Source organism: Xenopus tropicalis, chromosome 9, assembly GCF_000004195.4.
Source record: "Xenopus tropicalis strain Nigerian chromosome 9, UCB_Xtro_10.0, whole genome shotgun sequence".
In the NCBI taxonomy this organism is placed as follows: Eukaryota; Metazoa; Chordata; class Amphibia; order Anura; family Pipidae; genus Xenopus; species Xenopus tropicalis.
Window position 1 is genome coordinate 48,127,393 of NC_030685.2, and position 144,179 is coordinate 48,271,571.

The following is a 144,179-nucleotide window of genomic DNA, read 5'->3' on the forward strand; positions in this document are numbered from 1 at the left end:
TCTTTCTGAAAATGCCCAAATACACTGAGATGGCTGCCTACACACCAATATTAAAAGTAAAATAAAACACATTTGTTGGTTCAAGAATCAAATTTTAAATGGTAGAGTGAATTATTTGCTATGTAAACAGTGTGATTTACAAATAAAAAACCATGACAGTATCCCTTGTTCCAACTGTCCACAAAACCTAATCCTTTTTAGCATATGAAGGAATCCTCAAATCATGTGAAATTAATATAATATCCCGCCATAATTGTAACTCTTTAATTAAAGTGTTCACTCAAAATCCCCCCAAAACTAACACATTCGGATAACTCAGTATGAACATTAATTAAATTGGCTTTAGAGATCACCATCACAAATAAGTCAGGCTAGGTATAAGAGGGGGTGATTTAGCAGGACTTTTTGCAAAAGTGTTTTGGATCTTTTACTTACGCACATGCTTGCCACTGGGCCTTAATTATGAATTTGATGTCACTTCTTTTACTTAAAATGATAGGTGCTTTTGGACGAATTTTAGTAGAAAATACTATATATACCAAATGTTACATTATGTATATTTCATATTCGAAGGTCTAAGGAAACAATGCTTGATTTAACAGTACTAATGCATAATTCATAATTTGATAGCTGTGATAGCTGTCAATGAGCATGAATGTGTTTTCTATGAATATGTATTGGTTGTATATTGGTTACACATATCCCTGAGGGTTTGGATCCCTGAATATGTATAGACATAATGTAATTACCTAATTCAGATGCAGAACTTTGGTTTTATGTAATTATGGGTGGGATTAAGGTTAGATTTAAAATGTGTCTGAGAACTCTGACAATATTACTGCCTATGATTAGGGATGTAGCGAACCTCACAAAAAAAGTTCGCGAACCCGTTTGCGAACTTCTGCCAAAAAGTGCGAACTTTTGCGAACTTTGCGAACCCCATAGACTTCAATGAGAAGGCGAACTTTGAAACCTAGAAAAGCCATTTATGGCCAGAAAACTGATTTTAAAGTTGTTTAAAGGGTGCCACGACCTGGACAGTGACATGCAGGAGGGGGATCAAGGGCAAAAATTTCTCTGAAAAATACGTTGTTGTAATCAGTAATCAGAAAATAAAAGCAGTCCTTACAAGGACTATTGGTTACAGCAGATGAGATCAGAAGGACAGCTGCCCACAGCAGCTACATACAGAGCAGTAGAAAGTAGATTACTAGTCAGCAAAGCTACCTAAACTGTCCCTCAAACCCCTGCACAGCTCTCTCCCTATGCTAACTCATCAAGCACACACAGGCAGAATGTAAAATGGCTGTTGGGCTTCGGTTTATATATGGAAGGGAGTGGTCCGGGGGTGGTCCAGGAGGGAGAGCTGCCTGATTGGCTGCCATGTATCTGCTGGCTCTGGGGTGAGAGGTCAAAATTTGGCTCCAGCTAAGGCGAACCCAAAATTGCGAACATCGCTAAAAGTTCGCGAACTTGCGAACTTGCGAACACCCGATTTTCGTGCGAATTAGTTCTCCGGAGAACAGTTCGCTACATCTCTACCTATGATTAAGTCCCATGGGAGTATGAAACACATAAGGCGGATACATCTTGGGGTATGAGTATCACTTTTTATATGAGAACTTGAATAAACTTATATCATTTTTTTATGTGTTGATTATGTTAATGGATTTTTTCTTTATTAGTTCAGTCTACTAGAAAAGACCCTGTTTTGAACCTCGAAATAACTAATAATACTGAATTCATCTCCAGCATTTGTTTACATAAACACTTGGGCAATAGTGATTATAACAAGTTACATATTACTTATACAATATACATTCCAGTGTTCTGTGGACTGTTTTCTGCTGCCTGGGCCACCTAAAAGCTAAACTGAAATTGTTTAATCAAAGGACTGCAAATTAAGCTTTATTAACCTTATTAACTATTTTATTATGACATAACATGAATAAAATATTTAATTCTTTATAAATATTCATATGTATATAAAAAACATTATACAGTTGCCATTTCCTCATGTGTCAGTCTACCCTAAAGATCAACAACCATAAAATATTCCACTTTTATGGATTATTATGCTCAACTGTATCCTTTTTTAATATTTCACAGTGACATTGTGAGGCCAAAGCAGTATTTTAGAAAAAGAACCACCAACAATGATCTTGAACAGGAGACAAGTTTTGTGAAACATTTTATTTCATGTTCATACAAATATTTCTTCATCTTGCTGTTTTAGAATGGAAACATATTAGCAATTAGCACCATGATGGATAATCTTTGAAACTGTTTACTTTCTTTTTAACTGGTCTTTGCCAGCAATGCCAGGAAAATATAAAAAGCACCAAGCTGCTAGACCACCTTGAAATATGATATCCATAATCATGTAATAATTTGTGACTCACATATTTGCTTACAACTGGATCACTTTTTGTTTTGATTCATTGCAGTGATTTAAAATGCAATCCGTTTTCTACCTCATCAAACTCCCCCCAAATTCTGTCCATGATGAGGTAGTTTAAGCAGGGAAGTTCTTTTTACTTATTGTATATGTCATCTTGGTTAGAAAAATGGGTTGAGTTTGATGCCTGGAATGATCAGTGCTGTGCATCTTGGTCAAAAAAAAAATCACACAGTGTTTTCTTTAACTAAAAAAAATGGCAGCTGAATGAATCAGAATTGTATAGCACCATTTAGATGTCTTCAGAATAGGAAATTTGTACAAAAATAGAGAAAGAAGCATTTAGTTTGTATTACCGCAAACATTTTAGCCCTTCTGTCTAATGATATCTTTCTTTCCTTAATATTTTGGAAATAAATAACTAATGGACAGTTTTTCCTGTGGGTGACCAAATTAGAAAATAAAAGCACATTGAGTGCAAGTCATTTGCTTGTTTAGAATGAAGGATATTCTTAATTTACAGGAAGCATACAGGTCCCACATCGACGCCAAATTCCTGATCAGGTCCACCTATATCCATGGGTGCAATATCTACAATGGGTAGTCTCATTGCCTTGCGTGTTCTATATTCAAAAACGGTCTTGCCCCATTCTCCTGTATGTTTCTGTAAAAAATAAAAACAAAACAAATAACACACATTTTTCTACAGAGACCCAAACAGTGTTTTAAACTATTGTACCATGTTCGTTCCAAATAAAATGTAATGTTCTAAAATTAAAGTAGCATTTTCTGAATAGTAAATTATTATGCTGTTTGTAAAGTCTGTATAAACTGTACATAAACACACTATGCCCATATTTTTGTGTACAGGAATTACGGAAAGGCCATCTCCCATAGACTCCATTACAAACAAATCATTCTAATTTTTAAAAAAGATTTCCCTTTTCTCTGTAATTATAAAACAGTGCCTTGTACTTGATCCCAACTAAGATATAATTAATATTCAATATTTAAATAATTTTTAGCAGCCAAATGTTATGAAGATGCAAATTACGCAAAGATCCCATATCCGGAAAACCCCGGGTCCCAAGCATTCTGGATAACAGGTCCCATACCTGTATTAAATTCCATGCCATTTAATTTTTTTCTTTTGTTTGTAAAAAAAATAGATTGAACCGGACAATTGATATGATCAATTTCATAGGCCAATTCTTAACAGTTTCATTAAGATTCTATTTATTATTGCCTATGTCTTTAGTGACAGTGATAAATAGCTGCCCAAAATGATAACAGGGCTAAGTTACCCCATAAAATGGTATATTAATTAAATATTAAATGTGAATTAAATGTTGTTTTTTTGTTTTTTTATTAACACTTTTACCTGTTGGTTGAATCAGTATTAGTATTTAAATCTCTTCTAGCTGATTCAGATGTATTTTGCAAGATAAATTAGAAAATTGTTATGAATCCATTGGAACTGATCAGTGTCCTCTTTGTCTGTTATTGCTAATATACAGGTATAGGACCCGTTATCCAGAATTCTCGGGACCAAGGGTATTCCGGATAAGGGGTCTTTCCGTATTTTGGATCTTCATACCTTAAGTCTACTAAAAGAACAATAAAACAGTAATTAAACCCAGTAGGATTGTTTTGCATCCAATTAGGATTAATTATATCGTAGTTGGGATCAAGTAAAGGGTACTGTTTAATTTTAACAGAGAAAAAGAAAATCAATTTTAAAAATCTGAATTATTTGATTAAAATGGTGTTTATGGGAGACAGGCTTTCCTTAATTCTGAGCTTTCTGGATAGCAGGTTTCCGGATAACGGATCCCATACCTGTATTGTAAAAAATTAACAGCAATGGATATGCAAGCATCACTATATAAAGACATAGCTGCCTACATACAATTTAAAACAAAAATTATTATTATTTGTTGTTTTTTTATTTGGCATTCTCTTTGCTTAAAAATATTATATTTAAAATTAGAAGCAAAGTATATTAGTGTAAACTTACAGTGCAACCATCCTCCAAAACAGTGTATGTGAATTTGCTATTGCCTTCAGCCTTTAACTCGCTTTCGGTAGAACTCATGAATTTCAGAGACTTCTTTACATTCCCATTTTCCCCATCCATGTATGCAATGCTGTTCTTGCAATGATAAGTAATGTTCTGGGAAGCTCTGCTAGAAAGAATTCGTAGGAATGCCATCTGAACTTCTGAAACATCCTCAGGAAGCTCTGCATCTCCATAGCCAAACTAAAAATAAATACAACAAGCATATTTAGGTTTACACATAAAACAATATCTTTCAGCCCAGAAAGATTATTTTAAAAGTTTTTCCTATACATACATTTCAGAGTGCATCTATAGATATTAAATAATTTCAGTGATTTTATTGCTCGTCTCATAGTAATTTGAAACATAAAAAGAGTTAACTAAAAGTAAATGGAGGTTTCCAAAGAGAAAGTTTTTTCTAAACTTGTGGTTTTATACCTGAAATCCACCATTCATAGACTCTCCAAACCAAATGTGTTTCTTAACATTTCCAGAAGCGGTGTACCAATTCTTGCGTGGGACACCGATGGGATTGGCATTCACACAAGTTTCACCAGTTTCCATGTTGCAGAATACTTTAATGGCATCCATTTTACAACCTTGGTTTGGGTCGATCCAGTATTCCCCTATGTGCAAATAAATAAATAGTGCAAAGTTTAAACTGAATGTCTTAGGACTTATCAAGGGTAAACAAAAATATGCATCATACCAATATGTATGGGAAACTTTTTCATCACAAAAGCTAAACTCTGCATTCTGATCATGTTGTAACTAGGCCTCATGTTCAAAGAATTACCATTGTAAATAAATTATATTTTTATTCATATAATTGTGTATTCATTCTTAATATTACTATTGATGCTTACCACTCTTAAGTTCTGGGTGACAGAATTTGAGGTCACGACAATTACGTGCTGGATTCTTCCTGGATCCATCTGGGCTAATGATGTTTTCAATTTGGTTGTTGATTGTTTTTAGTGAAGACATTATTTCGGAAGCACTTATTGATCCATCAAGGGCTTGATCACCATAGTATGGAGACCCAGCAGGTCCCTTCTCACCACCATATCCTCCTAACTGAGCTCCACCACCATCACAACATGGACCAGGAGGGCCAGGGGGTCCAGGTTGACCTGGGGGACCTGGTTGACCAGATGATCCCTTTAAAAATTAATATAAAAAAAGGTTGGCAGATGTTTCTTGTCAATAATAGAAAAGACTGTATTTTTAAAAATGCTATATACCTGTTGGGGTAATGCCATTATATCAATTAAATTACTTAATTTAATTTAACAGATTTATTAAAGCAAAAACGGATTCAGGTTTGGGAAGACCCATTCAGTATGCTGTTAAAATCTTATTTTTAAGGCGATATCATAGAAAATAAATACAAAAAGCTTTTATAGTTAAAACTTCATGAACACTCATAGATGAGAAAAACTGGTTGCTCTTCAGTGACTAAAGTACAAGTTTCATTTAAGAAAAAAAAATTCAGAAAAAATGTTACCTCTGGACCATTTTCTCCTCTACTACCCCGAGGTCCAGGGGGCCCAATGGGACCAGGGTATCCACTGGTACCATCCTTTCCAGGAGCTCCATTAGATCCAGGTGGTCCCTAAATAAAAAATCATTTTATTTCATGATTTTCAAACATGTTTTGAAATTCTTTTATAATCTTAATGCTAAAGTAAGTATAGGTTGTGTGTGCTGGGTTTACTTGGATGGGTTGAACTTGATGGACTATGGTCTTTTTTCAACCCTATGTAACTATGTAAAGTTATCATGAGAAAACTATTTTCTGTAGCTATATGTTTTCTTGAATATCTTGCCTTATGTCTTTTATACATTTTGCAGAACAAATCTTTTCATATGATAAATGTATAGTAGAATGTAATACTTACTCTTGGACCCTGTTGGCCTTGGCTTCCAACAGTACCTTGTTCTCCTGGGGTTCCCTGTTATGAAAGATACAAGTAATATTTAAATATAAATATTGTTCTATCAAATATTGTTATAGCTAAGCAAAGCTACTAAGTGTAAATAGACAAAGACCATCATAATGTACCTACAACTGAGTAACTCAGTGATACAGAAGTCTTGTTAAAGATTTTGTGTAAAAAATGCATTATAAACATAAAGGAGCATTTACTAAACAGTAGTTTTTTCTGGTTGGGCTTTTTGTCGCATAAACCCCAAATTTGTCACTAGATTTATTATGCATCAAAACTACAAAAATTCTGAATAAGAAAATACGCAAGCTAAAGCCTGTTGAGATGATGTAGAAGTCAATGTCCCTTTTACAATAGAAAGAGCTTTCTGATGCTGACATTTTGTGTGACAAAAAGTTTTCGTTATTGTGTGACAAATTGAAAAAGTCACCTTTTTTGCAACTTTTTCACAACAGTTTTTGTTCATACTTTTTTAGTTCAGATCTTTTGATAAATGACTGCCATTCATGAAAATTAGTTTTTTGTGGTTTCAAACAAATATAAATCAGAAAAAAAAGAATGAGTTTTAGTAAATGCCCCCCCCCCTTAGTGTTGCAAAGCAGAATTGGAATGTACAGGCTATATGGACTAAATAAACCTCTATGTTAAACAACAAAGTATTTGATAATAATTTAAAAAATATACTTACAGGAGGACCAGGTAAACCAGGATTACCAGGGTGGCCACGATGACCTTTGATTCCATTTGTACCACGCTCGCCAGCTTCTCCTTTGTCACCACGTGATCCTTGGGGTCCCTGGGCAAGGCAAATCATTTAGATGTGGTTTACCAAAAGCATTTAATGCTCATCTTTTCCATTTGTCTGTCATTGCCTATAATATAATTATTTATACCATCTTTGTGTTTTTATATCTATCTGTAGCATCTTATATAGTTCTTCAAAGTATTTATTCTTGGTAAATAAGTGCTGCTAACTTACTTGCTATTAATGTATCAATGAGGGCAAAATATGTGTATAAATCTGTAGTGCTTAGTAAACAGTTGTTGTAAAGAATATTTTATAAGAAAAAAATACTTTTTGCGGTAATGTGATACCACAAAAAGTATTTTTTTATTTTTCAGTATTCTTTGCAACAACTGTTTGCAAGCACTACAGATTTATAGACATATTGAAAAAGTAAAAAATACTTTTTGTGGTAATGTGATACCATTTATTGGCTAGATGCTATATGTAGGAATGCAAGCTCTTGAGAAAAAAATTATATATCTTGATCAGTAGAGATGTAGCGAACTGTTCGCCGGCGAACTAATTCGCGCTAACATCGGGTGTTCGCAAGTTCGCAAGTTCGCGAACTTTTCGCGCATGTTCGCAATTTGGGTTCTCGTGGCGTTTTTACGCTGCGTTTTTTCTAGGCCTAAAATGCCGCACAAGCCACACATGGCGTTTTTCAGCAAATCCCGTTTCCATGGTGCTAATAGTGCGAAATAGCAAAAAATGCCGCATATTTCCGCTAGGTCTGCCAGCTGCCTTTGCGTATACATAGGAATAGCTTGCGTTTTTCGCAACGCTGTGTCAACAACGTATTTTTCAGATAAATTTTTGCCCTTGATCCCCCAGGTCGTGGCACCCTTTAAACAACTTTAAAATCAGTTTTCTGGCCAGAAATGGCTTTTCTAGGTTTTAAAGTTCGCCTTCCCATTGAAGTCTATGGCGTAAGTTCGCAAACTCGCTTGCGAACTTTTTTTTTGAGGTTCGCTACATCCCTATTGATCAGGCATTTTCATGATGCTACCAAAATGCCCAATGAAGAGATATAATTTTTTTTTTTACATACACATAGCAGTTAGCGTTTCGCATTACCCCTAAAAGTTTTTTTTTTCTTGTTCTGAACTATGGCTAGCACGGTACAACACTTTACTACTATAAAGGATATTGAACCACATTACAGCATTTTATTTAGTTATTATTCACTGAATATAGATAGTAAATGCTTACAGGAGCACCACGAGCACCAGCAGAGCCAGCAGGGCCTGCAGGACCAGCCGGACCCTAAAAAAGGAATAAGCAAAAAGAACAGGCAATTCAAAAAGTGTTAAACTTCTGGAAGGGCACATCTAAATGGACATAGGTCATATTTATCAAAGGGACAAAAGACAGAGTCCAGTACTTCAAAAACCATGTCAGTGGTAATGACTTTGTAGCCATTGTGTAATAAATACTTTCATGCAGATAGATACAGGCATCTTGGCCTGTAGGCTTATAGCATTAAGTAGCATTCCTTGTTACAAAGATAAGACTTTGAAACTCCTTGCCATTAGGAATATCATAGGGAAGTACAAGTAGACATAAAGGGGTCATTTTCAGAAAGATGTAATATGATTGTATATATATATATATATATATATATATATATATATACAGTTTATATAGATAGATATAGATATTATTTACCAAATTGCTATATCTATTTAGTAGATATTTTAAGTGACTATACCTATATAACAATTACAACTTACATTTTCTCCTCTATCTCCTGACTTTCCAGCAGGGCCAACAGGACCTGGAGAACCAGGATGGCCTGGAGCTCCAGGGGCACCTGGAGATCCGTTTTCACCCCGATCTCCCTGTTTAGAAAATAATTAAAGTGGTTATAGACTAAAATAATATAATAGCTCTTTAGATATTTTGTTATATGTGACATAAAATTAAGTTTTACTTTAGGACCATGGGAACCATCACGTCCAGGCAAACCATCAGCACCAGCATTGCCCTAAGTTGGATGAAAAAAATCTGCATTAGAAATAGAGAAAAAGTTTTGCAACACATGGGGAGGTATATATGTTATATCTGTAAGCAGTAATTGGAAATGTACAATATAGATTTTATAATATTTTAAGTCTGATTTTATATAAAGCTGGCCATGAATGCACAGATAACATCATGCACAACAAAGTCTTTATGAAAATCTGTTTGTCATTTCTGGTCATCTAATCACCAATATCCATGTACAATGGATTGGGCAGGTTAGAAAATTTCATCTGCTGATGCACTATTTCAGCCAGTGCATGGCGCATAGGCAGATGAAGTGAAAAGTAGCCACAGCACACAAACAATTGGTAAATAGGCAGCTATACTGTGCTTGACACAGTGTGTGCAATAAAAATACATTTTAAAAATAATAATATAATCACTTACGTCTCTTCCACCTTCTCCAGGAGCCCCATTAAGCCCAGCCGGTCCAGGAGCACCAGCAGGACCACGTTCACCAGGAGATCCATTGGTACCAGGTTTTCCATCCTCACCCTTAATGAAAGGACAATCATACATTTAAGCTCTTTAAAATTCTATATAATACATAGTTTTTTTTTGTCAATGCCTTGTATTCTTGTTATAGTCAGACTTTAACTGCTTAAACATGATTACCATAGACAAAACTAGGCTAGCAGGTTTCTTTAAACATTTGCAAACGCTGTATAAATTGCCACCACAGTAACTAAAAGAATCAGAATACAATGCTTTATATTACTAATACAAAATGAAGTGTTTTTGGACTGCCAATAGTAGTACAAACATATTGCAGGCATATCAGTGCACTATAGGCAAATAAGTATGAACAGCAACATCTCCACAGAATTGGCAACAAAGCCTTAAATTCGTGTAGCAGTTTAAGAATCTTTAAGAATGTTGGTATAGAATCAGAATTGGTACAAAATTCCCATTATTACAACATCTGAATAAGATAAGTAGAAAAAGCATGAAACAGTGTTGAATTTACATTGTTAAGTTATTGGATCCAGCAATTAGGACTCTTATAAATGGGTTATATTTATATATAATATTACACTTGGGTGCCCATTTACTATGGTTTTTGAGAAAATTTTGATTTTTTTTTTTAATGTTTTGTTTTTTGGAGATTTACATATGTTTTTTCTATTCTCTCGGTTCGAGATTTATAAAAAATGTTGTGACTTTTTTGACTGACAAAAAGTATGCCACGTTTAAGATGGCAAGGACCACTGAGTCCTATAGAGGCTTAGAATAGCAGAGGAATAGAATAGACAGTGACAGGCTGTCCTTGACACATTTTCAAGGGCAAATTAATCCCATCATTGTTTTCTATTTCTCCTAGTTTCAAGGGCTAATTAATCCCATCACTGTTTTCTATTTCACACATTTTCAAGGGGAAGTTAATCCCATCATTGTTTTCTATTTCACCCAGTTTCAAGTGAAAATTAAACACATTATTGTTTTCCAAGAATGAGCACCAATGCTCTTTAAATGGCTACTGGAGCAATTCCCGTTTGGGAAAAATAAAGAGGATTCATTGAAATGAATAGGCATTTAAATTTAACAAATTTCTTGAATTTTTAAAAAAATTTAACCCCCAAAAATTGTGATTTTCAGACAATAAACTCAATATTTTTCTTTGACCCTGCCAACATTATTGTGACATGTAATAAATGCAAGAATGATCGTGTTTCATTAAAAAAAATACCAAGTCGAGTTTATACGAGTTTCAAGGCCAGAAAAATTCTAGTTTTCATAAATCTGTCCTTTGGTTTATTGAAATGAGTATTTTGATGCAAAATGAAGTATAATCCTTTACAACAGAAGCACATAGTTAACTTTCTGTATTGAAACATAAGTAGAACATGCATGAACATACATACAAACTGATGTACCTTATAACCTGGAATGCCAGGGGCACCTGGTCTGCCTTGCATGCCGGGCAATCCAACAATACCACGAGTACCAGCAGGGCCAGAAATGCCGGAAGGACCTGGGGCACCCTATTTGAAATATAAAAAAATTTTTTCAAAATAAACATGTGTAAAAAATAAAATAATACATTTAAATTTTACCATTAAAAGGCACTTTCTCACAATTTTTCAGGAACGCTCTTAAAAGGTACTTTGATATCACCTTTCCCTTGACCTGGGATATATCTCCCAGATAAGCCCAAGCTATCATTTACTAAACCACTCAATGACTGCTATCCCACATTCTAGATGGTTAGTATTAAATGGAAAACAAAACTCTCCCCCCCCCAATTAAATTATATGGTCAAATCAACAAGGTTAAAAGAACTCTCATGGGTTGAGAAAAGTTCGATCAGTTGTTTTGTTTTTTTTCTAGAAAAAAGCAAGATAATTGTCTCAAATTTTTTTTAGAGATTTTTTTTAAAAAAAACCATGAACCTTCGAGATTCATAAAACTGTATGTGACTTTTTTTGACTGACAAAAAGTACGCCAGGTTTAAACTGGCAAGAACCATTGAGTCCTAAGGAGGCATAGAATAGTCAGTGTTAGCCTGTCCTTGACACATTTTCCAAGGGTAGTTAATCCCATCATTGTTTTCTATTTCTCCCAGTTTCAAGGAAAAGTTATTCCCATCATTGTTTTCTGTTTCACACATTTTCAAGGGGAAGTAAACCCCATCATTGTTTTCTATTCCACCCAATTTCAAGTGAAACTTAAACAGGTTATTGTTTTCAAAGAATGAGTGTCAATGCTCCTAAAATTACTGCTGGAGCAATTCCTGTTTGGGAAAAATAACGTCCGTTTAAAGTTTAATTTTTTGAGTTTTAACAATACTTTCAATTCGAAAAATTCAGGATTTTGGAATGTAAACTCAAAATTTTCAAATGGATGATTCAAGCATTATAGTGGCATTTTATAAATACAACAATAATCGAGTTTAGTTTAAATTTATACCATGTTGAGTTTATAGGGTTTTTTATTATAGTTTCAAAGGTAGAAAAAAATGAGTTTTAATAAATGTGCCCCTTAATAAATCCAAGAATGATCATGTTTTATTGAAAAAAATATCAAGTCAAGTTTATACGAGTTTCAAGGCCAGAAAAAGTCCACTGGGTATAATATAATATTGATTGAAATGCTGACCTATTAGTGTTTGATGGTATCTTCCCAGTCACTTTGTGGACAATTAAATTGAGACATTAAGGGGCCTATTTGCAGAATATGTTGGCGCTTTATAAATAAAAATAAATTTTTTAGCACAAAAAGTCACAGACTTTTCTAAGATTTACTATGTGTCTAAATGGCTAAAAATTTGACAATTTGTCAGGTTAAACTTGAGTTCATGTAGAAATCAAAGGCAAAGGTCCCTTCCCTTTCCTTGAGTTCTTTCTTTTGTCTTGAAATTTAGGAGATTTCGCTGTGTTTTGTCTGAAAACTCGACTTTTTCTAATTATGCTTGCAAATTTTTTAGTAAATATCAGACATTTGGGAAACTGAATTTAGCCGAACTTGAAAATAAAATAAAAATTTTTTAAATTAGGTGGTTTTAGTAAATCTGTCCCTATGAGTACAAATGCTATTATCATCTGCTTCTATACTTCCATTTCAATAGTTTTCTCCTTTTTTTAAATTAGTATTTATTTTCTTTAAAGCATCTGTAAATAGGAAATGGAAATGGGAAAAGTTATACTATTAACTAAGAACCTGATAATATAAACAAAGTATTAAAGCATTATTGATGTAATGTTATCAAAATTTTAATTTGAAACTGACCACTTCTCCACGACCACCAGGTGCACCTCTTTCTCCTTGTTGGCCTGGTTCACCCTTTGGACCTGCTCCACCAGGGTTTCCTGGAGCACCAACACTGCCAGCTGGACCTGGAGGTCCATCTTTTCCTGGGCCTCCAGAAGGGCCAGGAGGACCTGCATTGCCCTAGTATTGAAAGAAAGCAAGTAATCTATAAAAATAATGTAATATGAGAGCTAATAAATGGAGTAAAGGTTATCTAGTCTCATCTGGCAAACAACAGATTTCTTATTATATTATATTGAATTATAAGCCTTGTCTGCCAGATACATGATTTTATATCCTGGCAACAAACTTGTTTTTGAGGAAAAATAGGAAAGGTCTGTCTAAAAACAGCATAAGAAAAATATGCATTGTCAAATAACATATATTCATGTTATACTTACGTTAGATCCAGGAGGACCAGGCAACCCACGAGCACCAGGAAAACCAGCTGCACCCTATAAAATATGCATTTATCATGTGATTTTTGTGTTGCACAAATACAATTTGTGACAGATTTGTGGACCAATAGCTGCTAGTATTTGAAATATGAAATCATTAGAATAACTATGCTGTAATGCAACAACATTATTCTTAAATTTCTGATTTATGCTTAGTCAAACTCATTATAAATATTTCTCCAGGCCAAAACTTGCACTTTTAAAATCTTTAGCATGTTTCAACCCTAAAGATAGATAGAAGATAAACTTCCACTGGCCAACCCCTAGGTATATTTATCTGTTTGTCCAGTGTGTTGAAAGGACAGTTACTTTACAAATGACTATAAACATGGATGCCGCATTTTCTTAATCTGCACAATCTGACCTAAGAGACATGTTTAGCATCACGTAAAAAGACCTTTTTTATTACAATATTTCTGACACCATCTTAAGAGATACTTTAGGGAACTAATACTTAATACTAAATACTTAAATAAGTCTTAGGGGCAAATTTATTAAAATATGAGTTTAGGGCTTAATACCTAAAAACTCACCCATGTTTTATTCATGTCTTTAGGATTTTTAGAAGCGTATTTATCAATAGTCAAAAAAGTCAACAATTGATAAATACAGTAGAACATGAGTTTTTATGTATTAAGCTTATTTTTATGCATTAAGTTTTATGTATTAGTTTTTATGTATTAAGCATTACATTTTGATAAATCTGCCCCTAAAAGTTAGGCACTTTTTGTCATAATGGATTTGGAATAAAAATGCATCCTCACTCATTGTTGAAATACATGTCAAATTAAAAATGAAAACATATTAAATTATTGCTATGACTAAAGTTATCCATGTAAATAATTTCTGTTCATTTATGGCTGTCTATGCACACATGAAAAGTAAGAACAAAGACATTCTTAGGGTGTATTTACCCAAGCTAAATTATTTTTAATTGCATGAGATCATTTTGTATGGTACTCAGAACAGGGTATTGGTATCTTGTAATTATCATTTAATTCTGTGCATCAGCACAAAGTACAAAACACTAAGCAGAAAATGAAGTTCCTTGGGTGGTAATACTTACAGCTGCTCCTGGAGAACCACGGTCTCCTTTACCTCCTTGAGGACCAGGATTACCCTAAAAGGAATTCAATATTATTAGATGATCAATGTATTATTTACAATAAAAAGGATAATTATTTTATTAAATTAAGTTTATTATGTGTGCAGAAATACAAATATATAAACTCACAGCAGGTCCAGATCCACCTTGAGGACCAGCAACTCCTGGACCACCAGGCTCTCCACGCTCCCCAGGACCACCTTTTTCACCTTTGGTTCCAGGCTCTCCATTCTGACCCTAAATAAATAACAAATTTATAATGTTTAGAATTAATGAATTAAAATAATGAATATAAGTAAAAATAGTGATGGGCAAAAAAATTAGCGAGGCATGGCGGATTATTTTGCAAAACAGGTGAAAAAAATTGCAGAATAAAATTCACCGCGTGTAAAAAAGAAATGACAAGCGGCAAAAAAAATTGTTGTGCACATTTTTTTTTTGAGGTGCACTTAATTTTTTTATGCATGACGTTTTTGACGTTTTGCTGATTTTTCGCCATTTTGCGAATCTTTTCAAAGATTAGCTAATTTTACTGCTAAGTGGGATAGATTCACTCATCACTTATATTGTACAGTATATGCAGAGATTTCTATGGTACTAGAGCAACTGTTATTTACGGTGACTTTGTTTTTTTTTTTTTTTGTAAACTACTTGCCATGTTATATTGATAAAACGCGCTGCGGAATATGTTGGCGCTTTATAAATAACTGTTAATAATAATAATAATAAAACAATCCTAAAAATAAAAGTATTATAATGATATCTTGAGTGATTATTTTGATGTTCCTAAAACAAGAATCCCAATTACTTCTAAAAAGTTGAACAAAAGCACTTTTTAAGTATTTTAGGTTTATGCAGTTGATACTAATGTATCCAAAGAAATTTATTAAAGAAATTACCTTACACTATTGAGATACTTATTTTATATGGGGACATGGAGTGTAAATAGCAGGTTGTTTGTTATACTTACAGGGGCTCCAGGGAAGCCAGCAGGACCAGGAGGGCCACTCTCTCCTCGTTCACCCTTCAAGCAAAAATATTTGTTTAGAAAGTGACTTGATTTTTTTTTAACACTCCCTGTTTATCTGTGTACTCACAGTTATTAAAAGGGAAATCCTAATAGCTGAACACCATAAAGATAATTTACATAGATCTTAGAGAGGAGTGTAAGAACACTAAGGGGCACAAAAGCATGCCCTTTTGTAATCATTTTGACTGAGGCAATTTCTCTGTGCAAGGTACAGACTGCTCTCTTTTTTGCACCTTGCTCCCTGCCCTGTACTCAATAAGGGCAGATTTATCAAAATGTGAGTTTAAAGCTTAATAAAGAAAAACTCACCCATGTTCTATTTATTCCTATGGGATTTTTAGAAGCATAGTTATCAGTAAAAGTTCACCATTGGATAAATATGCTTTTAAAAATCCTATAGAAATGAATAGATCATGGGTGGTTTTTTATTTATTAAGCTCACATTTTGATAAATCTGCACCAATATGTCCCTTTATGGTTTCAACTACTACAAGGAGCACATTACCGGGTGACATTTTCATGCATACATGTACCACACTTCATATCTACTCAAACCCCTAATACTAAAAGTAGTACACAATGCTTCACTGCTTTGGACAGGTCAGCTAAAACCAAAGCTACTCAAAAACAACTCTACAGGCTATCGTATGTTTGTGACAAGAAGGTTGAAACTGACTGTGTTATTAATGAGGCAGTAAGATCAAACTAGTGTAAACTGGTGGTGTTACATGTATAAATAGTGTTTATAGCTATATAAATAGAGTTTATATCCACACACAATTGTAATTATTATTGGGGAAGTTAGGCTCGTGTTGAAAAATAATACGTAACTTTATGCAAAAGATTAGGTTATATGGGGCAGATAATTGAGCAGCAGATGAGCAAAAAGACTCCATTGATTAATGCTTGACTGGCTCAGATGATGAGATGTTAATAATTTTTTATGCCCATTTGTCCTATCAATACCAAGTCAAAAAATTATCTTATATGCCAACTAACTAACTTCCGCCCATTGATAAATACTCTTCTAAATATCCCCCAGGAATTTATACTCATTTTGATAAATCTGCCCCTTTTAAAGTTTACAAATAAATGTGTAAAATAAGTTACATGAATCCTTAATACACTTAAATACAATAGATTTGCAGGCAAATCTACAGACTATCATTTTCTAAATATGGGTATACCTTGTGGAACAATATCAACACTATAGTATGGTATAATTGTGTATGCAGATAAAAAAGTACTTACAGGGCCGCCACGAACTCCAACAGGGCCTGGTGGCCCAGCTGTTCCAATTTCACCCTACAAAACAGAAAGCAATACTTGTTAAAAAAAAATTATGTGAGGAATGTATTTACATTGCTGTAAAAGTTTAGATAATTAAAGAAACACACATCCAACATGGCAATACTTTATTCGTGCACAGATAAGGCCAATAAAAAATTTGACCAAATTTGGTCAGGATTCAGACAATAATAATAATAATAATAAAGAGAAACATCTCTATTTATAAGAAAAGCTTTGTACTAAATGTAGAACTAAAGTAAATGAAAGTTATTAATAAATACTAATAATTAGCCTTAAATTGACTTGCTTAGACCACAGGGAAAATAAAGGAAATTACTTAGGGACTTTTGAGTAATATTTTTTGTGTAGTTTATGGGTTTACAACAAAAGCAGATTAACCCCCACAATCGTTCACTCTGTAAAAAGTGTGCACACACACACAAACACACACAAACACACACACACATGCATACAAGCTTAATATTTGCTTAAAGTAAATGCTCAATTTTTTTAATATACAAAGATAGAAAAACAGGAAACTCCTTGTACCTTGTCACCAGCAGGGCCAGCAGGACCGGGTGGACCTATAGGACCAGCAGGACCCTGAAAAAATAAATAAATAAAATAGTAACCATAAGAATAATGAATACCCAGTATAACTAGTATTCTAGTGAATACTTTAGGAAATAAACATAGGCACATGAGAAAAGGTAAAACCAAGGATATACATGGCATCTCTATACATGGAAGGAAAATCACACATCATAATTATATTTAAAAATTACTAAAGAACTTCTTTACAAAGCACAAAAAAACTTACCCTTGACCCATCTTGTCCAGGAGCTCCATCACCACCTTTGCCACCAGATTCACCCTAAGAAAATCCAACATTTTCATATATTTATTTATTCATTTAATCCAAAAATATCAATTATCACACCTTTTGTTTGAGACGTTAGAACAGTGTGAGTAATGCAATATCAAACTATAGCATGTTAACATTTATAAAAGGATTTTTACAAATAACTTTATATGCAAGCGTACATAGCGATGAGCAGTAAATACAGACCTTTTCACCCTTGGGACCAGGACTGCCAAATCCTCCCCTTTCTCCAGGCATACCTTGAAGACCAGGTGGACCCATTGAACCAGGTGAACCAGGTGGGCCAGAAGGGCCCTGTAAAGGAAATAAATATGAAATACTTTACTGTACTTTTCATATACAGGCATGTGCCTACATATTGAGTATCAAGCTTGTACCTATACCATAACAACCTTTTAAGCACATATATAGAAATTAATATTTATATTACAATTTCTAATATGATATGATGAGTCTAGTTTATTAAAATTAAAATATTCATAGAAAGGCAAACAAATACTGTAATGGTAGGTTGAATACCTTGGCACCATCTGGACCAGGGGGACCAGAACCACCCCTGGATCCTGGAGGTCCTGGGGTACCCTGAGGACCTCTCTCTCCAGGGACACCATTTTCACCCTATAATAGGGAAACAATTTTGATATCATGCAGTTTATTTTGTTACATAGATGTGTTGGTGTAAAGAGATGTACTACAGCCACATAGCCTGAATAATATAAAGAAAACTATTGAACAAAAATATTTATTTTTGATGTAAAGCAACTAAATTTAAAAAAAAGTGTTTGGAAAGTAAACAACCCCTTTAACTTTTAGATTAAAATTAAGTACAGGTATTGGATCTGTTATCCAGAATGCTTGGGACCTAGGGTTTTCCGAATAAGGGATCATTTTGTAATATGAATCTCCATAGCTTTAAGTCAACTAAAAAATCATCATTTAAACATTACATAAACCAAATAAGATTGTTTTGCCTCCAATAAGGATTGATTATATCTTAGTTGGTATGAAGTACAAGGTGTTTTATTATTACAAAGAAAAAGGAAATCATTTTTAAAAATAAGAATTATTTGCTTATAATGGAGTCTATGAAAGATAGCCTTCCGGTAATTTGGAACTTTTCCATACCTATATGAGCTTAAAAGAAAAATATTTTGTAGCTAAATGTTAAGGCTAAGTTAATGTAATACTTACTTTACCACCAGAAGCTCCTGGAAGTCCATTTTCACCTTTTGGTCCCTATATCAGAAAACAATATCATATATTCATTCTATATATTCCTTGCACAACTATTTTTTTTTAATGAACTGTTCATTAAAGAAAAAAATATCACAGCTATTAAAGATGAACATTATACTTATCTAAATGAAAAGTCTCTTGATATTTACAATGTCTTAATTTCCAATACAGATGCATTAGTTTAATAATAATTTTTTTGGGTAGATTTATCAAAATGTAGGTTTAGTGTACATAAAACTCACCCACCTTCTTTTTTGGAGGCATATTTATCAAATATTGAACTCTAACTTTCACCCATTGATAAATATACTTTTACAAATCCCATAGGAATGAATAGAATTTAGGGTGAGGTTTTATGGGGCAGATATAGTAAAATGTAAGATTAGAGCTAACCACAGAAACATTCACCCACTTTCTATTTATTCATATAGGATTTTTAGAAGTATATTTATCAAAAAATGAACTCTAACTTTCACCCACTGATAAATAAAAATCTCATAGAAATAAATAGAAAGTGGGTGAATGTTGCTGCTGTGAGCTCTAAACTAACATTCTGATAAATCTTCACCCTTGTGTTGACAATCTGCAGTTGCTTGGCATTTCATCCTGGGGCACTCAAAAGTATAAAATGATATTGTATATGCAAGATACATCAAAGTTGTTTAGATTGGGGCTATGCAGCTAGTTATTTAAACAGTCATATGTGTAATAAATTAACCAGAATATTTAGCTTCACCACAAGACCACAAACAAAATCAGCTTAGTTCTGCAAGTTAACTTGAAGAGCTTGCTGAATAACTTGCTTTAAGGTTTGGGAACCTTAGAATCTCATCTTCTGATAGACACTAGTTTGCTAAAATTATTCTTTTCTTTGGGCACCACAATTAAAGATTTATAAAATCTTGCACAAAAAAAATTATACATATTTTGGACATTAAAAAACATGCAAGTCTTATAACTGTGAGAGGACAACATTTTTAAAATGTTTACTTACGGCTTCTCCTGGTTTCCCATTCTCTCCAGGGGGTCCAGAAGTTCCAGGTAGGCCCTATTTAGAAAATAAAATTATTTCACTTACCACATCTAAGTCTGCCTAAACATTATTAAAATAGGGATAGAATTAACCAATTAACCAAACTTTTAAATTATAAATCTGTATTTATTTTAAAAATGGTGGATGCCCATCTAATAGTTAATTACCCCATAAATCACTTTATCAGTACATAGATCTGAAATGCATTTGTCCATCAGCATGAAAACTATAGGCTTGTTAGTTTGGTTTCAGTGGTAGAAAAGCTTTTTGGCAGAGTAATAAGTTATAAGATACTTGTACTAGCGATGAGCAAATTTTTTCACCAGGAAAACACGTTTTGCTAATTTTTCGCAAATTTTGCCAGTGTTTCGCGAATTTTTCAGGACAGATTAGCTCCTCACTAACTTGCACACCTGAAAATCACAACACTGAGTTTGCACCAGCATGGTTTTATGTGTTAATGGAGAACTGTAGAAGTATGTACTTGCCCTTTTGATTTTTAAATTGTTTAAAGGACAATTAAAGTGAAAATGAAAGTGAAAAATTAAAAAAGGTCAAATTATTGGGCACACTCTATAGCTGAGCTTAGCAGCAGTATGCAGCTGGATAACCCTCCCTGTGTTTGTAAAAAAAAAAAAAATCACTCCAAAAGAATGGCAAACCTTATCACCAATATCTGTCTTGTGTTATAGTAATTAGTTAAATCAACTGAACTTGCTGTATTTTTTTCTCTTGAAGACATTTCGCTAGTCATCCAATTGGCTTTGTCAATTCAGAATGAACCTGTTTAGCATAACCAGCATGGGGTCAGATAACTCATGAAGGTAATATGTTGATTGTATTAGCATTATTTCAGTGAACCTATCCAAAAACAGGTGCCAAAACCCAAAACAGCATTTTTGTGTCAGATAATAGATGTTGCACCCCCTTATCTTTATTCAACTTGGTTTTCTGTTCTCACATACATGGCTTATATAACACCTCTTTTGAACCAGTCCTCCTCCCTGTCCAGAATGTGAACTTGACAGTCTTAAAATGTGTGTCCTTTTCACTTTGAGATGTAGGTGCACACTGAGTCCTGACCAGAGAAGCTGGCTCTTCTGTGCTGCACCACACATTGGTGTAACTGTTGTTTAGTTTCTACCACATACAAGCCAAAGTACTCCTCACTACACTGCACTACATACACAACATTACTCTTGTTATATTTTGGTATTGGGTCTTTTGGCTTAACCAGTTGCTGCCTCAGTGTGTTGCTGGGTTTAAAGCAGACTGGGCCCCTCTGAAATGTTCCAAATCTTTTGCCTTATCCTTTGTGCTAGTGGGGATATTGTCTGCTCCTTGGTTGATGTTGTGGTTCACTGTGTTGATGTGTTAAGCAAGAGTCTGTACCTCTTGTGTGTGTATCTTAACCCAGGTGTCATCCATGTATCTGAACCAATGACTGCTTGTGATTCCTTTGAAGATATCCAAAGCCTTTTTTCTCACTTCCTCCACAGGTTTGCCACAATGGACGAAACTGGTGATCCCATGGTAAATCCATGCTTCTTCCTGTAGTTCTTATGCTTGTACTTGAAATAGGTGGTACTCTCCCTGCATAGTTTAATAACACCTCATAGCTCCAGTCAAGTTAATACTATCAACATCTTACCTCCATGAGGTTTCTGACCCCGTGCTGGTTATGCTTAACTGATTATACTGATTGGAGCAAAATTACTGGGCATTTCACTCCAGAAAGATTTTAGTACAAGTTATTCTGAATTGAGTGACTAGAGAAACATCTTCAAGGGAAAAAATACAGCAAGTCCAGGTTATTTTACTTATTACTATAGATATACCATGACCTGGATGAATGAGAATCTTCACAGACATAGCTATCCTCCTCTTTGTTAAAACAAATCTCTGTATGAGGGCGCACACATGGGTATATTATGTTTTCCAAGCCAGGTATGCAGGATATAGCCACTAACTAAATTGGAAAACTGGGATGCAAATTGGCAAATGAGGTTCAGTTTCGATAAGTGCAAGGTTATGCACCTTAGTAGAAAAAATATTAGTGCAAGTTATACCCTAAATGGTAGTGTGTTGGGGGTATACTTCATTGAGTATTCAGGGATTTTTGTTGATAACAAGCTGTGTAACGCTAGGCAGTGTCATATAGTGGCTACTAAAGCAAATAAAGTGCTGTCATGCATAAAAAATGGCATTAACTCAATGGATAAAAACATAATTATGGTCCAGAAGGATATAAATAAACTGGAGTGGAGAAATGTGCTGACAAGAGGGATGGAAGATTTATACTATGAGAACTATCATGATTGGAGTTGTTGTTTTTTTGGATAAAAGGTGCTTGCAAGGGGACATAATTAATCTTTCTCGATTACAATAGAGGACATCAGAGACAGATAGTGGGGATCTTTTTTTCCTATGTGCATCAGAGACCAACCCATTAGAGAAACAGAACATTTTTTGCATGTTGAATGCCCTGCCTGGTAATATTGTGTGATGCCTTTAATAGTGGCTTTGATAATCTCTTGAACAAGCATCATATCCAAATCTATTATGATTTTAAAATTTACTGTTAGTTAGTTGGCATAGGAATATATATTTGCTCCTTTGAGTATGCCATTGTATAACACATTCTATTGTTTCGATCCATAATATGTGCACTGACAAGTATATTGGTGAAATTTTATAGTCAGATACATGAACAGATGCTTACAGTAGATGCTCACATTAGAAAGTCTAGATTGTAGCAAATATTGCACAATCTACTTTTAAGAAAATGATGTACTAATAAAATTTAAGAAATACCTGAAATCCTGGTGGACCAGTTGCTCCTGGTTCTCCTCTTTCACCTGCTGGACCCTAAAGATAATCAAGAGGAAAACAATGGCATACATAATCCTAGTCAACATAATTATAACTGACAATACTTTCATTTTATGTATAAATACTTACTCCAGGCCCAGGAGGACCTTGTGCACCTGGGTCACCACTCTTTCCAGGAATTCCCTGCCAAGTCAAACATGGCATATTAATGACACAATTATGGGCTAAAATGGACGAAAGAGTGCAACAACTTAACTTGAACATGTTGGATATATATTTCATGTAAGGGTTTTCATTGGATAAAATTTTTTCAACTTAACTCACTCCAAAACTGCTTACATATCTTTAGACATACAACATAAGGATAAAAGTACACTGGCTACATTCCCCCCATTGAAACAAATAAAAAAGACACCTGAGATCCAGGTGATCCAGGACCTCCTTTTTCTCCATTTTTGCCAGGTTGACCCTGTAGAATAAAAATCAGATCATTATTCATTAGTATATTATTAATATATTAATAATAAACACAAGTTAAACACCTTTATTATCTCATATCTGGAAAATTATTTACTAACCTCATTACCCTTTGGACCAGGAAATCCCATAACACCAGGCTGACCTCTTGGACCAGGTGGACCAGGGGAACCAGAACGTCCAGATTCTCCAGAAGGTCCCTGTTATATTTTAAATAAATGGTTTTGTTAAATGTATAATGTAAATGTATACTGTTGTTAACATATTATAGGTATGGGATAACGTATCTGAAAACCCATTACCAAAAAAGCTGCAAATTACAGGAAAACCATCTCCCTAAATGTGTATATTAAGCAAATAATTTCTTTAAAAAGTTTTTCCTTTTTTTCCATAATAATAAAACAGTACATTGTACAGGTATGGGATCCATTATCCAGAAAGATACAAATTCGGGATAACTCCCATAGACTTCATTTTAAGAAGTGATTTCTAAGATATAATTATTCCCAACTGTAGGCAAAATAAGCTTATTGAGGTTCTTAAATGTTGAAATGATTTCTTAGTAGACTTAAAATATGGTCATCCTTATCCAGAAAACCCCAGGTCCTAGACATTCTGGATAACAGGTCCCACAACTTTACTTGATCCTAACTAAGCTGCATAAATCCATATTGGTGGCAAAACTACACTCCTGTATGTATGTAATGGTTAAAAGTTTTTTTGTAGGTGGTCCAAAGTATTGAAAAAATGCATTGGTGATAATAGGTCCCATACCTATACAAGAATTTTAAACTAAATGTAAAATGTAAATAAAATTTTCAATATCGGCTACTTACTTGGGGTCCTGGTTTGCCATCAGATCCAGGACTACCAGGACTTCCTGTTAAACCCTAAATTGTAAAAAGCACAAATACTTCAATATGATATTATAATCATGTGTGACTGACTGACTAACTAATCTACACACATTACATTTAATTCCCTGTGTAAAGTAGTTTTAACAAGCACCTACTAAAAATAAAATACACATCATTATATATATATGTCTTACCCTCATACCGGGTAAACCAGGTCCACCATCTCTTCCAGGTTCACCACCATTCCCTCTAGGACCAGAGGGACCAGGACCCCCTCGCTCTCCAGGAGGCCCCTAACAATATTTAGAATAGGAAGAGTTATAACTAAACTTCACATGAAGCATACAGCAATAAAATACATGGACATGTTCCACTTCAACTTAAAACAATCTAAGCAAGACACACCTTTTCACCAGGAATTCCGTTGCTTCCAGGGGGTCCTCGAAAACCTGGGGTTCCCTTAAAAAGAAAAAGTGAATGCAAAGTTAAAATACTAATGTAGAGTTTTTGATATTTTAAAATTTCATATATACATGTTCTAATTGTATTACTCTGTACATGATACAGTAACTGCACTGCCAAGGATACATTTTTAAACATACAAAATTCAACAAAATCAGAAAAACAAAAGTACCAGATCACTGTCAAAAGGTGTAGTCGCAGACACAAATATGAACACACATCAATAACTCTCAGCATCATATTAATACTGGGTGCTGCCATAGACACCCACTTGGCACATATGCAATATAATCTACTGACTTCTGACTGGACAGGAGAATGGTCCAATTCACAGGATTTTGCAGAAAGTGTCCATCTGGGGGCTGTAAGGGCATTAGCGGGCTGCTCCTGTTTAGCTGCCATGCTAAAAATGTGAGTTACAGCAGATCTGAAGTGTGAAGTCTTAGGGGCTGATTTACTAACCCACGAATCCGACCCGAATTGGAAAAGTTCCGACTTGAAAACGAACATTTTGCGACTTTTTCGTATGTTTTGCGATTTTTTCGGATTCTGTACGAATTTTTCGTTACCAATACGATTTTTGCGTAAAAACGCGAGTTTTTCGTATCCATTACGAAAGTTGCGTAAAAAGTTGCGCATTTTGCGTAGCGTTAAAACTTACGCGAAAAGTTGCGCATTTTTCGTAGCGTTAAAACTTAACGCTACGAAAAATGCGCAACTTTTCACGTAAGTTTTAACGCTACGCAAAATGCGCAACTTTTTACGCAACTTTCGTAAAGGATAGGAAAACTCGCGTTTTTACGCAAAAATCGTATTGGATCCGAAAAATTCGTAAAGAATCCGAAAAAATCGCAAAACATACGAAAAAATCGCAAAGTACCGATCATTACGAAAAAAACGCAATCGGACTCCATTCGACCCGTTCGTGGGTAAGTAAATCAGCCCCTTAGTATGTACACACAGTAAGGATATTTAGTGTATATTCTGACAAGGGAAAGTTCTTCACCAGTAGACATGTATGGTCTGGGTGCACATGCCCCACACCTACAGCTCAGAGAGGATCAAATTATACACGACTGTAGGCACTCACAGATTCCACAAACCACTTTAATTTATGTGAACAGGGAGCATAGCCTTATGCGTTTCGTACACAAGGCACTTAATCATAGGCTGAACAACACAGTTTGGAATGCAGAATATATGCTCCATTAATAGCTTCTTTATGCTTTAACGTATGATGCCTTTTTGGGGCAATTTTATTGCCTTCCATCTTACTGTGTTGTTTAGCCTATGATTAAGTGATTTGTGCACGAAATGCGTGAGCTACTCTCTCTATTTGCATATAATAAAGTCTGCAGTTCCTTTACTAATGCCTATTTTGGGAACTGTGAGTGCCTGCTGTTCGTATATGCTGAGGTCTTAGTATACCTTGATACAAGAAATGGATATATAAATATATCAATTCATTTTCTCTACCATTTCAATCAAATGGTATATGCTTCATATTTCAGTGATATGCAAATTTACTTTCCAGTGAAATTCACTATGGCCAACACACAGCACAGCCTTTGTTACATGAAGCAAACTAAACAAAAATTGGTGGTAAAACTAAAGTGGTTCATCTTGACTTACTCTCTCTCCTGGAGTTCCTGGTACACCATTAGTACCTGGTTCACCATTAGCTCCTTTTTTGCCTTCTTCACCAGCTGGCCCTGATGCACCTGGAGGTCCAGCTTCACCCTATTATTTATTATGTACAATAACAAGTTATTACATATATGGTTAAACAGGCGCAAATAACAGTACATCAAGATATAATAAATGTTAATTATTACTTACTCTTTCTCCTCTTTGTCCAGGTTCTCCTTTTCCTCCATCTTTGCCATTCTCTCCCTAAACAAAATGTTACATGTAATTTTATTGAATGTGTAAATTCAAATACTTTCAGTATATTATACATTATATGTATATTTACAGCCCTGTGTACATATGTAGCGCTTTATAAATAAAGATATATATACATATATATATGATCCATATAATAAGTCTTCAATAATAAGTAAAAACAATTGGGAATAAAGTCCATAGTAAAATACTGTTGACATACTTATTTAATCACATATAAAAGAATGAAGGACTGGCTAGAACAAGAATGACTTTGATAAATGAATGAGTAAACAATCATTGTCAATTTTTTAGATAATTTGTGAAGTTAATTTTTTGTTGTACAACACAAAATATTTTTAAGACATTTGCAAGACTTAGTTCAGAAAATCAGCTTTTTATTTTATAAATTGGCATTGTCATCAAAAAGAAAATGTAAAACAAAAGAAAGTTTTCATTTTTTTCCCAATATCTTGATATCAAACACAAATACATATCTACTGAATGCAACTTTTTGGCAGCTTTGGAAGGTAAAATGCAGATTTGTAGTTTATTATCATCTAAAGGTGTCCCAACCATCAAACCCCAAATAAAATAATGTGAAATATAATTAACATAAAAAAATAGTTACAAATAATTACTATTTGCATACAGTATATGCAAAGAATATAGACTACCAGTATAAAATAATATTGGTAAGTGCTTGGCTTTGATAAATCAAAATGTTGATGTATCTTTATAACTTACCTTGTAACACTGTTCAATAAAATTGCTTTTTGTAAGGTTATATACAACCATACATAATGATGAAAAGATTTTACTTTAAAGAAAAAAAATAATGGTGGCCAGGTTATTTCTATTGTTTGTGATTAGGGTAATTGTTTTCCACTTTGCCTGATGTTATATAATTAATCAAATAAATTTATTGCTATTGCTGCTTTGAAATGTATTTTCTAAACAACATGGAGGATAAGTATAGTACGTTAAAGGCCTCAGGGTTTCATTAGTACTTTTTATCACTTACCGGACCACCTCTTAAACCAGGAGCTCCATTTGTGCCTGGTGGGCCTGGAAGACCCCGAGCACCAGCCAAACCAGGGGCACCAGGAATACCAGCAGGGCCCTGATAGTAAAACATATCAAAATATAATTTAATACATTATAATTCATGTTTATAGCTTACTACTTACTAGTTTAAGTTTTATACTTTACAGTATTAAGTTATTATCATTTCAAGTGGACAAATTGTAAACAAGGCCCCTAAGTAAATTACCAGGTTCTTACAAAGACATTGCATGGTTTAGAAAATTTAAGCAGTCGTAGGGACCCATTCATTAAAGCATGAATTTCGGATTGTTAAAAGCATGATTGGAAAAATGTTGTAGTTACCACGATAATTTCTGATGTGCGTAAATTGCGCAAAATTTTGTGTCATGGTCGTACAAAAATATTGTGGCTGCGATCCGAAAGTTATGAAATTTTCGTATCTGAATGATCATAAACGGAGCGACTTTGAAACTTCAATGCATGATTTTGGAAGCCTCCCATAGGACTCAATGGCACTCTGCAGCTTCAACCTGGCCAAAGGAAAGTCACGATACTAAACCTTGAATGAATTCCGAAATGTTCATAGCCATTGCGAAAAATATGACTTTTTCATGCAAATTTACACAAAACGCGAAAAAGTCGAGTAATTTTAATGATATTATAGTGGTCATTACGAAAAGTTTAAAAAAAATGAATTTTTCGCAATCGTGGTCATCGTGCTTTAATGAATGGACCCTTAACTACTGTGGCCCCACTGCTGTAGACAACATACTTTGTCATTAAGCAAACAATAATATCATATGTTCTAATTTGTAAAATGCTTAGATATATGTTTCATTAAGGGAATAAAAGTAATTAGTTATATTTTTGTCAAGGAAATTCTTACATTTAATATTATCTAGCTTCTTAATGTGCTATGTTTCAGATGGCTATGCAGTAGCAGAAATTGGCTGCCATCTTAGCCACCCTTGACTAGTTTGGCAGAATATTGACCTGTCTGTGTACTGATCAGTAAAGCTGGAAAGCCAAGGAATTGGCCCTCTGCTGAGAAACCTGCATAGCTCCCTTGAGAAATTATCAATGGCCTGGGGGCTCACAGCCATTTTAATGATGATACCAAATATAAGGCATAGTACTAAACTCAGTACTAAAAGTTTTGAGCGGTAAAGACACTTTTGCATTTAGCAGCTCCTTGGCAAAGTAATTGCTATTCTATTGTAATTAATGGCTTTGAGGGTTCTCCATGAGAATAATATGCTACACATGAAAGGGGAATGAGGGTTTACATGTTGCAGATTGTAATATTTATGTATGGACAAAATCATAGGCTTCATTTGCTTCCATTATTTGCATAAATCAAAATATTTTATCTATTCCACTCTGCAGCTTAATTTCAAAAGGCAATGTTTTATAGAATGGAAAAAATCATTTTCTGATCATTAATCACACACAAAAAGTATCCTATACTGTTAAAATAGGATAATTTTTTTCTCCCACAGAACATTTACCACTTCTCCTTTGTTGCCTGGATTGCCATCTCTGCCAGCAGGACCCTACACAAACAGAGACATTTATTAATAAAAGTATTCCCTATTTTTTCCATGACATATAACCAATATAATCAACTGAAAAAATTTTAAATGAAATATCCTTACAGCAGGGCCTGTTGAACCAGCTGAGCCTGGGGGTCCTTGTTCACCTCTAGCACCAGAAGAACCATCTGATCCTCGAGAGCCTGGAGGTCCAGCTTCACCCTAAGATTAAAATGTATTAACATTTTTTTAAGATTTTTTTTCCCAAAATCTTTTGGTTATTATAAATGTTAAAAACAAACTGGACAGTTTGATATAATTGGACAATTGTTTCAAACTGGACAATTGATACATTTTTGGGGTCTATTTTTTAATAAAAATAGAATTCAACATTAAAGGAAACAAAAATATTGTTAATTAACATAACATTTGGCACCCCACAGTGATTTACACTTTCTATATCCTTTAAGAAGTAATAGTTTTTCTTGAACCATTCTAAATAAATAAATACCTTGGGTCCAGTGCTACCAGGGAATCCTGCATTTCCTGGGGGGCCAGGAGGTCCCTAAATAGAAAAACAAAATATGTGAATTTATTTATATACAGTACAATGATATGTATAGTTGCATAGTTTGCTAACCAAGCAAAACTAAACAAAATGCAAAGAAACAAAAGACCCTTACAGGTTGTCCAGAAGAACCTGGAGCTCCATCATTACCACGGGCACCCTTAAAAAATAAAAACAGGAATAATTTTATACTTGCTGACAGAAACATAAACCTAACCAACTTTACTGGAAGTTGTAGCCCCCCCCCTCAGTAATCTGTATTTATTATTATTATTATTATTATTATTATTAGCGGTAGTAGTAAATTAGAGATGGGGGTTGAAAGCTAATTGCCATTTGGCAAAAAATTTAAAATGTTGAATTTGAAGGTGTGTTTATTCAACCTCAGCTACTATATTATGAGGGGTATATGAAAAAATATGAAATATTGTGATCTGCCCCTAAGCATCAAGCTACTCATAAGAAAAAATGTTTAAATGTTTAAGCAGGATACTTACAGCTGGTCCTGCACCTCCGGGTCTACCTCTTTCACCAGCTTGTCCCCTTGGACCCTGAAATACAATTAAACAATATTTTGAAATTAACTGCTATATTAAAAAATATTTTTCTTTTATGCTGATCAAAAGGATATTGTTTTAATTATGACAATGTTTCCATATAGATAAATTTGCCACCTGCTACTTTATTTATAGTTACATAGTTAAGTTTGGCTGAAAAAAAATCCATCAAGTTTAACCCTTTCCAAATGAACCTGGGTACACATATAAACCTATACTGACCTATCTATACACTGACAAACATAAACTATATATACCAACATCAATACCAACTGTAGATTTTAGTATCACAATAGCCTTGGATACTATGCTTGCTCAAGAAATACTCCAAGGTATTAACAGAATCCGCCATTACAACATCACTAGAAAAACCACCTACGCTGCTTCAAATTCAAGTTTTGTTCCTCTTATCTAAAGGGGTGACCTCTGGTGTGCTGATTCTTTTTTATGGGAAAATAGAACTTCACCTAACTGTCTATAATCCCCTCTAATGTATTTGTACAGAGTAATCATGTTCCCTCGCAAGCGCCTTTTTTTCTGGAGAAAACAACCCCAACCTTGACAGTCTCACCTCATAGTTTAAATCTTCCATCCCCTTTACCAGTTTAGTTGCACATCTCTGCACTCTCTCCAGCTCATTAATATCCTTCTTAAAGACTGGAGCCTAAAACTGCACTGCAAACTCAAGGGGAGGCCTTACCAGGGACCTATAAAGGGGCAAAATTATGTCCTCATCCCTTGAGTCAATGCCTTTTTTTATGCAAGACAGCACTTTATATACTTTAGTAGCCACTAAATGACATTAGACAACTTCTTCTCAATTAAGGATACACACTACCATTTAGTGTATAACTTGCATTTATATTATTTCTAAAGTGCATAACTTTGAACTTTCAACATTAAACCTCATTTTCCATTTTGCTCCCCAGTTTTCCAGTTTTGTCAAATCGCTCTGCAAAATGGCAGCATCCTGCATAGTTTTGCACAATTTAGTATTGTCAGCAAAAATAGAAACAGCACTTTCTTTGCCCACAACCAAGTCATTAATAAACAAGTTAAAAAGCAAAGGACCAAGGACTGCCCCCTGCGGTACTCCACTAACAACACTGGCCCAATTAGAAAATGTTCCATTTACCACCACTTTGCTACCCTTCTGCTAGTTCCCTATCTAATTACAAATATTATGTTCTAGGCAAATATTTCTCAATTTTATCATTAACGTTCTGTGCGATTCTGTATTAGATGCTTTAGCAAAGTCCAAGTAGATGACATCCATTGCCATTCCAGAGTCAAGCTTCCTGCTCACCTCCTCATAAAAGGCAATTAAATTAGTCTGACAAGATCTGTTATGCATAAAACCATGCTGGCACAGACTGATAGTATGATTTGAAATGTATCCAAATATTATTTTCCTTATTACCCCTTCCAAAATCATTCCTACCACTCATGTCAGACTAACAGGTCTATAGTTTTCAGGCTTAGAACAGGATCCCTTTTTGAATAACGGCACCACATTAGCAATTTGTCAGTCTCTCTGCACCATGCCAGACCTCAATAAATCCTGAAAAATTAAGTAAAGAGGCTTGGCAATCACAGAGCTAAGCTTGTTTAATACCCGGGGATTAATACCATCCAGTCCTGGACCTTTGTTTACCTTTACATGTTAAAGTCTCTTTTGAATTTCCTCCCGAGTGACCCATGCATCAGTAGTTATATTAATAGAACTGGGTATATTAAAAGGGAAGTCTTGATTAGCTGGCTGTAGACAGGTGAAAAATAAGAATTCAGAATTTCTGCTTTTTCCCTGTTTTCACCAACCAACTGACCGCCTTGTTTCATTTTTTGTTACTATTATATGTTTATTTGCCAACTAAAACTTTTATTTAGAAAAATATATTTCTAACTTATATATAAGAACCAACCGTCATTTGTATTAAAATAACTTGCTATAATTTTACCTATAGATTGTACATTGTAGTTTAAATAAAGCACAATGCAAAACTGTTGCCCAGAAATCTCATAAAGGTCTAAATTATGCCAATGGCAATTACTATAGCATTCAATTTAAATTAAAAAATCCTTCACTTTTGACTAATTTGCCTATTCTTTTTAAATAAAGACGGTATTTTGGGCAGATTTATTATCACACTAGGAAATTCCCAAAAGATTCCCAGCAGTTCATTATTTTCCCCATTTATTAAAACTTTCCTTGACTACCAGAAAAAAAACATATTTTTTAAAGGATAAATAGAATTTTTTTTTTTGACCATTAGAATATAATAATTTTTGCTTTAGTTATTTTGAGGATCTTGACACACTAATATATCAACTTCTTTCAGATTTACAAAAAAAATAAAATAAAATTGATTATTACCGCTGGTCCAGGTGTGCCATTGTCTCCAGGACTGCCAGGTTCACCCTAATCAAGAAAGGAAGTCATTTAATTTAGATATCACATGACATTTATCTTCATGACATTTATAACCAAGAACAGTGAAAATACTGCCTCAATTAGTACATTAGTGAACATAAACTATATATACTGTATATATATATATATATATATATATATATATATATACGTGATAATGTTAATGTTTTGGTTATATATGTTGTATATTTATATTTAGCATACTCACTTATCTTGTTGCTAAATATAATTATTTTAATTGGTAGATGAATGCAGATAAATTAGTAACAAAATAATTTGCTTCAATGCAATAGCCAGAAAGTTCTTTTGAGATTTTGTTCATAAAATGGTCACGTTACATATAAAACACCCATGTGTTTGTAACACACATTTGTGCTATGTAACTTCTGCTGATCATTCAGCAACAATTACAAAAAGGTACCTGAAAAATTTCTGTTTCAATTTCTGTTTTTGTTTGTGATTTATGACAGTTCTATGTGGCATCAGTAACAGTATACATGTGTTTTTACCCTAAGACCAGGAGCACCGGTATCACCCTTTGAGCCATCTTTTCCATCAAAGCCCTGAGGAATCACATTGAAAAGAGGGAGAAATTAAAATCACCTTTAGCCCTATAGAAACATAGTTCATATTCGAAAAAGACAATTTACAAGTATTTGCACTCTTGAACAGGTCTGTTATTCAGATTTGCATTTATTCTGTATATACTGAATGACCATCTTTGCATATCTATTATAATCATTTAATAAAACATAATATCTGATCATATTGCCTATTACCTGACCATCTTATCATCAACAGCAGCAAAAATAGCTATAAGTCTTAATCACAATCACTATCTTTAAAAAACAAAACAAAATTCAGTTTATTGGTAATTATGATAATAATAATTACTATATGTCTGATATTGATAAAAAACCTTCCACTTTACTTCTAACATCTATAACAGTTACCCAGAAAGAGTTATTATACTACCAATTAGGGCGTCTTAAATAAATGATCAAAAGAGGCATTTGACCAAGGCTTAGGGCAGGGTAATAACTTTTGAATGAAACATCCCCTATATATATTTATTTATTTATTTATTTAATTTTAGTTTATTAACTGCTAGAAAGTGTGCAAACAATGCACAGAATTAATAGATGCAATACAAGTTGATATTCTACTTTTTTTACTTATTTAATAAGGGTTGAATAATAATAATAATAACAACAGCAATTAAAAATGGTGCTGATGCCATTAAACAAGGATATGGATTTTCTAGCAGACAAGCCTGATGTGTGTGTAAAGTCAGACTAGGCCTGATATTTGTTGGGGTCAGGATGGGTCAGCCAATGGGACCTTTTCCCTGGGACCACCATTACCATAAAATGACCCTATTACTGTTAAAATAACTCTTTCCTCATTTCACCATTGGCGAATTGTTTTACGAAACTTCCATGAAAATTCGCCACAGAAACATTGGGCGAACTGAAATTTTTTTGTCACACGTCTAATTGGGCACAGGTGTGGTCACATCAAATTGGGCTTGACCAAAAGGGGGGGCACGGTCACGTCAAATTGGGTGTGGATGCGTCAAAAAAGGGTGGGCGACAAAAAATGGACGTGGGCAACAAAAAAGACGCGGGCGACAAAAAATAATGCGTTTCATGAATTTTTCGGCTGCCTTTACCATTCCTCCCTTCCTTAGGCCTATCTATATTGGGGACACAAATTGGGGCTATAGATCAAATAAAGGGGGTGTCCCATCTGCAGACAGACCTGTCTTCAGGTAAACAGTCTCTACAACAATCAACAAATAGACCCAGTGTTAGTTGGGTAAAATGTTTGTCCTACATAAAGTAAGACTGATATTAGCTAACGTAACGTAAAAAAAGTTAAACAAATGAGTTGCACAAGGTTATCACACAGAGAAATATGCCCAATATATATTTTATACTTACTCTGTGTCCCTTAATACCAGGAAATCCAGCCATGCCAGGGGGTCCTCTTGCACCCTAAAAGTATAAAAAAAAGAAAAATATATATTTTTATATTAACACATAGAAACAGATATGTTTCACATCAATAAATACATCAGATAAAACAGTACTGTTCAGTGTAGATTTGAGTAAATGCAATGATATATATATTTGCATTTAAAAGTATACCATTGATTGTGCTATGTAACCTAAATATTGTCAAAGCAATTATCTGTAAAAACATGGGGATAGTAAGCCATTATAAAAGGAATAATGTTTTGTAAAACAGCAGGTTATTAGGTGTCACTGGCTGATTACAACTTTACCTGGAACTACAACTGGTAGACTATTAATAATTGTGCTTTTATAATACTAAAGAATAAATGATCCATGTCACACAGGTAACATCACAAACCAATGATTATAACTGATGACATTACTAAGCACTGTTTATTAGGAAAGTCTTATAGATAATTCATGACTGTTGTTGTTATATCTATATATGTATATAGCTTAATACCAACAATATTTGGTAGATACAAGAAATTTACTCACAGGAGCACCAGCAACACCTCGTTCTCCAGGTCTTCCAGAACGTCCAGACTCTCCCTAAAGAAGATTAAATTAATGAAACTTAAATTATTAACCTAATATAAAATATTTAACACATGTTAATAGTTTTAACAATTTCAGACATTAATTTGTGTAGTTGTTAAAGACACACACAGATGTATACATTTCATTGCTGAAAACAGTTACCCCCATTGGCAACCACAGGTGTTACTTGGAAATTGTACTAAGACATGCACTTTAAAATGTGGTTTGTTTGTAATGAATTTAATTAATCATTAATCATACATATTAATCTTTAATAACCACATTATGTCATGAAAATAAAACTTCTGTCACAGGTGATGACCAATACTGTGCTCAGGCTGAAAGCAGTTGCAGTCAATACATGCCTATATGTTTGTCTTCAGTACCCATGGAGATAGAGGTAAACATGCTGCCTAAAACAGAGCTGACAGGTCAATGCAAAAACCAACCACTGGTCTGCCTTTGACCATTATTTCTGTTTCATCTCTATATTATTTTCTGCCTACCTAGAAAGACTAACAAAACCCCATTGTGCCATTAGTAACATGTGTCATTAGTAACAAATGTTAGCACATTAACCTCATATGTAATAATTGGTACAAAATGCAGTAACCCATAGCAACCAATGAGATGTAAACAGGTGACCATGACCAGTAAATGCTACATGTTGATTGGTTGCTATACATACTAACTGTTGTAAATATCGCTCCATTACATAAATTCCTAAATGTTGTTAATTCTGACATCATTTTTCTGAGCTTGCCGTTCCCTCTGGGCTTGGTTCCCTCAGAGATAAATTCACCCCTCTGCAACATATTCACTTTTCCCAGGTAAAACTGTTGTTATAATACTATCTCTACATGTAACATTATATGTCAAAAGTAGGTTTTTTATAAGCTGAAAAAGAAATTAAAGATAGTAGTGAAATTTTTCAGAAGGCATGGATTTGCGGCGAAATTACACATTTTGCCACTGGCGAATTTTTTTGCAAAACAAGTGTAAAAATAATAAAAATACGTTTTCACCATTTCTCTAATTTTTCACTGTGTCCCAAATCTTTTTAAAGATTTGCAAATTTGCAAGACGGAACAGATTCACTCATCACTAAGATAGATATACTCACATCTTTTCCTGGTGGTCCAGCAGGCCCCATATGTCCTACAGGACCAGGGGATCCCTAAAATAAGCAGTAATTATAACATTAAAAACCACAAACAATGAAACAAAGATATGAAATATAACATGTGCATATCTTTACTTATATTCAGTCAAAATATTCTGGCAAACTTTGGCTATTGCTTTGGGGGTTGTGAACTTGAGTTATGCCACTCTTTGCAAATTGCATTTATTAAACATAACACATGAGTTTAAGGGTATTAGTTTGCCCGTCTTAGGAAATTTACATTCCAGCTGAACAAAAACTGACAAAAACTAATATACACTTATTAAGGCATAAGAATGTTCACAGGCAGCTTGACAAAGATCCAAAGACCTGAAGAAATATTTTAAAGATAATTTTAGATAATGGCAGGGTCAGATGAGTAGGGTTAAGCAAAGAGAACAAAGGTTTGGCTTAAAATTAAAGGGAGTCAAAGCTAGCAATTAATGAGCTCCTGGACCTTGTGCATGGCCCCATAATATAATATGCTAATAATTTGTATGTACACTTTTTTAATACAATATAAATTGCCTTTATACATTATTTTAGATAAGACTGATATTTAGACATTGCCCTTGTGACTGAATGTTGTTGGTCACAAGTCTTCTGTGAGGAAATACATGCTGTTGCTGTTCGAACTTGGAAAATGTCCTTCAGTTGTAAATGTTGGCAATTTCTGTGTTTACTAAAGGGCTAACTTAGCAATGTTTATATTTATACCACTATGGGATTTTTAGAGGCATACAGTGGTGAGCTCTCATCTCTCATTTTAATAAATCTGCCCCCTAGGGCACCACTCTCTTTTCATTTTAGAGTTGTATTTATCAATGGGTGAAAGTTCATAACTCAAAAAACATGTTTCTAAAAATCCCACAGAAATAAATAGTGTGTGGCAGAATTTTACTGTTGTAAGCTCTAATTTTACACTTTGATAAATCTACTCCTAAGTGTTTCTTATGTGTACACCTAATGGTGTATATAATTTCCTGGAGCCATTAAAGAGATACAGCAAATGCAGGATTCAGCTGAATCCCAGGAATTTGTTTCAGAATTTGGAAGAAACTAAATCCTTAGGTTTTGGATTCACTTTGCTCAAACAGGTATTTATTATTTGGCCAAAACCATAATCTATGGATTTTGTGCTTTCCTAATTTCATTTGTCTGAGCACAGTTCATATAGCATAACTTTTGTGTCTCTCTAAACAAGCTAAATTTTATTTGATTAACTTTGCTTAACAAGCAACTTTCATACAAAAATGTCAGGTGATTATAGATAATATGTGATATGTACTATTAAATAATTGTATAAAGATAGCACACCACATTAAAAATCACCTATTATATGTATTTTATGGCTAAAGGACACGTAAAAAGGTTTGAATTTTTCGCAAATTGCATATATATATTTCATAGCTAACAGACTGCTAGTTTGCATACTACTTACTCAGTACATGTGTACTTACTGGAGGGCCAGCCTGTCCAGGTTCACCAGGAGATCCTTGATATCCATGACTTCCCTGTTTTCAAAGAAAGATATTTAAATTGTTTGATAAATAAACAAATTTGTTCAGCCACACAGAGAATCTGTTACGCATTTGAATGATATTGAATCTTGCAATGGCAGCACTAGCCTTCAGACATAAAATTGTTTTTGTTTGTGCCAAGTACTAACAATTTTTCTGCTGATCTCTCCCTTTATCTTATGCAATACTTTAGAGACCTGCTCAGGAAACCCCACAAAAAGCCCCACAGAGAAGAAGAAACTGCAGAAAGTCTCTCAGGACATAAGCCATGTCTACAACATAGGGTTACTACATTATATCAGACCTTTTGAATAATAATAAACAAATTTAAAAGTGCATTGCTGCAATTTTATTTTGTCGATTACATTTTAAAAAATTAAAAACCACCATTTTTAATTTCTATTTTTACTCCTTATTTCTGCTTGAATATTATCCTTTGAAAGGTTTTTCCAGGAAAAAAATAGTTAATTATCAAAAAACATGGGTTAATATGCCATGTAATTGACAGTGAAAACTTAGCTTTTTTGTAACATTTATGTGATAAAGCTGTATATTATGCTGGTTTCAATGGTGTCTTAGTTCTATGATAACATATTACAGTAGCAAAGACAAAAACAATACATGCATAATGCTTATACATGTATGGGACCATTTTATCCATGATGTTTGGGACCTGGATGAGGCATCATTCATTAATTTCAGTCACTAAACCTTAAAAATACTAAACATCATTTATACATTAAATAAATAAGGATTTGTTATATCTTAGTTGACATCAAACAATTTTCAAGTCTATGGGAGATGACCTTTCTGTAATTTGGAGCTCTCTGAATAACAGATCCCATAGCTGTACCTTATTGAACAGTGTGATTAAAAGTTTGCACCAGATCTAATAACCCATGGAAACTATAACCTTTCAAAACCTTGTGAAAACTTAAGCTGGCCATCCATGGATCAAGATGGACAAGATCCGCCCGTTTGGCAAGTGGGCAAGATCAGATCACATTAAAAGGATGCAGGCTGTTGGGATGGGGACTGCATCTATGAGCCAAAGCACTACTCGCCCAATGGGCATTTTAAACCTGCCTGGTTGACATCTGGCCAGGCTCGTCTGAGGGCCACATACACTGGGCGATAAGCTGCGATCATCAGCGGCTTTTATCACTCCGCGCATTGCCACCTTTAGACTTTTATTGTATTGCCTATTTGCATATTATAACAGGTAATAAAAAGCATAATAGCAAAGGGTATTAGCATTTTATTCCCTGACTACGCAATAAAAAAAACAGATACAAATTTAAAGCATTACTTATTTGAATAATAAAATGAATATCCATTTGTTTAACTGTCTTACAATTGTAAGAATTGTAAAAATACAATTGTATCCTCATATACCGATAGTTTTCTGGCTTCAGGGGTCAGTGATCATTTTAAAGCTGGAAAGAGTTGGAAGAAGAAGGCAAATAATTCCAAAAATATAAAAAAATAAAAAATTAAGACCAGTAGAAAAGTTGCTAAGAATTGCTAATTCTATAACATACTAAACATAAATTTGAAAGTGAACTACCCCTTTTAATATCTAAAATGTTCTTAAAAGTATGAATAATTCACTTACTTGTTGACCAGGTTGACCAGGTGTGCCGGGGGGTCCAGGGGGTCCAGGGGCTCCCTACACAGTAAAAGGTATATGTGTTACATTTATGTTTGCAAAGGATCATATTAAGTCACTCACACTTTCCTTTTTTATATAAATGACTGTCTATCATAAGGAATCCTGGTATTCAAAGAATAATAAAAATGGACAACAGGACTTTGTAACACATAAATAGCACTGTATTCATTACGAGGATGCAACTCCAAAACAGGCATTCTGTAGCAATACTTCCATTTGCAAAGTGCAAAAAACATTGTAAATTGCTTCCATTTTTGCACTCTGCCCTGTACATTTTAATAACCAGAATATTCTCCAAGCAGAATTAGCTCTAGATAATATATTTCTCCATCTGTACTTAGGGCTATATTTATTAATAATCATGGAGAAGTAACATTTTTACATTTAAACCCAGGGTGTTAAATACACTTTAGTTTTGTCCAAGTTGGCTACAAAAAGATCAGAATTTATTAAACTACATATTTCCACCCAAGAGAAAATGTGTGATAGGAGATCAATAGATACATTAAATAGATAATTGGCTTCATTTTAGTTCTATAGAATATTAAGAAGAAAACATAATTCAGTGCAAGATGCAGAGTTAAAGTTAAAAAGCAAAATTCTTTATTTATTTCATTAAAAAAAAATATATATATATAACATTTATTAATAAAGCGCCAACATATTCTGCAGAGCTGTACAATAAGTATTTATTAAGCAATTTTGAAAAAAAATTTTTTTTTTTTACTTCTAGATATTTTCGAGATTAACAAATGTTTTTGCCAGTACTTTTTCTGATACTGTTTCTCGAAAAATTTGAGTTTTTCGGAAATTTTCCCTGAAAAATTCAAGTTTTTAAAAAAAAAAAAATAAATTGGCAGGATTGATCTGTCAAGAACCATTGAGTCCTATGGAGGCTTAGAACAGTAGAAGAATAGAATAGTCAGTAATAGCCTGTCCTTGGCACATACTCAAGGAGAAGTATTTTCTGTTTCATCCAGTTTCAAGGGGAAATTAATCCCCTCATTGTTTTCTATTTCACACGGTTTCAAGTGAAACTTAAACACATTATTGTTTTCCAAGAATGAGTGCCAATGCTCCTAAAATGGCTGCTGGGGCAATTCCTGTTTGGCAAAAATAAAGAGGATTCATGGAAATGAACATCCGTTTAAACTACAATTTTTCGAGGTTTTAACAATACTTTCAGCTTAAGAAATTCAGGATATTTGTATGAACAATTCAAGCATTATTGTAACATTTTATAAATACAGCAATAATCTAGTTTAATTCGTATTTATACCATGTCAAACTTATACGACTTTCAAGGCCAGAAAAGAATTTTAGTAAATCAGCCCCTTAATGTAATGTGATGACCCACAGCGCACAGATGTGAATATCTTATGTTCTAATGGGAAAATGCAACTGCAGGTTTGATGATATGGTACAACTGTCCATAAATATCCACTGGCGGTTAACTTTAAAAGGACACATATGGGGCACTTACTAATGTTCACATTTTTTTTAAAAAGTAATCTAAACGCTGTCAAGGTCATGCAGAAATCAATGGGAGTTATCCTAGCCACATTGTAACAGTCTTTGATTAATTTGTGGTTCTAGAGGTTTTTAGGGGTTTTCTTTCTTAAGTCCACAAAGAAATGTAAAAACCACAAAAAAATCTGTGGATTTTTTGTTCTTTTCATTTTCACTACATCTGAACATCATTTGTTGTCCCTATCCAGTCACTCTGCTTTTATTACAAGATCTAGCCTGAAATTCAAACAGTTCAAAAACAGTTTTAAAGCATAACTATTTCATATATACTTTCTAACAGCCGGTTATCTTTTGAAAAATAAATAGCAAAAAATATAGTAAAATGTATTTGTTTATCCCTACTTAATCCCGATTTATCATATTTAAAATCAATTTTTATCTGTGATTCAAAAATTCAACATTCAATCTATTTTAATTTTCAAGTTTTTGAAACAGTCGATTTTGTGAAAAATTGTGACTGATTTTTACTGCCAGTTACACATTTTTCCCAATTGATTTTTTGCAAATATGCTAACTATTGAGAAAAAATGCAATCAAGAAAAAAGTTTACTTGTGATTTTTTTTCCAATAGAGTTTTGAAAAAGCTCAAATTAAAAAAAAAAAATAATTCTGCCTCCCTGTAAAACAGGTTAAGAATCATTCACATGTGTTTTTGAACTGACAATATGGAGAAAGCTGCATAAGGAAAAACTAAAGATGTGAGTTGTTTACTATGAATGAGGTAGGAGACAAAAACAGAATTGAATTTGAATATAATCTTCCACTAATTAAGTTTTCTGTGATGTTGCTCATAACTTTGCTTTGGTTTTCTTATTGTTGAAATCTAATTGCTGATTGGTTGCCCTGTGCAACATCACCGATAATGCTTCACTCCACTTTTTCACAGCATGATAAATATACCCAAATTTACCGTAACCCAATATTATAAATTACTAGAAGAGCCATGAATTAAACTCACTAATATGTGTTAACTCAGGGAGACTTGCTTACATCATATCTCTTTTAAATAGAATATGCAACAGATGCAACCTTCAAACACATCCTATCTAGCACAACTGCTAAGTTTCCTCCCCTTTGACCAAGGGTGGTTGGAAATGCAAACTGCATTTGCCCAACTTCCATTGTCCATCCTGCCTCAGGAATCTATGGCCAACTCCCTAAAGTTAACTTAATGGTCATTGACCAATCAGAACTTGCCACATCAACTTTGACCAATCTCTAGGTTAATAGCATGGGTCAAGTTTTAGTAGTGTGTTCCTGGAGTAAGGACACAGATGCCTGAATCAATGGAAGGATGAGTATAAGGGAGGCAGTGGGATTCTATGTAACATATCCACATTTATAATTATCTTTCTAAATAGCAGTTATATACTGTATTTAGATTTAGTGTTTTGTATTTTGTATGTTTGCTATTTCTGTAGATATGTGTTGATAGCTTTTGTTAATAAATGTATATTTTTGATTGAACTATCTTTTATTAAAGAAACTTTATAACCAGGAATATTCATGTACATGTGTATATAAGAATAAATATACATCTTTACATAAATATATCCTTGGGCAACAATATGTGCTTCAAATATCTGTTTATTATATATTTCTTTCTGTTTTTGTCTGTCTGAAGCTTTTTATTTTTTAACAAATAATTTTCCACTACCAATAAATTAGGTAACCCCTTTATCTATAATAAGTAAATATTAATAGTCATTCACACATTTGCATTGAATCATGTTCTATAAAAATAATGTAATTTTCAAAAAAGAATAGGTAAAACATACAGGCATTCCACCCATCTGACCACCACCTCCAGATTTGCCATCATAATATCCAGATTTGGAGTCATACTGAGGAGAATAGTTCTGAAACAAACACAAGAAATAAATGGGATTAGTAATGGAAAATGTCAAATGATTAGCTACTACAAATATTTCTTACAAAACATCCACGATGCAAATCTTGCACCCTTGTAATTAACCCTTCTGTGAACAGTCTGCAAAATCATAATCTGCTCTTGGAAACATGAATAAAACTGGACAGATTACTTGAAAATTCAGGGACATTTTTAGGAAATTCAGCTAGAAGGGCTGTACTGATTGCAATTTAATTTAGACAGACCTGCAACATGTATTTGTTACAAGTGATTGGGTAAAGGGGATAATACATTAATCAGTACCATTGCTTTTATTTGTGCATGGATTTAGCACACTGGAAATGCAGACCTAAAATTATTTTTTTTATCAAATTATTCATGATAAGGGCAAAGCACAAAACACATGGTAGCTTGTACCTGTTTTTGCAATTTGCACCCGGCCCTCCATTCATAAATTCTCTCAAGTTTTCAGGTTCACTTTTTTTTTTTTTTAAATGTCATTGTGGAAAAAATGAGTAAGATCAGGAACTGGCACATTTTTTTCAGTTGTCGGATGCCATGAACGCAGATAGTTAAGATTAATAGGTCTGCCCTAATAGTGGCTTGAGCAGGGAATATTAACTTTAACAGTTTTGTAAATCAGTGATTATACTGAAAATATTTTTTAAAATGGTTAATTATGGTATACAGGCTCTTGCTCTGCTTTTTAGGGCATAAAAGACTGTACAGTTCTTGTGAATGACAGGTAGCTCCATACTGTTTTTAATGATTGATATAAGTGGATTTAGGGTTCTGAATGGGTTCCAGAGTCTAAGTAACACAAACTTTTAGGATTAACCAATTTCTCTTTTGCCACTGGTTAGAGAAGAAGGTTTGTAACGGTATGCCCCCTTTCATGTCTTGAGAGATAACATGATTCCACAAATACAATGCACTAAAGCAAACACTCCTTTTAATGATAGCTATAGGTAAAAAATAATTATCTAGAGGAGTTTATCCTAGTGGTTTTATATTTAGAGAAATGGTCCCTTGTTAAAAAAAAAAAATGGAATACAGAGGCCTATTATCTAGGAAATGCATTGCTCAGGATTAGGTTGCCCTTCAAGTGACTTGTCTATTGCCAAAGACAGCCAACTAACTGACTTAACCCCTACTCCCACGTGTGATAAATATAATCAGATACAGAAATGATGAATAATATCAATAATAATACAATAGATGCAACCTACCGGACCAGTACCCGTGCTACCACAACCTTCACAAACTCCAGGGGGGCCAGGGAGCCCAGGAGAACCAGGACTTCCAGGTTCACCATTTCTGCCAGGAATACCAGGAGTACCCTATAAGCAATGAAACAATATATTACTTTGGAAACATATTTTCCTCCTGTTTTGTGTGTGTGTGTGTGTATATATATATATATATATATATATATATATATATATATTGTTTTATACAGCCCTTTTAACTTTTTTTATGCTACTGTTCTTTTAATTTACATATACAGTACATTCTCATAAACATAAATGTTTGACACAGATCAAATCATAGAATCTACTGTCAGTAAAATGGTCTTTTTATACAAGCTCCATACATTACAGATATGTGGTGGCACTTAAATGGTTATGATTTCAAAATAAATAGATAGGAATAAATTACATATATTTAGCATCTTTGTAGCAGTGGTATTCACTAATTGAGCCTGGTTGATGGCATGTCAGTAGCTTAAATTGTTCAAAAGCTATTGTTTTAGTAAATGCATAATTTAAATTTTAGTTAAGTCAGGCTAACTTTTTTGGCAAATCATTTTTAATGATATATTGACAGGATTTCATTAACATCTACTAATGAAATTCACTCATAATTCACATATATATATATATATATATATATATATATATTTATTTAATATGTATGTTCTCACTTATAAAGATTAATAGCCAGATCAATTAAGCCCCTTTAATATTAATTCAAACAATCTGCCATGTTTTCCACTCAATGCAGAATTTCCATGAATTGCACCATAAAGCCAACTAACATTTGGTGGAACAGAAATTTGGTTTGTGGCTGTTTTTCATGGTTTTGGATAGGGCTGTGCTTACAGTGAGAACAATCCTAAATGCTACATCTTACTGATAGCTCAGTGAGGTATTACACTTTAGTGGCAGTGCTAAATTATAACACCCTCCTGATTTTTCAAGTCCCTAAGAAAGGTTTTTTAATTATAATTTAAATACAGGTCTTTGGGAATAAGTATACACCTGCCATGTTATGTAAATAGTAAAGCAGGCCTTTCAGAAAAGTGTAGCTGAAATATATAATTACTCTTGCATGTTCATGTACTTACTGGATCACCTTTTGGGCCTCGGTTTACAGTGCCTCCTCCATTGGGGCTAGATGGCGTTGGCTATATAAAAACACAAATCTATGTTAGTGGCTTGTAGTATGGAGTAATAGTAAACATAGTTAGCATGTTTCCACATATTTTATAAGGTATCACTAACTTTATGCCTTTACAGTACAAGTAGTTAGTGACCAAATAATTAAATGTGGACATTGAATACAACAATAATAGTATGAGATGCAGTATGTCACATTAAGGGGTTCTTGGTATTACATTTACTTTTGCTAAAGTGTAGATAGTTAGTCTTTATTATTTATTTTTTGTGCAGTATTGTATTGTTTTCTAAAGCTTTTTGGCTATGTAATAAAAGTTTGCCCAGGTGCATTAACCCATAGCAATCCATCAGCTCATTGCATTTACTTGTCACCTGTTTAAAAGCAAATATCTTTTAGTGGCTATGGGTTATTGCTCAATAACATCAAAAAGTGAAAAATATTTTTGTAATATTTAAAGTTTGTATCTGTTTATCCAGGCCCTACAATTAAAATATTTATTGACAACATGTCCTATTTGATATGAGAGAGGTTTTAGTATGTAGTCCTATAGAGCTATGAATGCTATTAGCTATGAATGATAAACTCTTTTATCTTCCTGTGTATGAACTAAACCCACTGTATTCTTCACAGCTGAACTGTTACCTGCGGAGTAAACTTGTGCCTCTTTTCTTTTTTTTTTCAGCTTGAATGGCTGACCCCATGGTTATGCAGCAGCTTGTTTATGTAAAATATAGCAGTGTTTCTGAAGCAAACATACAATTCTTAAGAGTGTTGGGCAACAGTGCATTATAGTTTCATTACTTAAAACCACTTTCTAATTTTAGTGTTAGTATTAATTTTTCAACATAAACTACAGTTGATCTACAGACTGTCAGAGCCACTTTCCTACTCAACATTTTCTATACTGGCGAAAAAATGCTTGTGCTTTGAACTTCCCTTGTAATTCACTTTAATGTCACAAGGGGTGGATTTTGACATTAAAGTCAAACATTACCAGTATTGGTTCTGATGTATTTTGGATGCTTCTAACAGCTCATTATTATACAGGCATAACCTTTATAGCAGAGTGTATAATTGTTTTACCCCAAAAAAGCAAAGGTAAGTAAAAAATTAAAGCTAAAACAAAAATTACTTACACTTGGCCCCTGTGGGCACACAGGACAACATTCTCCAAATGGGATTTCAGGATTGGCACAGTCCAATTCTTGCTCATCGCAGATAATATCATCACACAGCACGGATCCAGTGTCACAAACACAGATTTGGCAAGGTTCTGGTTTCCAGACATCCCTGTCAGCATAAACTTGCCCAAGATGTGTACATTGTCCTATTTCAACTGTAAAAAAATATATATATACTTTAATTGTTTGCTCCTGATTATCCTCAATAATAATAATTTAGGAGAAATTGCATATCTGGCATTTTGATTCTTTTGACTGTAAAACCATTGTTGGGCACCCATTCAAAAAAAACAGCAATAAGTATAACAAAGCAGCAAACAAAAATAGTGAGAAGGGAAGTAAATTAGTATATTATTACTGATAGTAATGAAATTGATTTAATACAAATAACTACATACAACATATAAAATTACATACAAGGGTACCAAGGGACCGATTTATGATTTATATGATTTATTATTGAGGAGATCTGGTAAAATGAGAGAAAAAGCACTAGTGCATTTGTTATATCACTTATTTTTTAACCCTTTTTTACTAGATACACGTAGTAAAAAATGAATAAAAAAAATGCTGCCTTTATTCACACTGTGCACACTGCACAGGGCATTGTAAATTACTTTATTTTTAAGTACACCCAATGTTTAATCTTCTAAAAATAATTTTTAGATTTTTTTTTTTTAGATACAAAATAGGCTACAAAATAGAACATGTTGTACTGTTCAAATTTAGAACATGTTAAACACATAACAGGGAATCTGTTTCCAAACAAATGTGTCACTTTATACACTGTAAAACAGCAAAATAACTTGGCCAAGCAGCCTAGGAATATTCAATTTCCAAACATTAAACTTTGTAACATCTTTTTGCCACGAGGTGGCAGTATTGGACAGTGATTTTGAACATGCACATCTGGATAAAATAAATGTAATACCTAATATGAACTCAAATGAAATAAGATATCAAAGAAGCTAGGGAGAAAATGCTTTGAAAGGGTTTGTTCATTTTTTGCTGCATTTGGCAAATCTGTGTGAGCTGGAAACATTTTTCTGAAGAAATCTGCGTTTGTTTAATTTGCAACATGATTATTTACAGATGGGAGTTATTATTTCGATTACAGTGATATAATTCAATGTACATTGTTTAGACATTTAAAAATTGGTTTTAAACAGTTTGTAAATGTATCCATGGAAAAGCACTGGGACAATAAAGTGTAATTATTGAGGCAGATGTCATCCAAAAACAGCTGCCTCTGCAGATTAAATGACTAAGGTTTTATCCTTCAAATGTAATGAAAAATGCTATGGATGAATGGTAAATAATGAGTGTCAAGATTAAAACAATATTATGGAGATGCACTTTTTTTTGTTTTTTAAATTCAGCACTGATTTTTCAATGCCTTTCTTAAATTTATTTTTATGAACCTGCAACAAATAACAATAATCTAAGGAAATGTATTACACAAAGCACAACAGAGCATACAAAGCAAAATATAGATATCCAGTTGTAAAAAGTGGAGTAAATTCTTTAAAATGACCAAATTATTGCCCTGACCAATTATTAATAAGATAATTATGAGTTACAGCTAAAACTATTTTGCATAAATGCAACTGTTTTTTTAAATACACTAATATGCAAAAATGCCTGTGTTTAGCAGTAATCGTGTTCCCTGAAAGGGAAGTGATCTAATATTTACTTGTACAGTGGATTTAAAAGTGTGTGCAGTGTCGGACTGGGGTGCCAAGGGCCCACCAGAAAACCTTAGACCTTAGGCCCACTCTCCCCTTCTCTGTATATTCCCTTTCTTTAATCTCTTAATTACTTATTTTTACATACTATTATCTATCCCTTCCCCCATTTCTTCAGTTTCTTCTCATATAGAATTGAGTAATGGCCATGGTATAGGCATACAAGGCAAATGGTAGGGTGAGCAGGGGCCCACTGACACCTGGGCCCACCGGGAGTTTTCCTGGTATCCCTATGGGCCAGTCCGACACTGAGGGGCACATTTACTAAGACACGAATCTGAACCGAATTGGAAAAAATCCGATTTGAAAACGAACATTTTGCGACTTTTTCGTATTTTTTGCGATTTTTTCGGCGTCTTTACGACTTTTTCGTTACCAATACGATTTGCGCGAAAAAACGCGAGTTTTTCGTAGCCATTACGAAAGTTGCGCAAAATCTGCCGATTTTTTCGTAGCGTTAAAACTTGCGCGAAAAGTTGCGCCTTTTTCGTAGCGTTAAAACTTAAAAGGTGCAACATTTCGCGCAAGTTTTAACGCTACGAAAAAAGCGCAACTTTTTGCGCAAGTTTTAACGCTACGAAAAATCGCCAGATTTTGCGCAACTTTCAGAATGGCTACGAAAAACTTGCGTTTTTTCGCACAAATCGTATTAGTAACGAAAAAGTCGCGACATTTTTCCGGAAAAATCGCAAAATACCGATCATTACGAAAAAAACGCAATCGGACGCATTCGGCCCGTTCATGGCTTAGTAAATGTGCCCCTGAGTGTGTGGTGAAAAAGTCTGAACACTTTTCTTCATAAAACAAACTAAAGCCTTGGCCCTGCTAACAACACAGTTATAGCACTATTGTCAGTTGGCGATGACAGGGTAAAATGTGCTGTATTAAGCATCATACAGTGGTACCTGAGGAATCACTCCTCTGGGCAAATGGATGGATACTATACAAGTAGCCATAGACATGTATGGCCATCATCCCATTGTTTCATTTATTCAGAGCAACAGTCCTATTTTAAATATCACCTGCCACCTATATTTCAGGGGTAAATATTTTAGAGTGGTACATATAGTCTAAAAATGTGCCAGGCACACATTTTTCTTGGTTCTAACAAACCTCAGGAAAGGCTTAAAGCACCAAGTAAAATGTGGTCACAACAGAGAAGAGCATTGTGAAAGGAGAGGTGGGGCATTTTTAGTGTTTTTGTTTTTTTTTTTTGCAGACAAGCTCAATTTCCTAGAGATAATAGGAATCAACAGGCAATAGCTGCCATGTTTATTGCACTTTTGAAAGCTGCCCTGTAAGAAAAAGCCTAAAAATGGAGTTTGTATTCCCTCCATAAATACAGCTGAAACTTGTTATCCAGAATGCAAAGGAGCCCTGTACTAGTAATGTTTGTGCCTCTTGGTACTCCAGCACTTGCGTCAGCCTCCTCTTTTTAATTACAATCTAAGTCACTTTGATAGATTCGCACAGTTAATATTATTACAATATTATTGATCATTATGCTTTTGTTTAGATTCATGTTCTAAATTCATGTTTTTAATCATCCTTTCTCTAACATCATGCTACTCAACCTTTCTCTAACATCATGCTACTCAACCTTTCTCTAACATTATGCTACTCAACCTTTCTCTAACATTATGCTACTCAACCTTTCTCTAACATCATGCTACTCAACCTTTCTCTAACATCATGCTACTCAACCTTTCTCTAACATTATGCTACTCAACCTTTCTCTAACATTATGCTACTCAACCTTTCTCTAACATTATGCTACTCAACCTTTCTCTAACATCATGCTACTCAACCTTTCTCTAACATTATGCTACTCAACCTTTCTCTAACATTATGCTACTCAACCTTTCTCTAACATTATGCTACTCAACCTTTCTTCAACATTATGATACTCAACCTTTCTCTAACATTATGATACTCAACCTTTCTCTAACATCATGCTACTCAACCTTTCTCTAACATTATGCTACTCAACCTTTCTCTAACATCATGCTACTCAACCTTTCTCTAACATCATGATACTCAACCTTTCTCTAACATTATGATACTCAACCTTTCTCTAACATCATGCTACTCAACCTTTCTCTAACATCATGCTACTCAACCTTTCTCTAACATTATGCTACTCAACCTTTCTCTAACATTATGCTACTCAACCTTTCTCTAACATCATGCTACTCAACCTTTCTCTAACATCATGCTACTCAACCTTTCTCTAACATCATGCTACTCAACCTTTCTCTAACATCATGCTACTCAACCTTTCTCTAACATCATGCTATTCAATCTTTCTAACTCATCCCACTAGAAACAAGAGGACATCCAGCGAGACTGGAAGAAACAATCTTTTAAAATAAGCATAGAAAGGGTTTATTTGCTGCAAGGGCAGCTAGGTTACAGATTTCCCTACAAAGAATGAATGATTTGTTTGGAGGGATCTAAAATTTGTTTTATAACAGTCCCGTAAGATCATATATTGTTATAATTTCTTTAAGCAATGACAGAAGTGCCATTTTGTGGCTAGAAAGGAATTTCTTATCTGCAAAGTTAAACTGACAACTAGTTACTGGAAGGTTTTTTTTTTACCTTCACCTTGATCAGCTTTAAAAAAGGTTAATCTTTTGTGCTTTGACCAAATTATTTCTAAATAATGAACATAAAAAGGGCAAAATAATGTTGCCACTTTATTTCTGGAATGTGACACTGACATAAGAAAGGCTTGCCTCTGGTATATTATTGAAATTTAATTGACATCTGGGCCATTTGACTTGAGTTTTGGTCTCATAACACAGATGAAAATTTAAGAAAGGTATAGGATGCAATATGTAGTTGTCTATACTCTGTCTATCTTTGCTAGATAAAAAAAATATTTAGCTATCTGACTTTTGCAAAATATTCTCTTGAATGTAAAAAATGTTCAGATTTCCCCTAACTGTAACACATATTCATATATTTTTTTAGTATGGGACAGGGATGCACCAAACCCTGTTTTTCAGATTCAGCCAAACCCAAGCCAAATCCATCATAAGGGATTTGGCTGAATATCGAACCGAATCCTATCATATGCTAATTAGTATTTGGAAGGGTTAAATGGCGGCGCACGCAAAGTGCACAGAGAAAAATTTTCCACTTCCGTGTTCACGCAGCGACACTTAACCAGCAAATGCTAATTAGGGTTCGGATTCGGTATTCTGTTGAATCCCTTACGATGGATTTGGGGGTTCAGTGCAACCCTGTCCCATATTAAAAAAATTACAAATATGTGTTACAAGAGAGTTACAGTTTTGGTTCAGCCAGAACCATGGCCGAATCCGAACCCTGACGAAAAAGGCCAAATCCTGGGCGAATACTGAACCAAATCCTGGATTCGGTGCATCCCTAGTAGGGGACATTGTAAATCAAACTTTATAGTTCTCTGACATTTTAATGTAACAGTATGTTATTGGACCACACAGAAAGTAGAGAAGAAAAAGGCTGTAGGGGAAAGAAAAATATATATAATCCTTTGAACATTTTTGTTTTTTCAAGTCAAGAAAACTTCATATATCCTACTCTAGCTGCTGCATGTCAAATTCAAGTAATAAACTGGCATATTTATTGACGGCATATTACAGAAAAATGTTAGACATTTGTTCATTTTCGTTTAGAGAAAGTAAACCCCAGAAAGACACACATATATATATATATATATATATATATATATATATATATATATATATAGAAGACTTTATAAAATGGTCCTCACTAAATTAAATAATCTTAAAGAATAATGTATGGGGGGTAACATAAAAAGGCAGGTGGGTTTGGAGTCCTTCCCAGTCCTTCCCTGTCTATATAAGGAGCTTTCTGGGTGCCATGTTTGCAAAGAAAATTGAAAATACATGTAAACCTTTTTTCTATGAAGAATAGTTGTAGCATAGCGAACAGGAGCTTCTCTAATATGGTAGGTAGGTATATGCTTTTGCAGAGCTTAAAACACATTAACTGCAATGTAATTTTGCCTTCACATTGACTAAAACTCATTTCAACAAAAAAATCATAGTTTTGAAATCTGTTACACAAAGTAAAAAGCTGCAAGTTCATCACTAGTCAGGTATAGAGCCAACAGGCTGGTTGTAGCAATATGGGATGCCATGATAAAAAATAATAGTTTCCTCTATACTAATGAATCTGCCAATACTACAGCCTCAGGGAGAAAGTTCCACAACCCTTTCTGCATCTTAGGTTGAACCACCTGTCTTCTAATCTGAAAAGATGAGCTTTTTTTTTTTAATGGTTCCCTTGTATATTTATAGAACATATCCCTGCCTCACGTGCCTCTTCTCCAGTGTAAACAAACCCAACTTAACCAGCCTTCCCTTATAACCAAGGTCTTCCATAGCTATATTTCCTTAGTAGCTGTTCTTTAGACTTTCTTTCATTAATATATTTTCAGAAATTGGAGACCAAAACTGCATTGCATATTCTAGATGGGGCCTTACTGGTGCTTTGAAAAGACGGAGTTTGATCCTCTTCTCCTGTAAATATATAGCCCTTTTAATACAAGCCTTAATAATAGGGGAATGAAAAGCAAAGCATTAAATTTCAGTGGAAAAAAAAGCTTTGTGGGAACAAAAACAAAAGGAATTCCAAAAACATTTTTTATAAACAGTAATATCAAGATGCAGGTTAAGAATGTGGCTGCATTAAAACGTGGAAATATTTTGGTTACGGGGGAAAAGGGAAATGTCCTTAATTATTATGTTTCCATGGTGTATACAGTTGAGGAGTTACAATATCCACTATGTGGTGGTACAGATTGGTCCACTGACATAAGTTATCATTGACTAACACAAAAGATATGGCACTTAATTGTTGACATGGGCCCAATGGAATAGACTCTCAACTAATATCAGTTGTAGCCAAAGATTTTTATGACTCCCTTTAGTATCTGTTATGGTACCAGTGGACAGGAGGAACTAACAGATCATCACAGGGTGGTTTGCCAATGGTGTAATATCTACTAGGGTTATAGTTTTTAAGAGTCCTGCAGGGTTCTAAATTGTGCTATTTATTGTGTGTTTGCTAATGACATAAAGCTAGGCAGGACAATTAAATCCATTGAGCATGCAGGAGGATTTGGGTATACCGCAAATATAGGCAGCATAGTGGGAGACGAGATCCAGTGTTGATACTGTAATTGTAGGGTTATGCACTTGGGATTTAACAATATGCAAGAGACTTACACTTCTAAAGGTGCTTAGTAAGATAAATCCTTGATGGAGAAGGACCTAGGGCTACTTGGCTACTTGTGTGTAATAACCTTAGCTGTAAAAGGTTGTGCCTATCAGCAGTGGGAGGGGCCAGCAAGGTATTGTCTTTGTATTAAATGGGATATACAGTAAATTCACTATGGGAGGGGGTCATTATTCTCCTTTACAATGTACTGCTAAACCCTTATGTAGAATATGCACTATTGTCTTGGTTTCCAGTGCTCAAAAGTAATATTTTCTAATAATTACCAATTCATATACATTCATTAACAGAGATAACTTCCAGACAAAAGCAACTAAGCTTATAATGGTATGGAGGATCTCAGTTATAAAGAAAAGGATGAGCAAGCTGGGACTGTTCTCACTGAAGAAGAGCCATACAATCTGTCAGATGCTTTTTGATCAGTACTATAGATCCTTCCAGTGGGCAACCCTTTATATTAGATGAGATCATGTTGAATCCTACATTGCAAAATGTATTTTTTATAATGGGAATTGTGAAGGTGTGGAATTCTCTCATTCTCCTTCTGAAGAGATTGTGCATTATATATTAGATAGAGATGGTTGAATGTCTTCTAGACATTCTAGTCTTCTAGACTAGAGATGTAGCGAACATCGCCGAAAATGTTCGCGAACCCGTTCCCGGACTTTCGCCAAAACTCGCGAATATTCGCGAACTTTGCGAACCCCATAGACTTCAATGGGAAGGCGAACTTTAAAACCTAGAAAAGCCATTTCTGGCCAGAAAACTGATTTTAAAGTTGTTTAAAGGGTGCCACGACCTGGACAGTGGCATGCAGGAGGGGGATCAAGCAAAAATTTCTCTGAAAAATACTTTGTAAAAAAAACGCCAAAAAAAACGCCAAAAAAAAACGCCAAAAAATAACGCCAAAAAAAAAAAACGCAAGCTATTCCTATGTATATGCATAGGCGATAAAACGCGGCGGGAAAACCAAGGCGAAAAAACGCGGGCCAAAAAAAAACGCGGCGAACCCAAAGTGGCGAACATCAGCAAAAGTCCGTGAATTTTCGCGAACACGAACACCCGATGTTCGCGCGAATTAGTTCGCCGGCGAACAGTTCGCTACATCTCTATTCTAGACTAGTCTTCTAGTTTAACCAGGGGCTGATGCAATTTTATTTGGTCCCCATACACGGGCCGATTCTAGCTGCCAATAACGGTCCCTTAGACCGATCCGGCCGCTAATCGGCCCGTGTATGGGCACTACCGACGGGCCTGCCCGACCGATATCTGGCCTGAAATCGGCCAGATATCTATCGGGCAGGTTAAAAAATCTAGTTGGATCAGGGACTGCATCGGCTTGTTGATGCGGTCCCCGGACTGATTTTGCGTATACCCATCATTATAATTTGATAATTTGGCCCTGGGGCCGGGATTCTCCCGATATCCCCCACCTAAGATCCGCTCGCTTGGTGACATTGCTTGGCGACATCACCAAGCGAGCGGATCTGTAGGTGTATGGGCACCTTAAGTAGTACTTTAGAAAAAGTAGTCGGTGTTTGGAACCAATGAGCCGTCTAATTTCTCTTTGGCAATGTGCAACAAAATGTTTTATGCTCACTTTAAAAACTGTGTAGGCAATGTGTTAGAAGGTATTAGAAGGAATTAATACTAAGGGGCCCATTTATCAAAGTACAATTAAGTCAGAAAAAAAAAATTGTATTGTAGTTTTAGTACTGTGCGTATTTTTTTAAGTTTTTTTCGTTAATTTGCGCAACTTTTTCGTAATTTTTTTAGAACAAATTTGTATTTGCCACAACGAGTACAAAAGTTTTGGATTCATTCAAGCTTCAGTATCGTGACTTTCCTTGGGCCAGGTTAGAGCTGCAGAGTGTCATTGAGTCCTATGGGAGGCTTCCAAAATCATGCACTGAAGGTTCAAAGCCAGAAAGGTTTTCCCGCCATTTACAATCGTTTGGATACAAACATTTTGTGACTATTGGATCACCATTTACAAACAATTGTTTCAATACAAAAATTTTGGAACTTTTGGATCGTAAGTACAAAATTTTCGCATTCAAATGAAAAGAATTTTCGTGACATTTGCAATCTTCGGAAATCCCATAGCAATGAATAGAAAGTGTGTGACTTTTTCTGTGGTGAACTCTAAACTCACATTTTGATAAATCTGCCCCATAGGGTTATTTTAAGAAACAACAATAACAACTTTTTGCTTTACATGAATGTTATTTAACAAGCACATTTGTATTTTCAAAAAGAATAGAGGTTTTCAACTTTTTTTTTTTACCAAGGCCTCATATGTTTATTATATTCAACAGCCAGGCCTCAAATATGTGAAGCATAACTAAGGCAAGCACATGTGTCTGGAAATATTAGGTTTGACAGACACAGAGCTACAGGGCAAGCTAACGAAAAGCTAAGCAACAAGTTCTCACAAAACTTCATTTACACCTGAGTCATCTGTTATTTAGCGGAAGGTTATATGCCTAAGGCTTTGTTCAGAAGTAGGTCAAGTGATGACATTAAAGATGAACAGTAATCCTGAAATTGCTTACTAATCTTCACATTTTTTTCTTGACACAGTCTTACTAAGAGAAGGACAGGGGTGCTCGTGCATGGAAAAAGGACATTTTCTTTATGTGCTGTAAATTGTCTCATAAAATCATGTTTGACATAGAATACAGAAAGTTAATTTTTAATTTAACTGTTGGAATTACTTTAGGCCTCAAAGAACCATTGGATTAAAAACATTTCTTTAAATTTACTTGTAAAGCAAGTCATATTTGAAGCATAAATTATGGAAAATTGAAGTGGTTTCTTAGCTAATCTGCAAGGAATTCACTTTCCTCAAACACTGCCAAAACATGCAAGGCAAAAGACAGTGCTCCTAATTGCAGCTAACAAATGTCTAATGCGTGCCTTATCTCATGTTTTCCGTTGTCACATTGACATTTAACAGACAATGTTTCTGCCAGGAAGCCTAGGGCCGAGTCCAATATTTTTGTCTGAGAAAAGATTGTTAAAACAGTTTCACTGATCAAATTATACAGAACAAAACTTTATGCCATGAAAATCAGCCATTTAGATTTTATGTAAGCAAGATATATCCAAGTCTTTCTTTAATGGAGTATACAACAATGGTTCTTTTATTTCATTTTAACTCAGATCAGTCTTTCTTTTTAGGTATGATGCTGCATAATGTTATATGTAAAGTTAAATAACATCAAGTAACATCAATAACATAAAGTTAAAACATCATATGGATATGTGGTACTTGGCTTTAACTTCTTACAAAGTTAATTTTGTGCAACTGGTTTTGCACATTGCCACAGATAACATAGATAAGGCCCAATGGTTGAATGGGCAAAATATTTACATATACATTTTTTGCTTAAGAAAAAGATGAAGGGTTTGTTTTGGAGATTGGTACTATAAATAGTAGTCAGCATGGTTTGATGAAAGATAGATCTTGCCTAGCTAATTCCCTTATAATCTAGTGATTAGGAAACTGGACAGTTGTAATGTTGAAGATATAGATTTTTACAAGGAATTTGAAACAAAGCTGCATTCATTTTTATGTTTGATTGAACTGTCTTGGGAATATTGTATGCACATGAAAAGAATAATTGTTCTCTATATTTATGTCTCCCCTAAAGGGCTGAGTGGTAAATCTTCCAACTAGACTAGACTGGTAACCCAGAAGATTATTTCATTTGTTTATTATCAACTTCAAAGTTGCTGTTTAAAACAATGTATAAGTGTTTGCCAGGGCCTGAACTAGGGGTAGTTGGGACAGGTAGCTGCCTAGGGCTTGCTGATGATACTAAATACAATAACGCAAACAAGTAGAGTGTACATGTGTATTATAGTGGAGCAGGGTTACCATTAACTCCTTGATGGATCTAGTGGATGTTAAATATTACTGTATTAATAATGCCACCATGCAGCAAGGTGGGCCAAAACCTGCGTTATATCTCTAAAGCAGAAAGGAAAATATAACATGTTGCCAGTAGAAGTAAGGGAATGGTAGTGCCACATGACAGATAAGTTTAAAAAAAATTAAAAAGTCCGACAGTGCTCTGTCACATGTGGGAGATTATCTCTTCTGGAGGGACAAAGCATCTGAAAATAGATGTGAATCAAGAACAATGGGGATCACTGCATGTAAACATTTACCACTCAGTGATCTGGCATAATCACTTCTTTTTGTTCTCATATTGTATTAATAACTGAATGTGGATGTTTTCCTGAATGCATTGTTATATTGTGCTTTCTGTATCTTTATACAGTATAAAATTGAGAGTCAGCTTTGAATTTAATTTATGTTAACTACAATTGCTTGATCCAGGGACTGTTTCGGATTGCCATGGGGTCAGGAAGGAATTTTTTCCCTCTTGAGGCATAATTGGCACTTGCTTCAGGTTGGGTTTTTTGCCTTCCTCTGGATCAAAACAATGAACATATGATTATTTTAAGTTTTGTTTGTCACAGCAGCGGTAGGACCTTGACAGAGTACTGCACAAGTAATTTTAGCAGAGGAAGAAAGGAGGTTCTCTCCTGTGTTTGCACAGTCGATTGCTAGATACAGACGCTACTACTGCTTGTGCTAGGTGACAGCCTGCTTGGATTTCCTATTATCGAGACACTGCAGATCCAGGACCGGCAGCAGGGCTGCTGACCTTCTCTCATGGTTGGTGATGCAGCTCCTGCTGGTAGCAGAGTTTGGGGTCATCCTCTCTGTAGTTTGAAGCAGTCTAAAACTAATTCAAGTCTTCAGCGAGCAATGGCAGAGCATTCTGCAGTAGCAACCTCTTAAGGAATGATGGCTTTAGAATATTGCCTTGGGTTAGGCTGGCAAGGTCCTATTTATTTGATAAAATGTGAATAATTTCTGAGGCCATTTTCTCCACCTCTCCTGGTGTAACAAAACAAAGAGGTTCAGTGTGGTGCCTCAAGGCGAAGGGTCAAGTGAGGTGTCCCCTTGTCATGTATTTTTATATTTTTTTGTATTCTACTGAAAAGGTGATTTCATGTGGGCTACAAGGTGCTAAATCTGACATAGCCCATAGCATTTTAGGAACGTGTGGGGGGTGGGGCATTAAAGTAGAAGCCAATGGTTTAGATCAAGACAAAGTAAAGGAAGCCAGAGTAGGCTTGGTGGTTATCAGATATGTACCATGAGACAGAGACAATAATGAGAAGGAGCGTTTATAGAAGGCATGCAAATAGAATTAAATAGAATATGAAAGAACTGAAATGTCTGTTAAGGGACTGTTTGTAGTCAAGAAAAAAATAACATTGTCAGTTAAGAAAATATGATTCCCAATTACCTGTGGGAAGTAAAAATTAACCTTAACATTACCTCCAATAGAGATACTGTAAAGTCCTGTTCTTGGTGCTAAGGATATGGCAATATAAGCCATGTCTCTTGAGAATGGGTAAGGCTATAGGATTGTAAATGCAGTAGCATTATTCTAACTTGCAGATTTAATTGTTTCAAATGTGAAAACACCCTGGGCTGCAAGTAGATGTACAGTTAGTTCCACTCCCAAAATAATTCTGTGTTTTGTCCAATGATAGATTTTTAAGAAAACATCTTGGTAACATGATCTTAGATGGTGATTCTGCAAACACATAACTTAGGCTCAATACACTGGTGCATAATATGGTGGTTGACCCATTCCATTTCTTTTATTTATCTACTGAGTATTGTTAGTGCACATATAGTCCTCCAGTGTTTTCACACATGCTGTAAAATTATATGATTTGCCATTTAAGTGTTGTGATCTGGCTTACAGTATCTGTGCCACACCCTAATAAGACACAATGTCAATGAAACTATGACATGTTAGGTCATTCATAGTATTATTTAAGGTTTTGGGAAATTAAAAATGGTAATGCTAAAATCTCTGCAGCCTTGCACACAGCATTCTTCTTTGGTCTCATTATTTTATTGCAAAGTTGCATGACAAACACCTTCTGTGGGGCTGCACGGTGTCAGAAAGTGCATATATATAGGAGAGGGCATAGATACAATGTAAAAAGCAATATAATGCTGTAAATAGTATATATAAAAAAATCTTCACATTTTGATGATATGTTCGAATAAAGATTTCTATGTGAATAAGTGATTTCTAAAATTGAACCATATGAATAAAGCACAAAATTAGTTAAATTCAACTTGATTTAATTATTGAGCATTGCCATGGATTGACACAGGATACATGGAATTCTGTATGGATAAGGTGTGGCAAGCCTTTCCAAGACTAGACCTATATATTTTCATTGATGGTAACATTCATATTGGCCACATGGTGGCAGCAGTTCCACATCACAAGTCTGCATTGTTAATCCCCATTGGAAATGCATGTGAAAAACTGATTCTCCCCCTCTTTGAGAATGTCAGCAGTTTCTGATTGTTAAAATCTGGACTAAGAATGCCAGTAATAAATCAAATGACCACTGTCCAAGGATTTTCTTGTAACACACAAAGGGTAATAAAATCTGTTCAACAGGACATATGTTTTACATTAGCCTACTCATTTGTTCTTATGTGTGCACATTAGAAACCCTAAAGAGAAACCCCTAATGACTATAGTCTTTCTATAGTAACATACAGTATATCCATAACTATGAGATCATATAGTGTTCATTGCCAGTTTCTGCAGACTACATAGGGAATGTTCTTCATTTGAAAACACAGCTTATTCCAGCTGTTACAACATGAGCTGGAAATTCATAGCCAGCAGCTATGACTATATGGAAATTGTTACTCTAAGACGTGACAAATAATTTGTAGGCAATGTATTCTGTTTCTTTAAAACCCATACAAACCCACACATAAAATGTTTTATTAAGTAATTCACAAAGTGCAGAAATATGACAACTTTAACGCTCAGCCGTTAACAAAGGCCAACTCTCCCACAAGTCTAATCATGCATTTTGGGCAAAAAGCTTATTCTAAACGATTAATCCAAACAACAGTCAGCTCCACCCAGAACTGCCAGTGTTTCATTTCATGGACAGATATACATAATGTAATAGGCAACAAATGCAGAAAAAGATTGGGAAAACATACAATAGTATATTTGTTACAGTGACATACATTTTGTCTTGTACTTGGCTTGTACACTGTTCACAGCAAATTAGAGGGTGCACATTATCTATAACGGAGCATGCAGGGGTGGGGACGTATAACTGCATCTATTGTTTCTGTGAAATAAGTTTTATTGCCAGCTTCATTCTGGATGCTAAAATCCTTCAATTAATTGATTGTCTCCTAACAAAGATGCCATATACATTGCTGGTCAGTTCCTGAACCAGTTAAATTGGTTCCTAACAAAAGAAAGCAGATGGCTAGTCAAAAAAAAACCCTTTTTGCACTAGCAGTTAAAGTACAAGTAAAACACTGCATAACTGTATGTAATTCAAATAACATAGTCATACTGAAATTAAACTAAGTTCATATTTTACAGAATCAGTTTTATAATTGTAAACAAGCACATATTGTGTATAGTCTGAATGCAAACACCCAAAAATTAATGTTAACTTTAACAACTGGAATACATCAAATGTATGTTAATGTGAAATATATTGTAAAAACATATTAATTGTATATTAGGGATTAGTATCAGCTGGCACACAGAGAAAGGAAGTAAAACAGTTTTTTAAAGAAGAAATTTGTATAAACTATAAAAGGCTGTTTATTGCTGCATTAGTGTAAGATTTTATGAGATAATGGGAAGCTGAGCTTCCTCTCAATGGACCAGCATCATGAACAGAAATTAAGAACCTTGATCCTTAAACAATCTTTGAAAAATCACTGTACAGCATAGGGATTGTATATATATATATTTCAAAGATCATTTTTTCACAGAGCAATCCCACTGAGGATGCTGCACCCCTCTGATTCCAGCTGTACATGCTTTAAATTGCTATAGAGCTTTTACATGACATGAAGTAAATAATGAAACTGTGAGAGTGTTACTCACCATTCTGCTGTTGTGCCAAAATCAGAGAAGGGTAAGTCACTGCTAGGGTACAGAGAAGGGACGCAATTTGCACTAAGCTCATCATGTCTAAATGTTAGACATGAGACTCTAAGTGCAGACTCGGGGGGAAAACAAAATAAAACTTGTCAAGTTAGCACCATCAATTGTTTCCCCTGCCCCTTCAGCGATGGGCCCTGTTACAGAACTAAGCCACTCTGATTCCTTTGCACTCCTTTTAAATAGGGAAAACTTTGGCATCCATTAAATTCCACCCCTTTCTGAAACTTGAGAGAGGTGTTCCCAGCCTTAAACTCCTTCACTGCTGAAGAAATCCCTACATGGTCTACACTGAAAAGTGCTGCAGAGTTTGACAGAGAAGTGGTTAACACACAGGGAACTGCAACTGACCTTTGAGAACAGGAAGATAGTTTAAAGAATCCATCTGGAATTAGGATTTTTACAGTGTTTCTGCACAGTACTGTTGCTAGTGTTGGACTGCAGTCTATATATAGACAGGGCAGATGTAGAGGCTTTCCTTAATGTAGAAAAACTAATAACATTTTGTATGTGGTACTTTGTTGCTACAATTTGTTTCAAAAGCACAGTTTTAAAAACGATAGGGAGGAAAAATACCCATCTAGCTCGGGGAACAACACATTTTTATGTATGTATGTATGAATTTATGTTTGATCAATGATCCTATAATGCAACATATTCTAATTGCTCACTAATGAATTTATTGGCAAGTGTCACTACTTGAATTGCCAAGCTTGTTCACAAAACAATGCAATGTACATGAGGGATGCCAAATTCATGTACTACAAGATGTGAACTGAGGATCCCAGGGTACAGACAGATGTTGGCTGGCTGAGAATGTTGGGAGCTGGAATACAAGAACAGATAAAGACTGTGATTTCACATTACCTTTATTCATGATTTAGAGACCCATGATAGCTGCATTTATTTTGTTTTTACAGGGAAGAATATGTTTCATATTAATGGGGAAGTTTAAGTTAACTTTAATGTTTTATAATGTTCATAATAAAAAATATGCAAGCCACTTATATCCTTAATGAAACTGCACTAAACAAATCCATAATGGAGAAGGACCTTGGAGTCCTTGTAGATAATAAACTTGGCTGTAGCAAGCAATGCCAGGCAGCAAGCAATGTCAGAAAGGGCAAACAAGGTTTTGAGCTGTATTAAAAGGGGTATAGCTTCACTGAGGAGGTGTTTATTCTTCTACTTTTAAGAGGGCTGGTAAGGCCCCACCTAGATAGATTGTGCAGTTTTGGTCTCCAGTGCTCAAATGGGATATTACTGAATTAGAGTGCAACTAAGCTGATAAAGATTATGGAAAGATATGAACAAAGACTATCCAAGATGGTCTATTGATACTGGAAAAGAGACACTTGAAAGAACAGTTCAGGGTAAAAATAAAACTGGGTAAATAGATATGCTATGCAAAATTGTATTTTTTTCTAATATAGTTAGGCAAAAATGTAATCTTTAAAGGCTGAAGTGGATGTCTAACATAATACACAGAATACTATTTCCTCCTTTTAGCTCTCTAACCCAGACCCAATCCCCGCAGGGTGCTCCACCGATCCTACAGGGGGGGTCGGACGGGGGTGGGGGCCGCAGGGAGGTATGTGAAGGCTATGATGGGGGGCATTAGGGTACAAGGGTTCCTGAGGAAGAAGCCCCTGTGGGCTCTTCACCCCTCAGTCTGACCCTGCATGGGACATAACTGTTCATTTAAGCGGCTTTTGATCCTGAGCACACAGATCAGATTCAACAGCAAACAGTTATATCCCATATGGCCACACCTCAAGTCACTAATTGGTTACTGAAGCGATATTCTGGCTATTATGTTAGACATCCACCCAATCCAGATTAAATAAATTACATTTGTTGCCTAACTATATTGAATTTTTTTTGTTATTTTACACAGCCTATCTATTTACCCAGTTTAATTTTTACACTAAACAGTTCAGTGTAAAAGTGATGAAATACAAGGTTATTGAATATTGCTCTTAGTACAAAGTTGATTCAGGGACTGGTCCGATTGCCACTTTGCAGTCAGGAAGGAATTATTTTCCCCTTCTGAGGGCAATTCCCCTTCTGAGAAATTCCAGAAGGGATTTTGTCTTCCTCTGGATCAACTAGCAGTTAGACAGGTTTCATATAGACTTAAAAAGTTGAACACAAGGGAAATGTTATTCAACGTAACTGACTATGTAATTGGGCTTTTGCTGTTTATTTTCTTTTCTAAACTATTTGCATTCTTCTTCTGCTTCTTTCTAAACTGAAATGTGAATTGGTATATGGTTTCTGGGGTCACTGACCATGGCAGGGAAAAAACTCTGTAAGGCTATAAATTTATTATTTTTACTATTTATTACTTATCTCACTATTCAAACCAGTGCCTGGTTGCTAGAGGAAACTGGACCCTAACAACCAGATAGCTACTTTTCAAACTGGAGAACTGCTAAACAAAAAGGTCTACATCATGAATTTATATTAATGTAAAGGTAAACTACATTTGTAACTGTTATAAAGCATTTTACAAGACAATTACCATTATATGCTCCAGACATAAAGACATTTTCTGCATAAACCCATTTAACTGAAGTTTTGTAATTAAAAGGACAGTACACCCTCTTGTGCTTGAGCAGTGGGTGATCATCAGTTTCTATAGCGCAGTGTGTATCATGTTTAATTATATAAAAAAAGGTAGTGATTGTAAAATATGTATATCATATGAAGTCCTTAGGAAAGTGGTCTGGGAGCACATAGTAGTAGTATCCAAGGCTATTGTGATACTATTATCTACAGTTAGTAGTAGTGGTTATATATATAGTTTATGTATGTGAGTGTATAGATTGGTAAGTATAGGTTGTGTGCTGGGTTTACTCGGATGGGTTGAACTTGATGGATTCTGGTCTTTTTTCAACCCTATGTAACTATGTAAATATGTAACCTGTTACTTCCTTTGTTCTGAAGGGGACATAATATTGTCAAGATGAAATTCAGAAGATCCAAAATTATGTATTTTGTAGTTCATCATCCAACATGTCATCATCTTGCATGTCTCTAATAGGTACTAATGAAATTCATATCCATTTAGCTGGTGTGCAGTATGGGCCTTCACAAAGTTTATACAGGTATGGGATCCCTTATCTAGAAACCCATTATCCAGAAAGTTCTGAATTACAGAAAGGCCATCTCCCATAGACTCCATTAAAAGCAAATAATTCTAATTTTTAAAATGATTTTCTTTTTCACTGTAATTATAAAACAGTACCTTGTACTTGATCCCAACTAAGATATAATGAATCCTTATTGGAGTCAAAATAAGCCTATTGGGTTTATTTAATATTTAAATGATTTTTAGCAGACTTAAAGGAGAAGGAAAGGTAAAAACTAAGTAAGCTTTATTAGAAAGGTCTATGTAAATACAGCCATAAGCACTTACAGAAATGCTGCACTGAGTCCTCTGTCAAAAGATTTGCTGTCTCTGTTTTCCTGTGCCAGAGACACACAGCTCTCTCCTCTCTCCCCTGTCCTGCTCCCCCTCCCTCAAGAATGCTAAGAACTCACTCCCCAAACTTAGGAATGTGGATCTGAGCCAATCAGCAAGAATCTTCCTTATAGTCTTACTAACTGAGCATGTACACGGGTCATGGTCTTGGTGCAGGAGCGAGGCATTATGGGAACTTTCTTTACAGAAGACAAGATTTCTTGTCTCCTTTTTTCCTGTGCTTTTTTCCTGTTTGCGCAGCTCTCTCCTTCTCCCCCCTCCCACACGAATGCTAAGAACTCCCCCCCCTTTGGAATGTGTGATCTGAGCTATACATCAGGAAGCTCCCTCATAGTCTTACACACTGCACATGTACAGGGGTCTTGGTCTTCGTGCAGGAGCATGGCATTATGGGAATTCTGTTTACAGAGCTCAGCGTTTTTTTTCCTATGAGGCTTCTGATCATCTGAACAGGAGAAATATGGGGCGACTTAAGGGCACTATTGATAGAACTGAAGGTATGCCTGCAGCTTGAGATTAACTCTTTATTAGCCTTTCCTCCTCCTTTAAGTTATGGAGATCCAAATTACAGAAAGACCCCTTATCCAGAAAACCTGAGCATTCTGGATAACAGTTCCCATACCTGTACTATCACTCAATACAATACAAGAATTGGAAAACAAATCCATGTAATGCAGTGCTGTCCAACTGGCGGCCCGCGGGCCGCATGCGGCCCGCGACCCCCCTCTGTGTGGCCCCCCACCTGTCTGGCTGCTTTGATGGCTTACTCTTGTGTAAGCTTTAAATGGTATCAGTACTGTGATTAACTGCCCCCCTGCATGGTTCTCACCTCAGATTCAGGCTGTAATCCCTCTGTATTGTTTAAATATGTAATCCCCTGTGTTGTTCACACCTTTTAATCCTTGCATTGTTTTCCCCCTGCAGTGTTCCCACCTCAGGCTCAGGCTGTAATCACCCCCATTGTTCAACTGTTCACACCTCAGGAGCAGTAGAAACCCACAAATAATCCCTGCACACTACAAAAAGAACATATACTGAGGTGGTACTGCAATTAAAAAGTTTTTTAATATATAGTTATTGTGCAGACTGTAGGAGCAGTGCCAGCATTGTGTCACTGTAGGCTGCCTGTGTGTGCCATACACACAGGCATCATAGGGCAAGCAGAGTATGGCACACACAGGAAGAGTAGGGCAGGCAGAGTATGGCACACACAGGCAGGGTAGGGAAGGCAGAGTATGGCACACACAGGCAGAGTAGGGCAGGCAGAGTATGGCACACACAGGCCAAGTTTGGCACAAACCAGCCAAGAATGGCACACACAGGCTGAGTAGGGCAGGCAGAGTATGGCACACACAGGCCAAGTATGGCACACACAGTGAAAGTATGGCACGCAGGCAGGGTAGGGCAGGCAGAGTATGGCACACACAGGCAGGGTAGGGCAGGCAGAGTATGGCACACACAGGCAGGGTAGGGCAGGCAGAGTATGGCAGGTTTTTGCTGTACTACAACCATTAAAATGGGTATGGTCATGTGATAACATGGGTTTGGTTTCAAGTGGGTGCGGTTTCAAAAAGGGGAGTGGTCAAAACTGGCTTCCATTATCGGCCCTCCACCACGTAGGTCGGAAAAATTCCGGCCCTCGGTACAACAGAAGTTGGACAGCACTGATGTAATGGATATATACTTTTTCTTTATGTGGATTTGACAGCTGGAGCACATAAGTCAGGAATAAATGGTAAGCACTATTACCATAGGAATAGAATGTATAAAGATGAAGCAAACTGTATATAGAAATATTGTTTTATGACCTTGTCATATCATTTGCACACCTTTTTACATTAAAATTATTGGCATGGTTTCTCATGTATGTAGAGACAATGTTGTCATATCATAAAATGAAGATCAGTATAATCTCACTGTAGTGCTCTTAGTTTAAAAAGCAGTTGTTTATGCATGTGTCACCTGTGGGAAATCTGCGCTACCTGGACAGTGTGATCTGCCCCAGTGTGATATTACCGACAGTAAAACATATGAATCGTGTGTTACAGACAGAACAAAACAATTTAAGGCAGTTAGATGATTCAAATGATATGGTTATTCACACTGACACCAATGCTAAGGGAGTCATTTATCAACAGTCAAATTTGAATTTTTTTGCACTTAAAAAACTCAAATCCAGGTTATGGTTTTAAAACTCGAATGTCTGGTATTTATTAAGTGACAAAAAAATCGAATGTAAAAATCTAGAAGCTTTTGAGATCTTAGAGCTTGTAAACTCAAAAAATTCAAGATAATAAAATAAGTTTTCCTTATTAATAAATAAGTGACCACCCGATATGCAAGTGTATTCGATTAAGAATAACAAACTCAAATTCACAAACTTGAAAATTGACAAAAGTAATTGATACAGCCATCACCCAAAGTTTTAACTTTGTTTTCCCCTAAAACAAAGGCCAGTAATTGATACAGTAATACTGGTCGTATATTAACACAGTGCCAACCATTCTATTTGTATTTTTGTAGCTGTTAACAATAAAATTATGCTAATGGAAAGACTTTAGCAATAGCAACCCACAGTCCTAATTCACTGGAATTGTACATCATTGTAGATAATTATGGATGTTAATTATTATTATGGATTATTATGGATGTTATGGGTGTTAATTATTATGGATGTACTCTCTTTTGCAAATACCTCCTTCGATTCATGCAGAAAGTCTTTCTTACATGTTGTTCTGTTTACATTGATTAAACCTACTATTCTACTTATTGAAAAGTCATTAACATCTATGCAATCCATTGAGCAACCCAGGGTCATGGCAATTCATCAGAGTGTCAGCCAAACAGCTGGATGCAAAATGTGAACCTTTCCAGGTGAAAATCACAAAGCCACAAAAAAAATTTGCAGCTCCATTTGACACCACTTGTTCCATAAATAAACACCAGAGTTCTGTCACACATATGGAGAAGCTCAGTTTAAACATTTATGCAACTGCATAGATGCAGCAGAATGGGACAGTTTTTTAGGTTGTTGCTTTTTAACACAGCATTACTCCTGTGCATAGACAGTTTTGTATTGCCTTATATGGCTTAGCACAAACATGGAGAAGAACTCTATATTACACCCTGGCAAAAGCAGTTTGTACCGGGTGCTGGCAATTATCCATACATAACTGGATGCAGCATGCAAGGAATGTATGAATGACATTAGCCTCATTCTTTCTTCTGTTACCACATGAAATGAATAGTGAAAGATAGGCAAAACAATCTATATTATCTACATTATACATAATAAGTAATACATAAAAGGACAGTTACAGTTAGGTTATGCCTAGGAAATAGTGATGAGCGAATCTGTCCCGTTTCGCTTCTCCATACAATTTGCAAACTAGTTGCCTGCGTCTTTTTTGCCGCCCGCACTTTTTTGACGCAACCGCACCCAAATTTTCACACGTCCACACCCAATTTGATGCACAACACACAAAACTTTGTGCGTGGCAAATTTTCACAGAAGTTTTGCGAAAACAATCCAATGGTGAAATGCGGAAATTCACTGCAAATCCATACCTGCCGAAAAAATAGTGATGAGCGAATCTGTCCCGTTTCGCTTCGCCATAAAATTCACGAAACAGCGAAAAATTAGCGAAAACACCCACGCTTTTTTGATGCAACCAAATTTTGACGAGTCCCTGCCCTATTTGACACACAACAAAAAAACTTTACGTGCAACAAATTTTTACAATGGCGAATTGTGGAAATTCACTGCAAATCCATACAATCCAAGCAAAAAAATTTGCTTATTACTACTATGAAACCATTAAGAATGCACTGGTGTCACTGCCCATTGCAAATGCTGATTGCTCTAAACAGGGTTCCTTATTGCCCTGAAGTGACTCTCATGGAGGGAGGGTTCTAGAGGATACCCATGTCCCACTCAAATACCTTGCCCTCAGTATGCATACTTGGCAAGCACAGCCAGCACCATCTACACAGACAGGCACCACTATTTGCACTTTTTGTGAGTGCAAAGAATTGTGTCTGCTAGAGAAAGATGCAAAGTGCAAAAATAATGGACTTTGTCATGTCAGCCACATAGCAAATGAGCTCTAAGAGGAATGTACTGTAGTTGTATCCAACTAGAATACAATGGCATCAATTTAGTGTCAGTTAAAGGCATGCAATCCAAAGTAAAGGCCCCAAATGACAAGATGGGAGCAAGAAGATATTAGTATATTTTAATGTTTATTATCAACCATAATCATTGGATGTTGGTAGATGTACAAAAATACATAATGCAAATTGGTCCTAAAAAGTAATAATATTTTCAGCAATTTATTAATATTTATTATTCAAATGTACTGTATGTTCTATGACTATATGTTGGATACTCCTTTAATTTACCACCAATATGGCAAATATGTTAAAAGGTACTGTTTTCTTATTATAGAGAAAAGGGAAATCATTTTAAATAATTGTAATTATTTGGGAGATGGCTTTCTTGCTTTATTGATGTTGGGTTTCCCATAGTGATCAAATATCTCTATATTTTTTTTTTTTTTTTTATAAAATAAAGCATACAGTACAAGTAGCAGATGACATACAGCTAACGTACACACAAATCATGTCAGGTGATTTTATGTTATGCTTTATATTTTGTTTTCAAAAGTCTGGCTTGGATAATACTTTTTGAGTGCCTACCAGTTTGTACTGTTTAGGCACCCCCAGCAATTATAATAACTTACCTGATACCCCAGCCTGGGGATCTTCAGAGCAAGCAATAAAGAATGATCATTTTCTTCTGCTACTTCTGTTCTTCAATGGCCCTGGCGGATGCATTCACAGTAGAGTGAAAAAGCAGGCTTTTTGTTTAGTTTGGCTTTTCAATCTACTCCATAACAGCACCTGTGTGAAGAAGGAAAAAGCAGGAATACAATTGTTCTGTGGTGCTCGCTCAGAAGTACCCTGGATCAGTGTAGTTTTCTGACTGAGCACCATGGCACAATCCTGTTAAAGGAAAAGTAACACTAAATTTTTTAAAGTAAAAAATCTATTCTACCCTGCTCCAATAATTGCCCTATCCTGCACACATTTTATTGTTTTGAATGCTTTATTAGAAAATATCTTCTAAAACTTTGCTTTCAGGCATTTCAAATATGGCGATACAGCGATATTCCCTCTTCACAATCCACCATGCGACGATCAACATCTTCTCCCATCCTGACTAGGGCTGTACAGAAGGAAGGCTAGGAGGAGATGTTGATCTTACACCCATGATTATTATTGGAGCCTTTACTTGGGATTGCACGCTAATGTGCTTTAATTCTCCTTCTTCTTTTTATCTCTCCTTTTCTTTACTCAAAAGTGTGTTTTTTTTAGGCAAGATTGTTCATTTAATTGAAGTAGTTAAGGTTGTCTTTATTTAGATGTATAATAGTGATTGACAATTTTTTGTGTATACCACTAAAATAATTTTTCTTTAGAAATAAATAGGTAACTTCATTAAATGATAATCATCAAGTGTTGCTTAGGATTCAATTAAATATGGATAAGAATAGAAATTGATCTAAGGCAGTGCTGTAAACTGACTACCTTGTTCAGCTCCTGCATTAAAGTCTGACTGCTGTGACTGCTTAACTGCTTAACTTGTGTGTGATCTTTAAAGAAGAAGGAAAGGCTAGTAAAGAGTTAATCTCAAGCTGCAGGCATACCCTCATTTGTCTCAATAGCGCCCTTAAGTCTCCCCATATTTCACCTGTTCAGAAGATCAGAAGCCAAACAAGAATAAAAAACGCTGAGCTGATTGATTGATCAATTTATTCCCATAATGCAACGCTCCTGCACAGACACTACCTAACATAACAAGGTGTGCTAACAAACATCACAGTGAAGTAGGAAAGAGATTCCAGGGTATATAAAACTAAATAACAAATTATGTTGAAGTGATTTATGCACTCTGACTAATTACCTATGGATTAGAGCAATATTTTTATACTCAGAAATATGTTATTAAGTCCCAGGAATATAAAGAAAGCATCATGTCAAATTTGCATGAAATACGTTTATAGGCAAGGGCTTTTGTATACTAATCAATCAAATAGCCATTATAATTAAAAGGTCAAAGAGTTCAAGAACGATTAAAGAAAAATCCATGGAATGTATCCATTACACTTAAGGTGTTATGCAATGACTGGATTGAGTAAATGGGATCAAATTCCCCCTGTTTTAGTGCATGAGAGAACTTGTTTCCGAAAAAACCTTAACAAAACATACTAAAGGGCACACAAAAAATAGTCACTACATAGCTAAGGCTTGTCACTGTTAGCCAAAGAAAGCAGCTTTAAATAAAAGACAAAAAAGATGTTGAAAGAGGTTTTCTTTAATTGCTAATTACAAATTAACACATTGGTAAATACTTATTGCTATTCTGAGATCAAATGAACTGGGATTAGAGTTGGTGTATTAGGCTAGAATTTGTATCATTGTATATGTGTACAATAATATTTTATCAATAACGTGTTATGTTTATTTGTGTGTGTGTGTGTATTATACACAAGAGCCATGTCCTGCAAAATATATCCTTATAAACGGTGCTTGGTGATGTCATCAGTAATCGGTGCTTAGTGATATAGTTTCTGTCACATGACTTATTGAAAATTGTGCATTGTAGTAAAAATGCACCCCCTGGTGTAAAATATAAAGTCACCTCAGAGTTTAAATGCATTTGGTCTTTGGCCACATGCTTTTATATAGTCATGGAATACCTCTGCGAATTATAATATCTTTATATTTTACAAAAGGTTGTGCATTGTCCACTATATAATTTTAACTAAAGTAGTCCAATGAATAAATACCATACACAGCAACAAAATCTGGGTGCTAGTATAAATAACACGCACAAGTAATAGGACAGCACTCACAGGGAGACATTTATATAATTTGCGCAGCCTAGAATTATTATTATTATTATATTTATAAAATGGGAAAAGACTGATGCATTTAATTCCATAAATGGACATTTTTATTTGAACTGAGAATGTCCTTAGAGCTGTTAATATATAGTATATTTGGAAATTGCAAATATTTATGTGCACACTCTGTGTCCAAGTTATGCCACAACTTGGCAGAAAATATATTCGCTAAACTGATTTCACAAATTGAAAATGTATATTTGCAAAGAGAAAATGGGGGCTATATTCGTGCATAATAAACTTGCACAGAAGGCATGCTCATCCAAATCTTATTTGCAAATTTGTGTGCACAATTTGCATTTCACTGCAATTGGGAAAAAAAGGAAAGATGGGCACAACAGTGCAAAATTTAAGTGAGTGTGCCATACACTGCCTGCCCTACAGCGGGTCAATGGGCCGTAGGACCAAGGACTGCATCCAAAGAGAAACCTGCCCAATTGAGATCTGGCCAATTTTAGCCCAGGTATAGGTCAGGTAGGCCCATCGGGGGTGCCTATTAGTCTTGAGCAAATCTGTCCCGTTTTGCTTCCCCAAAAAATTTGCGAGTCTTTGAAAAGATTTGCGAAAGGGGGAGAAATTTGCAAAACTGTGAAAATGACACGCATCAAAAAAAGATCATCAATAATCACTATTGCCTATACATGTGCAGATAAGCTGCCAAATGGGTCTGAAGGACCCAGATCAGCAGCTGAAATCTGCCCATGTACGGCCACCTTAAGCATAGGTTACTATTTTTTTTATCTGTTATATAGTTTTATTTGCTATTAAATTTCATTATATTAGTGGTATATATATCGTTTATCTACCATGTCAAACATAACCCTGGCACCAAGGGTGGGGTAAACTGTTATGTTGTAGAAATTGGATGAATCTAGCCCTCTTTCAGATAATTCCGACTCTTATAACTAAACTTTGGCTCAGCCTAGCCCTCATCTAGGCCATTACTAGAGAAGCTTTTTGAAAAATCAGTTCCATTTGTAAGTTTATGCTCCTGTAAAGTGTTAAGGGATTCACAGACATAGGATAAGCCTGCCTTTTATTCTTCCACACATTAGACTTTCAAATTGCTACCCAACTTATTGCCTCACCATCCTACAACTGATTTCCAACCGAGCAATACCTATCCCAGCCATGTTATAGTCAGTAAGCATGAAGGTCCTCTCAAGACTGTTAGTCCTCTGCACACATCATTTATAAATTATCCATATATATATATATATATATATATATATATATATATATATATATATATATTATCCATTATATATATATATATAATTGTACAAACTGGAGTGGAAAAAAAGACATTCTGTGCAGCTATCAAGAAATAACCTGCCCTTTAAACAAAACAGGGATTGTTTGTCCATATATAGCAAAGTCACCGCCATTCTGACCAGTCCTACACTCGCTTTCATCTGCATCATTAAAGGTCATATCAACCCAAAAAAATATTTTTTGCCTAATAAAGGAAAACATCATTCTAAGCAACTTTCCAATATGAATGTATTAAAAATATATATTAGTGCTCCAAAAATTATTATGTTGGGTTGAAAAACCCAACATACTGTTCTTCGACTTCAGCTTATTCTTCCACTTTTTCTTATTATTATTCTTAGCGCCCCCCATTTTCTAAATGCTACTCCTCCTACAGTTTTAGGGGTACAACACCCAAACTCTCCACACATCTTCGCCCTATAGGGGAGCAGGTTGCTTGTGCTTTTCTAAGCGATCCCACCCCCAACTTTTTGTGGCGCCGCTCCGAACACCCCAATTTTCCCATTGACTTTGACAGGGAAGATTTTCAAACTGCTGCCACACTTACAGCTTTGAAGCTGCACCCCCAAACGTGAATAACATAATAATGGGGTCACCCTGAATGAAACAGCAACATTTGTTGATGACCCCAAAAGTGAGAGGGGCCAACAACAGCCAATCAAATTTCAATTTCATTGACATTTATGGGAAAATTGAAACTGCTGCCAATCTTACAGCTTTGAGGCCTCACTCCCCAAACTTAAATCACATACTCATGGGGTCAGCCTGAATATAAAATGAAAATATGATGATTGCTGGATGCCCAAAAGTGGGAGGAGATGTGAACAGTCAACGAGATTTTACCTATTGACTTGGCAGAAATCCAACCTGCTGCCATTCTCACAGTAATAACGTCAGGGGCCCCAAACAGGAAACTGCAGTTCAAGCTTAGAAAAAGTGGGCAGAGCCACCAACAGCCAATCAGATTTTACCTATTGACTTTCAATGGGGAAATTCAATCTAACATAGTAACATAGTAAGTTGGGTTGAAAAAAGACATACGTCCATCAAGTTCAACCATAATGCCTATATATAACCTGCCTAACTACTAGTTGATCCAGAGGAAGGCAAAAAACCCCATCTGAAGCCTCTATAATTTGCCGCAGAGGGGAAAAAATTCCTTCCTGACTCCAAGATGGCAATCGGACCAGTCCCTGGATCAACTAGTACTAAGAGCTATCTCCCATAACCTTGTATTCCCTCACTTGCTAAGAATCCATCCAGCCCCTTCTTAAAGTTATATAATGTATCAGCCAGCACGACTGATTCGGGGAGGGAATTCCAGAACCTCACAGCTCTCACAGTAAAAAATCCTTTCCGAATGTTTAAATGGAACCTCCCTTCTTCTAAATGAAGTGGGTGCCCTCGTGTCCGTTGGAAGGACCTACTGGTGAATAAAACATTAGAAAGGTTATTATATGATCCCTTTATATATTTATACATAGTTATCATGTCACCTCTTAAGCGCCTCTTCTCCAGTGTAAACAGACCCAACTTGGCCAGTCTTTCTTCATAACTGAGACTTTCCATACCCTTTACCAGCTTAGTTGCCCTTCTCTGGACCCTCTCTAACTCAATAATGTCCCGTTTGAGCACTGGAGACCAAAACTGAACAGCATATTCTAGATGGGGCCTTACAAGCGTTCTGTAAAGGGGAAGAATAACCCCCTCCTCCCGTGAATCTATACCCCTTTTAATACAGCTCAAAACCTTGTTTGCCCTTGCCCCTGCTGCCTGGCATTGCTTGCTACAGCCAAGTTTATTATCTACAAGGACTCCAAGGTCCTTCTCCATTATGGATTTGCCTAGTGCAGTCCCATTAAGGGTATAAGTGGCTTGCATATTTTTACATCCCAGGTGCATGACCTTACATTTATCCACATTAAATCTCATCTGCCATTCTCACAGTAATAACGCCAGGCTCCCCAAACTTTTCTCAGTTGGTCACTAGGGGACTGCAGTTTTAGTTCTGAAAAGTGGGCAGATCCACCAACAGCCAATCAGATTTTACCTATTGAATTTTATTGGTTTGATGCCAGAGTTCCCAAACTTTGCACAGTCAGTCACTGGGTGACTACGTACTGAAGGTTAGAAAAAGTGGGCGGGGCTGCCAAAAGCCAATAAAAATGTTTTCATTGTTTTCAGTGGGAAAATGTTAACTGCTGCCATTCTCACATGTTTAATGTCAAGGTCCACAAACTTTGCACAGTTTGTTACTGGGTGACTACGTTTCAAGTTTAGAAAAGTGGGCGGGGCCAACAACAGGCAATAAAATTTCACCTATAGACTTCATATGTTTAAATTTAAAATGCTGCCATTCTTTATATATTAATACCAAGGTACCCAAACTTTGCAGAGCTAGTCACCAGGTAACACCATAGTCACTAGGGGACTTCATTTTTAGGTTTAAAAAGTGGGTGGATCCACCAACAGCCAATCAGACTTCACCTATTGATTTTTTTTTTTTGTTTAAATTTAAAATGCTGCCTTTCTCACACTGTTTATGCCAGAGTTCCCAGGGTTCTGCACAGTTAGTCACTGGCTGACTACGTATTCAGGGTTAGAACAAGTGGGCGGAGCCACCAACAGCCAATCAATTTTCACCCATTAAACTTCATTGTTTTATATTTAAACTGATGTCATTATTTAAGTTTTAATCCCAGGGTTGTTAGTAACTGGGTATTTGCCATTCAAAGTTTAAACTTAAACTGCTGCCATTCATTAACTATTAATCCTAGGGTCCCTGAAATTTGCAGAGTTAGTCACTGGGTAACTGCACCAAATACAAAGTTCGTGCTCGCTAAAATTAAAGTTAGTGCTAATGTTATTTATGACTCAGAGGTTCATCTGACACAAGGGTTCAAAGTACAGATCCGTACCAAATGTAAAGTAGTGACCCGGGTGTCTATACCCCGGGTCTGTCACTCAAGTAGTAGAGAAGTCTGAGAAGCGATATAAAGAAGCTCACCGTAGTCCCGTAGTGGTCCGGGTGCTCAGGGCCCCGAACCCGTAGCTAAGGCAAAATATCCAAAATGTTGAGGGGTAGATCCAAGCGCACCGGACAGCAGGAGACTCTCTTAAAACTTAGTCTTTATTCATCCATTTAAAAAAACAAGCCACGCCTAACGCGTTTCGTGCACGGATGCACTTAATCATAGGCAGCACTGGGTAACTGCAGTTCCAGGTTAAAAAAAAGGGGGGGGCGGAGCCACCAACTGCTCATTGACTTTCAGTGGGGAAATTTAAATTGCTGCCATTTAGACACTATTAAAACCAGGGTCCCCAAACTTTGCACAGTGGTTTTGACTATATAACTGTGGTCCTAGGATAGAAAAAGTGGGTGGAGCCAACAACAGATCTGATTTCATTCAGTGACTTCACGTTTTTCAACCCATCATGAAGTTTGTTCTCAAACTTCCATTTCTAATTTGTAAATGTAATTTCTAGTGAAAGCAGAATTTTCTTGCATTTTACTTTCAAGTTTGCTGAGAAGTGTAATGTGTTTGCTATGTTGTGAACAGAACTTCTATAGATTTATCTTGTTAAAATCTTTCAAATCCAGACCACATATCACTGACTTAAAGGACATGTAAACCCCACACACAAAAATGTAATCAGTGAACAGCCTCTTTGAAATCTTTCAATACCTGCCACTCTGGTTGTCCAGAGGTTAATAGTAAGGCTGCAACATCTCCTTAATCACTTAGATTTGCTTCTCCTCTGTAACCCACTCGGCCCCACCCTCAGGAATTTGCTTTGGCTGTTGGCTTGTGGGCATGCTCAGTTGTTCGAACCTCAGATTACTAAACACGACCCCCAGTCTAGCAGCCAGTGAAGAGATGGCATTGCTGGTTCCCATAGAAACTCAACTCTAGCTGTCTGCTTCAGTTTTTTCCTGAGCTCAGCTTTACCATTACAGTGCTCAAACAAAGCAGAACTTTTATCAGAGACAGTTGTGTCTGTGTGAGCCTGTATTCTTGATGAAATGTATGCTGAATAAGGGTCTGTGTGTGCTGTTTGCAGATTTAAATGTATCTGATTGTGTATCAGAGGAAAAATGGCCACCTGGTGAAAGCTGCTATTTGCTTTAGGAAAATGTGATGGTGCTGGCAAGTGGAGGGGATATATGCAGTACAAATGATGCCATTTGGGTGGGGGAGTCGTGCCCAACTGATATACATTGCAGGCAAATGTAGACTTTACATGTCCTTTAAGTTAACACAGGGCTGAACACCTTTACAGAAATATTACTTTTGTGTTGTACAGTTACCTAGACAGGAATGTTATTGGATGTCAGAGGATCTTACCTAAAAATAACATTTACTAGGTCACAAATTTTACTATGCAGGATTTTACGTAACAGGGTCAGGTTAAACAGTAATGCAATTTATAGGTGCAATTATGGCTATTAGACACAGTAGTAGTTAAAGCTTTTAATGCACTTAGTGATAGTAAGGTATTTTCTTTAGTGGATGCTTTTGGCAGAGAAGGAATATCCATTATCACTCACTAACAATTATTGCTTCCTCTCCAATTGTTTCTTTAGTTAAATAGCATGCCTTTCAACTTTATTAACGCTGCAGAAAAAAATACAGCAGTTGGTAAAACAAACAAGATCCTTTATGCTTCTAGCGAACATAACTAATGTCCATCCAGCCAGTCCACTAAACTCCTCTTGTTCTGCTACCTACCTGACTAATGACATTGATCCCCTCCTGCTGACATTTAAAGTACCATCAACCCCCCAAAATTATCCCCTCGATGATCCCTGTTTGTAAGATAGAGAGAACTGAGAGCTCTACCTTTTAAAGAGTGTGAAGACTGTAAGCAACTGGTTGCAGTCAAGCTGTGAGTTTTTTTTAGGTCCTCTCTGATAGAGGGGATTTGTAAATTAGAGCTAAAGAGAGGCATTTTATTGTTATGATTTGTTTTGTACAATATGCAACTGGTGTTTATAAGATGATTTAAAAAGTCCTAAAATAAAACTGTGCTAATGGACCAGCTTTGACTTGCTTTTGTGTGTCTGTGAGTCCTTTCCCCAAGGGCATCACAATTCCATTAACTGGAATAGCCACTATATATAAATATCTATCCATGTGTATATACGCACATACATACATATAACTTTAATATATTATCCTTGAACATGAAGTCATCCAAGCCTCTCCTAAAGACATAAATGGTATATGCTACCACACAGTCACCCATTCTACAACTTCACACTCTTCGTGAAGAACCATTTATGTTGGTTTAAGTTGGACTCTTAGGGGCTGATTTACTAAGACATGAATTCCGACCGAATTGGAAAAATTCCGATTGGAAAGCGAACATTTTGCGACTTTTTCGTATTTTTTGCGATTTTTTCGGCGCCTTTACGACTTTTCGGAAATTATTGTGACTTTTTCGTTACCAATACGATTTGCGCGAAAAAACGCGAGTTTTTCGTAGCCATTCCGAAAGTTGCGATTTTTTCGTAGCGTTAAAACTTGCGCGAAAAGTTGCGCTTTTTTCGTAGCGTTAAAACTTAAAAGGTGCAACGTTTTGCGCAAGTTTTAACACTACGAAAAAATCGCAACTTTTTGCGCAAGTTTTAACGCTACAAAAAAACTGCAACTTTCGGAATGGCTACGAAAAACTCGCGTTTTCCGCAAAAATAGTATTGGTAACGAAAAAGTCACGATAATTTTCCGAAAAAAAACGCAAAATACCGATCATTACGAAAAAAACGCAATCGGACGCATTCGGCCCGTTCGTGAGTAAGTAAATGGGCCCCTTATTCTTTGTTTTTTTCTATGTGAAAATAGATTACTCATTACTGTTGTGTAATGTAGTTTTAAAGAGATCTGAGACACTTGCCCTTGATATAGTGTATAGTGATAAAAGTCTCACTTGCCAATTTAATTTATAATTTACTTAAATAGCACTTATTGTAGAAAAACAAATTTGATCAGAAGAGAATGTTATTTAGTTGTTTGTGATAAACAGTAAGCATGCCTGGTTACTACATTAAAAAGTGTTTACAATTTTAAAGAAGTAAAATTCTATAGTTGCATTTTTCAAGAGCAGAAACAGAGATGATGCATAATGAGCATGAAGACATTTGAGAATTTCAAAATAGTTAAATAAACTTGCCTAGTGTTTCCAGCATGGCTATAGCATGGCTATACAATTGGCAGATATGTGTCTGTGACATTGTCAGCAGCTGAAGTTGGCCAAGTACTACACTATGTAAGATATCTAGTCTGTCTTAATTTTGTATGTCTTTCCTGCCAGAAAGCTTGAGGGAATGGAGGGAGTGGCTGTGGAAGAAATATTGCAGGTGAAGGGAAGCAGCCCTTGCCATAAATTCTTTAAGAATAAAAAGCTGCCAAAATGAGTAGCACATGGATTAGCAAAAATAGGAAAGAGAAGGCTTTCTTGATCAGTGGAAGTTTTATGGTTCTGCAGATGTTATTTTGGAATGTGTCTGTTTATGGATACGATTAAAAATTAGATCTCAGCAGCAGGACTTGTTTAGAAATGGCATTCAGAAAAACCAAACAATTTACCAAAAAAATTCCAGAAAGGAAACCTAAACAGTTATATTTTAGTTTAGTTTAATTAATTATTTTAAATAAGTACAGAGGTTCATTCATAATGAAACAAACACACAAATAAAAGATACATGGGGTCACTTCCAAAAGCTTTGTTTTGTTGTAGACAGCTTACAAAAACTTTTCCCAGACTTAATCTTCCCATTGTTCATTTTAGCATATGAAGACTGATGATTGATGGATTTCAAAAACATTGTTTTGCTTTCATCTATGTTTGGAAGCAGTAAGGACCCCCAACTATCATCTTTTAGCCAACGTGTGTGGTAAGGGATCAATGGGAAATGCTATGGTGTCATGGCTTTAGCTTTCAGGTAAAACCTTTCCTTGTGTTTTTAAAGACCATAATAAAAATACATATTAAGATAAAGTTTTCCCTGCAAAACAACTATTGAATTACAGTGTAAATTAATATTTCATGCAAATCATGCAGAAGTCTTAGATATCTCCCCTTTTTTAAAATCTATGATAAAACAGGCTGTCATCTGAGGTTTTAATGTTGATATTTAAAAACTTTGGGGCTGATTTACTAAGACACGATTTCGAATCCGAATTGGAAAAATTCCGATTGGAAACGAACATTTTGCGACTTTTTCGTATTTTTTGCGATTTTTCGGCGTCTTTACGATTTTTGCGTAAAAACGCGAGTTTTTCGGCATCTTTACGATTTTTGCGTAAAAACGCGAGTTTTTCGTAGCCATTACGAAAGTTGCGCAAAGTCGTGATTTTTTCGGAGCGTTAACACTTGCGCGCAAAGTCGCGCCTTTTTCGTAGCGTTAAAACTTAAAAGGCGCGACGTTTTAACGCTACGAAAAAAATCGCGACTTTGCGCAACTTTCGTAATGGCTACGAAAAACTTGCGTTTTTACGCAAAACTCGTAAAGACGCCAAAAAACTCGCGTTTTTACACAAAAATCGTAAAGACGCCGAAAAAAATCGCAAAATTACCGATCATTACGAAAAAAACGCAATCGGACGCATTCGGCCCGTTCGTGGGTTAGTAAATGTGCCCCTTTGTGTGTTGATTTGTCATTAGGACAAGTGCATGTAGGGTCTTAGCTAGTCAACACTATCATGTCTGACCCCTTGTGATTTTATTAGATGGTATACCAGGCTTTTATATTCTTTTTTTATACCTTGCATATATAGTATTTTTATACCTTTATTTCCTACCTCACCTGCCTTGGCATGTCTTTATAGGGGACACTGGGGGAATTTATGTGTCCCTTTATACAGAACGTACCCGTCATAAGTAAGTGTCCCCTTATTTAACACCCCTTATTTAAAGCTCAAAGAACCAATTCAGCCATAGACCTTACTTACAGTAACACTAACGGGTTTTCTCAGGCTTTTGACCACCTCCATGGCAAGACAAGAGTTTATTAAGGAAGCTCTCTTCTATTTCTGGAAAAGAATAGATTTGAGGTTCTCGTCTAGCGTGAAGCCAGTCTGCTTATTTGTCAACCTTGTTCCTTAGTCCCTGTCTGGTGGCCCTGTTTCTGTGGATTTTCCTCTGGCCTGTTTCCTGAAATCTGCAGCCTGCATAGTACTCAGCCAGACTTTCAGACATTGCCTGCCTTCTGCCTACCTTGACTTTCTCCTGTAAATTAAACCTAACAATTCACCCCATAATGGCTTCCAGTCTTGATCTTGCCATTTACCGTTATAGTCCTGGGTATCCAGCACATAGCCTCCTTTCTGCCAGAATGGCCAACCCTGACAATCATGTTGAATACTACTGAACTTTTTTTAGAATATAATCTTGAATGTGAACCCTTAACAAATCTTTATAATGTACGGAGCTGGATTTCTTATCCAGGTAACTGGAGGCTGCCCCATTCACAGGCCTCCCCCCACCCCGCACATGAGCGAAAACACCCCCTGCCCACATTTAAACTCACATACGGGGCAATGGGGAGAGGTCCCCATTGCTCCATATGGGAGCAAAATTTTGGCGCCGCCCTATGCTGCGGGCAGCTAAGAAAAAAAAAGGTGTAATTTTTCCAGCTGTAGCAAAATATTGTAGTGTCCAAAGTGATACTGGCCAGTGCTTGTTGTGGCTGTCTCAGAGGCTGCTGCAGGGGAATTTCATGTCTGAGTCCCTAGTTGTATCTCTTGCTGCAACTGCACACTCATTCTAAAGAGTGCTGCTCACTTGTTACAGTTGTGCCTATAGCAATGCTGACTGAGCGAGTAAATGTTTGTTGTTTGTCAGCAGACAAATTATTGTCTAATGCTTTCCTAATCGGGAAAGTGAGTGTGGGGACCGGCAAACATTAAGGGAGTCACTGCAACTTATTAACTGGAAAAGACTTTTCACAATATTAAACACAAAGGAAATGGAATGTCTTTTAAATGCTAGTTAGCAAATATACCTGTCAGTGTATTTCACTTTTAAGCATATAAAAACGTAGAGAAGCAAAACCATTATGGTTTGAAAGGTTAGCACTGAGGTTGGAAAAAAAAACATGCATGCAAGGCATTTAAGTTAACTGGGTCAGCAAACTTACATGCGTTTAATTGCCAGGTTGAGATCCTAACCTCTCTTTAAGTATTGGAATTAGTTTTTCTCTAATCCACTGGAATCATACAAGATGTAAGGGAAAATTAAATAAGAAAAAGTGGCCTGTATAAAACTGTAACCTGGGGCTCTTAGGAAACAATGCCTGGTGCATGGACTTCTGGGAAGACAGCACTCCCCCAAGCAGAATAAGCATAACAATTTGGGAGAAACTGTCACTCAAGGCAATTGCAACAGGGAACTAGTTCCTAGTGTTTATTGTGTCTCAAAGTATTAACAACGTTATGGCGGCATGCCCCCGAATATTGTTGATACTTTGAGACACAATAAACACTAAGGACTAGGTCTCTGTTGCAACTGCTTTGAGTGCTGGTTTCTTCTAAATTGTTGCTGTAAAAAACTGTACTTAGCTTTCCAAAAGGTTTATTCCATTAGCACTTTAAGTTTACTTAAACATGACTAAACTGATTAAGCACATTTATTATTATTATGATCAACATTTTATCTATAACATATTCTGCAGTACTGTACAAAAAGTGGGTTTCATACATTGGACATACATTGATATAAAGCAATCAATAAACAATACAAGAGGTGAAGGGGGCCCAACCCAAAAGAGCTTACAATCTACTAAGAGAAAGGGTTGAGACACAAGGGGGCACATTTACTAACCCACAAATCCGAATCCGAATTGGAAAAATTCCGATTGGAAAACGAACATTTTGCGACTTTTTCGTATTTTTTGTGTTTTTTTCGGCGCCTTTACAACTTTTCAGAAATTATCGCGACTTTTTCGTTACCAATACGATTTGCGCGAAAAAATGCGAGTTTTTCGTAGCCATTATGATTCGCTCGTATCTTGTCGCAACTTTTTCGTATTGAGCGCTCGTAAGCGGCGCGTGAAACTTTCAGACTTAGCATGATTTTGGAAGCCTCCCATAGGACTCAATGGCACCCTGCAGCTCCAACCTGGCCCAAGAAAAGTCCCCATACTGAAGCTTGAATGAATGGCTATGAAAAACGCCCAACTTTTCGCGCAAGTTTTAACGCTACAAAAAAATTGCCAGATTTTGCGCAACTTTCGGAATGGCTACGAAAAAGTCGCGACAATTTTCCGAAAAATCGCAAAATACCGATCATTACGAAAAAAACGCAATCGGACGCATTCGGCCCGTTCGTGGGTTAGTAAATGTGCCCCAAGGTGTGGGAATGGGCAAGCTCAGAGTTAAACAATGTGACAGGTGTGGGACAGGTTATTACTTTAAGCAGCACACTGAGGTTATGTTAAACTAAACAAGGGTAAGCTTTTCTAAAAAAATGTGTTTTTAGAGATATTTTGAAGTGCTTTTTTAACTCTCCCCCCCTCCCTGTAATTAAATTTTCATTTTTTTTTCATGAAACCACAGTCTCAACTTGCATTTTTTACTTCTAATATACTTTTATACATATGTGTTGGACTTTCAAGTGAAGCCATTAGTTCCTCATGTTCAAAGCCATTTTGTTTGGTGCTTTAAAACACTTGTAGTATTTATGTTCTCTAAATAAGCGTATGTCCCCTCTGACCTGTAATTTTAAATGCTTTCACCTTCCTTCCTATTGACTTCCTAAGATCTGAGTTAAACCACATATGGTGGTCCTAAATGTGTTTAGATTTCTTTTTTAAGGGAATACATTGAGAACATTCATAATTTGAAATCATTTTGACAACCATTTATGTTTTGTGTTTTTTGCAGAAAATATTATACCAGGTCTACCTAAAGTGGAGGTGCAAGTGTGTGAATTTAGAGTTTACAGTAAAATTCACCCATTCTCTATTCATTTCAATGGCATTTTTAGAAGCTGTTTTATAAAATGGTGATCTTTCATCCATTGATAAATACACTTCTAAAAATCCCATAGGAATAAATAGAAAAATGGTGAGTTTTTCAGTAGTGGGCTCTTATTTTACACTTTGATAAATCTGCCCCTAAGGGCCTGATTTATGATTGCTCAAGCAACCATAAAGCAACCATAAAGGAAACCCTGTGTGAGTTTGCTAATTCATGCTGGGTTTTGGGCACAAGTCAATTTCCATACTTTTTGAAAAACGGGCTTTTGTAAGAAAGCATTTTTTGGGAAATTCACGGAAATTTATGAGCTTTTTCCACTCAAAACCAAGTGTTTTTGAGTTAGGAAATTCACACTGCATTTCCTTTATGATTGCTCAAGCCCAAAGGGAAAGAAAGAAATTATTTAAAAAAAATTTGAATTATTTGATTAAAATGGAGTCTATGGGAGATGGCCTTCCCATAGAACTTTCTGGATATTAGAATATATTCCATACCTTTACTTGCATTTTTATTGTTCTGGACTTTTAGAGATCACTAGATCTACCTAGGATTGTATCAGTTCTGGTTAGGTACTCAACAATCTGTGACATGCATTTATTATGTGGAAATATTTAAACTTGTTCAATGACCAGGCTGAACTGATGCTCCAGTTAATATCTGGGTAATTTCCCCCCACCCCCCATTATTAAGACATGTCCTTAACCTGCAGCCTTTTCTGTTCACAACATGAGCTGAGTCTTTTCCTCTTAACTTACATGAGGGGGTCTGTGGCCCACCATATGACATCAGCATGTTCATTTACCACATCTTCCTTTATACTGGGTTTTACATTAAACATAAACATACCTCTCCTTATTTTCCATTTCCTGGCCTTCTGGAACAAGGTAAAGCCTTCTGTATTTACTGCACACTCCTGTGACTCATTCATCCATGTTTCAGCAATACCAATGACATAATATTTATCCTCCAGTGCCATTAACTCCAGCTCTACCATTTTATCAGTCAAACTTTTTCATCTCAGCTCTAATTTTCTCAATTAAGGCATGAGGTTTTCCAGATAGGGAATTTAGTGCTCCATACTATGTTTGCTAAAAAATCATGTACATATTAAATTAACCTAATAGGATTATTTTTCCTTCAAGATTTTTATGCGTTAAAAAGTGTTCATTAATTAAGTAACGATTCATCAAAGTAATTTTGAATGCGTTACTACTCATATCGCATGCGCAAAAATCTCAATTATCTCAAAGAGTTATTTCCATCGCATTGTGATAATTATCTAATAGAAATAATACTAACGCGTAACTCACAGACATATTTTAAGCATTAAAAGCATGAAATGTGGTAATAATTACTGTGAAACTTAATGCCTCCCAGGAGTAGGCATTACTAAACAACATTGCAGCTGGTGATTGTCTGTGCTGATAAGATGGAGTTTGCAGTCAGATATTCTCTGGAATCTGAAGAAGAGAATCAAGAGTGATGCATCCTCCAGTTTTCAGGGAAATGGTAATTTTCAGAATGGTAGTTTTCAGAAAGTAATGGATACATGCGTAATAGCGTGCACTAATATCGTGTGATATGAAATAACGCATACATATATTGCATGTTTTAAAATATTGCTTAAAAATATGTCATCGCGACATAAATAATGACAGTAAAATCGCTTCTTAATTCAGAAATATTCTCCAAATATAAGAGGTGATAATATTTTTAACGCATGCTAAAAATAACACTTGTTTTTTCGGACTTTAGTGAATCGGCCCCATATATCTTAGTTGGGAACAAGTACAAAGTACTGTTTTGTTATTACCGATGAAAAAGAAAATTCATTTTAAATTCCCGTAATTCAGAGCTTTTTGGATATCAGGTTTTTCGATACCTGTATTTTAAATTAACAAAACACTGCCAAGTTTCTGCGGAGAAGCATTCTTAGAAAAGGAGACATTACTGAAGATTAGCCTAAACAAGTTTTTATCAAGTCACGCACTAATCTTACTGTCAATATGAAATAAGACCTTCTTGAGTGTTATAAAAGGCTTTTATTGTCAGTTTAAACAAATACTTACAGATGGAGGGTTATTAAAATGCATTTTTGCAGTTAATTACACAGATTAGACCCAAAATATTGCTTTACTTAAAAGCAAATACATTCTAATTTCTTACTCTATTACAGTAATATCTCTCCTTATTCTCTTTTTTAATAAATTTGTACCCAGGAATTAGTGTTTTACACTATGAAGGGTGATTTCAGTGTCGCTCCCCAGATGGGCTGCACCCTTAAAATCTCTGTCTATGCATCTTCTATTCATCTCAGACATCAATAGACATTTGAAACCTTTTAACCTTAGGCTTAATGGGAGGGGGCTTAGATTTTAACAGTAAATACTGAAAGGGTTACTGTTGAATGTCAATATTTATTTTCTGATTGTATGTCTTTTATATATAGTTTTTTTCTTCTATTTTTGATACTCCTTTGCTTTCCTCATTTGCTTATATGCTTGTCTTGTTCATGTTTAAACGTATGCTTTACCAAGTCACTTTACAATACACTTTAGAAATAGCAAACTGGTTAAAAACTGAAAAAACAGCCAAATAAAAACCTTTATTCTGTGCCTTTGTTCATGTTAAGTCCTGTTTAAGTTTGCCTTTATTCACTATATTTTTGGTGTCTGACGTTTGCCCTTTGAGCATTATATATGCCTGTCTCTGCCTGTTCCGACCTACCACAACCCTTTTTCTTTCTAAACACTGACAGCTCTCACCTCCAGCAAAATGGAAGGACAACATTTCCTTGGAAATTATTTTCTGATTTTCAGGTTGGTTGATTATTGTTTGTGTAGCAACATTGTCAAATAGTTCCACAGATTTTTAGCTAGATTATTATCAGTGATACTGAATAACAGCAACATTTTTAAGTGATTGCACTTCTTTTTGTCTACCAAAATAATAAATCACATTTACACATTCCTATCCTAACTACAATATTTGTAAAGGTGCAGCTTGAGAGAAATGGATCTGAATTTCTCACTTCTGTTCTGAAAAACAATAGGTCATTTTTGCCTAAAGCAAAGCATAAAACCTGATTTTTAAGGAAAGGTTAAATGAGGCACAGCACTCCTGCTGTTATTTTGCAGGTAATTTTCAATATCTCATTGTACCAACTTGATTCAAAAGAATTGTTTATATTATGTAAAGGCTTGAACTTTGTACCCATGTGTAAGATAATTAAATAACATGGGACTGCTATGGGCTGCAATGTTGCCCCCTCATTTGCAAACACATACATATTTGTTTGTGGACTAGCACATATATTCTGATGAACTCTAGTGGAGGTACATCAATTACATTATAGTCCCCTAGTGAGGGGGGCACATAAAATCCTTGGTGCATTTGGATAATTCTCTTATTAACTGCAACCCATATATTAAGTTTATTTTATGAGCTAGTTACAGTGAGATATCATTCTTGGATGTCCCTGTGATTCATAGGAATGAGAATCTATAGGAAGGAAACAGAGTGTAATTCGTGTTATCATCCTGAAAGTGTCAAAAATTCCATCTCCTGTAGTAAATTCACACATAGCAGGTGGATCCTAAAGGATGTTTTATGTGAGAGGAGGTGCAACGATTTACAAACATGGATACAAACAAGAGGATATCCATCTACTATATGTACCAAAGAAAAAATAAGGACTCTATGAGGCTGATTCACTAAGGTATGAATCCGAATCACAAAATCTGATCATTTCTGATGATCGCAAATGTCAGGAAAATTATTTTTGTTTAAGGGTTTGCAAAGTCAGACGAGTTTGTGCCGCACCAAGAGGATGAGTCCAAGGGTGACATTTATCACCAGTTTCAATGGGGCTAGTCAGACTATAGCACACCTAGATGCTTTATATACTAGACATAGTTCATTTTTCTCTTTTGGGGATGTTCAGCAGTGTGTATTGGTCCATAGATTATAATGATTTATATTATAATTCTTTATGGCATTTAGTATGGCATGTGATTGTGACGTGACCTGATGTGTTCTATAAAGTTCTTGGTAGCCTTATGTGTTGCTATCTAGACTTTGTCAATCACTGCTATGTAAACTAATTAAAAGCAATACAAAAGCATCAATGGTATTGCTGAGCCAAATTGAACTTATAAAATTAAAAGGTGTGCAAAGGACTTTTTTGTTCATTTGCACTCCCATATTAAAATTATGCCAGCACTCTGTACAAAAATGACAGTATATACTGTATGCAATTGCAAAAGGATCAGCACTCACATATGTGAATAAATTGTGATTTATTTTACAACTTATTGTGTTGGGTTGAAAACATACTGTTCTTTGACTTTGGCTTATTCTTCCGCTTCTTCTTCTTCTTCTTCTTAGCGCCCCCCATTTTCTAAACACTACTCCTCCTACAGTTTTAGGGGTACAACAACCAAACTCTCCACACTTCTTCTCCCTATAGTGGAGCAGGTTGCTTGTGCTTTTCTAAGCGATCCCGCCCGCCGTCTTTTTGTGGCACTGCTCCAAACACCATAATTTTTCCATTGACTTTGACAGGGAAGATTTTCAAACTGCTGTCACTCTTACAGCTTTGAAGCTACACCCCCCAAACGTGAATAACATAATAATGGGGTCACCCCAAATGAAACAGCAACATTTGTTGGATGACCCCAAAGTGGGAGGGGCCAACACCAGCCAATCAAATTTCACCCATTGACTTTAATAAGGAAATTGAAACTGCTGCCAATCTTACAGCTTACAGCTACACTCCCCAAACTTGAATCACATAGTCATGGGGTCAGCCTGAATGAAAATATGATGATTGTTGGATGCCCAAAAGTGGGCAGAGCTGTGAACAGCCAATCAGATTTTACCTATTGATTTGGCGGAAATTCAACCTGCTGCCATTCTCAGAGTAATAACACCAGGGTCCCCAAACTTTTTACACTTGGTCACTAGGAAACTGCAGTTTTAGTTTTGAAAAGTGGGCAGAGCCACAAACAGCCAATCAAATTTCACCTATTGATTTTTATTGGTTTTATTGGCCACTGGGTGACTACGCATTCAAGTTTAAAAAAAAAATAAATTTGCAAAGTGGGAGGGGCCAACAACAGTCAATCAAATTTTACCCATTGACTCCCCAAACCTAAATCACATAGTCATGGGGTCAGCCTGAATGAAAATATGATGATTGTTGGATGCCCAAAAGTGGGCGGAGCTGTGAACAGCCGATCAGATGTTACCTATTCAAATCTCAGAACTCACAGGACTTAAGGAACAAATCAAAATAATTCTTTAATGTGAAATATTAACATTTTGGTTGCATATTGGGACCTTTCTCAAGATGTTGATATCACGCATTAAAGAATTAATTAGAATTAATTAGATTTTTTAATCAAGTCCTGTTAGTGCTGAGTCCTTTGTTGCATATGCACCATGACCTTTTAAATATAGTCTTCAGGAGAAGTTTTGGCACCCAATATGTGGTTGCCTAGCAACCAACACGTGACCATGATTGTGTTCTTATAAGTACAAGAAATAATAATAATAAGCCTTCAGTGAACAAACAATAATAATAATAATAATGAACTTTAAATAAACAAAGACTGGCTTATTCAGAGAAAGAAAACAAAGAAGAGGACACATACATTTATACAGTATATATACACAAACAAAAGAGGCTGTTGCAAGTGGGTCTTGCAAAAAAAAATTTCTCAGAAATTTTGCAGTGAATCCATACCTGGCAAAAAAAAAAAAAATTCATATCATTATCAGTCACCACCTCCACTACTTCAAGAAAAGTATTCATGTAAAGTATTCTAGTATTAGATATTGCACTCTCTGCACTAGAGCAAAGACATGCTGATCTGACAATTGATATGCAGGCATCTGCCACAAAACCCTATTTTATAGAATTGCCCCCCTCCCATTTTCCAAAATTGTTTGTATTTTAGAAAGGTTCCTATGGGCCCAACCCTAGTGTTAGCCCTATTGGTTGCTATGGCTAGTTTATGGTATGGCTAGTATGTTATGGGTGGTATTAGTTCAGATATCTCAGTATTTATCATTCATGAAGGATTTATTTTTTTATACTTATGTATGTTGGCCTTAACAGGATACTCTACTTTAAAATTAATTTGATCCCCAGGTATTTCATTTCCTGCCATTCAATTGGGAAGATTTCCTTAAGGTGTTGTAATTCAGATATGGGTATATTTATTGATAATGCTTGTGTTTTACTTGACTTTATTTTATACAATGAAGTTTGTTAAAACTGTTCCAACTCAGTCAGCAGGTTGGGAACTGATATGCCAAATCCATCAATGATGCCACAGCAATGTAAGTGTAGAACAATTCACCATGTTGTTAGTGGAATGATTATGGATTTATAAAGAACTTCTAGTTCCTATTTCCTAAGAATTCTCAATCAAAACAAAGAGACTTTCACTGTCATTAAAAAGTGCAATCTTTAATTATGAAAGGAGGAGTGGTGCAGTCTATAGCATTGCTTCCTGAGGTCCTAGTCTTCATCCCACAAGCCAAAAAACACAGGCAGTTTTTATAGTCCTGAACAATTTGGTACTAGTTAAGCACAAGTATGGGTTGGTTACTCCCTAGATATTGATAAATGACAATTTTATATAATAGAGTGTTCTGAACCAGAAAACATGATATACTAAATCAAATTATCTCTAAAATGTATATTTTTTTATAATTTTTATTTTTATTAAAAAATCATATCATAAACATTAAGCCGATATTAGCAATCATTTAGCTCTGATCATTTTGGTGTTTGTCGGTGTTCGTTGTCATGTTGGTGTTTTTTTGGGTGTGGTTAGGACCAAGTTTTATTGGGGGGAGGTACCAGGCAGAGGGGAAAAGTCAATACCTAATAAAGAGTGCAAGAAGTACACATAGGGCTATAGTTATCATGCTGTGTAAAAAGTGGAGTGAAGCATTACCGGTGATGTTGCCCAGGGCAACCAATCAGCAATTAGATTTTAACAGTTAGAAAATCAAAGCAACGCATCTGATTGGCTGCTATGAGCAACATCACCGGTGATGTTTTACTCCACTTTTTACACAGCATGATAAATATACCCCATAGCGTACAATACACAAGTCAATACCATGCATATCTATCAGAAATTTTATACAATGAGCCATAACTTCTTCCAGGGGGGACTAAGACCTAGGTTTGAGAATTGGTTTGGCAGAAACTTAACTTGATAGCTTATATAATAGATAGTTTATCTAATCGGGGTAAATTATGTTGACGTTCCAAGTATTGTAGCCAAGGACATCAAGTTGTCCAGTGTGAGGGTTGCTAAGTTAAAGTATTATGTTGTCTGCAAAAAGTCCTATGGTCTGAGGGCCAGCTTGTGTTGGTATTCCTGTAATATCAGCATTTGCACATATTTTACGGGCTAAAGGTTCAGTCATAAGAGCAACTATATGTGAAGATAGGGGGCAACCCTGTCTGGTTCCGTGACATGGAAGGTACTCGACAAGATCCCTGACAGTGCAAAGTGAGAGTTAATACTTCTTTAATAAGTTTGGTCCCTAACTGAAATTTCTTCAGGGTTTGTTCTAAGTATCCCCAGGGAATCCTGTCAAAATCCTTTTCAGCTCCTAAAGACAACAGCAAGGCTCATTGTTTTATGACATAGAGCAGTGCTGTCCAACTTCTGTGGTGCAGAGGGCTGGAATTTCTCTAGCATACATAGTGGAGGGCCTCTAATGGTATCCAGTTTTGACCACTTCCCTTTTTAAACCGCATCCACTTCAAACCACACCCATGTTATCATAAGAGCTTTTAAGCCCATGCCCACATTAATGGTGGTAGCCCAGCAAAAGCAGAAACCCAAATGCTTGGTGCTGCAGGGATATCAACCATCATTCATATGTGAAAGAATTATATTATGTCATATTAAGACACAGCCTTTACCTCCTTCTCTCCTGTGGATAGCACAGGACCCCCTGCACCCCCAGCACATAATTACACACCTTAGAGACCATTTAATGGCTATTTCTAACTGCTAACAAACTCCCAGAACAAACCCCTGCCAGGTTCACCTCCCACAGGCAGCATAGGGTAGGCAGAGTATGGCACACACAGGCAGGGTAGGGCAGGCAGATTATGGCACACACAGGCAGCATAGGGCAGGCAGAGTATGGCACACACAGGCAGTATAGGGTAGGCAGAGTACTGCCTGTGTGTGCCATACTCTGCCTGCCCTATGCTGCCTGTGTGTGCCATACTCTGCCTGTCCTATGATGCCTGTATGTGCCATACTCTGCCTGTCCTATCCCACCTGTGTGTGCCATACTCTGCCTGCCCTTAGCAGTATTGATACCATTTAAAGCTTACACAAAGGTAAACCATCAAAGCAGCCAAGCAGGTGGGGGGGCACACAGAGGGGGGTCGCTGGGCCCCCAGTTGGACAGCACTGATCTATTGGATTTTGCCTGTTAGCAGCAGTGGCCACAGTATATTGTAATTGACCACCAGGGAGCCACAAAAGGGTCTCACCCTGTCCAAAAAAAAGGTGTTTGCATCAAAATTTGTTGTGCACGTAAAAAAAATAACGCACTTATCAAAAAAGTTAATTTTTTGCAAATATTTCGGCGTTTTGCCAATTTTTTTTAGTTTCACAATTTTTTCAGGGAAGCCCAACGGGACAGATTCACTCATCACTACTGGTGAGCATGTGCAGGTTCTGACATGTTGGCACTGGCACCATGGATCAACATCAGCTGAGTGATATCTCTGCTGAACTTTATTCTGGTGTGACCATGACATTAAAATATCAACAACAACTCAGCGCCCAAGGCTAAAGGGAGAAAAAATGACACAATCTAGCACAATAATGTAAATTATTATTTAACACCCAACAAATTTATATTAGTGTTCCATAATAGTTCTCCTTTCTTTTGGCCTAAGAAGATGTACCCTTTACCAGTGTGGGTGGCAACTTACTGATTTTTTATATTTAATTTTGAAATTTAAAATTGGCCTAGCCATAATCTTCATTTCCCAGGGTGCCACAGCCTTGTGACTTGTTCTCTGATAACCTTCAATCAAACTTTATTGCTGAGCTGCAAGTTGGAGTGATATCAGCCCCCCACCCACAGCCGATCAGCAGAAAAATGGAAGCAAGATAGATAGATATCAAAATAGCACTCAATAGTATAAAATTCAAGTCCAGCTCATTACTCCTCCAGTTACATGGAGTAGGGGAACCAAAAGTAGTGTAGTGCTGGCTCCTTCTGAAAGCTCAGAATGAGGCACAATGCACTGAGATGGCTGCTTACACACCAATATTACTGCTAAAAAAAAAAATTTTTTTGCTTCAGGAATAAAATTTTAAATAGTAGAGTGAATTATTTGCTATGTAAACAGTGTAATTTAGGAATAAAAAGTATACCTTAAAAATCATGACAGAATCCCTTTAAGATGAGTTCAAAAAGTATTGCACTTACAAAAAAATCACTTGATCAGCGCATATAAAAGAGTAAAAAACGTCTTCCGGGTTTCTTAGCTATACACGTGCAACTTTGCAGGGTTACGGAGTTAGCCTTCCCTTTTGCGTTCCACTCATCTCTGCCTAGAAATGACGTCCGCTTCCTCAGAGGTGACCATGACACTGCCAGAGGAATTGCTTAGAATTCCTTTCATGAGTCATTCAATCAGAGCTTGTTTGCTCCTTTTCTTGTGTTTTGAAAAATTACCCACTTTTGTAATCTTTAAGGGAAAAAAAAATGATAGGTATCTTGGACATTTTATTCACATACTCTCATCAAATATCATGTCTTAACACTTCAAGTATGGGTAGACAAGTTGCAAGTAGTTATGAGTGAATCTGTCCCATTTTGTTTTGCTGAAAAGTTTGCAAAATGTCTGAAAAATTTGCAAAACACAAAACTTTTTGTAGTGAAATTTTGACCCCGTTTTGTGGAACAATTCCCACAAATTTGCCAATGATGAAATGCGGAATTTCGCTGTGAATCTATGCATGCCGAAAAAATCTGCTAATCTCGCTAAAGGCAAGTGATCTCTCACGTGATTTTATGTGAAATTAGTGAAATAGTGCCCATGCTTTACATTTGAATCCCATAGAATTGAATGTTTACATCTGGAGAAGCCATGGAAAGCATTTTGACTTGAAACATGTTTCTTGAGCTTTTTGACTGTCATGCCATGTTTAACAAAAATAAAGATATTCTTTAAAACCATCCTTTTACTTTCACATCCAAAACACATCCAAATGTACTTTCTATTGCTCCGCAAAAATTTGTGAAAAATCTTAAAAACCATGAAAAGTTCATCAGTTTTGTGTTCTTTTCGTTTTTGTTTCGCATTTTAATTTGTGCTTCTACAGTTCAGCTCTTTTAATAAATGACTAGACATTCGTGGTTTTAATGGAAATGGGTTTACTTGTTGTTTCAAAGACCACTAAAATCAGAATATTGATAAATCTGCTCTGATCTGATAAGTCTTAAAGCTGGTGGTAATTCTATGAATGTCACAGCACTAAAGCAAGCTGATATTTGAGGGTTTTTTTTTAGATTTTACAGCTTCATTAAAATGACTGGAATATTGTGATTTTCTTTTTAATTAATGCATTTAACCCATTCCAGTTTTTTCTTAGATATGCTAGTGATCAAAGGGAAAAAAAGATCTTATTGTGAAACAGCATAAAAAATGTAAAAAAATATTGAAGTGCCTCCAATAATAAACTGTACACAAAAAGATTCAGCCTTTTTTAAAATAAATCTTAGTATAGCATTATACAAGATTTCATAATTTAGATTGTATTATTTACAGCTGTAGCACACAACATTACATCTGTTTTAGGATGATACCATTCAAAAGACAGCTTCTTTAGACTGCCTGGTGATTCTACTCAAAAGACTTGAATGTGTATGAAAAACACTTAATAAATATAATTAAAGTGCATTAATTAATGGAGAAGGAAATGTAAAAACTAAGTTAGCTTTATCAGAAAGGTCTATGTAAATACAGCCATAAGCACTCACAGAAACGCTGCACTGAGTCCTCTATCAAAAGAAACACATGATTTCTTGTCTCCTTTTTTCCTGTGCCAGAGTCTGCGCAGCTCTCTCCTCTCTCCTTCTCCCCCCTCCCACAAGAAAGCTAAGAACTCCCCCCCCTCTTTGGAATGTGTGATCTGAGCCAATCAGCAGGAAGCTTCCTCATAGTCTTACACACTGCGCATGTACAGGGGTCTTGGTGCAGGAGCATGGCATTGTGGGAATTCTGTTTACAGAGCTCAGCGTTTTTGCGCTTTTTCTTCCTATGAGACTTCTAATAATCTAAACAGGCGAAATATGGGGAGACTTAAGGGCACTATTGAGAGAACAAAAGGTATGCCTGTAGCTTGAGATTAACACTTTATTAGCCTTTCCTTCCCCTTTAAACTAAGCATCATGAATATCAGATTCAACATTTCCCCATTAGCGGAACTTTTCACAAAATGGGCCAAAAAATGTGCCACGGAAAAATTTGCTACACAGCAAAAAATTGGCGACTGTGGCACGCATGAATCTTTATTCATTTTTAGTCATTTTTTTTAACTTTTTTTTGAAAATTTTTGAAAGATTCACAAACGGGACAGATTCGCTCATCACTAGTGGGGTATTGTCATTGTTTTTTACACATAATGATAAAGAGGGCCCCTTAGAGACATTTATATTTTTATCTTTATTCCAGAAGCAATACAAAAAAAAAAATTGAAATCCAAAAGATTTCACATGAGACGTTCAAGACAAGTAAAAGACATTGGAATGCAAACATAGTCTACAATATAAACAAGTTGTATTTAAGGAGTTTATCTTATGATGTCACTCTATAATAACTTATGTAAAACATTAAATATTTATAACATATAAATAACATAAACCAGCAATTCATGATCAAATTTTAAAGTAAATCTGCTGTGTGGGGCAGCATAAATTCCCTTGGTGCATACCAACAGTGGGATAGATGGAGAGGAGGCTGTCTCCTAATCACTTCCTGCCTAGTTTCCCCTGTACTCAGACAGGTGTCTTGTAACATTGCCAAGCTAAAAGTCACTCAAAGGCAGCTTGGGAACATGGAACCACTATATATACTGTGTATATAAAATTGCAGCCATGTGATAAAACACATTGGAATGTGAAAACACTGGCCTTACAGTTGCAGGCATTATTATAGTAGCCATCTACAAGGGTCTTGGGAAAAGGAATTAATTTCAGTCCGGGGCAGCACAAGGCACTAGATCTCCCGACTGCCCCCTCACTGTTTAGTGAATATGCAATTCAGTCTGCACATGCCCTTATCGCAGAAGAGAGGGATATCCCCCTTACCTACACAGCTGAATTTTGTCAGGGTACAGTAGCCATTCACTGCTTGTTAGCTTGTGGTTTTGCTAGGGAATATAATTAGAAATACAGTTCTTAGAATGTTCCACCACCTCCTTCAAGCACATTTATAGCATTCTGTAATTAGCTCCTTTTATACAAAATATCTTGCACTGCAGTTTCTCTGCAGGAATCTAGAAGCTTAGGGCTTATGGGAAAAGAACAATAGTCTGTTTATTGGGCGGAGACAAACATTTCGGCTGATCCACTAGCATTTGTCAAAGTGCAAACAACAAATGTCAAAAAAATTGTGTGGTAGCCTAATTTTGCAAATTTTTTTGCTGTTTTGCAAAATTTTCAGGAATTTTTGTGAAACTGGACAGATTTTCTCATCACTACTATCAACTAAAAACTATAAAGATTTTGGTTTGCAGCTTTTCTGCAATCACTACTCTCCACTCAGCAGGTGCTTCTTGATATTTTTTTTGTCTTACAAACATGTAGTGGCAGGAAGGGTGCAGCATTTTTTGTACCATATATACTAAGCTCTTCTACTGAATAAATATGAAATGAGGACATGACTAAAAAAGAGCTACTCTTGATTTTATGCCTTTAATTATGGATGAATATATGTACCCAACTGTATGCCTTTGATAATTGTGACAATACCTGTAACAATACCTGTAACTAATATTTTGCTTTCCCACACACTTTCTGTTCCTTTCTTCTAGGTTTTATTTGTGTTTTTGCTTTCATTTTCACAGCTCTTTATAGTTATAGGTATAGCTATATTCTTACAATACATATGATTGCCCTTTGACCTTTGATTAAGTTGGTTATCCTTAATAGTACCCTAAATATGTTGGGTCGTATTAAGTTACTGGAGTAATAGCGCATTAAATTGGATGGGATTGTATCTGATTTCTCTGGGTATGAAGGCCCCAGATATGCGTAACATTTGGGTGACTGCTAGATTATATCCCTGCTTGATACATATTACAGCCTGATCCTAGAATCCAGTACTCACTCCTGATTACAGAATTTTTGTGATGGGCACCATAAGAAAACAATTGGAAGGTCTTCGCATTACCCCTTGACTACATAATGGGTAGGTACATAGGTAGTGTGGGAGCTACCTCGTTATGCAAACACTGGTATTGTACATAAGAGTCAATTGTCGGAGCAGTACCAAGCACAACTAGCAGTATACTACTGGTGTTTTACCGCTGAGTAGATGTTTGTAGACTGGCAGCAGAATTATGCTTTCTGCCATTCTATAATACTATCAACTAGTGATTAGTGATGAGCGAATCTGTCCCATTTCGCTTCACTGAAAAATTTGCAAATCTTTCAAAAGATTTGCGAAACAGGGGAAATGTTGCACGTCAAAAAAATTATATACATTTGACGCAAGAGACAATTCTTTTTGACACTTGCAGCAATATGCTTGCAGTGTGCAACAATTCTTTTGACGCATGTTTTTTTTCTGCGGCGAATTTTGATGCCTGTTTTGTGAAAAAGTTCAGTCAATGGTGAAATGTGGAAATTCGACACAAATCCATGTCTGGCAAAATTTTTTCACCCATCACTACTAGTGATGAGCAACATTTTTTTACCAGTTATGAATTTGTTGCGAAATTCCACATTTCACCATTGGTGAATTTTTTTCTCAAAAGTGCCTCAAAAATTTGCTGCAACAAAAGTTTGATGAGTAAGGAAAAAAAGATGTGGTTGCATCGAAAATGTCACAGTCGCGTCAAAATAAATTGTGTGGTTGCTGAATTTTGCAAAATTTTTTGTCATTTCGCAAAATTCTCAGGAGTTTTCGTGAAGCAGGACAGATTTCCTCATCACTACTATCGACTAAAACCTATCAAGATTTTAATTTGCAGCTAAGGACCATAGTACGGAAGAGCTCTAGGGCCACAAAAAAAAATTCTGTTGAATTATGGCTTTTAAAAGTCATAATTATGACATTTAAACTCATAATTATGACTTTAAAAAGTCGAAATTATGACTTTTAATCTCCTAATTATGACTTTAAAAAGTCAAAATTATGAGTTTTAACAGTAGGTTTTGTTTAAACAGAGCTGACTCTTTAAAAAGTCATAATTTTGACTTTAAACATCATAATTTTGATTTTAAAAGTCATACTTTCGACTATCAAAGTCATAAGTATGACTTTAAACGTCATAATTTTGACTTTTAAAAGTCATAATTCAACAGAATTTTTTTTTTTTGGGTGGCCCCACTGCTCTTTCATGGCAACTCTATGACCTACAAAGGGGTTCTGAAGTTGCCCCACCTTTAATGCCCACTGGGTGTAACTTGTCTGCACTGCCCTTGTTGATCCTTTCCTTTTTTTCTTATCACTGCTCTCCATTAAGCAGGTGCTTCTTTATTTTATTTTTCATAGCTACAGTTACTGCTGCATCATTAAGTAATACATATTTGCTACTGTTTTGTTACATAGTTATGAGTAGTGTTCTCTGAATTAGTCCAATATTTTAATGCCTGATCTCCTTTTAGCACTTCTAGGTATGTAATGTAAAGGTTTTTTAATATCAAACAATGGGGTGTAATGTGAAAGTATTGTTGTTTGTACTTTGACAAAGGCTGGTGGAAATGTTAGTCCCCACAAACCATTGTTTTCATCATAAGCCCTTAGAGTGTGGATTCCTTGTTTGTCGTGGATGTGAAGACTTGTTCAGAACTGCACCCAGGTCAACTGGATTGTCTGTGCCAGCTTTGTGGACTACATACATATTATTATACTTACTTTCAATTTGATGTTGAACTATTTAAATTAACAAGACTTTTGGATTTGAAAGATTACTTTAAAAATGGGACTGGTAGAAAGTCGGACACGGGGGGTCCTAAACTTAAGAGTCTTTTTTTGCCCTAAAACAACTCAGCCATGGAGAATGGTGTTGCGAATTTTAGTTAAGGATCCATATAAGGCTAATTTAACAGTAAGAGAGAAGCACTGCATACATTACAAAGTGATAGTCAAATTATTGTGAGACCGGCCGATAAAGGCAGTGGAATCATAATTTTAAATTATGCTTATTACAGGGGTGAAGCATTATCGCAATTACAAGATGTTAATGTGTACAAGCGTTTAAGGTCATATCCTGTGCTCCAATATAAGAAACAGGTTGATAAAGTGGTGGAGGAGGCATTTTTATGTAGTTGGATCTCTGAGGGGAATAGGGCTTTTTTGTTTCAAGAATTCCCTAAATGCCCAAAGGTGCATAAGGACTTAGATCCCCCACCAGGGAGGCCCATAGTGTTGGCTAGATATATTGCCTATTGCATCCTTTAGGTTTGTACATTGATCATTTGCTACAACCGTTTGTTCAAATACCACCACTTATCTGAAGGATTGGAGTGCATTAAAGGTGGTAAAGCTGCCTAAGGAGGGAGACATCTGCATGGCAACAGCGGATGTCTCCAACCTTTACACGAGTAATCCTCACTTGGAAGGTTTAAAAGCAGTTGGTGAGAGTATAACTAGTAATGGCGTATATAGTGGTCCCGCAGTACAATTCATACTGTCACTATTGGAGTTGTGCTTGAACCGTAACTATTTTTGGCTTGAACAACAGTTTTATAGACAGAAAATGGATACAGAAATGGGAGCCCCGATGGCTCCGGCGTACGCAAATCTTTACATGTATTGTTATGAGACACAAAATATACTACAAGCATTTGGTGACAAGTTGTTATGTTATAAAAGGTTTATCAATGATGTCTTTATTGTATGGCGGGGAGACCAAGCTTCATTTTATGAGATGATAGATAAATTAAATGCTTTGCCCACACCTATACCATTCACAGCTTGCTTTGATCAATATAAAGTTCAGTTTTTAGATATTGAAGTGTGGCGAGATCAAGGGTCCCTACATTATTCCGTAAGGAATACCTTATTACATAGGTCAAGCTGACACCTGTTCATGCTTAAGAAATCCTTACCGATATCTCAATTTTGCAAGGTGTTGAGCAACAACTCCAGTAGTGACAGGTGTGGGGAACAAATTAATCAGATGTGGGAGAAATTCAGAGAACGGGGATAGGAGGATGCAGTATTGCAAAAACACGGCTGTCGATAGGGTTAGATCCCTGGTTCCCAAGAGAAATAATAGTGAGACAAGTTTATTTTTTGCAACAAGATTTAATGTGGCGTCAGATCAGGTTGGGGACTAAAGTCAAAAAGGCTTTTCTGCAGCAGCAAAAAAGGACAACAGAAAACAGCTTGTATTCAGTAATCCAAAAGTCCAACACAAGAGAGCTTAATTTAGCCATATGTGTCCCATATGCAGTTCAAACAAATAAATGTGGCTTACTTGAGATCAATGCAGTCCCAAACACACCAGTTTGTCTCAGGGAAATCAACAGGTGACTCTCAAACAGCTCACGTGCAGCTCCTACCTCCACACTCAGCCAATTAAAGAGAGTACAGAGGATAATGAGTAAGCCAGAGGTTAGGTGGGTGCAGATGGAACAGATGAAACAAAAATTTAAAAGAAAGGGGATATCCAACCCATGTTCTGGATAGAGCTGGACTCCAGATTTCCCAACCATGTGAGCCAAAAGAAAAATCAGCTAGGATAACTTTTGTAACCCAACATGGTGGACATAGCAAACAGATCGGTACTATTCTACATAAACATTGGCATATTCTGCGGGATGCCTATCCACAGTTTAAAGAATTTTCTTTGCCTCCAATGATTTCATATAAAAAGGGTAAAACTATAGGTTCACAATTGGTCACTTCAGTTGTTCCTAAAGGAAAAAGTGATGGCTCTAAAAAGCTTTTTGGTTATTCACAATGTGGCCTGTATCCCTGTTTGGATTGCAAACAGTGTAAATATGTTATGCGAGGGAAAATATTTCAGCATCCTACAACTGGTGAGAAATTTGAGTTACGGGGGCATTTTACATGTTTGTCCCAATATGTAGTGTATGCGATTGCTTGCCCTTGTAAAAACATATATGTGTGTGTGAACCAATACAGAAAGTCAAGTCTTGGATTTCACAGCATAAGTCCACGATTAATGTAGGGAATACCATACTTCCACTTTCAAAACACTTTAAAGAACAGGGGCACACCCTTGAACAATTAAGATATACTGTGTTAGAAGTAGTGTCCCCACTGAAAAGGGGAGGGGATCGTGAGTTGAAACTTAAACAGAGGGAGGTATGGTGGATTCAAAGACTTAATTCCCTGCATCCATCTTTGAATAAAGATTATAATTTATATCTGTTCTTGTGATGCTAGATGGGGAGCATATAATAATAGCAATGGTGTTCAGCAATATGTTATTACCATTTGTATGTAATTTGCAGGGTTGGAACCCTGGAGTATGCTTATGTGAATTATGATGTTGTCATTTCCTCTCTCGTGACTATAAATGTTTAGTTCTTACAATGGATATATGGAGTTACTGCTCACAAGCCCTGATGAAGAGCCCGGCCAGGCTCGAAACGTCCCTTATATGTTTACAGTAAGCATATGATGTAATATTTACAATATACTTTTTGCACTTTAACAGTGTGTGTGTGTTTATAGGGTAACCCTTTTGAAATAAAAAATAACAAAAGTGGTATAAAGGTGATACCTTTATTGGCTAACTAAGATAATCATAACAAGCTTTCAGAACATTTTAGTTCCTTTTTCAAAGTAATCAGCAAAAAGGAACTAAAATGTTTTGAAAGCTTTAGCCAATAAAGGTATCACCTTTATACCACTTTTGTTATTTTTTATTTCAAAGGGTTACCCTGTAAACATTTTTGACTGGCTAACATGGTACATCACCTTTTCCTGCATCTATATATATATATGCAGGCATCTGTATACTGTATATAACTGAGGTGAGTATAGATCATTTTGTGTCAGGACCATTAGTTTAATAATTATTCAGACCCACGCACCTCTCTGCAAACAGTTTTAAAATCATGAATACATGGCCTAAAGAAAATGAAAGGGAACCTATATATAAATACAGTATACTCCTTCATACCTACATACTGTAATTTGGATGAAAGTTACCATATTAAGACTAGTGAAGACTTATTCAGCTTCTTGTGTATCGGTGTATTGGGTAAGCTGACTTAGGGATAGACCCTATATTAAATCATATACTAGGTGCAGGTCTTTGATGCACACAAATGCCTGCACATCTCTACTGAATACAACACATTCTGTGTTCATCAGTCCTGTATTTATGAGGGGCAGTCTGGGCATCCTCATAGGTATTGAATTCTGGATTATTCATTAAAGATTTAAAGATGACAGATACGGAACTAAATCATTTTTTTTGTTTATTTTGAACTAAAATTTCACCTTAGTATAAATTATCTCAGATTTTGACATTTTGATAGTTTGTGGTTTTTTAACCCATATTAATGTTAATAAAGTTTTTACATTATTCCCTTTCTCTGCATTAATACATATAGAATACTCTTTTGTTTTGCCATAATACAATTATCGACAGTTGCATTGCTTTATAGTCAGTGTATATGCATGAAAGGCCTAACCCTTTCAGTTTCTTTCAGTCTTGTCAGTGTCTCATATGCTATTCTTGGTTTAGAATCTGGATAATTTAGTTTTTATCTTATTAAAAAATTGTTTAGGAACATCTATTGGGACATTTTTGGAAAAGATACAAAACTTTGGGTAAAATTAACATTTTAACAATTTTAATTCTACCAATCCAAGAAATACATATATTGGTACATGTATATATATATATATATATATCTTTGTCTATGATTTTAAACAATCTGATAAAGATTTTTTTTTTAAATTTAATTGTACTTCCTTTTGCCAATTTAAAGGAAATATTCATTTGATTTGGTATGGTAGTTATAGTTATTTATATATTTGAGTTATATAAAATAACATCATCTGCAAAAGCAGAGTGAGTGATTTGAACACCTTTGAAATCCAGGTTTTGTCTAATAGCAATTAAAAGTGTATAAATAGTTAACAAATAAAAATGGAGAAAGAGGGCAGCCCTGTCTAGTTTTGTTGTTTATCTTCCTGATACTGTTCAGGTATAGCAATATTTCTATTTTGAGTGTTACATACTTTAAAAGAATTGGATTAATTATTGGTGCAAATAATTTGAAATAGTGGGCTGTAAAGTCGTCAGGTCCGGGACTTTTACCTATAGGTAATTTTTAAATACTTTTTTAAGTTCTTTATTAGTAAATGGTCTGTCTAGATTTTTTCAGATTATATTATCTAATAGGTGTATTTAATTTGGAAAGGAAGTTTCTTATTCATTCCTTTTTTTCTCCTCATGTCTAATTTGTCTGTTGTTTATTCAAGTTATATAAATTGGAATAGTGCATTTAAAAACATTTCGCTATCTCTAATGTTTTGATTACTATTTGCTGTTCATTACTTCATTTTTAGTATATACAATTTTGTAAATTGCTTTTTCAAAATAGCGAAAAGTTTTTTGATCAGAGAATTTATGCTGACTATCTATTTCTCTTTCAAGTGTGCACTTCCTTTTTGGCAACATTTTGGGTTTCAACTGCTCGTCTGGATTACTATCACATAATGCGGTATTATCTTCAGATTCTGAAGCTGTTATGTTATTTTTAGCTTTAGGAAGGTGGGCAGGAGTCTTACCATGTTTTTTCATGGTAAGTGCAGGGTGTACGATGCTCAAAGGGTGAATCTGGCGATGGATCTCTGCAGCCATCCAGAGAAACAGCAAGCCATGCCCCTGAACTCTGCATCTTGTTAATCCAACATGAAGTGCAGATCAAATTAATACCCTGGCTACAAGTGCTGTGTAAATAAATAGTAAGAGGTGCAATTTTGTGTCTCTTAGTGTCCTTGCCATGGATCTGGGGCATGAGTAAAACATTTCTAAATACAGTATATTACAGTACATATCAAACATCTGAGTCTTATTACTATGATAATGTGATCTAAATTATCAAAGAAGAATGAAAACCCATATTCAGTCTCCACTGAATTAGAGTAATTTAAATGCATTAATATGATATAAGATATTCACATATATGTCTAAGGATGTTTTGTAGTAAAGATGATTTATAAGCATAATCTGTAAATATCCACAGTAAAAAACATATAGCAAATTCAATATTATAATTATGGAAAGAATAAACCACATACAACATATCTGTGTCATGTGGAAATGAGGATATATTTTCCACGCTAAATATATTTAATTTTGTTTAATTATAGACTATGCTACATTTGAATAAAATTTAACACAGAAAGTTGATATGTCTGTTAAAATGGATTTGGGTCAATATAGCACCACCATCCTTTGGTTTAGCATAATTACACAATTAAGGATTACAAAAGTTTCACTTACAACTTTACATATAAGCAATTAAAAAACAGGGAACATTCTGTATTTTGCACAATTTCTCATACTTAATTTGTTTCAGATATGGTCTTTGTGCAGTTTTCTAAAACCTAACCATGACACATGTCCTTCCTGCTAACATTGTGGAGTACTGGAAACCAGAGATCAAGTGGTATGTCACCAGTAACAAGGGTACAATCTCAAAAGTAGTTATAGGTGGGGTTAGGACCATAAAATCTATTTATTGGCAGATATAGGAGAGAGCTATCCAGTACCAACACCTATATAAGTAATAAGACATTAAAGGGATGGAGGTGGGGGTGCTACCATCAAAAGTATAACGTTAAGGTACAGTTACATAGTAACATAGTAAGTTAGGTTGAAAAAAGACGTATGTCCATCACATTCAACCATAATTCCTATATATAACCTGCCTAACTGCTAGTTGATCCAATGGCAAAAAAACCCATCTGAAGCCTTTCTAATTTGCCGCAGAGGGGAAAAAAATTCCTTCCTGACTCCAAGAGGGCAGTCAGACCAGTCCCTGGATTAACTACTAAGAGCTATCTCCCATAATCCTGTATTCCCTCACTTGCTAAAAAGCCATTCAGCTATGGTCACCACCATGTTTCACAGATGGGATAATGTGCTTGAATGCAGTGTTTGCATTTACCAAGCATGAGGATTTTCATTCAAGTCAAAAAGTTTTATTTTTGTCTCATTTATCCAGAGAAGATTATTTCAATAGTCTTTTCATTTATTCATTTGGTCTCAAGCAAATTGTAAAAGGGCAGCAATGTATTGTTTGGGTAGAAGTGGCTTTTACTTTGCAACCTTCCATACACAGCATTATTGATCAGAATTTTCCTGATGGTGAATGTAGAATTGTAAATAGGGATGAGCAATTGCGCTTTGCCGAAAAATATGCAAATTTTGCAAGAGATTTGCAAAATGGCAAAAATGTCGCACATAAGAAAAAAATTGGCACACGGGTCAATATTTTGATGTGCACGTTTACACACGTAATTTTTTTATGCGTGTGACAATTTTTAGTTGCATGTCAAATTTTGACACTCGTTTTGCAAAACAATCAGTCAATGGCGAAACGTGGATATTCACTGCAAATCCATGCCTGGCAGATTATTTCCCCCATCACTATTGTTAAGCTCAGACTTCAAGGGCATATATTGGTAGGTTTATGTACAAAATGTCTTTAGTCCTATATATATTAATAATTGGTGAGTGCAGAGGACCTCTTGTTGTTGTCAGTAGCAATTCTAAAATTATGACTGATTTCTAAATCAAAAAACCTTGCTTATCAAATTATATCCTTCAAAAGGACACAGAACAGTATTAATAATGCAAAAAAAATTTAATGAAGAATATTTGTGGCAGGAATATAGGGACTGTTGTCTTTAATTTCCCTGGACTATTAAAGAAACATTATGAAATGTATGGTATTTCTGTTGCCATACACCAGTTACATGTGGTTAAATATTTAAATCAGCATTATCTCTAGCATACACTGTACTGCTCTATTAACAAAACATTAGGGTTGAGGAGAATGCCTCTTATAAATACAAATAAACAAAATTCTGGGAATGAATTCCAAACAAGCTCTTAGAAAATCCCATTTTCATGGGTTTATCCTATAGGCTAAAGCTCGCCCACTGCGTTTTAAAGCAGAAGCCAGGATAATAGCTGATCAGATTCCCAACTACAGACCGGTTTTGCCTTTCTTAAGGCTCATCAGTGTAGTGCAGAAAGTCTGAGCTTTCAGAAAGAGCCAGCGCTACACATTAGAACTGCTTTCAGGCAACCTATTGTTTCTCCTACTCCCATGTAACTGGAGGAGTCAGAAGTGGGACTTGGATTTCTTACCATTGAGTGCTATTCTGATATCTACTGGGAGCTGCTAGCTTGCTCCCTTCCCATTGTTCTGCTAATCAGCTGCTGGGAGCTTGCGATATCACTCTAACTTGCAGCTCAGCAGTAAAGAGTGACTGAAGTTTATCAGAGCACAGGTCACATGGCTGTGGCACCCTGGGAAATTAAGGATATGGCTAGACCTATGTGAATTTTTAAAAGTAAATATAAAAAATCTGTTTGTGTTTTGAAAAAAACAGATTTCAATGCAGAATTCTGCTCTATTAATTGTGTGTTTTGAAACACAGTTTCCTTTAAGGATGAACCAAAAGTATGGAGGATGAGTCCCTTTTCCCCTACAACAATACTCAAAATTACCCAATTACCCAAAAATACTCAAACTGTAATTCTGACTGCAGACTTCACTAGGTGAAAAAAAAAGTATTTTAAAGATTTTATTGCATTCCACATTGTTACTTGTTTTTGCTCATGGAAATTTTGTCTGCTCTCTCTCTCTCTCTATTTATTTTGGTGCCTCTGCATGCCACATAGTTTGGTAAATCTATAAATATTGGACATCAAACTGTTTAGTAAATATGTAATATGGAAATATGACTTTGTTAACACCTTCCACACAGATATTCTTTTTTTCTGGTTATTTGATCTATTTGAGCTGAATGTTGTATATATATCAGAGAGCACCACAGCTTCATTGTAATCAGCTTGAAAAAGGAACTAAAATGTTCTGAAAGCTTGCTATGGTTATCTTAGTTAGCCAATAAAGTTATCACCTTTATACCACTTTTGTTATTTTTTATTTCAAAAGGTTTACCCTGTAAACATTGATACGTTATGAAATGTTGGGTATATAATAGGGTAAAATAAAAAATTAAATAACATTTAGCATAGCTTTGTAGTTAGGTAGTTTTTGTTTCTTCAGAATGTGTATTTTAGGAAAATATATGGTTGTCTAGGGTCTCTGTACTGTTAGGGTTATGACATGTAATACTCATCCCAGTTCCTTATATTGCTGTGGCCAGAGCATCAGATGTGAAAATTTCTATGCACTATTTTCTTTAGGTGTCTCTGTACCTCACATAGTTTGGTAAATCTATGCATATTGGGCATCAAACTGTTTTGTAGACCCCTGATGTTCATATTTAGAATGTTTTATGTTGATATGTTACGAAATGGGGGGTACATAATGGGGTAAAATGCAAGCTTTGTGACGATTTTCAGAAATTTTATAAAAACCTTTTTGTTTAGCATAGCTTGCAGTAGAAAGATGTATAAATATGTATGCACTGACTTCTTTTGATGGTCTCTAAATGTCAAATACTTTGGTAATCCCATGCACAACGGGCATCAAACTGTTCAGTGGACCCTTGGCTTTCATATTTATGATGTTGTTCAGGTACCTAATGCTGTGTGCAAGTTAAGGTGCTTGAGTGGAAGGTTTGATGCAAATTTCAGGTATTTCATCAATACTGTCAATTTTGGGAAAGTATTGAGCCTCCATAGTTTGGAATAGAAAGACATGGGTGCCTAATTTAATTTCACCCAGATGTGTACTTTACAAAAATAGATGGTTTTGGTGGGTCAATGTATTTTTTTGTGTTTTAACCCCACAAAAATGCATTAAATGTGTTTAATTTTCAGTACCTAAAGTGATCTCCGGGACAATTTGTTTGCAGTAACTTCCTTTTGGGGTCTCTAAATGCCAGATACTTTGGTAATCCTAAGCACCAGTGGACCCTTGGCTTTCATATTTAGGATGTTTTGTCTTGGTACCTAGTGATGAGCAAATCTGTTTCACTTTCACCGTAAATTTGCGAAACACGGGTGGTGCGCAACTTTGCCTCTTTATTACGTGGCAGTGCCTATTTTATTGCAACTTTGCCTTTTTAGGAATGCAAATTTTCACAGTGAAATTTCACTGAAGGTTTGTGAAACAATTCGCCAATGGCAAAATGCAGGATTTTGCTGCAAATCCATGCCTGGTGAAAAAATGTGCTATAGCTAATGTTATGTGGCAGATAATGTACTTGAAATTGGAAGGATTGAAGGACAGTAAATAGGGGGGTCATTAACATAATATTTGCCAAAATTGTTAATGCCCTGTACTCTCCTTTATGAAGGAGGATTATTGTGGAAGTATTGTTTAATACAGAATATAAAGGAGAGTCATGGGAGTTAGTGAGGCCACTTAGTAGCAACTTGCTGCATTTTAGTAGGGTTTGTGTCAGAGCATGCCTTAGTATTGTTACACTTGAAAGAAAGGGGATTGACTGGGGCAACAATGAGTAACAAAAATTGACTGCCTTGTTATGGGATTGCTAATTGTAGGCAACACAATAAAAGCATTCATATATTTTATTTAGGTCTGAAAAAGGTTTTCTACACCACGTATGAGGAAATGCGCATGCCTGTTATACATGGAGACTGCGTGACTGGTGTCGCTGGCATCTTTGATTCCGACAGAAATGTCAGCAAAGGTAGGTGTAATGACATTAATACAAGTGTATTTTCTCTTGCAGAGAAGCTAAATATTAATGGAATACAATGTTTTGTAAAACAGATCCATCCTTACCACCACCTGTCAGAAGCAAAGGCAGACAATCCTCAGTTTCTACCGTTCCAGGTAATATTGTTTCCTAATTTTGGAGGACATGTGTTTTGTGTCATGCGTGTGCAAAGGCATGAGAGTGAATTGTGTCCGTGTTTATATTGCAGGTGTTTCAATTACAGAAGTGCAGTGTATTGGTAATAAGATAGGTGTGTTATTGGACAAGTGTGTCTTGCTGGGTTAGGTGCAGTCAGTTCATCTTGTACTTTTGGCCAGTCAATCTTTCCAACTTTTTTTTGCCCTTGAACTCTATGGCAAAACATTTTACCTTTTTTGTTCATTTGGAATGAATCAATTTCCACAACTTTTTTACATCAACTTTGTAATGTTGTATAATAAATAAACATTATTGTCCATGAAGTTTTCATGTCATCATGAACATCATTCAAAACATTGAAATTAACTTTTAAAAAAAAAAAATAATAAATAAAGGTGGAAATGTCACTCGGCTGGACAGTCAGCAAGTCAGCTCCGCACAAAACACCGACAGTCTCCTGAAATGAAAAAAAGAATGTTTAGTGCTGGTGATAATGCAAGACAGTCTGCTGATATTTTAAGTGATTTTGCTCTATTTTCTGATGATGAGAATGACCCCTCAGAATGTCCCCAACAACCACTTGTTAAACATAAGGGCAAATCCCCAATATCTAATCTTCCCACCCAAATAATGGAAGCTGAAAAAAATAGTTTCCACGAGTCTCTCATTAACTATCACAAGTCTCTCATGAAAAAATGCACGTTGTTCACCTTGATTTGTGTGTTGCCACAACAGCTTACAACAACAGTCAGGAATGAGAAGCCTCATACGAGGCAGCTATGTTAAATCTGCATGAGCAACACTTAAAGGTCCAGGAAAAAAAAATTTCTTTGTTGGAAAAACAAAATGCCATTTTAGAGAACATGAGTAATTCTCAACAGGAATTGAACAAAAACTTGCTAAGTGTTCTAGATAGCAGTAGAGTAATGCCAACAAACTCAGCTTCGAAAAAATTGGCCATGTTTTGTTGATATGCTGAGGGACAGATTTGGTTAAAGTGTTTAATTATACTTCCTTACTGTAAATTTGCAAGCAAATATATTGCAATTTATAGGAAATCTTTTATTTTTCTATTTTTCATGGGAAATTTTTGTATTAAGCAATAATGTTAATACACATTAGTCCTATGTGCTTATAGTGCTATGTAAATAACCATTTCTCTTTTTACTATTTGTTGTCGGGTGGGGGGGACTCACCCGCTCCAAGGGACATGAGACTTAGTGAATAAGATCCATTTCTTTTTTCATATACAACTATTTGGAACTTAGCTGTTGCATCTTTAATGACTTAATTATTATCAGCAATAAGCAGTTACTCAATCCTAGTTCCTGGCAATGCACGAATGTTGCATATTGCCACTCACTACTGCTGAGAGAAATAAAATAAATGAGCATTTCTTTTGGAAGCGGGCAACTATTTTTGCTGGAAATAAAAACAGTATTGTTTGAGATGTTTTGTGTTTATTTTTTATGGTATTAAAGGTATTGTAGGTATTTACAGGCAAAGTAATTGTTTACGATTTCTCCCCCATACTTGATTGCCTCTGTCATCTGCCCATTGGACAGGATGTATAGGATGAATTGGGTCATCCAGGTCCTCAGCCACAAACACAGGTAATCCATGTCGGTTATCTAGATACAGCGCAGGCTACTACAATTTGTGCGACTTTACTGGGGCTGTACATCAGACTTCCTCCTGACTTGTCCAGGCATAGAAAGCAGCTTTTTAGAACCCCAAAAGTTCTCTCGATAAGAGACCACGCTCTGACATGTGCTTCATTGAAAGCACATTTGGCCCTTGTACACAGCCTGGATATGGGGGTCATTAGCCACCTAGAACAAGGGTAGCTAGCATCTCCTGAAATAAAATAAGATGGAATAAGTTGCTGAAATCAAATAAGCTGCTTCCAGTCTCCCACTGTCAAAGAGGGCCTGCTTGCAACAGATGTGACAGTGTGAGACTGATAGCTGACACTACAAGTAGCTGCTTTGACTCTCCCACTGTCCCAAACCATGTTAATGGCAGGCAGGCCCTGGTTTGACAGTGGGAGACAGAATGCAAATGTGGGAAAGATGTGCTAGACATGACACAAATACTTACCTAAAAGCCACCCGTGAGGCATTTGTCTGCTTTGAAAATCAACATAAAGTCCGGACTGCTTCAGAATGTAAGAATTGTGTGAGGAGCCTGGAAATCCAGACACAATGCTCCTGATGTTCATGATGTTCATACTTGGATATTGAGTGAATGGTAACTTTGTCTGTTGTGGAAAACATGCTCCTTGTCTAGGGTGGGATTTAATGCCACGTGGGTGCAATCTATGGCACCTAACACATTGGGGGATGCCACTCACACCATAGAACTGTCTTTTGACAGTGTTCCACTCATTTCTATTGGTGGGAAAGGAGATATAATTGGCAGGACCTGGCCAAGGCACCATAAAAATTGGGCTGTGACACTCCCCCATACAGTATATCCCTCCAACTTTCTGAAAACTTCCCTTGGCAAAAAAATGAAGGAAGCACAGAAGTTTGACTATGCCAGGAACAGCGTGGCTTCTGTGTGTTAGTGGCTGCAGGTAAGGCTCCAGTACCTCATACAGACTATAGATTGCTGCTCTATTTAACCTGTAACACCTCACTATTTCCTCCTCTGTTAATCCCTCTAGAGTTGATCATTCCCTGGAAACTCTAGGATGCATCACTCTAGGACGTTCACATACTTGATCCTCTTCTTCACAAGCCAACAAAGATCCGACTGCAAACTCCATCTTGTCTTCACAAACGCTCAGGAACCGCAATGTTCTTTAAGTACCGCCTACCCCAAGTAGGTGTTAATATTAGCACAGATTACCGCAATATTTCATGCGTTTAACACTTATGTATTTGTGAATTATGCATTAGTATTTCTATTTGATAATAACCGCAATGCGATGCAAATAATGCTTTGCGATAATGCTTTTTTTGTGCATTCGATATGAGCAGTAATGCATGAGAAATGACTTTGATGAATCGGTACTTAATTATTGAACCCTTTTTAATGCAAAAAACTATGCGTTAAGTGTTAACGACCTTTAGTGAAACGGCCCCTTAAAGTCATAATTTTGACTTTTTAAAGTCATAATTACGAGATTAAAAGTCAAAGTCATAATTATGACTTTTAAAAGTCATAATTCACCAGATTTTTTTTTTTTGGTGGCCCTAGTTATCTTCCGTACTCCAAAGCATTTGATGCAACAAAAAAATGGCAATTGACTCCAAACAAGCGGAGAAAAACTACATGGGATGTCTGACTCAGTTTGCTAACTTGAATATATTGCAATATATGGACAAAAAAAAAATGTTTTATTTAAAGGGAAGAACATTTTTTAATGTCTGAAATATATTAATATGGGTTTGTGGAGAAGGTTTATCTTTATCTTTATAAATGTTGTGTTAACACCCTCATTGCACCCCCACTAAATAAAAAAATTGTTTAATGGTAAACCCAACTTTCTCTTTTTGCATCAAGTCAATACAGTACCTGAGCTGCTGCTGTTGCCCAAGTGCCCACCCCCACCTTAAGCTTATCTGGTGTTTGATTATCCTACTGGATGTCCAACTGGTTGTGGTCTCAGCTGCATACCCAATGATGTAAAATAGCTATCTGCTTCATAATTTCAGTGCACGACTTTCGGTGCTTACTGGGTGCAAGGCTGAGACTAGCTTCTCATCCAGAAGTAGAAGAAAACAGTGATGGCTGCCTCTAAGCTCTCTTGATGGCTGGGTAACTAAAAGGTAAAACCACTGGGGTATGTGGGGAGGGGTGTAAAAAAAAAGGGACTGAACAAGGGAGAGCTTCAAACATGTTGTGCTTTAGCATTAACTCATGGTACTGCACGGATGAATTTAGAGATGAACTACTACTACTTAATTTAGGAGATCATGTTTTTCATATGAACCTTCAATATGGACTTTGTAAAGCAGAATAGTCCTTAAAGGACATGTAAATCCTACATTTTCCTACAATGTATATCAGTTGGGCATGTCTCCCTGATGCAAATGGCATCATTTGCACTGCATATATCCCCCTCTGTTTGTCAGCACCATCACATTTTCCTAAAGCAAATAGCAGCTTTCACCCGGTGGCCATTTTTCCTCTGATACATAATCAGATACATCTGCAAACAGCATACACACACACAGATCCTTATTTAGCGTTCATTTCATCAAGAATACAGGCTCACACAGGCAGAACTCTCTTTTATAAAAGTTCTGCATTGTTTGAGCTGAGCTCAGGAGAGGAGGTTAGGAGAAAAAACTGAAGCAGACAGCAATGCCATCTTTTCACTGGCTGCTAGACTGGAGGGCGTATTTAGTAATCTGAATTTAGAACAACTGAGCATGCCCACAAGACAGAAGTCAAAGGGGAAGGGAAGGGGGCTGAGGAGGTTAGAGGAGGAGAAGGAAATCTAATTGATTAAGGAGATGTTGCAGCCTTACTATTAACCTCTGGACAACCAGTGTGGCAGGTCTTGAAAGATTTCAAAGAGGCTGTATGAATATGAAGATTTTCATTTATCCAGGTCATGGTATATCTAGAATAAATAAATCTAAAGCAACTGGACTTCCATTCATGCAACTCTAACAAGTAACACCTGTTTCAAAGAGTTGCATGATACTAAGATAATCCTTTCAAATTAACTCCACAGCATTCACACCTGTGAGTTTCAGATGTCACCTCTCTGAAGAGTTACAAAGTGCCATTGTGATTGGATTAGTGGAAGAGTACATATGCTGAGGACTTCCCATACCAGTCAGTTGAACGGAAGAAGCTGCTCAGATGAGTAGTGAAACGTCTTCAATGATTACTTAACAAGTTCAGTTGCTTTAGATTTATTTATACTAGGTATTTCAAAGAGGCTGTTCACTGATTACATTTTTGTGTGTGGGGTTTACATGTCCTTTAATTACTTTTTATATCACCAATTAACTAACCAAGCAACAATGATTAAAGGAGAACTATAGAAGGAGGCTAGAAATGTTGTACATTATGTTTTGGGCTTCTGTACCAGCCCAAGCCAACCATAGCCCTTTAGCAATAAAGATCTGTGATCCAAAAGGTGTCCCCAGTATTTCCCCATTTTCTTTTCTGTTGATTCATCCTACATGCTCTGTGCTGCTGTCAGTTACTGAGCTTAGGGACCAAAACACAATATAATGTATATATACAATGTCAATATAAGGCTGATTAGTAAATACAGATTATTAGTGCATGGCAGTTCTGAAACCAGTGCAATTTGCATCAGAAATTAGTCATCAGACCTATAGCATCACCCTCTATGACAGACAAAACCTCATTTTCTGCTTGATAATTTGCTACAATCCCTAAGCTTAGCTTCAAATACTCAGAGCACACTGAGCATGTGAGTGTCACAGACACATATAACAGATTCCAGTATGGTGTCCCCCAGTGACAACTTGAAAAGTTCGATTCAAGATTGACAAGATTCGCAGTGAATTTCCGAATTTCGGCATTGCTGAATTGTTTTGTGAAGCTTCTAGAAAAAAATTGTTGTGCGTCAAAAAAAGTCACCGTCACTTAAAAAATGGGCGGGGTTGCGTCAAAATTGGACGTGGACAAAAAAAACTGACAGGAAAATGGCGCACAAATGTGTTTCACAAATTTTTCTCCGTTTCGCAAATTTTATAGCGAAGTGAAACGGGACAGATTCGCTCGTCACTAGTACTGGATCATTACAACTATAGAGATGCTGAACCTTTAGGTTGGTTCAATAAGTTCAGTATATAAAATATAGCATTTTTAGCCATATTCATTTTTAGGGTTTAGTTCTCTTGTAAGTAAAACAGAACCCATAGCGGCATATATTTGTTTATATGGAATATTTTCTTTTATACAAATTGATACAAATTTTGAGTGCACCAGACTTATATAGTATCAACTAAATACTTTTTATACAGTAGGGTATAAAAAAAAGACTAAACCAGCTTTGTAGAACAGACTGATTCAAATATAAATGTTAAGCAGATGCATAAATTCAGAAAACTATGTTACCTTATAAAATTAACTTAATTTCTTAAGGGAGTGGATATTGGCGCATAATTTCCTTCTCTATGTTGTGCCTGGGGTAATGTAAAACTGTTTTGCACATTAAGTTATTCATTAAATCTTGGAAAACAATGTCTGTTTTCATTTAAGCAACCTTTCTTTACTTTTCCTGAGGGAATATAGGCTTCTTTGTTATTCTTTTCTTGTAAAGATAGTTGAAATATTATGAAGACAGGTGAGTAAAATCTATTCAGTTTTTGTTATTGTGCAAAATTAATTATCTAAACACACAATACTAGTTAAATATTCATCACTGTACACCCTGAATGGGAGACATTTTATTCCCACAGTAAATTTATTTTTGATTGAATAAGTCAATGAATAAGGTCGATGTTGAACAAAGTTTTTGTATATTATTTAAATTAGGAAATATGTATATGCTTTGTTCTTTTTTGCATTAACCCTTTAAGTGCCACCCAGCATGGAATCTACATTCTGTGGATAAAAGGACTGAATTGCCACAGAACGTAGATTCTACATTGTGCTGCACTTCTGGGTTTGGGACCAGAGGAGCAGCTTTTAAAGCCCCTCCTTTCCCTTCTCATTCCACCAGACGCTAGGCGACAAGCAAAAGTGGGGAATGAGTGATCCCTGGGGCACGATCGCCCATGTGCCCCATAGGAAATGACAGACATGTGGTTACTACATGCATGTCGTTTCCTAGTCTCCTGCCTCCCCCCTCTGCACCACCCACTCTACGGATCCAGCAGAGAAGAGGCTCCTAATACCCTCCAGCTCCTCCAAGGAGTTCTGCCTGCCTGCCAAAACATTTATTACACTAATACACACTTATACTTACACTTACACACACTCACATACATTACTTACACATTTACTTGCACATGCACACACATGCACACAACATGTAAAGGTAAACAAAGGTCCAGGACCAGATGGGATTCATCCCAGGGTATTAAACAAGCTTAGTGCTGTGATTGCCAAACTTCTTCACTTAATTTTTCAGGATTCGTTGAGGTCTGGCATGGTGCCGAGAGACTGGCAAATTGCTAATGTGGTGCTGTTATTTAAAAAGGGATCCTGTTCTCAGCCTGAAAACTATAGGCCTGTAAGTCTGACATCAGTAGTAGGAAAGCTTTTGGAAGGGGTAATAAGGGATAGTGTACTTGAATATATCGCAGTTCACAATACTATAAGTTTGTGCCAGCATGGTTTTATGCGTAACAGATCTTGCCAGACTAATTTAGTTGACTTTTATGAGGAGGTGAGTAGGAACCTCGATGCTGGGATGGCAGTGGATGTCATCTACTTAGACTTTGATAAAGCATTTGATACAGTACCTCCCAGAAAGTAAATGATAAAATTGAGGAGTAGTGGCTTAGAACATAATATTTGTAATTGGATAGAGAACTGGCTGAAGGATAGATTACAAAGAGTGGTGGTAAGTGGAACATTTTCCTATTATGTATTAGTGGAGTACCGCAGGGGTCAGTCCTTGGTCCTTTGCTTTTTAACTTGTTTGATAATGACCTGGAGGTGGGCATTGAAAGTACTGTTTCTACTTTTGCTGATGATACTAAATTGTGCAAAACTATATATGCTGCCACTTTGCAGAGCGATTTGCCAAAATTGGAAAATGAGGTTCAATGTGGACAAGTGCAAATTTGTATGTATGTATGTATAACTTAATTTATAAAGCACCACAAGGGTACGCAGCGCTGAACAATCTTACAATATACAGACTTACACACAGGGAGGACAAGCGTTATAATAAATACAAGTATAAATACACAGGGAGTAAGTGCCATGTGGTAAGAGACACAGTAGGAAGGAGGTCCCTGCCCCGTAGAGCTTACAGACTAAATGGCTGGGTAACATACAGGCACAAATTGGAAGGTAAGAGTGCACCAGGTATGGGCATTTGGCCTTATGCGCAGAACTGGGCAAAATAATGTTTTAGTGCTCGAGTAGGTAGCATCTGAGTTTAATCTTAAAGAGAGTGGGTGAGTGTTACCTATGGAGAGATTCAGGGATAGAGTTCCAGAGGTAAGGAGCTGCGAGATAGAAAGGTTTAAGACGAGAGAGCGCAGTGGGTGTGGATGGTGTAAAAAGACGGAGGCTCTGAGAGGAGCAGAGGAGACGACCAGGAACGTGCAAAGAGACCAGTGAAGAAATGTAGTGAGGAGCAGAAGGGCTTTGAATGTTAGCAGAAGGATTTTGTAAGCTATCCTTTGCTTAACAAGCAGCCATGCTAGAAAGCTTAAGTGAGGCTGAACAAGTTCCCTCTTAGGAGAGAGCAGGAGGATCCTGGCAGTAGAGTTTAAGACTGATTGCAGGGGAGAGAGGTGGGAGTCTGGGAGGCTGGTTAGTAGGAGATTGCAGTAATCTAAGCGGGAAAAGATGCCCCAAGGCAGCGTGCTGAATTACCAGGGTTAATGGACATGCCGTCAATAGTAATGGTGAAAGGAGGAGAAGGGATAGGTTTGGGCGGGAAGACCATGAGCTCTGTTTTAGCTAGGTTAAGTTTGAGGTGGTGTTGGTTCATCCAGGAGGAGATAGCCAGGAGGCAGTTGGCAATCCAGGTTTGAACGTCAGAGGTTAGTGCAGGGGTGTCTAAATATATCTGGATAAATATATCATCTGCATATAAGTGATATTTAAGACCAAAAGAAGAAATAAGGTCTCCTAGAGAGAGAGTGTACAGGGAGAACAGCAGAGAACCAAGCACAGAGCCTTGAGGCACTCCCACACTAAGCTGAGAGCAACAGAGAAGGAGCGGTTAGAGACATAGGAAGAGAACCAGGATGCAGCCTGATTCTGGATACCCAGAGAATAAAGAATTTGCATAAGGACAGAATGGTCGACAGTATCAAAAGCAGAGGAAAGGTCTAGGAGAATGAGGACTGAGTAGCGTCCTTTGGCCTTGGCAGTCTGGAGATCATTTGCCACTCTACATAAGGCCGTCTCAGTGGAGTGCGCAGGCCGAAAACCAGACTGCATAGGGTCCAGCAGATTATGGGTGCAGAGGAAGTTAGTGACACGAGAAAAGATAAGACGTTCCAGGAGTTTAGAGGCTATGGGCAGGAGAGAGACCAGACGACAGTTAGATAGGCAGGATGGGTCCAGTGTAGCCTTTTTAAGAATGGGTTTTACACATGCTTGTTTGAATAGAGAGGGAAAAGTACCAGAAGCCAGAGAGGAATTGAATATATGAGTAAGAGCTGGAGTAAGGGCAGGGGCTCAGTGATGAGGGCATAGGATACAGTAAGCAGGTAGTAGGCGGAGGAGAGGAACGGAGAAGCTGAGAAACTTCAGAATCTGTTACAAGATCAAAGGAGCTGAATACGGAAAGAGGCGATTCTGGAAGACAGATTACTGGTATGTGAAGGTTGGGAAAATTGTTTGCGAATAGAATCGACTTTGCTTTTAAAGAAGTCAGCAAAGTCCTGGGGTGTATGTTCAGATCCGATTGAAGGATGAAGTAGCGAGTTAAATTTGGAAAATAACCACCGTGGGTTTGATTTATTATTATTTATAAGTGTGTTATAGTAGACTTGCTTGGCCTGGGATAGGGCAGCATTGAGACACACCACAAGAAATTTATAGTGGAGGAAATCTGCTTTTGCACGAGATTTCCTCCAAATGCGTTCAGCGGATCGTGCACAGGAGCGCAGAAATCATAGTTACATAGTTACATAGTTACATAGTTACATAGGGTTGAAAAAAGACCTGTGTCCATCAAGTTCAACCCATCCAAGTAAACCCAGCACACCTAACCCACACCTACCAATCTATACACTCACATACATAAACTATAAATACAACCACTAGTACTAACTGTAGATATTAGTATCACAATAGCCTTGGATATTCTGATTGATCAAGAACTCATCCAGGCCCCTCTTAAAGGCATTAACAGAATCTGCCATTACCACATCACTAGGAAGGGCATTCCATAACCTCACTGCCCTCACCGTGAAAAACCACCTACGCTGCTTCAAATGGAAGCTCCGTTCCTCTAATCTAAAGGGGTGACCTCTGGTGCGTTGATTGTTTTTATGGGAAAAAAGAACATCCCCCAACTGCCTATAATCCCCTCTAATGTACTTGTACAGAGTAATCATGTCCCCTCGCAAGCGCCTCTTTTCCAGAGAAAACAACCCCAACCTCGACAGTCTAACCTCATAGTTTAAATCTTCCATCCCCTTAACCAGTTTAGTTGCACGTCTCTGCACTCTCTCCAGCTCATTAATATCCTTCTTAAGGACTGGAGCCCAAAACTGCACTGCATACTCAAGGTGAGGCCTTACCAGGGACCTATAAAGGGGCAAAATTATGTTCTCATCCCTTGAGTCAATGCCCTTTTTTATACAAGACAGCACTTTATTTGCTTTAGTAGCCACAGAATGACACTGCCTGGAATTAGACAACTTGTTATCAACAAAAACCCCTAGATCCTTCTCCATTAAGGAAACCCCCAACACACTACCATTCAGTAGATAGTTTGCGTTTATATTATTTCTACCAAAGTGCATAACTTTGCACTTATCAACATTGAACCTCATTTTCCAGTTTGCTGCCCAGTTATCTAATTTTGTCAAATCATGTCTGAGGGTTAAGCCAGGGCCTGGGTGTTTATTGCGGATGATAAAATAGAGTTGTAGGTATTTACCAGTAACAAAGGATCAGAGAAAGCACAGAAAGAGGAGAGGTTAGAGCTAAGAGAGTTAGAGAGAACAGTTATATCGACCCTTTGAGTGTTGCGAGCATTAGAAGGAGGAGAAGGAGAAGCATGCGAGATAGAAAAAGAGATAAGATGATGATCTGAAAAAGGAAAAGGCTCACTGTTAAATGCAGATAGATCTAGATTTTTTGAAAAGACCAGATCTAGGAAATGACCATCCTTATAGGTACATTAGAGGGGATTATAGGCAGATGGGGGATGTTCTTTTTTTCCCAAAAAATAATCAGTGCACTAGATGCCACCCCTTTAGATTAGAGGAACGGAGCTTCCATTTGAAGCAGCGAAAATGGTTTTCCATGGTGAGGGCAGTGAGGTTGTGGAATGGCCTTACTAGTGATGTTGTAATGGCAGATTCTGTTAATGCCTTTAAGAGGGGCCTGGATGAGTTCTTGAACAAGCATAGTATCCAAGGCTATTGTGATACTAATATCTACAGTTAGTGTTAATGCTTGTATATATAGTTTATGTATGTGAGTGTATAGATATGTCAGTATTTGTTTGTGTGTGCTGGGTTTACTTAAAAGGTTTGAACTTGCTGGACTGGTCTTTTTTTTAACCCTATGTAACTATGTAACATGCATTTTGCCAAGTGTACACTTGCACAATTTTGTGGATTTTTTTTTTATTGCATCGTTTTTTTGTTTTTGCCTGAAAAAAAATGTTTTATTGCCTTTGTGGATAACATATTCACTAACTGCACTGTGCAGTACCTTTTTAGGTGATTTTGGTGCAATTTTTAGTAATTTCATTGCATTTTAGCCATTTTATTGCATTTTCAATTCTGCATAGACATTGTTCACTTTTATTTTGTCCATAAAACTAATTTGGCCAAGTCAAATACTTAAACTGTGATTCTGACTGCAGATTAAACTAGGTGAAAAAAAGCACATTGGTTTTAGTTGTTTTATTGGATTTTAACGATTTTATTGTATTTTGCATTGTTTTTTGTTACTTGTTTTTGCCCATGGAAATTTTGTTTGCTATATATTGATCTGGGTGCCTCTGTACACCACCTAGTTTGGTAAATCTATGTATATTGGGCATCAAACTGTTCAGTAGGCCCCTGGCATTTATATTTAGAATATTTTATGTTGATGCATTATGATATTGGATATATAATGGGGTAAAATGCAAGCGTTGTGCCGACTTTATGAAATTTCATAAAAACCGTTATGTTTAGCATAGCTTTGTATTTGGTAGTTTGAAATAGAGAGATGCAGTTACCCGTTTTTTTTTTTTTGTCAGAATGTGTACTTTCAGAAAATATATGGTTTTTTAGGGTATCCATACTGTTGCTGTTTTTATGGCACATAATACTAGAGATACCGGGTGTTTATATTGCTGTGGCCAGAGCGTCAGACGTGAAAATTTATAGGCACTATTTTCATTTGGGTGCCTCTGTACACGACATAGTTTGGTAAATCTATGCATATTGGGCATCAAACTGTTCAATAAGCAAGTGACATTCATATATAGAAAGTTTTATGTTGATATGTTACAAAATATGGGCTATATAATAAAATGCAAGCTTTTGACGATTTTTAGAAATTTTGTGAAATTCAACATAGCTATGTAGTTTGGTAGTTTGCAAGTAGAAAGATGCAGTTACCCATTTTTGTTTTATCAGAAAGTGTACTTTCGGAAAATATATGGTTTTCTAGGGTCTCTGAAGTGTTAGGTGGTCTTATGACACGTAATACTCGGGTGCTTATATTGCTGTGAGTGCCTCTGTACCCCACATAGTTTGATAAATCTATGCATATTGGGCATCAAACTTTAGTAGATCCCTGGCATTTATATGTAGAATATTTTATGTTGATGCGTTACAATATTGGATATACTGTATAATGGGGTAAAATGCAAGCTTTGTGCCAACTTTATGAAATTTCATAAAAACCGTTGTTTAGCATAGCTTTGTATTTGGTTGTTTGCAATAGAGAGATGCAGTTACCCATTTTTGTTCAGTAGTTCAGTTGCTCTTGAACTACATTGTTCCACAAGTTACAAGGCTACAAGGTGAATAGACATTTGACACACTACAAGTGTAATATATGCTTCATTTGACTGAAATAAGACACTTTACTATGCACTATTCCCCTCTTCTGAAACTATTTTAATTAATTCTCTCTTCAAACCGAAGTTGGGATCAGATTTTGATTGAGAGGTAGGTCTAATATATCCTTTGGGAGAGTTGCACTCTTTGCCCAGAAGAGATATTAGAGTTCACTCTTACGAATTACCCAGATCTGGCAAAAATTCTGTTTGTCCTACATGCAGGATTTGTGCTAATGTCAGTTATTTTATTTGAGCTGGAGTTGATTATTAAATTAGCTTTAACACATCTGCTTGGAAAGCAAGCCATCCTAAAAGATGTATTCTATATTCTGAATATATTCTGAATATATTTTTGGGACACAAAGTAGAGCACCTGCTGAACAGATGAAAGTGGTCTTATATATAAATGGAGTTACAGAACCAGTTAGCTTTTGCTTCAGGTTTACATGCAAATAGACCGCATACCCAAGCTTACCACCTATACATAAACAACTACCTATATATGATCTTATTTTCAACAACTCACTGTTATGTAGTTTACTATAGAATGACCCAGTTTCACTGGTTGGATGGAAGGCCTGTGGTTTTGCGGTAAATTGATGTCAGATTAAAGATGGCTCAATTGGCTCAACGTACTGCTCAGTAGTTACATTTCTGTGGAATGGTAGAAATCAGCAGATATGTAATTTTGGTGTAAATGGATGGCAGACTGAAGTTAAACACCTTTGTATGTGCTGACAACTCCATAATAATAGAGAAAACAATATTGAAAAAGAAAATCCCAGAGGAGTTAAATGTTGTACAGTCCACACCCAAGTGTCATATTAATTATGCCTCTTGTAAACAAACCCTGGTTAAATGTCAGACAGAATGATTTCAGAATGATCTTCTTCCTTGTTCTGTCTTTACGCCACTTGCACATGCACAGAGTGAGAAGCAGACACAGAGATCCAGAAAGGAAATCTTAATGTACCATAATGTGCTGTCAAAAAAAAGTGATTGTCATAATGTAGTTTGTCAGTAGTGACTTTAAACTGCTAGTTATTTGGCCTACAGCGTTAACTATTTATGTACTTGCTAAAACACAAGCCAAACAGCTGTAATTACTAGAGGTGCTGAACTGACCAATATCCATAGCACATGGATATCAGTCAGGATTGGTGGGCTGTCATTCATTATGATTTTCATGATAGCATTGATACAGGCAAAGCCAGCTTAACTTATTTAATTAGTCACCAGTTAACATATTAAAAAGAAAACTGTCTACAAGCAAATGTAAATTATATTGGGTGGAAAAAAATAAAATACCATAGCCATAGGCTCAATGACTAAGGTCTAGGCCTATGATTAAGTATTGCACAAAATGAGTTAGGCTTATAGAGATGATGATGTTAAGATGTCAGATTTTTTTCTTTTATGTGGCCATTTTTGTTGCCTGGTGTTTCTTTACCAACATATGGACCACCCCAAAAAGGCCAGGCCTGCGCATAAACTCTTGATATAGGTGCAGTGGATCCATGTCCCTTGTGTCCTGTGTTGGTGGTAGTATTATCCATACCAGCACCCTTGTTATCTGTGTTAGCTATTTAAAAGTCTTTGAGAGAAAGTGAATACATGTTGGACTGTGACTTATACAGAATCTAATATTAGCTCAATGGAGTGTAATGTAATTTTAAATACATAGGGAGACTCAAAATACACATGCCAATAGGAACCTTGTATTTCTCATATGCCCCCCTCCCCCAGTAATTGTTAAGGATGTACAGGACTCTGGGAGTGGGTCCTGGACAACAGGTATATTTTCCTTTTAAAGACAAAATACAGATCAACACCACAGGCTATGAAAAAAAAACAAATAACAGAACCTAGCGCAATATTTTCAACACTCAATACAAACACCAGGGTGTTGCAGCACAATACGGTGTGTCCAGAACCATAGAAAGTCTATACACCGCTTTTTCTATGTTTTTAAAGCGCAAAGAGCTTCCTGTAGGCATACAATTATACAAAACAAGGTGCTATAGTGCTTTCTTCAAAAAATAATATAAAGCAAATTGCTCCAAACAACAAAGCTCACTATGCAGCTTCTACACTCTCCTGTGGGATTAGCACCTTACAGGATTCCTCATTTCAAAACAGCATATCAGTACCAACTTCACAAACCTAGTACTGTCACTCACTTTTCAATATATACCAACCTTAGCAGCATCAGTAGAAAGAGAGGCAGAATTTAGTTCAAGGGACTTCTGGTCTTCTATGTAATAACCTTTGATGTTCAAATCTGAATTAATTTGATGTAAAAATAATGAGTTCTTTTACTCCCTCACATTTGTTTCCATTGGCTGTTTTATTCCCCCAAAATCATGTTCTTCAAAAAATAAAGTTTTAAGTTTCTTTTTAAAATACACAATTGCAGAGAAAAAATCCTGCACAAATAAAACATACAAACAATGTAGGCACAAAAACACAAGTGAATCAACTTACTTGCATTCTTTGTACTGTGTAACTGAACTAGATCAGCACCTCCAGACCAAGTTGTGTATGAGGCACTTGGGAGGGTCTTGTCCAATCTTTATCTGGACACAAATCAGATATTGATTGGCCAGTAGTAATTAGCAAAATTTTGCTTAAAAAAGTGCCAACAAAACGGCCCTAGACAATAATGTATTTTGTAAGAAAAAAAAGTCACTGAGAAAAATTCCCCTAAGAAACCAAAATAATTTGCACTTAAAGTCGCTGCAGGAAAAAAGCCTATTGAAACTTTTCTTATTTATTATTTTATTCTGTTTCTTACAGTTTCACCTCTATTTCCACAATCACCCAGTAAAGTTCAACAGATTTCACTCTTGGTCTCTTTTATTGGAGTGTAGGAAGGTTTAGCTGTATGTCAAGCTACACACTACCTCAAGGTAACATGTAGCGTGGACAGAACAGGGCCTGATTGAATTTGGCGATAAAAATGAATTCCTAATTGCAGATTCCCATTAGTTTTTAAGTGGGGTTTAAATGTTATAAATTATTAGATACAAATTGAATCTGGCCCTTAATATGATAAAAAAAAGTATCTTACAGAGTGCATCTTTCAGAGGGTACTGAAAAATACCCCTACACTAATAGAACTACAGTAAGGGGCACATTTACTAATCCACGAATCTGAATGGAAAAAAATCGGATTGGAAACGAAAATTTTGCGACTTTTTCGTCGCTGTCACGGGTTTTTTCGTATTGTGCGCGATTTTTTCCGTCGCCGTCACGGCTTTATCGTATTTTGCGTGACTTTTTTGTCGCTGTTTAAATTTTTTCATATTGAGCAATTGTGAACGGCGGAAAAACCAATCCGATTTTTTTGCAACGATGACGAAAAAGTAGCAGAAAATATACGATAAAGTCGTAACGGCAACGAAAAAGCTGCGCAAACTACGAAAAATCGCGGCAGCAGCAAAAAACTTGCAAAAATACCAATCATTACGGAAAAACACATTCGGACGCTTCCGGTCCGTTCGTGGATTAGTAAATGTGCCCCTAATAGTACTACACTAATAGATTTGGAAATTCAGGAAAACTTCTACTAACTTACTCCCCCAGTTGCAAATTTATTTCATTTAAATAAGACACAATAAGTAAAGACTGTCAAGGTTCATGTTTTAGAATTTTTTTAGTATCTGAAAACCTTACAGGTATGAGATCCATTATCCAGAAAGCTCAGAATTACAGGAAGACTGTCTCCCATAGACTCCATTTTAATCAAATAATTCAGATTTTTAAATACGATTTTCTTTTTTCTCCGTAATAAAAAAGTACCTTTTCCTTGATCCCAACTAAGATTCAATTAATCATTATTGGAAGTGAAACAATCCTGTTGATTTCAATTAATGCTTAAATGTTTTTTTAGTAGACTTAAGGTATAGAAATCCAAATGATCCCTTGTTTGGAAAACCCCAGGTCGCATACCTCTAATTACATGTACATTTCCGTTGAACTGAACTATTTAAGTTGATTGTATTGTGCAAAGTGGAAGAACATTATTAAAAAGGTTCAGGATTGTTGCTGAATAAAGAATAGTGGATAATATCCCACAGACTTTATTTGCACAGTAGAGGTATTGTAATTTTAAAGACTGAATGCATATAAAATATGTACATGGCTGTATTTAAATATATAGCCATATAATGTTACAATGAAAAAAATGTGCATCAGATGTCCTTGATTTACATTATACTAAAAACATTCCATTTGCTTCCTTTTTACTGAAATGTTATTCTGCCTATCTGTGAGAGCACAACCCAGATGTATAATTCTCAGCTTTTCCACACTCAAATATTTTCCTTCTGTATCATTATAAATCCCTGATTCAGTGTCTCACCCGGCAGACATTATTCATTATGACACAGCACAGCTGTAACTTAGATTCCATCTTCCTTCCCACAGAAACGCTTATTGCTTAAGACCACTAAGGGATCACTCATTGTATAAACATGGTTTAGGGAAGGGTGGAAAAAAGGACAAAATGAACACTTGCATTAAATTAAACAACAATGTTCTGGTTTCCAAGCATAGGCTTCCCAACCAAAAAGCTGACAGATCCTTTACTAGATGCCCATTAGTGACCACCAGCAGAGGACTTGGCGTCACTGCAAGCTCTGCAGGATTTAAAATCTAGGGTAAAACATTGATGCTGGGAACAGCAAGTAAATACAGGGCTTTCAAGGGCCTCGTGCCTTTTGGCCCTCCATAGATAATGTACAATTAAAGGGGCATGAGAGGCTTTGTGTACATCCCGTTTTTATCCCGTTATTTTAAACTTAAAGATACATGCATAGGGTTCAATTGGACATCCCTACACAAAGTCTGTGTCTGACATAGTTTTGTAGCTCCATGTTGTAGCTCCCACCCTTCCCAGCTACAGTCAGGTGATCCCAATGGGCCAATAAAAGGGCAACCATATGGGGGTTTTAACCTTGAAAGCAAGCAAGTTGCAGGTAAAACTTAGTCCCTTGGCTAAACATATATTGAAGCAGTAGAATTCTTGGTGAATCGCATAGGTCAGTGTAGGACTGGCCAGAAGGGATGACTTTGACGTAGTTGGCCAGCTTGAAGTATATTGCAATGTATGGACAAACAATCCCCGTTTTGTTTAAAGGGGAGGGCATTTCTTAGTAGCTTAATGCACAGAATGTCTTAATGTCCTATATATATTGATAAAGGGTGAGTGCAGAGGATCTCTTGTTGTTGTCTGACATAGTTTTGCTAATAGAGCTACAAACCAGACAATCCTAAATTAATAGTTTGCAGGAGCAATGCTTCTTGTTGTCCATACATAATGCTGCTCCCACAGGAAAACTTTGGTCAGGGTCTTCTATTAAAAGGGGGTGCCGTATCAAAGAATGAAACAGGTAATGGCAAGGAAACAGGTTTGGAGAACAGCAAGTGCAGAACGTACCCTGGGATTGTAATATCACGTTTGGAACCATATGTGAACACTTTCAGAGTGGGCTGGAAACTTAGTGGCCATCAAACTCAGTCAGATGGCGCCCAGCATTCCTAAAAGGTGATGGCATATATATATTATATGTGCCAATACTGGCAAGCATGCAACTTAACCTGGCCAGGTAATGGTGGCATACTCTGAGTGTAACATGATCCAAAAACGTATCTTGAAGGTAATGTCATATATGTGTATATATGTGTTAGTGTAAATGTCATATGTGTTCTTGTTGATCCGATTATTCTACCTGCTGAACTACAAACCAGACCAGAGTCCATCAAGTTCAACCCTTCCAAGTAAACCCAGCACACACAACCTATACTTACCAATCTATACCAACACGTACATAACCTATATATATAACCACTAGTACTAACTGTAGATATTAGTATCACAATAGCCTTGGATACTATGCTTGTTCAAGAACTCATCCAGGCCCCTCTTAAAGACATTAACAGAATCTGCAATTACAACATCACTAGGAAGGGCATTCCACAACCTCACTGCCCTCACCGGGAAAAAGTACCTATGCTGCTTCAAATGGAAGCTCAGTTTCTCTAATCTAAAGGGGTGGCCTCTAGTGCGTTGATTGCTTTTATGGGGAAAAGAACACCCTTTATCTGCCTATAATCCCCTCTAATGTACTTGTACAGAGTAATCATGTCCTCTCGCAAGCGCCTCTTTTCCAGAGAAAACAACCCCAACCTTGACAGTCTAACCTCATAGCTTAAATCTTCCATCCCCTTTCCTGCATGGAACTTATAGTTTGCACAATTTAGTGTCGTCAGCAAAAATAGAAACAGTACTCTCTATGCCCACCTCCTGGTCATTAATAAACAAGTTAAAAAGTAAAGGACCAAGGACTGACCCCTGCTGTACTCCACTAGCAACACTGGTCCAATTAGAAAATGTTCCATTTACCACCACTCTTTGTAATCTATCCTTCAGCCAGTTCTCTATCAATTTACAAATATTATGTTCAAAGCCAATAATCCTCAATTTGATCATTAACCTTCTGTGAGGTACTGTATCGCTTTAGCAAAGTCCAAGTAGATGACATCAACTGCCATTCCAGCATCGAGGTTCCTTCTCAATTTCTCATAAAAGGCGACTAAATTAGTCTGGCAAGATCTGTTACGCATAAAACCATGCTGGCACAAACTTATAGTATTGTGAACTGCAATGTATTCAATTACCCTATCCTTTATTACCCCTTCCAAAAGCTTTCCTACTACTGATGTCAGACCAACAGGCCTATAGTTTTCAGGCTGAGAACGGGATCCATGTTTAAATAATGGCACCACATTAGCAATTCGCCAGTCTCTCTGCACCATGTCAGACCTCAACGAATCCTGAAAAATTAAGTGAAGAGGCTTGGCAATCACAGCGCTAAGCTCATTTAATACCCTGGGATGAATACCATCCAGTCCTACAAGTCAACATAGTACCATTGTAGAATTTAAAGTCGTATTTGGTTATATACGATTCATTCAATGACTTTTGCAAGATCAGTATTTATATAAATCAAAGAACAATGCTATAACATGTAAGAACAGAGTAAGAAGTAGAAAAACTGAAAATTGAAGGATAAAAAAAGAAAAGCAGATCAAAACGGTCCCTCTTTTAGCACTTCTCTGGGTCACAGGGTTTGCATGCGTTAAAAATGTTATCACGTCTAATTTTTCGCGTCTTAATGCACAATTCACTAAAAGGATATTTGCGTCAATTTAGACGCGATGCTGTGTGCGTTATTTAAGTCGCGAAGACTATTTTTGTGCAGTATTTGATGTAACATGGGCTAATTTTTGCGTGCACGCTACTTGTTGCACACGATAGTTAATGCACGAGCTATACTTTTCGCGTGCACACCGTATTAGCCATACACAGCATTACGTTTGTAAAACTACTTTTTTTTCAAATGACCATTTCCCTGCAAACTGGAGGCTACATCACTCTAGGGCCAACACATACTTGAATAAATCACACTGCAAAGTCCATATTGTGTTGCCAAAAGCTCATGAACTGTACTTTTCTATAATTACCGCCTGCTTCAAGTAGGTGTTAATTTTCGCATAGACTAATGCGATATTTAGCGCGTCAAAGTGTTTGTAAATCATGCTTAAGTATTATTTCTTATTATACACATGCGGTTGCGCGCTAATTAACGCATGCGATATGCAACTTAACACATTCGATAATACTATAGTGAATCGCGTGGTTTTTTCGCGTCTATTTTAACACAAAAAAGCATGCGATATACGTTATCGCACTTTAGTGAATCAACCCTTTTGTATGTTTAACTTAGTTAGGTTTCAGCATCCTCATTGGCAGAATCAGTCCTTCATTCCCCAAATCAGAGGAGAGAACAGTTCATGCCATAAAAGCTGAAATAATATACCCAGGGATCCCATACTTTTTAAAATTGTATTTGATAGTTGTTTAGGATGCTTGTTAGTTTCCTATTGACTAAAATGCAATTTATCTTATTTTTGAGGTGCTGCATAGATAATAGTCAAGATTTTTATGATCTACCAATAGTTAGCTTAGCCACAGTAAAAATATGATTAATAAGAACCCGTTCTTATGTATTTATGCTATTTCCTAATAGCACATGGTCTGGTGACTTCATAGATCCTGGTCCAGAATCTTTGTACTCTTGGACATTGGCACCTGATGTGTCAGTTCCGCAACCTCTAAAACATAAAGCTTATAATGATTGTTTGTTTTATGTAGCCTAGTTGGGACTAAATGCCAGTGTAGCAAGACTTTATATCCCACTTCCAGCAGGGAGGTGTTGACTGAACTATGAGCAACTGAGTAGTGATGAGCAAATCTGTTTTACTTCAATGTAAAATTCTTGAAACTACAAGAAAATTTGCAAAATGCATTTGTCGTGTGACTTTTTTGTTGCATCTTTTTTTGCCGTGACTGCGCCCAATTTGGCACGGCTGCAACTTTTTTTGACGTGCAAAAAAGTTTTGCAAACCAATTTGCCAATGGCAAAATGTGGAAATGTGCTCATCACTACAACGGAGTCCTTTATTTTGAACCATTCTTGTTCACTGTCCAAGGGTCAACCAAGGTCTCCTTCCCAGACTGTTACATAAGAGATAGTGAAGAGTAGGCTTCAATCAACATTTGGTGCGGCTTTGATAGTACACATTTTGAGTATGTGAGTGGTACAAATAGTTTCTAAATATGAAAAAGAATGTGTGCCTGTGCCTTTACCGACTGGTCATTTTTCTAAAGCATACATTTAATTACAGTTATTAAGATAAGCCAAACTTTATCCCTCCCTCCGAGATATGCTTCCATTTCAACTGTCAGCAGCCAATCACCATACAAAAATACAAGCTGCCCTTGCCTGGTATAGAGGTTTGCTTTTCTGTATGCATATAAAATTTGTGAGTTGTGCATGACCGTAAAAGTGTGGCAATACATCTGTTTATACACCTTAGAATGAGGGCAAAATACAGTATTAAAAGTGCTTAAAATTAGAGCAGGCTATCTCTACAGTGCAAAGTCATTAATTTGTTTTACCTTGTAATTAATATTTTGGCATAAATTAATAATTATTGTGATTAATGATTATAGTGATTATAAAGATTATATAATGATTATAAAGAAATATGTATCCCCTACTAAAATGTATAAAGGCACTTAGCCTGTGGTATCATGGTCATCGGACGCTCTCTATTTTACTAATTAAAGTCCCAATTGTGAACTGAATTGCAATATATATGAAAAATAATCAATATAACCGTACTATAGTTTGCATCTCTCAAAACATATTTAAAATACCTATCTTGTGTCAAGAGACTCAAAAAGAGGGTAACTAAAATACAGTGGTACTATATACAGCTCACAACAAAATAAAGTACATTAAGCATTCTTTATCAAGAGCGGCCCCTCTGAATGTATACACTTGCCACATGCATGAATATCAATTACAATACATATGATTACAGTTCATTCTAATTTTAACTGGGTCACTATAAGAGCGGTCTTGTAATATTTACCACCTAGTAGCGTGTAGATAGCAAGTTTTACTCAAGAATCAGCTTCAGTTTTGATGCAGCATAAAAATTTAATCACCAGTAGTAGAGATGGATGCTACCAAATTAGATAGTGTGATACCAGATGGAATTCAATCAGTGAAACATGAAGATATATATTTAATAAGGATTAAGTACTGCCAACTTAGAATAGTCTGGCACCAATTGGTATCCAGTGCAAGAAATGTGAGAATATATGTAGTGTACCCAAATATGTGTTGAGGCAACAGTGTTTACAATAGAAGTCCTTGATGCGAGACCCGCAGTTAATTTTCCAGATCAGAATTAAAAGGTATTTATGCACAATACACCAAACATTGCAGTCCGTGCAATGTTAGGTTAATTGTGTCACCCACAGGTTTGGAGGAGGGGCAGCCATGACCCTGCTCTGCCTATGGGTGTGACCAAGGGTTGCAGTGCAGTGAATGGGTAGGGAGATTTAGGCTTGGGGGAGGAGTTTAGATGCCACTGCTAGGTTAGGAGGAGATGGTCACCATTTTAGGTGGGTCAGCAGCAAGTAAAATCCCACCCCACCCTCCCTAGGATTGGGGGAGGTTTCGTTAAAGTTTTTTGTTTTGCTAGTTGCCACGCAGCTTTGGAGGGTTGTGAGTACACCAGTTATTAAAGCAATATAAATAGTGAGTCCGCAACAATCAAAAAAAGTTGCGGACTCGGGCTTTATATTGCTTTGGTTTTCCCTATTTTGGTCACTAGAGGGCCGAGTGTGCATGCTTAAAATTAAATTTAATAGCCTTTTTTGACCGTTTCCTTTTTGGCTTTTTTGTGTAATATTTACACCAGTTATTATTTAGTTAGTTTGAGCAAGGGTAAAAGTGGGGAAGTAACAGTCAGATACAGTAACTAGTTTCAACAAGTGTTTTGTCACAGCTCTTAGCAGGGCCCTTTTCAGTCTGCTAGGGGTGTGAGTGGGTGCCATGAGAAGGCATGTGTTTGGTCAATGGTTTAACCCCTAAGGTGGGTGGCAATAGTTGGTTGAATTGGTGGCAACCTATTACGGGATATGGGTTGGGCCCTTGGGAATCATTGCTCAGTAGCAGTTGGCTACTTGTGTTATAGAGTGAAGAGGGACAGGATCTCTGAGCCAGGATGCTGTGGCTACAGGACATCAAGGACCATTGTTTTGGTAGGGCAGACTGACATAGCGCTCTCTTGTTATTGTGATACACAGTTACCACTTATTCTCATATAACTGTGATGTGAAGTGTTATTGTTAAATGATATCATGGTATATTTATATGTATGTTTTGTATGTTGTTTACTTTGTTGGTAATCAAAGTGGTGGCCAGAAGGATGGTGTCATGCATTTTATTGTTAGTCAGTCAAAGGAGCACAGAGTAGGTGATGTCAGGGTCATGCGATACAAGGCTGAAAAATAATTTTATTCTATAGGTATGTACCCTCATATCTGCAAACACAATATCCAGAAACTTGCAAAATATGGGAATATCATTTTCCTTAAAGTCCTAGAATAAACTCAGGACCCCAAAACTGCAAGGTAAAAGTAATAGTGCTACTGATCAGATATACAAAATTTTCAGGTGCACCTACCATGAGCAAAGTGACCAGAAAAAATGTTGACCAATGGACTGACAGGAACCATTAGCATCAGTAGGGCTTAAAATGTGTCATTTGTGCTTATGTCACCTATGGAAATCCCTGGCCTGTTCCAGTCATTAGTGGATTTCTAAAGAAGTTTCTCTACTTCAGATGCCAAATCTTTGCTATTTTAGTATTTGGTGTGACAGAGGTGACATTACCATCACTATCCATACAGATATACGCATATCATATCAAATATCTGTGCCTGTCAGGATCAGCGGGATTCGAACACCACTTGGGGTGTTCCTGACGGCATGCATTTGCCTCTATAGCCACTGGAGGCATTTTGGGCTCTGTCTGTTTCTTCTCTTGTCTCCTACTTTCTGTCTGCTCCCTTTCCTCCGCCCACCTCATTAACCTCATGTGTTTCCCATCTCCTAATCTTCACCCTTTATAAGCCTTTCCCTGACCATTGCCCCTTGCTTGGTCATTAATTGTTTCTCGTGACCCTGCCTTCGTGTTCCCTGTTCCTGTGTCTATTCTTGTTCTCGCTGGTTCCAAGCTCCAGTTCCGTGTCCTGATCCTGCCTTCTGCCTTGTTCCTGAGCCCTTCCTACTTCTGCCTTGATTTCCCGGTTTTGACCTTGGCCTGTCCTTGATTTCGCTTGATTGCTGCTTGCCCTGACCTTTTGCCTATTTGGATTCTGCCTCTGCTTGCCGTGTTATATATGCATTTCCTTTGTATGCACTACTACGTCACTAGTTATTAAAGTTCTTCATTATCATCATGGCCTCTGACACCAGTTCTGTGATCTATGGTTACACTCCGGGTTACCCAGTCTTCAGGCTCCCACCTTCCTGGTACTCCATGGCGTCTCCTCAGGGAGATCGTGACAGTGCCAGAGTAAAAGATGCCCTAGAGGCTGGAGAACTGTTTTAACTAGGAAAGGGTGTATGTGGGTGGGTTAGATAATTATGGGGAAACTAGTGTAGACAGAGACATAAGATTAGAATAGGGAACATGAGTAGAGTGAGGGGGCACATAGTATGCCTGCTAGTAATACCTCTGGAGCATTATATTATACATAAAACACAGACGGTGCTTTGTTTACAGGATTTCAACTGCCAGTAAAGAAAGCTCAAAAGTACAGTATGTTTTTTATTTTTAAGTATATGCCACATACTTTTCTAAATCTATGCATATTGATAATAAAACTGGTTAAATGTCCTCTGGCATTACTGCTTAGGTTGTTTTATCTTTGTTAGAGAAATGTCAAACTGTTCCTTTTAACATAACTTTTTCAGATTGAACCACTTTGGATTCATCAGAATGTGTACTTTCCAAAAATATATGGTATTCAGGGAATTACATACACTTGAGGGTTCTTATGACAAGTACGTATCTCTTATATAATGGCAGTGCCAAGCCTCAACATTTACACAATCACACACATTTACACACAGAACATTTATTTTACTAATCTTTGCATCTTAGTAATCAAACTGATTAAAAGTCCTCTCACATTTATATTTAGGATATTTGATGGGAAAATGCTAAAAACAAAAACGGTTCCTTTTCAGTTTTCCAGTTTTTGTATTTTGGAATATAAAAACATGTTTACCCATTTTAGATTTTTGAGAATATGTACTCAGGGGACTACATACTCTCATAACCACTAGAAAGGGAAGTTTGAGAACAAACTTCATGTTGGTTTGAAAACCATGAAGTCACTGAATGAAATCTGATCTGTTGTTGTCTCTGCCCACTTTTTCTAACCTTGGACCACAGTTATATAGTAAAAACCACTGCGCAAAGTTTGGGGACCCTGGTTTTAATAGTGTCTGAATGGCAGCAACTTAAATTTCCCCACTGTAAGTCAACAAGTGACATCTAATTGGAGGTTGGTGGCTCAGACCACTTTTTCTAACCTGGAACTGCAGTTACCCAGTGACTAACTCTGCAAAGCTTAGGGACCCTAGGATTAATAGTTAAAGAACAGCAGCAGTTTAAATTTAAACCAATAAAAGTCAATAGGTACAGTAAATTGTGACTGGTGGTTGGTGGGTGTGCCCCCTTTTTCTACCCTTGAGTCAAAGTCACCAAGTGACAAACAGTGGGCACTCTGGCATACATAGTGTGAGAATGGCAGCATTTTAAATTTAAACCAATGAAATTCAATGGATGAAATATGATTTGCTGTTAGTGGCCCAACCCACTTTTCCTATTTTTGAACTGCAGTCCCCCAATGACCAACTTTGCAAAGTTTGAGGACTTTTAGCATTTTACACTTCACCATTGAAAGTAAATAGGCATCACTTGGCTCCGCTCACTTTTTCTAACCCTGAATATGTGGTCAGCCAGTGACTGACTGTGCAAAGTTTGGGAACCCTAACATAAATAGTGTGAGAAAGGGCGCATTTTAAATTTAAACCAAAAAATTCAATAAGTGAAGTCTGACTCCACCCACTTTTTAAAACCTAAAAATGCAGTCTCCTAGTGACCCTGGTCTTAATACTGTGAGAATGGCAGCAGGTTGAATTTCCCAATTGAAAATAAATAGATAAAATCTGATTGGCTTTTGGTGGCTCGTAGTTACCTGGTGACTAGCTTTGCAAAGTTTGGGGACCTTAGTATTATTTAAAAAATGGCAGCAGTTTAAATTTAAATGTATGAAGTCTATATGTGAAATCCGATTGGCTGTTGTTGGCCCCACCCACTTTTCTCAACTTGGAACGTAGTCACAAAGTGACAAACTGTGCAAAGTTTGAGAACCCTGACATTAAACATGTGAGGCAGCAGTTAAAATTTCCCCACTGAAAGCAATAAAATAAATGTGATTGGCTTTTGGTGGCCCCACCAACTTTTACTGTGAGAATGGCAGCAAGTTGAATTTCTGCCAAGTCAATAGGTAAAACCTGATTGGCTGTTCACAACCCCGCTCACTTTTGGGCATCCAAAAATCATCATATTTTCATTCAGGCTGACCCCATGACTGTGTGATTCAAGTTTGGGGAGTGTAGCCTCAAAGCTGTAAGATTGGCAGCAGTTTCAGTTTCCCTATTAAAGTCAATGGGTGAAATTTGATTGGCTGCTGTTGGCCCCTCCCACTTTGGGTCATCCAACAAATGTTGCTTTTTCATTTGGGGTGACCCCATGATTATGTTATTCAAGTTTGGAGGGTGTAGATTCAAAGCTGTAAGAGTGGTAGCAGTTTGAAAATCTTCCCTGTCAAGGTCATTGGGAATATTGGGGTGTTTGGAGCGGTGCCACAAAAAGACGGGAGGCGGGATTGCTTAGAATAGCACAAGCAACCTGCTCCGCTATAGGGCGAAGAAGTGTGGAGAGTTTGGGTGGTTTACCCCTAAAACTGTAGGAGGAGTAGTGTTTAGAAATTTGGGGGCGCTAAGAACAAGAAGAAGCCGAAGAAGAAGAAGAAGAAGAAGAAAAAGCAGAAGAATAAGCCGAAGTAGAAGAACAGTATGTTGGGTTTTTCAACCCAACATAATTAAATGCTTATTTTGCAAACTAAAATAATGATTGGACTGCGTTGTTTTAATTTTAGGAATCAAACTGTTCAGTAGAGACCTGGCATCAAATTTAAGATGCATTTTATTAACTAACGATTGAGTAGAAGATAAGGTGCTGTAAAAGGCAATTTTTAGAAATTCCAGCAAAACTGCTGATTTTAGGAAATCTTTGTATTTTGGTAGTTTGGAGTAAAAGGACGTTTGTACCAATGTTGGTTTTAGAATATGTACTTTTCAAAAATATATACAGCTGTATGGTATTCTAGGTTAAACTTGTTATGGCTAACCCTCTGAAGGTGTTTGCAATTGATTATGGGTGATTAAGTTCTAGAGTGATTTTCTGAAGGTATTTGCAATTGGTTATAGGTCGTAGAGTGATTTTCTTTTTTCAGCAGGCATGGATTTGCAGTGAATTTTGGCATTTCACTACTGGCGAATTGTTTAGTGAAAGTGTGAAGGTCACTGCAAAAATTAGCTTAAAAAAAAAAAACACGCCTGCTTCAGAATAGGCACGGGCGTGTCAAGACAAGGCACGGTTCATTAATTTTGCCATAGCTTCGCAAATTTTGCGGAGAAGGGAAATGGGACAGATTCACACATCACTAGAAATATACAACAATTAACTTCTATTTTACCCCAAACTCTCTACCCTTGGGTCAGGTTTGGATTCCATACACTTCACCAGCTTAGTTGCGCCTCCTTGGACTTCTATTTCAGTAACATCCATTTTAAACAGTAGTGAACAAAACTGCAATGATTGCTTTAGATGGGGCCTTACCAGCACATTGTAAAGACAAAGAATTACCCTCTCCCCTTAGTTCCTTCAGCTGACTGGCATTGTTCATTTCACAGTTGAATGTGATGCAGAAATCAAAACCCAAATACACTCAAAATATATTATCAGAACACAATAAAATCTTTATATGCCATCAATACACATCAAATGTCTAAAATGTATTTAGCAGTATCTTTGAAGTGTAGATTTATTTCTAGTGTAGATTTTAAAATGTATGGAGTTTTGCTATAGCCAAAGCACCACAAATAGGTGGGCATGAAAGGTCAAGTTACACTACTGGTCTGCTGTAAGTAGCTGTTTGGCAATATTGGTGGTGCAAAAAATCATTTTCTTCCCACTATTTTGCAATTCTCAGTGTCTGGCAATTATATAATCCCATCAATAGAAATTACTGGAACACCGTAAAAATAGAGTTCTGTTGTGTCAGTGGCATCCCAAATGTCTTAGGTGCCATAGATTGCACGCATGTGGCATTTAATCCGCTACTAGACAAAGAGCATATTTTCTGGAATAGCAAAAGTTACCATTCTCTGAATATCCAAATTGTGTGTGAAGATAAATATCATGAGTATTGTGTCAGGATTTCCAGGCTCTTTACATGATTCTTACATTTTGAAGCAGTCTGGATAATATGCTGATTTTAAAAGAGGAAAAATGCCTCATGGATGGCATTTAGGTAAGTATTTGTTTCATGTCTATCAGAAGTTTGCTATATTTGCTTTCTGTCTCCCACTGTGAAACCAGGGCCTGCCTGCCATAAGCATGGTTTGCCATTGCAAGCAGGCCCTCTTTTCACACTGGGATACTGAAAGCAGCTACTTGTAATGTCAGCTATCAGTCTCACACTGTGACATCCATTGCAAGCAGGCTCTCTTTTCACAGTGGGAGACTGGAAGCAGATTATTTCATTTCATCAACTTTCATCTTAGTTTATTTCAGGAGATGCTGGCTACCCATGTTATAGGTGGCTAATGACTCCAATAACCAGGCCACATGGGCCTTCACTATGTGAAAGAGGGTATGGAGGGTTTTGTTGAACTACACCTTCCCCTGCCAGGTGTAAAATAGTGATGGAAAAGAAAGACACCAAGGGGCACATTTACTAACCCACGAACGGGCCGAATGCGTCCGATTGCGTTTTTTTCGTAATGATCGGTATTTTGCGTTTTTTTTTGTATTTTTTTGCGATTTTTTCGGCGTCTTTATGATTTTTGCGAAAAAACGTGAGTTTTTCGTATCCATTCCGAAAGTTGCGCAAAGTCGCGATTTTTTTGTAGCGTTAAAACTTGCGCGAAAAGTCGCGCCTTTTAAGTTTTAACGCTACGAAAAAGGCGCGACTTTTCACGCAAGTTTTAACGCTACAAAAAAATAGCGACTTTGCGCAATTTTTCGCAAAAATCGTAAAGACGCCGAAAAAAAACGCAAAAAATACGAAAAAGTCGCAAAATGTTCGTTTCCAATCGGAATTTTTCCAATTCGGATTCGAAATCGTGTCTTAGTAAATCAGCCCCCAAGAGTTCTTTTGCAGTAAACACAAGACAAATCAATGCAAGGTGATACAGTACATACTCACAAAACCAGATGAAATGGCAGGTATCAAAAGGCACAAATCAGAATAGCGTACCATTATGGAGAACCAGCTGGGTTAAGTAGGTTTATGTCCTTAGGGTTTCTAACTCAAGTGGATCCCTACAGCTGACTTGAATCAGGGAGAAGACTATGCCTAAATTCCCTGTCACTACTTTACAAGCCTGTAAAGGAGAATACTCCTGTTTCCCAGTTGGAGTCAGAAAGCTCCTCTTGCTAACTAAGACTGACAATCTCCCTTTCCTATAAAGTGCTATTAAAGAACTAACCTGCTCTTTCTATTCCTCTTTCATGGGATCCCTGCTCCCCAACTTCACTAGAGGTACTGATCCCTCTAGGGCAAAACACGCCCAGTGGAACATCCACCTGGTTCAGCAGATGCAGGCCAAAGACAAAGATCCACCCCCTGCTAAACACTATCTTAGTGTGCAGGAAGTGGTCATAAGGCACATAAACCAATAACATATATAATAACAAATTCCAGAAATGTCAGTACGATTAACTATAGCTACACCATTTTACCAGCCAAACGTCCTGCATTACTAAACAATGATTTAAAACTGGCGTGTTGTGTCGATATAACTTCTTGTAAACGTTCAAAAATTGGGAGAAAGTCTGGTGGTATCTGGAAGGGAATTAAACAAAAAGGATTTAGCCCTGGCAATATCTTGATTGTGTAAGTAATAAAGTTTACTAGAACATTAGAATACATTAAAGAAAGGTTTAGTAAGCACTTGAAGTAAAGGTCACACATAGGATAGAGCAGAGTTGTGACCTAATATGAACATCAAGGTCAGTATGTATGTATATTTTAATGCGTGTGTGCACATAGTGCTATACAGTAGAGCAGACAGGGGGTCAATACAATAATATATATATATATATATATATATATTTATTTATTTATTTAATATTTAATTAATTACCACTGTTGACATGATAGTGCTTTTTATTATGCTCCACAATATCTTATTAAAGGCATTGTATCTATCCTCCCTTTTCCATGTCTGGCTTTTAATAATATAGTTATTACACCAATGATTTATGTTCTTATGTTCTACCAGTTTTAAAATTAGTAATCCCTTGATAAAAAGCCCATATGCGTAAATTGCTTTAAAGTACATTTTGCCTTTGAAGAGTTTTACTGCATAGACACTATGGTGGCCATTTACTAACATTTTTTGAGATCTATACTTTGCAACAAAACAGCTAAAAATTTGGTTTCGACAATTCACCAGCTAAAGCTTGCTGAAATTATGTAGAAGTCAATGACAGGTATCCCCTTCCCTGGAAAATCCTTCTTTGCTATAAAACTTGCTGGGTTTTTTTTGTGCGACTATATAGAAATTGTAGAATTGTAGAAGTTTCAGTGCAACTTGTGTGGTTTTTCCCTGCACTGACTTTTTCAGTTCAGACTTTTTAGTAAATGTCAGACATTCGTGGAAATCAGTTTATTCGACTTTAAAAAATCTGCCCCTATAGATCATCTTTTGAAACCATAGCAAAACTAAAGCAAAACTTTTTTATTTTTATGCTTTAATTAAAGTCATGTGGTGCAGAAAGCTTAGTAATTTTTTATTACATGGTTTTAATAGTCAATGTAGTATAAACAATACAACACCATTTGCATTACTGAAGAATTATTATGTTTGTTTTTACACATACACAAAGGGGCCCATTTATCAAAGTATGATCACTTCCGAATACAAAAAAACTTTTTTTTTTCTTCAACTTTTTCGTTAATTTGCAGGACTTTTTCGTACGTTGCGACAAAAAGTGCAACAATTTGTGCAACAAAATCGTATTTGTCGTGTTAAGTACGAAAGTTTCAGATTCATTCAAGCTTCAGTATTGTGACTTTCCTTGGGCCAGGTTGGAGCTGCAGAGTGCCATTGAGTCCTATGGGAGGCTTCCAAAAACATGCACAGAAGGATCAAAGTCAGAAAGGTTTTTCCGCTGTTTACGATCATTCGGATCCGAAAATTTTGTGACTTTTGGATCGCCAATACGATATTATTGTGACTAATATGAATTTTTTGTAAGCATTTTCGTGATGTTTGCGATCATCAGAAATTATCGTATCTAATTCGAATTTTACCCATTTCGGGGTTCAAACTCGTACTTTGATGAATCAGCCCCAAAGTGTAAAAGCCTATTTCTTAATTTTGCTCCAGGCTGGCTATGGTGTCACAGTTAGTGATGAGCGAATCTGTTCCATTTCGCTTCGCCGAAAAATTCGCGGATCTTTCAAAGGATCTGTGAAACAGCGAAAAATTCGCGAAACGGCAAAAATGTTGGGCGACAATTTTTTTGCCGCACACGACTATTCTTTTGTCGCACAGCTATTATTTTGTCACCCGCGGCTATTGTTTCGTCGCACGGCTATTGTTTCGTTGCCCGCGGCTATTTCGTCGCGCAGCTATTCTTTTGACGCCCACGACTTCTTTTTTGACGCCGGCGATGTACGGCGAATTTTTCATCTGTTTCGCGAAACAATCCGCCAATGGCGAAACACGGATATTCTCCGCAAATCCATGCCTGGTGAAACATTTCGCCCATCACTAGTCACAGCTCATTGTAAAGTCTCATTTCTTTATTCCACTTAAACATTTGCCCTTTTTTTTAGACCTGAAGCATGCAATCTGCCCTAATTCTTTGCCTGCCCTTATTCTGAGAATTGGCGATAAGCAGAATTTTTCAATCAGATACGGATTCCTGTTGAAATTCAGAATATTTTCCTGAAACTGCCACAAAATGTTGAAGCGAAAATGTTACAGCAAAAAAAGGGCCACAGACTTCAATGTATTCTGTGCAGAAAAAAGTTTCAACAAAAAAAATTGCAGCAAAAAAGACCAATGATGTTAATGCATTTACTGGTACCTAATTTTCGCTGTTTTATGCATTTTCCTGCAGTGTAGCTAATTTCATTTTAGCAAACACACAGATACTCTTAGAAATACAGCAGCTGTTATCTGTACTGTGCCTAGTTTAAAAGAGCTTGCTTCAGACCAAATATCCATCTCATAACTGTAAAGAGGTTAACCTCTGAGCTCCTGGGAATCACAGAGAAATGAGCATTGATCATGCTTTCTATCCAAGCTCCCTTACTGACACTAATGTACAGCTGTTTGGGGGGGGGGGGTCATAATTGACTGAGGAAATGACTAGATCCTAAATGTAAAGGACACTAAGTAGAATAAAAATAATAGCAATATATGGTAATTTGTTAGGAATAGGTATTGTAATATGACATGTCTTTTACCGTCATGTATTTTTATGTGTGTACAGTACATTTGCACTTTGGCACAATTAATATGTTTTTAGGATGGCTTGCTGCTGCCAAAGCATGCTGTTATTTAGCCAATAGCTTGGCCTCAATTGCTTTCAGTAATTAGTGATACATTTCCTTATCACACATTAACATGCTGCTCTATGACTATGCCAAGAAAATATATTAACATTGCTCTCATGGTAGTCCATGATAAATGTGTGATTTTTCCATTGCATAACCAGCTGTGTTGATATCTTGCCCATGTAACAGTGTAATATAAGTATGGAATTGTGACAGTAAGGTCATGCACACGTGCAACTCGAAGACAGAACTGTTATTATCCTATTCCGTCAGAACAAAAATGTCTTTGTTTCTTTGTTTTTAATTAATAACTGAATCATTTAAATGTTGTACATTTTGTCTAGTAGATTTATTTTATTTCATTGTTATACTATACATACTAATCCACTAATCAAAGCTAAAACAGTTAAGGTTTATAGAGATGCACTGTGAATTGCTGTAACCAGGATTACCAAAAAGTATCATACTCAGAGACTCAGAATTTACATAGGTAGGCAATAAATCATACCAGTGTAGCTGCCATTAGCTACTATTTAGCAATGAGTTTAGATCTGTTTATTTCTAGTTATACAATTAAAATAAAGATCTGATTGTTGCTATGAGCAACCACAGAGATGCAATTTAGGAATCATGTTACTAAATTATCCCCATAATTTACTACAGGGAATGGTTGTGACATATGAGTATATATATATGTTCTACATTATGAAACTTCCTATAACATCATAGCAACCACTATAGGAACCCTATCCACCAAGTCCAGGCTTCTGGAACAATAACAGTTCCCTTGCATTCATGTATGCAATTACATCAGAAATTGCTGTTTTGAAAAAGCCCCTAATCCAAGAAAACCATATTTTTTTTAAAAAAAAAACACATTCTGCAGTAAAAGACTAGAAAACTCGTAACTATTTGTAAGTGGCAAAGGCAAGGTCAGACTGGGCTGGCGGGACACCAGAGACAAAAATGGTGGGCCCCAGCCCATCACAGTCCCACCAACACAGGCCTGGCCATGCTCTTTGGCACTCTAACCCCACCAAATTGTGGTCACAAGGAAGAAGTCAAAGGTACAGCGAGCATGCGGTGGAGGCTGGGAGTGGGTTTGATGAGTGGAAGAGAAGGTTTGCGACTGGGGTGGGGGACTCCTGATGTGTCAGCCCCAGTGGGCACAGGACACCCTAGTTAGGCACTGGGTAAAGGTAGTTTACAAAATTTCTCAAAAAAGAAAATGTAACATTTAATAGTGGTAAAAGTTAGTATCTTATCACCCAAATGATGTTCAGTACAAACAAAACCCCAGGAAGACTGACATCTTCTATGAATATTCCATCATATTCCATAAATGCGAAAGTGCAATAATGTGTACTTATCAACCAAATGTTGTTCAGTACAAACAAAACCATAGTGC

General features: G+C 36.3%; 1 protein-coding gene across 1 annotated transcript; it reads right to left on the bottom strand.

Moving 5' to 3' along the window:
- Positions 1-2,178: 2,178 nt before the first annotated feature.
- col3a1 (collagen, type III, alpha 1 (Ehlers-Danlos syndrome type IV, autosomal dominant)) lies at positions 2,179-61,722 on the bottom strand. Its single transcript, NM_001142907.1, is given in 51 exon segments — positions 2,179-3,062; positions 4,416-4,658; positions 4,896-5,083; positions 5,324-5,618; positions 5,965-6,072; positions 6,359-6,412; positions 7,095-7,202; positions 8,403-8,456; positions 8,924-9,031; positions 9,124-9,177; positions 9,603-9,710; positions 11,090-11,197; positions 12,942-13,103; positions 13,364-13,417; positions 14,487-14,540; positions 14,655-14,762; positions 15,496-15,549; positions 16,807-16,860; positions 17,395-17,448; positions 17,666-17,719; positions 17,915-18,022; positions 18,248-18,346; positions 18,920-18,964; positions 19,959-20,012; positions 22,812-22,865; positions 22,959-23,012; positions 23,245-23,298; positions 23,408-23,506; positions 24,143-24,196; positions 24,358-24,456; positions 24,569-24,622; positions 26,258-26,365; positions 26,465-26,518; positions 27,534-27,632; positions 29,065-29,109; positions 29,212-29,310; positions 29,600-29,653; positions 29,772-29,816; positions 30,154-30,207; positions 32,588-32,632; positions 33,154-33,207; positions 34,588-34,641; positions 35,161-35,214; positions 36,326-36,379; positions 37,825-37,878; positions 39,500-39,553; positions 42,865-42,945; positions 44,186-44,296; positions 45,304-45,363; positions 46,493-46,692; positions 61,524-61,722. Coding segments are annotated over 51 exon segments (4,407 nt in total). The 5' UTR covers positions 61,609-61,722; the 3' UTR covers positions 2,179-2,915.
- Positions 61,723-144,179: the final 82,457 nt, after the last annotated feature.